We start from the raw sequence: 117284 nt of genomic DNA on the forward strand, positions 1-117284 counted from the left end.
AATCCAGCCGCCCCCCCCCCCACCTTCTAATTAATCACTGCCGATGCGCAATGTAAGTGGGAACTCAGAATACAAAGAGTGAGTATGTGCTGAAAAAACAGACTATCTGCAGCAGTACAGTTATGGGGAGGGATGGGGAGGACCAAAACCACTTCAACATTAGCCAAATCTCACTCTGCATTTCTAAATAAGGCATTTTAGGGGCCCTACATTAATAAAGCTGTTTAACTTTTGTACAGCATCTTAAAGTGGGAGAAAATATGCGTGGTACAAGGTTAGGGGTAAAGTCACAATTGTCGTTATTTGTGATGACTTTAACTGTGTTTTCTTGGAAAGTACGGGAAAACAGAAACCGAGAGTCAGTAACAGAGTGACTCCAAGCCAGTGCATCCAAATCTATATTTAGCTCTTGCTCTAATATTATCTACCGACGCGGTCCCACCCCTTCTTCGGGGGGAGTTGTAGGGAGGGATCGTGAGGATGTAAAGGGAATTTCCAGTAAGGAAAACCCCCTAGAGAGATGGGAATGAAGAGATAGGGGAATCCCCCAGAAGTTCAAGGAGTTGACTTTCATTTCTGTGTAGTTCCCAGGTTCTCTCTTTCAAACCTTTTGTAAGGAGTCCAGGAAAAAAAAAAAATGACTCTATTCGATTTATGCAGCAAGGATGATGGCTTTCCGAAACTTCTGTCCACCCGTCAAGAATGTTCATCCAATGAATAGCGATCCAGGATCGGGGAAGCATAAAGACTGGGGGAAGATCTAATTGTGGGAAGTAAGGGGGAGATGAGGAGAGCTGGATTTTCCACCACCGTTTCTCCCCTGGTCCTACTCCCCTCCGCAGCCAAGTTCCATTTAGCTGGCTCTCTCCAGCCGACTGTCCTTCTGCCTGCAATCTTGGAAGTTCCCTCCATGGACAGACCCGTCCCACCACCCAAAAGTGTCTGGGTGAGTGAATGGTGTCACAGAGACTTGCAGAGCAAACAGAGCTGCCTGTAGAGAGGGAGGGCAAATTAATTTATTTGCGGGGATCCCCCGCAACAAAGTAGCGTGGCCTAGTGGATAGAACACAGGGCTGGGAGACCGAAGGACCTGGGTTCTGATCCCAGCTCTGCCACTTTTCTGCTGCGGGAACTTGGGTAAGTCACTTCCCCCTCTCATCATCATCATCAATCGTATTTATTGAGCGCTTACTATGTGCAGAGCACTGTACTAAGCGCTTGGGAAGTACAAATTGGCAACATATAGAGACAGTCCCTACCCAACAGTGGGCTCACAGTCTAAAAGGGGGAGACAGAGAACAAAACCAAACATACTAACAAAATAAAATCAATAGAATAGATATGTACAAATAAAATAAATAAATAAATAGAGTAAAAAATATGTACAAACATATATACATATGTGCTGTGGGGAAGGGAAGGAGGTAAGATGGGGGGGATGGAGAGGGGGACGAGGGGGAGAGGAAGGAAGGGGCTCAGTCTGGGAAGGCCTCCTGGAGGAGGTGAGCTCTCAGCAGGGCCTTGAAGGGAGGAGGAGAGCTAGCTTGGCGGATGGGCAGAGGGAGGGCATTCTGGGCCCGGAGGATGACGTGGGCCGGGGGTCGATGGCGGGACAGGCGAGAACGAGGTACGGTGAGGAGATTAGCGGCGACTATAAGCTTGTTGCGGGCAGGGACCGTGACTGCCAATTCTGTTGTATTGTACTCTCCCAAACCCTTAGTATAGTTAGTGCTCAATAAAAACCATTGATTGATTGATTGACTCCTCTGTGCCTCAGTTACTACATCCATAAAATGGGGATTAATAATAATAATGGCATTTATTAAGTGCTTACTGTGTACATATTTATTACTCTATTTATTTATTTTACTTGTACATATCAATTCTATTTATTTTATTTTGTTAGTATGTTTGGTTTTGTTCTCTGTCTCCCCCTTTTAGACTGTGAGCCCACTGTCGGGTAGGGAATGTCTCTATATGTTGCCAACTTGTACTTCCCATGCGCTTAGTACAGTGCTCTGCACACAGTAAGCGCTCAATAAATACGATTGATGATGATGATGATGATGTAAAGCACTGTTCTAAGCACTGGGGAGGTTACAAGGTGATCAGGTTGTACCATGGGGGCTCATAGTCTTAATCCCCATTTTACAGATGAGGTAACTGAGGCACAGAGAAGTGAAGTGATTTGCCCAAAGTCACACAGCTGACAAGTGGCGGAGCTGGGATTTGAACCCATGACCTCTGACTCCAAAGCCCGCACTCTTTCTGGGAACCCCATGTGGGGCATGGAGTGTGTCCAATCTGTCTACCCCAGCACTTAGTGCAGTGCCCGGCACACAGTAGAAGACCATCTCTGTGCTTGGAACCGCCTTTGGTTGCATGTGGACTTCTAAAAGAGACAGGTTCCGGTGAATGGGTACAAAGGATCAGCCTTTTCTGGATTCTGCCACTTGGGAAGCTCTATTTCTAGTGATACATACTGGACTGCAATTAGATAGTTTATCACAGAAATTTTAGGGGTTTGTCTGTAGAGGAGTTAGGGAGAGAACGTCATTTCCCTCCTCTAATGAGTTATTTATTTTCCCTTTCCACTAAATGTTTAGAATCATAGGTGTGAAGAGACTCAATGGACCTAATGGACATGTCAACACCCAATTGACATGTTCTCTGCCCATTTCTAAACTGTACTAAATAATAAATCAATTCATCAGTGGTATTTATTGAGCACTTACTGTGTGCAGAGCACTGCATTAAGTGCTTGAGAGAGCATAATACAAGACTTGGTAGATGTATTCCCTGTCCACAGCAAGCTTACAGTTTATAATCATATAATCATATTAAATGGGATCATTTATATGTGGGCTTTTCACTCCCACAGAGTGAAGTATCGTTTTAAGGGTAATGTTCTAGGAATGCTCTGAGCTCCGTGAAAATAGCACACATTTATTAATGTCAGCTATAATTGAATGCTTTTTCACATCTGTGAAGCTTCCTTGGTAATCACTCAGCCTGTTCTCCGACAGAGACCACAAGGGTGGAGGAGGGAAAGAAGTGTGGGGTGTTTCTGTCAGCGCAGTTCCTTATCTGTTCAGCACAGGGTGCTCTTGCCTTCTGATAATTAAGAAGGGGTCAAGCAGTCTTGAATTGGGGGATTTTTCTTTTTCTAAAACCACTAAATAAAGTTCAGCTATATCTACTAAAGGAAGGAGGTGGAAAAAATGCAATAGTTGCTCGATAGAGGTCTGTGGAGTCAACAGTGTCAGAACCGGCATTGGGTTAATTAGGGAAGGAAAAATGATGGGAAGACTGAATACCCACCCCAGTCCCAGCCCCGCCCTGATAACTGGATCTAGATCCATATCGTGGAAAGCAGTGGGGGAATAAAAACAATTCCATCTTAGATTTTCAAGCAGTGTCTTTCTTCTTAAGAACTCATAATGTTTTCCTATTATTGGTAGTGCATGGAGTTTGGACAGCATTGTATCCCAGATTTGGAGAGTAAATGATTAAAATCACAAAGCGGTAGCCAAGGCAAGCTTAGAATTCAGATGCCAACCTCTAAATCACCAGATTTTCACTGGATGAAACCAACTCCACTTTTTGCCCCCCAAAACCCAGGCTTGCTCCGTCTCTGGTCATTGGTTGTGATGAGACGATCAACTCCTCCTTACTTGCCTATTTTCTCACTGAAACTGGATTTGGGTTAAGCATTGGGGAGGGAACAATATCTCGGTTTTTGGCCTCTGTTGGGTTGGGAATTGATTGCCTTTCATTGTCCCTGGAGATAAATCTAGTGTATATATCCATCAGAGCAGCATTTTAAAAAAAATCAGTCCCATGCTCTTATTAGGGTATGCTGATTCTACACACCTTGCATTCCTGTGAGAGGTGGTCCTTCTCCCTGGCAATGGCAGCCAGGGAGGAAGGAGGCTGTCCTGGTAATCTGGTGGACCTTGTGCGAGCCCAAAATCCTAATGGCATCAGAATTCAGCTTCTTCCTACCCTGCACTCCCGTATGGGGTAGAACTTCTCCCTGGCCATAGTAGACAGAGAAAGAAGTCCATTAAATGAGGGAGGGAGAGAATGAGAGAGAAAAGAAGGAGAGAGGAGAGAGAAGGGAGGGAGAAAGACAGGAGAGAGAAGAAAGGGAGGGTAGAGGAGGGTAAAGGGGATAGAGGAGGAAGAGAGAAGGGCAGCTGGGAGAGACAGGGAAGAATAGGGAGAGAGAAGGGAGGGGAGAGACAGGGAGGGAGATGGGATGCCCTCAAATCCCAGCAAAACCTGTCTTTAAACTCTCTTCCAAACATGACCTAAACAGAGGTGAGAAACGGGCCCTAGGAAGTTAGATCAAAGAGTTAAGGAGACATAAGGCTGTTATATGAAATTACAGGTTTGTCTGCTTCCAAGTCATTGCCTAGCCCTCCATATTTTCAGCACAAATGTAAAAATCAATGGTTCCTCCAAAGACTTTATATCTGTCCTAGAGGCTCCAATGATTATGTGTGGTGTTTGCAGACATTTCTAAATTGCATGGGATTAATGTGAGTTACTCGTCATATAGTAAGTTCCATCACCCGAGATTCACAAACTGGGTATGGAGAAAGGTTCGATAACTAAATGAAAAAAGCAGCAGGCTTAGGCTGTCTCCATTTAAGCATGGAAATGTCTTGGGAAGGAGTTAATAGCTAGGTCCTGGTAAGGATGTTCGCATCTAAACCCAGGGGAGGTTCTTTACTGAGAAACATCACATCAAATGTTTGCTTCCAACTGGCATGCTCTGTGTATTGAGAAGTTTTCTATTCCAAGCCGTTTGGAAGCTTGTCCACGTTAGCTCTTCCACTAGATTGTCAGCTCCTTAAGAGCAGGGGTCGTGCCTACCAACTCTATCGTACTCTCCCGAGCACTTAGTACAGTGCTGTGTGCACTGTAAATGTTCAAAAATCACAACGGATGGATTAATTGGGTCATACTACCTCACGTTTATGCCATGTTTTGCCTTCAACTCCTTAGCTCTGTGTAGAAGAACATTATGGAAGGACTCTAAGCTCATGGTGGACAAGGAACATCTGCCACCTCTGTTACATTATACTCTCCCAAGTGCTTAGTACAGTGCTCTGCACACAGTAAGCACTCAATAAAAACGATTGAATGAATGGATCACTTTAGATCGAACAATACAGTAGTCTTGAAAAAAATTGCCCTGTAGACCCAATGACAGGGCGTACACATTCTAGGTCTTTTGTATCCTAAGAAGACATTTCCCTATTTTCCCACGGGATCACTAGGAGCAGAGACAGGACTGTGTTCATCCACCAGCCCTTTTCTCTAAGTCGTTCACTTGTCTCTGACCACCTCTCCCCACAGCAATCAAAATAAGATAAGAAAAAGAAAAAATATCAGGTCTGACATCCAGTTGAACTCACCCATTTAGATAAAACCTGGCTCAAATCGCTTGCTCAGAGGATTCAAAACTGAACAATTTCAAATCAGCCAAATGAGTTCCACAGAGATGGTCTCTGTGTAACAAAGCTCTATATAAACTATATATACTTCTATAGAGAGAGAGAAGCAGCGTGGTTTAGTGGAAAGAGCCCGCAGCGAGGTTTAGTGGAAAGAGCCCGGGCTTGGGAGTCAGGGGTCGTGGGTTCAAATCCTGGCTCCGTCACTTGTCACTTGGGCAAACCACTTCACTTCTCTGGGCCTCAGTGACCTCATCTGTAAAATGGGGATTAAGATTGGGAGACCCACTTGGGACAACCTGAATAACTTGTATCTCCCCCAGCACTTAGAACAGTGATTGGCACATAGTAAGCGCTTAACAAATACCATCATCGTCATCAACCCATCATGATCTGCAGCCAATGGCAATTCATAACAAGATGCAACATTCCAAGTAATCTTATTGTTTACCTTAGCACAGGAGTGGCCAAGAGTGGAACTGAGACATGATATGGTTGAAAGTCACAGATTCCCAAAACCTGGAGTGGTGAGCAGGCACTGATGGAGTAGAGGCGGGTGGCGATGGTAAGCAGGAGCCAGCTGGGCCAGAGGCATGAACATCGCAGCGAGAGCTAGAGCAGCAACATTAGCCCGTACTAAATGTTTGGGAGAGTACAATACAACAGAGTTGGAATAATAAATAATAAACCACGAGAAGCACAAGGGAAGAAGAGCTGCTTGTGCCTGTGAGCTGAAGTGTGGCCACCCCTAGAATGTGTTTAGTCCCTACCTTCCCCTGTAGATTACAACTTTATTAAACTCTCCTAAGCACTGAGTACAGTGCTCTGCACAGAATCTGTACTCAATAAATGCCACTAACTTCTTAAAAATCATTCAAATCCTCAGAACTTTTTTCTGCACCAGTGCTGTCCCTGGATGGAGAGTATGAGTTCTATGTTTATTATCATTCTTACTTGCACAAGGCCCGCTTTCTTTCAGCTTCTGGACTGGCGGATTGAGTTCAAAGATTTCTTAGTTACAAGGATTACTCCAGCTCACGGTCACTGCAACCATAGAATTAAAAGTCATTCAAATCCTCAGAACTTTTTTCTGCCATCTCCTCTTTTACCAGTGCTATCCCCGGGTGGAGAATGTGATTTCTATGTTTATTATCATTCTTGCTTGCACAAGGCCTGCTTTCTTTCAACTCCTGGACTGGCGGATTGAGTTCAAAGATTTCTTGGTTTCAAGAGTTGCTCCAGGTCACGATCACTGCGACCATAGGAAAGATATTTGGACAAAAAGTGATATTTGGACAAAAGGAGCTTCAATAAGTCTCATAACCCCTCCCACCTTCTTTCACTACTCACATCGGTTGGCAGATCCTACAGTGAGCTTGGGCCTGGGAGACAGAAGGACCTGGGTTCTAATCCTTGCTTCACCACATGTCTGCTGTGAGAACTTGGGCAAGTCGCTTCACTTCTCTGGGCCTCAGTTACCTCATCTGGAAAGTGGGGATTAAGAGCGTGAGGCCTCATGTGAGACGGGAACTGTGTCCAGCCCCATTACCTTGCATCAACCCCAGGGCTCAGAACAGTGCCTGCCACATAGTAAGGCTTAATAAATATCACATCATTAAGCTCTTCGATAAGGAACCTAGATTAGAAAGAGGGTAGGCTACTCCATGTTGCAGCTTCTGATAAATCCCCTTAGGCACACAATTGAAATACATTTTAAACCTTCAGTAGTTGATAGCATCAGAGCCCTTCGTTTTGAGATTCTGTTGACAAAGAACTTGAAATCATTGCTACTTCCTATTAGAGAAGGGAAATCCCCCACTAAATCCAGGATCGCCAAATGTTAATTATCCGGCGTGCAGAACATAATAATAATAATAATGATGGCATTTATTAAGCGCTTACTATGTGCAAAACACTGTTCTAAGCACTGGGGAGGTTACAAGGTGATTAGGTTGTCCCATGGGGGGCTCACAGTCTTCATCCCCATTTTACAGATGAGGTAACTGAGGCCCAGAGAAGTTAAGTGACTTGCCCAAAGTCACACAGCTGACAGTTGGCGGAGCTAGGATTTGAACCCATGACCTCTGACTCTAAAGCCCGTGCTCTTTCCACTGAGCCACGCTGCTTCTCTAACAATAATAATGATAATGATGATGGTATTTATGAAGCCCCAAGCACAGGAGTAGCTACAACATAGTCGAATCACTGTCCCTATCCCACATGGTGCGCATGGTCAGAGAGAGAAAAACAGGCATCTAATCCCCATTTTACAGGTGAAAAAACTGAGAAACAGAATGCTAATCCTCATTTGACAGATGAGAAACCTGAGCACAGAGTGGCTAAGTGTCTGTGTGTCACCTCGGACATGTCACTTTACTTCTCTGTGCCTCAGTTTTGAGATGGACAGAGATTTGTAGGTACTCCAGTGCTCTGTAAGTGCTTAATACATTCCATCAACGTCGTTATTATTATGATCTGCATGCTTGGATCTTGGATCTACCCCAGTGTTAAGCAAACTAGTGCTCAGTAAATATGACAAATACGCTCTTGTCATCTGTTCAGGGTAGCAGCGTGAACTAGGGGGTAGAGTACAGGCCTGAGAGTCAGCAGGACCTCGGTTCTCATTTTGGCTCTGCCACGTGTGACCTTGGGCAAATCACTTCTCTAGGCCTCAGTTTCCACATCTGGAAAATGGGGATTAAGACTTTGAGCCCCATGTGGGACAGAGACTGTGTCCAACCTGATTAGCGTCTATCTGCCGCAGTGCTTAGAACAGTGGTGGACACATAGTAAGGGCTTAACAAACGTCATCATCATTATTATTATTATTTCCTGGACACTTAGATATATTTTTCTGTAGTTTGTTCTAGGGATATTTTTCCAAGATTCTCTTCTTCTGGGGACCTCCTTTGGCCCCTCTGCCCCTCCTGCTCAATTGCTGAGCTCTGGAAGTGATGGCATTGGGGTGGAGCGTTCACAGCCCTTCTCACCCCTCCATGCGGGAGAGTGTGTCCTGGTGACTCTCTTGTCTCCTGGTGGGGAGAATCAAGCTTAATAGAAAATGAACCATGAATCGGTTGACTTTGCCATCTGCTAAATACCGACTGTACTCGTCATTACACAAAAGTCATTCAGACTCACACAGCATCCTCAGGGGGTGGTAATTATAGTTTGAAAGGTGTGGAAGTAATTTAGATGGAAGCGCTCCTTACAGTGAACTCCTACTGATACAGCCAATCTGTTTAGACCATCTGCCTTAACACAGAAGATGATCCAATGACTGTTCTTGGATTTTGGGAGCAGAACTATATTGTAACCACTTTGGGTTCCAAATGCTTTTGTTTCTTGATAAGCAGTCAAAACATTTAAGGAAGCTCTGAGTAAATATCACGGATTGATTGGTGGATTAAGAACGACAGCATTTATTGATAACTTTAATTTCATTCATAAGAGAAGCAGCGTGGCTCAGTGGAAAGAGCACAGGCTTGGGAGTCAGAGGTCATGGGTTCAAATCCCGGCTCCGCCGATTGTCAGCAGTGTGACTTTGGGCAAGTCACTTAACTTCTCTGGGCCTCAGTTACCTCATCTGTAAAATGGGGATTAAGACTGTGAGCCCCACGTGGGACAACCTGATCACCTTGTATCCCCCCAGTGCTTAGAACAGTGCTTCACACATAGTAAGCATTTAACAAGTGCCATTATTATTATTATTATTATTTTTGCTAGTCCCATGAATACTGCAAATGTGAATTCTCACGAGCCCGTAAGAATGTGAAGTGATATAGCTATACAGTATCTTTGTGTATTAGTCATTTATTATTATTTACAGAGAGGAAATGGAGCATAGTCCAGGGGCAAAGTGGAGTTATGAAGTTTGTGTGTCTGGGGTTATCCCCATGCAAAAGACAAGAAAGGGAAAGGTTAAAGGGAAGTAGTGTGGTCTAATGGAAAGAGCACAGGACAAGGCAGAAGGAAACCCTGGTTCTCACCCCAACTCTGGCACTTACCTGCTGTATGACCTCGGGCAAGTCACTTAAATTCTCTGTGCCTCAGGTTCTGCATTTGTAAAATGGAGATAAATGCCTTCCTTAGATTGTGAGCCCCTTATGGGACAGGTACAGTGAATTAGCAGAGTATTTTTTGTCTACTCTGACACTTCCCCTCTAAGTGTCACACCTGGAGAATTTCCAGTACTCTACCAATCTTGGCTAAGGGAGGGAGAGTCAAGCAGAGGAATATCCATTCCATTCCTAGCTTGGGCAGTGGCTAATGAGTGGAAGGCAATCTGCTACAAGTCAAAATTCACCTGTGCTGGGCAGCAGCGGCACAGTAGAGAGTCGAGGGTGGAGACTCAAGTTTACTGTGCGGAAGGCGGCAATACTAAATCACTTCCATATTTTTACCAAGAAAACTCTATGGAGACACTACCAGAACAACTGCAGATGGAGTGGGGGGTGTTTGGGCAGAGATGTGTCCGTGGAGTCGCTATGGGTCGGAGACGACTTGACAACAAAAGATAAGTCCCTGACATTGATCACAGTGCTGGGCACATAGTAAGGGTTTAATAAATGTTGTAATTATTTTTATTAAAATGGAGTGTCCACTTGCTATGGGAGTTTGCAGTAAATACTAGACAGCAGGGTGACATGTGGCTGGAGGAATGAGGGAGATCTGCAAGGCAGATTAACAGGACATTACTTTGTGATCCAGGATCTCTGCCAGAAGTACCAGGATCTAGTTTGTGGTTTGAGCCATGGAATCAGGAGGATTGGGCAGCAAATAGCGATAGATCTGAAGCAGAGGAGACAGCTCCTAGCAGAAGAAACTTAGGGAATTGGGGTGTAGTTTCCTTCCTGCTAGAATGAACAGGGTGCCGGGGGGAAGGAGAAGGAGAAGGAGCTGGCGGGCTGGGTTAGCTAGTTTAGCATCCTCGAGTTGAGGAGAACGTGAGGGGTCTGGGGGAGAGAACTTGGGTCAGATTAGGAAAATTCACCCATTTTCTAAGTGCTGAGGTCGCAATCCCGACTTTGCATGGTATCAAACCGATGGCAGGAAGCTGAATTCCAAGCAGAGCATTCTTAGCGGGCTATGGCATCCTATTAACATCAACAAAAACTCCTAAAAATAAATATAAAGCAAGACCGTCCTTTCGCGGCCTGCTGGTATTGTTTATGGGCCCGGACTGACCCAAGGATTCTCAGAGATGTGTTGTCACTCCCTTCTTAGGAAAGAGAAGGTCCCCAGGAAGGGCCCACGTCTACCTCTACGTCCTCTATGGCATCTAGTGTAAAATGAGATAATATTTCACCTCAGTGAAGCATGACTTAGTCTTTAACGTTTTAATGATTACCATGTAGCAAACGAGTCTGCAGTCGAATCAGGCATTCACATTCAATAGTCCTTTTTCTCAGTCTCATCACTAAAAATACCCAGAGAGCAAATCTAATGTAATTTTTTTAAATGATGTTTCCAAATAAAAAAAAAAGTTCCCGAGCAATAGGGCACAAGAAGCAGACAGGGTATGTCTCTGGAACGATGATTTCTTTGACCTTAATCTGTCATTGGCAAAGCTTGCTGGCTGCACTGAATTAGCAGATGGATAATCGGATCCAGTCAAAATGACTTGTACAGTTAAGTGGTTTATTTTCTCATTTTCCTACAGTGACAGCCTTTAAGACCACAGCCTGCCTGGAAGAGCACATGCTTCCTTCTGTTTTTATTTATTTAGATATTACGTGGACCTGTTGGGAGAAAAGAATGCAGTACATGGACCCAGAGGCGGTAAATTCATTTGCTAAAATTTCGGACGGAGAAACCAAAATAAGGTGTGGACATTAACTCTGTGTATGTGTGTGTGTGTGTGTGTGTGTGTGTGTGTGTGTGTGTGTGTGCGCGCACGCGCGCGCATGTGCTTTACTTGGCTGGAGACAATGTGGAAAATATTGCTACACACACACACACACACACACACACACACACACACACACACACACACACACACACACACACACACACACACACACACACACACACACACACACACACCTTCCCAGCCCCAAACCTGTCCTCCTTTTAGGCATTTTTTCTGAAGTAGACAAAGAAAAAGAAAAACTCAGAAGGAATGCCTGGTCACACTAAGTAGGGAGAAGGCTAAAATAAAACTCAAGGTGCCTTGTCCCCCTTCTGCTAACCCCTTTGGCCCATGCCCATAAAACATGTACTGGATCTATGACTTCTAGAGAGTCTCTCTAGAAGGTCTTGTTGGATCGGAACTTAAAAATAATAACAATAATAATAATAATAATGGTATTTGTTAAGTGCTTGCTATGTGCCAGGCACTGTACCAAGTGCCGGGGTGGATACAAGCAAGTTTTTGTTGGACACAGTTCCTGTTCCCTATGAGGCTCACAATCGCCATCCCCATTTTACAGCTGAGGTAACTGAGGCCCGGAGAAGTGAAGTGACTTGCTCAAGGTCACACAGCTGACAATTGGTGGAGCCGGGATTGAACCCCATGACTTCCTGACTCCTAGGCCTGTGCTGTATCCATTAGGCCATGCTGCTTCTCAAAAATCCAAACATTGTCATTACTGGGTTAGATAAACGGTCCTCCAGTTCAGTTCAGGGCTCTTTCTTGGAGGAATTAAGTGATGATTGTCCTCCTTGACAGTTGAGTTATTTGCCCAGGTGGAAAAAAATCACTTACTTGCCAACAATCTGGATCCAGGCAACTTTAGAGGCAAGAATATCAATTCTAGAGTCCTTTCTCTCCTCCTTCCTTCCTCGCTATTAGCTCCCCTTCCCTCCTGCCCACATCTCCATGTCACATGTTACCCTGCACCCAGGACAAAGAAAGGAGATAAAGGTCTAACAGAGTGTGGTATCTTCCATTACTGACAGTCACTTTGTACTTCCCAAGCGCTTAGTACAGTGCTCTGCACACAGTAAGCGCTCAATAAATACGATTGATTGATTGATTGATTAAATTTAACCAGCAAAAATAGCTTCCTCATAACACACAGTGGACTACTTAAAGTAACAGGCAAGGCTTTGGGTGCAGTGGGAAATGGATGGATATTTTTGAAAGTTGGACTTTGAGTAAATTAGGACGGGTTGTAACTTAAGTTTGCATTTGGGAATCTGGGAAAAGATGACACCTTATCAGCCAATCAACTGAGTTCATTCATTCACTCAATCATATTTATTGAACGCTTACTGTGTGCAGAGCACAGCGCTTGGAAAGCACAATTCAGCAATAAATAGAGACGGTCCCTACCCAACAATGGGCTCACAGTCTAGAAGTCGGGAGACAGACATCAAAACTAGGAAACAGGCATCAGTAGCATCGATAGAAATAAATAGAATTATGGATATAGCCAAATCATTAATGAAATAAATGAAATCATAAATATGTACATATTCATTCATTCCTTCATTCAATCCTATTTATTGAGCGCTTACTGTGTGCAGAGCACTGTACTAAGCACTTGGAAAGTATAATTTGAGACAATCCCTACCCAACAATGGGCTCACGGTCTAGAAGGGGGAGACAGACAACAAAACAAAACAAGCAGACAAGTATCAATAGCATCAAAATAGATAAATAGAATTATAGATATATACACATCATTAATAAAATAAATAGAATAATAAATATGTACGAATATACACAAGTGCTGTGGGGCGGGGAAGGGGGTAGAGCAGAGGGAGTCGGGGCGATGGGGAGGGGAGGAGGAGCAGAGGAAAAGGGGGGGATCAGCCTGGGAAGGCCTCCTGGAGGAGGTGAGCTCTCAGTAGGACATTGAAGGAAGAAGCAGTAAATCAGGGATTTACTCTCTCTCCAACCTATTGGAAAAGCTTCCTATGGTGTTTTTTTTTTTTTTTAATAAAATCCAAGGTCAGATGAAGAACAGGGAAGCAATAAGAAGAACAGCTTCTTCTGCCAGACTATTCATTATCATGTTTTCCAATAAAAAACCAATGAGCAAATAATAGTCCTCCACTCTCTGATCAGTTTACACAAACCCTCAGCCTAGATTTTGGAGTGCATAATTGCTGAACTGTCTCATAAGCAAGTTTGTTGCACATGCAAATACAATTTACTGCATATAAAAAGATGCACAGAAATCCTTCTGGCTAAAACGAACAGCATGTGCCAAACTTGCAAATAGGGATGAACAGACATTGGCTAAATTCACATATTTGTGAATCAATGTGGCAAAGCAGCGGGCATTTAGGAGACCTCTGGAAGGCAGCAATCAGTGATGAATGGGGTCTCTGCTCTGCAGCAGTGCTTTTGAGAAAATTGTGACACCAAGAAGCAGAAACATTGCTTGGGTAATGAATGGAGCAATCCTCATTTGCACAAGGGACTGGTCGCACACTTGCCTGGTGTTTTGAGACTCCATCGTCATTTGACAATCCCAGCCTCCACACTGAAGAACACCAGGTTTGTTTTTTCATGGTACTTGTTAGGTGTTTATTATGTGCCAGACACTGTACTAAGTGCTGGGGTAGATACAGGTCAATTGGTTGGTCACAGTCCACTTCCCACATGAGGCTCACATTCTTCATCCCCATTCTACAGATGAGGCGGTTGAGGCAAAGAGAAGTGAAAAAGTGAAAACCGTTGAAAAAGCCATTAATAGGTGTGAGACTCTCCAGCCTGATTAAACTAATTCTGTTTCATAAAACACAGTCAGAGGGCCCCATCTGTTTGGGTTCTTTTATTATTCAGAGAATAACGTGTCAGTTTTGTTTCCTTAAACACAAGAACAATCTTCTCTCCAGGTGTCCAGCATCTGGAATGCAAAACTCAAAAGAAGCAGCTTCGGGGACTGTAAGGAAATGACTATAGCCACCCACCCACCCACCACCAGTTCCTCAGAACCTGGAACCCCGGCAAACGGCAAGTAAATTAAGAAAAGCAGCTCTTGATCCCTGCATTAAGTATGGCTTAAGAAGGTCACAGCCAGATATTCTTGAATCATCCTCTCTCATGGTTTAAGCCAGGTGGTCTGTGATTGGAGCGAAAGGTAAAACAGGAAGATCGTTATTTCCCTTGGACAGGGAGAAAATATTCCTCATCTTGACCGTAGGACCAGAAGAACTGGATTTATGACTTGGGCCACATAACCCAGCCAAAAGTCTCCCTCTTTCAGTCCGAGTAGTTTTCCTTAGTTGCAAAAAAGTTGGGATTGTCTGCCTTCCCTTACTGATCGGTAGATGATTAAAAAACCCAAGATGCTGTTTGTGTTCCAGTGTCTGTGGTCACGTGGGAGCGGAGAGGGGATGCGGTGACCTTTCAACTTTACATAGCGACATTTACTGCCTCTTGGAGTGCAACTTGGAGGGGAATTTGAAGAAGTGAGGGAAAATCAAATCTGCTTTCCAATTTGGTGAATAAATTGACAGGATTTTTCCTTGCGGGGGACACAGGGAGATTTCAGAAGAAAGCTAATGCAGAGCACATAATGGAACCTTTGGAGGTAGAGTAGTCAAGTGGAAAGAGAGGAGACGGGTTCTAATCCTGGATCTGCCGCTTGCCTGCTGACTTTGGGCCCCCAGCTTCAGGCCACTTCCCCTTTCAGGCATCTAGGGAGGCAAGGGCTGGAAAAAGAGAGAGAGAGAGAGAGAGAGAGAGAAAAGGGTGAAGAGCACTCCCTCCCTGGAGAAGGGAAAAATTTGAGTAATTGAAATCTGATTCACCAGTCGCCTTGGTGTTCTCTCATTACACCCTCTGGATGAGAAGCAGCCTGGCTCAATGGAAAGAGTCAGAGACTTTGGAGTCAAATCCCAGCTCCACCAATTGTCAGCTGTGTGACTTTGGGCAAGTCACTTAACTTCTCTGGGCCTCATTTTACAGATGAGGATGAAGACTGTGAGCCCCGTGGGACAGCCTGATCACCTTGTAACCTCCCCAGGGCTTAGAACAGTGCTTTGCACCTAGTAAGCGCCTAATAAATGTCATCATTATTATTATTATTCACACTCCTGGACATAACTGGTAGTACAAATTGCAAGTGGATTAATCTGGCCAAACTATAATTTTTTAGCTCTGATGAATGTGCTTTGAATAATCAGCTGGAACTCAACATCTTTTCATCGTAAGTGCAAAGTGTGTCTTCATTTCACCCTTAAAACAACCGAATGATATGTTGTTCTGAACCCAACCAGCTTTATTCTTCAGCTGAGGTGGCATTTCATCTGCAGAGAAAACAGGCAGTTGCCCCAATGAGCATTGACGAAGGGTGCTGTAATAGCCACTAAGCCACATAAAAACCTGGTCCTGATGGCATTTCAACCAGATTTACGATTTGGTATGTGTTTGAAAGTGAGAGTTCTCCAAGCCAATGGCTATCAGGGCTGGTATAAATAAGCCTGACTTTTGCTCAATCAAAGAGTAGTTTTTGAGCACTTACTCTGCACAGAACGCTGTACTCACTGGGATTTGCACCCTTTATTCACCCCTCCCTCAGCCCCACAGTATGTATGTACCTATCCATAATTTATTTACTTAATATTAATGTCAGTCTCCTGCTGTAGACTGTAAGCTTGCTGTTATATTGTAGCACTCCGTATAGTTCTCTGGACACAGTAAGTGCTCAAAAATACAATCGATTGATTGATTGATCGATCGGAGTACAGCAGAGGTCATAGAAATGAGTCCCTCCCTCAAGGGGGTGATAAATTTGTGCTGCAATCTATACGGGCATGTTGCAAGTCAGCATCATCATCATCATCATCATCAATCGTATTTATTGAGCGCTTACTATGTGCAGAGCACTGTACTAAGCGCTTGGGAAGTACAAATTGGCAACATATAGAGACAGTCCCTACCCAACAGTGGGCTCACAGTCTAAAAGGGGGAGACAGGGAACAAAACCAAACATACTAACAAAATAAAATAAATAGAATAGAAATGTACAAGTAGAATAAATAAATAAATAAATAAATAGAGTAATAAATATGTACAAACATATATACAGGTGATGCATATAAACCTGCATCCAATTCTGCAGGTTTCTTGCACCACCATGACAGCTTGGAACTGACCTTGCTTAAGGAATAGGGGGACTAGAGGGGAGACAATGCACTCATTGCCTACAGGAGAAAAATTAACAAATCACTCCCTGCTCTACCGTATGATAATAATAATAATAATAATAATGGCATTTATTAAGCGCTTACTATGTTCAAAGCACTGTTCTAAGCGTGATATTTGGCTGTTAAAATTACACCTGCCGATTTCTTCCAATGACTTCTTGACAACATACATAACCCTAATCTAAAGACTTTGGTATCCAGTTTTACACATTTTCCCATGTGTTTTGTGCCTTTCCAATAGGTTAGAGTCAAAGACTAGAAAAATTATCCTTTCTGGAGATTCCAGTGAAGTAGAAGGAGGTCAATAGCTTTATCAGATGTTCACTCATTTCCCCTTGAACGAACCCTTTTGTACTTACACAGATAAGCTCCTCAAAAGATAACTCATTAATCCTCTCAACCCCAGTGAGAGAGGATACAAGCAGGGTCAGAATTCTATGATGGCACACCACCTGTGGTGTTTCCTGCCACAGCTGTCTAAGGGTAGTGTTTCTTAGGTTGGGGATGACCCACTTAACACTGATCATAGTGGAGTTAAAACAGGATACAAATTAATAACAATAATAATAGTAATAATGGTATTTGTTAAGCACTTACTATGTGCCAAGCACTGCTCTGAGTGCTAGGGGAGATACAAGGTAATCAGATTGTCCCACGTGGCGCTCACAGTCTTAACCACCATTTTACAGATGAGGTAACTGAGGCACAGAGAAGTTGTGACTTGCCCAAAGTCACATAGCTGACAAGTGGCTGAGGCAGGATTAGAACCCATGACCTCTGACTCCCAAGCCTGTCCTCTTTCCACTAAGCCATGCTGCTTCTCAACTTACCTTCTGTTCTCCAAAAAGTGGACTACTCCCTATGACTACTAGCAAATCCCTGAACACACCCCCACTGCGGGTTAGTGTGACACCGGTAACAAGGCATCCAGCAAGGAATGTGTCTGTTTATTATTATATTGTACTCTCCCAAGCACTTAGTACAGTGCTCTGCATACAGTAAACACTCAATAAATATGACTGGATGAATGAATGAAAAATAGAGAAATGGAAAGGAATGATTAGATTGTGTGAGTTCACCAGAAGCAAAGAGAAAATGGTTCCAGCGTCTAGATTTCCAACCTGCTGCCATAACTAATTTTTTATAGCATTTGTTTAGCTCTTGCTATGTGCCAAGTATGTGCTGGAGTAGATACAATTTAATCAGGTTGGAACCAGTCCATGTCCCACTTACAGTCTTAATCCCTATTTTACAGATGAGAGAACTGAGGCACAGAGAAGTTAATAACTTGCCCAAGGTCACGCAGCCGACGAGTGATGGATCCAGGATCAGAACCCAGCCCCTTCTCACCCCAAGGCCCGCGTTCCATCTTCTAAGTCACTTGCTTCTCTTCTCATTAACCAATCAACGGTATTTATTAAAACCTAATTGTTAAAAAAAACACTGAACTAAGCCCTTAGAAGAAAAGTAGAATCCGTAGCTTCAGCTGTGGTATCTGTTAAGCGCTTACTTTGTGCCAAACACTGTAGTGAGTTCTGGGAGAGAGTCAAGATTATCACGATGGACACGGTCCCTGTCGTACATTGGTTTTACAATATAAGAGGGAGAAAGGGAATTGAATTGCCATATTACAGATGAGGAAAGAGAAACCAAGAAATTCATTGATTGGCTCTAGATCAATCAATCAATCGTATTTATTGAGAGCTTACTGTGTACAGAGCACTGTACTAAGCGCTTGGGAAGTACAAGTTGGCAACATATAGAGACAGTCCCTACCCAACAGTGGGCTCACAGTCTAAAAGACACAAGTGGCAGGGCCAGGATCCTCAAGGAGCTTTCAATCTAGTGAGGAGTTTACAATCTTGCCAAAAGATTAATCTTTGTTAGAAACAAGTTTGTGAGAAAAATATCTTTTATTAAATTTTCTGGCCATGAAATGAAGAGCATAAACCTTCAACTCCTGCTCTGTTTAGAAACTGGTGGAATAGAGGGAACAGGGAGGAAGGTAGGAGAAGAGAACTATAGAGTGTCATCCTTTAGGAGGGAGAACACAAAGGGGCATGCCGAAGATCGGGTTTTCCTCGATTCCCAAGCTCTACTATGTTAATCACCTCAGGAAGTTCACGGGAAGGGAGTCTCCCTAGGAGTTTAGATCATTTCCATTTGAAGCTATAGGGAGTCTCCCTGGGAGTTTAGATCATTTCCATTTGAAGCTACAGCACGCCTGCGAGAGCTGAGAGCATGGAAAAGGGGTGTGCTTGCTTCCCTTGGGATGGGCCTGGCCTAGTTTGGACTCCAAGGTAAAAAAAGAGCAGAAGCACTGCTCCAAATACCGAGCCTTCCTTTGTTTTCCACATCCTTACTAGCTTTGGACTAGGAAACCTGGTTAGTCATTGTGGGACCCGAAGATTCCGTTTAAGAAACTGCTTCCTTGAGATGTGAAACGCTTCCGTGAATACGTGACCAGCTTTTTAGAGGTGTGGAACTAACCAGGCCGTACCACGAACCTACTCCCTCTCAAACACTGGATTCAAATAATGGGTTTTCGGTAAGGCAAAGGTGGAGGCTACAGGAAAACAAAACCAGAGGAAACTTCCCACCCCCCGCCAAAACTGGTCCCAGCTCTGTCAATGACGAGTTGTGTGTCTCTGAAGCACCTGAGATTTGTGAGCTGCAGTTTACTAAAGTGATATTGCATTTTAAGATGTCGTTATAGGGCAAGACATAAAGTAACATGCCCACTGTAGAGGAAGAGCATTTTTTTTCGGTTCGTTGGGCCCTGACAGTAATTCACCAACTTTGGCGAAGTAAGAACTGTGTTTAGCCCCGAGGACTGCAGTTCCCTCATGCAACTGCTTTAAAGTCTTAACTTAGTGTGATTTTAAGTTATATACAGGAAAATGTATTCTGTTAGAGTTGATGAAGAGCATAATCAGTAAAAGCTAAAATATCCCATTGTCTCCTTTCCTGGAGGCCTTGACGCTACGGTTGATGGATTAACTGGTGGCCCAAGTCCTAGCTACACCTCCCTCAGCCTAGCAACAAAAACTCCACATCAGAGAGGCAGGTGAGAGGACAGGCACAAAAGCATCTCCTTGCTAATCTGTAACTGTGTTACCAATCAGTCGTACTTAATGACCACTGACTGTGTGCTAAACACTAGTCTTAACACCAAGCAGACCAAGACCTCTATCTCTGTGAGAGTGGTAAGTATTCCACCACTCTCGCCACAAGACCCCTCCCACATCAGGAAAGTGTAATGTCCATCTGGCACGATCATCAGGCAGAGCACCAGAAATTCCCTTCAAGGCCCTGCTGAGAGCTCACCTCCTCCAGGAGGCCTTCCCAGACTGAGCCCCTTCCTTCCTCTCCCCCTCGTCCCCCTCTCCATCCCCCCCATCTTACCTCCCTCCCTTCCCCACAGCACCTGTATATATGTATATATGTTTGTACATATTTTTTTACTCTGTTTAATTTATTTGTACATATCTATTCTATTTCTTTTATTTTGTTAGTATGTTTGGTTTTGTTCTCTGTCTCCCCCTTTTAGACTGTGAGCCCACTGTTGGGTAGGGACTGTCTCTATATGTTGCCAATTTGTACTTCCCAAGCGCTTAGTACAGTGCTCTGCACATAGTAAGCGCTCAATAAATACGATTGATGATGATGATGATGATGATGCTCTGATGAGACCTAGTAAGCTTCCTGTGAAGGTGCCACCAATCGGCTCTTTGGCATCACCATCAGAGACAGGATTCGGGACTGGGAAGCCCAGTGGTCTAGCTCTCGATGGCTACTACAAGGACCCCTACCACTCTTAAAGATCATTCCTGGCTTCCATTTCCAGGTGCTCAACATCCCTCACCCATTCAATCTTATTTATTGAACGCTTACTGTGCGCAGAGCACTGTACTAAGTACTTGGGAGAGTACAATCCAATAATAAACAGACACATTCTCTGCCCCAAGACTAGCTGGGGACCCGGGCTATGGGCTTACCAATTGGAATTTCAGATTGAGAGAGAACAATATAACGATAAGCAGACACATTCCCTGTCCATAACGAGCTTACAGTTTAGAGGAGGAGACAGATATTTATATAAACAAATAAATGACAGATGCGTACCTAAGTGCTTTGCGGCCACCACTGCTCAGTAGTGATAGTAGTATTTATTAAGCTCTTACTTGGTGCAGAGCACTGTACTGAGTGCTTTGAGTCACAGCCTGCTCCCCCAAACGCTAATGGCCTAGTGGGAGTCAGAGGACCTGGAATCTAATGTGTGATGTTGGGCAAGTTGTTTACTTTCTCTGTGCCTCAGTTTTCTCATCTATAAAATGGGGATTAAATATCCATTCTCTTGCCAATTTAGATTGTGAGGTCCATGAGGGGCAGACACCGTGTTAAACCTGATTATCTTGTTTCTACCCCAGTGCTTAGTGTAATAATAATGATAATGATGGTATTTGTTAAGCGCTTACTATGTGCAAAGCACTGTTCTAAGAGCTGGGGGGGGTACAAGGTGATGAGGTTGTCCCACGTGGGGCTCACAGTCTTAATCCTCATTTTACAGATGAGGTAACTGAGGCTCAGAGAAGTTAAGTGACTTGCCCAAGGTCACACAGCAGACGTGTGGTGGAACCAGGATTCGAACCCATGACCTCTGACTCCAAAGCCCAGGCTCCTTCCACTGAGCCACGCTGCTTCCCCTAAAGTGTACTGCTCAATACACTTTATTATGCACTTAATAAATAATAATTTATTATAATGAATGATTAATTCTAAGCACTCCCTCCCCCAAATAAAATTCCAACACACACCACATAAGTACATACATGAGCCTGTACTATATATTTATTTTGTAGCACTTGATCCTTCCTGTCCTATTTTTAGCCAACAGGGGATTATCAAAATCTTTGAAAAATCTATGAAATTTTCCAGCTCATTAATCTCACATTACATAAGGACTCATACCTGCCCACCAGTCAGAGACACCTTCCTAAGTCATGGCCACAGTGAAACATTCAAAAGGCAACGACAGCCAGGATACTGAGGCCCTAAATAGACAGCCTCTCTCTCCCAGGGAGAATTCTCCGAACAAAAGATGAGAAGAAAAGAGAGAGCAAACAAAGGATTTCCGATCCTGAGTCACCTTGTAGGTGAGAATTAAAAGTCCCCAATGTTCTAATTTAAGCCTTAAAACGGAACAGGGTAGGAGTTAATCCTCAACTACGCTCCCTGAAGTTTCTACCAAACCGAATTAGCCATATGGCATCGCAGAATCTCCACATTTGAAAATTCAGGGAATAAGTAGAGGTTCAACTCCCAGTCTGTGCCATTTTTAAACAGGATATTGTTGGGTATCGGTAAATCGGCCCAGTTGAAGAAAGGTCTAGGTCCCAATCTAGCTTTCCTGTACCTGTCTCACTCTGGGGCATCAAGCAAGTCGTTAAATCTCCCCATCTCAAGTCTCTCCCCTGCCAAACCAGATTTTCTCTTAAAAATGGTGTGGGATCCCAAAAATGAATGAGAATATATTAGGCCCTTGGGTAGGTGCAATATCTCTTTCAGGCCCCTTGCGTGACCGGGTCAATACATTTCCCAAAGTGTTTCAATTTCACCTCAAGACACCATCTGGTACAGCCGGGTGCAATATAGCTGTCAAAATTGCTGAACCCAACTCAACCAGCCCCATTCAAGCTGTCAAGTCCATTCAAAGGTTCTTACACAGACTTAATAAGAAGAATTATGGTACTTGTTAAGTGCTTACTATGTGCCAAGCATTGTTCTAAACACTTTGGTAGATAATATTAATAATAATGGTGTTTGTTAGGTGCTTACTATGTGTCAAGCACTATATTAAGTGCTGGGGTAACTATGAGCAAAATGGGTTGGTCCCTGTCCCGCTTAAGTCTCAGAGTTTCAATCCCTATTTTACAATCTGCTGTGTGACCCTGGGCAAATCACTTCACTTTTCTGGGCTTCCATTACCTCATCTGCAAAATGGGGATTGAAACTGTGAGCCCCATGTGGGACAGAAATTGAGTCCAACCCGATTTGCCTGTATCCGCCCCAGTACTTAGTACAGTGCCTGGCACATAGTAAGAGCTTGAGAAACGAGATAGGGGGTTTGTTGTACAATCAGACCATAATGACTCTTGAGCAAATGTCATCATTTTGGTGAAATAACTGCAAAAGAAGTGTGTGGTTCCCTGGCTTCTTTGTGCAAATACTCCAGTGGTTGGAACAGTTCCTTTTCTCCAATACAATGATTAACTAATGGCGTTTGTAACAAACCTTGTGATTGTTAATTACATCCTTTGATTACTTCAGAAAGGTAGTTAATGACCTGTTGTAAAGTCTAACTTCCTGGAGCAGCTTTCTGAAAAACCTTCGCAGTGCATCGGAAACAGAAGCCCCAGAAACGTATATCAGTCAATCAATCAATCATATTTATTGAGCGCTTACTGTGTGCAGAGCACTGTACTAAGCGCTTGGGAAGTACAAGTTGGCAACATATAGAGACAGTCCCTACCCAACAGTGGGTTCACAGTCTAAAAGGGGGAGACAGAGAACAAAACCAAACATACTAACAAAATAAAATAAATAGAATAGATATGTTCAAGTAAAATAAATAAATAGAGTAATATCAGAGAGGATGGAAAAGGATCCCGGGACAGTTGGGAAGGGAAGAATTTTTCTCTCCCAACAGAGAAACTCAGTGTCCTGGGGTCAAGAAGAGGAGCGGCAATAAATCTCCTAGATGCTCAGGTGAGAAAAATGTTCCTCACGTTAGTACTAGCTTTTATTCTTAAAAGCCAGTTTTTCAGAAATCTAGGTCGCTTGCCCACTCTCAGGTTGAGAAGAGGGGTTATACACTCTCAGAAGACAGAGTCAGAGTCCTTCTGACTCCCACGCCTGTGCTGTATCCACTAGGCCACACTGCACTCCCAACGTAAAGCGGTCCCCTCTAGACTGTAAGCTCATTGTGGGCAGGGAATGTGTCTGTTTATTGTTGGATTATACCCTCCCAAGCGTTCAGTACAGAGCTCTGCATACAGTAAGCACTCAATAAATACGATTGAAAGGAAGCAGAAGGACATAAAGACCCTATCAATTCATATTATGTATATATGTATATATGTTTGTACGTATTTATTACTCTATTTATTTATTTATTTTATTTGTACATATCTATTCTACTGATTTTATTTTGTTAGTATGTTTGGTTTAGTTCTCTGTCTCCCCCTTTTAGACTGTGAGCCCACTGTTGGGTAGGGACTGTCTCTATCCGTTGCCAATTTGTACTTCCCAAGCGCTTAGTACAGTGCTCTGCACATAGTAAGCGCTCAATAAATACGATTGATGATGATATTATTTATTGAGCCTTTCTGTGTGCAGAATACTAAGCACTTGGGAAAGTACAATGGAGTGGGTAGACACTATCCTTTTCCACAGGGAGTTTTCAGGTCAATTTCCAGCCCTGTTGCTGCAGGCCTTCTGTAAGTGTCTCTCCCTCTTCCTCTCCATGTCGAAAGCTCACTCTTCCGATAGGACACTGGCCACTTGTCACTTAACTAAATGTGTTGCTCATTCTCGAAAATAAGCTCATTGTGGGCAGGGAACACGTCTACCAACTCTGTTATATTGTACTCTTCCAAGCACTTAGTACAGTGCCCTGAGCGCATTAAGCACTCAACAATATGACTGACTGTAAAATGTTTCTGCTGCTACCAGAATCACCTTCAAATACACAAGAAGACGGGGAAGCAAAATTTGTAAAATTTGAAATTCAAATTTTCAAATTTTCAAATTTGAAAACCCTACCTGTTAAAAAAATTGGAATTTTCAGAGTTGCCTATCTGGCTCCTATTCTTAGATCTTCTGTTGAAGAAATTCACAAGTGAAAAGAGGGATCCAAGCGTGAAAGTTATTTGTTAATATGAGCTCCAGATTCTCTTGTCTCTAAACAAAAAGAAACCAGGAAGCTGGCCATATGACCACAACGTTATCAGGTAAACAACTTTATTTCTCCAGATCCCCATAGGAGAGTGAGAATGATGTCTTACAAAAAAACATCCAGTATGATCCAAGATACACTAAATACTACTGACTTCTATGACATTCTTAAAATTTGGTTACAGATATGTAAACTGCAAAAGATTCAATATCAGCTGGACATATCTCTCCATCTAATTGAGCCAGGTATTCGTAGATAAAGGCATTTTTCTAAAACTGGTTGTAGCGATAAATTTATTTGAAACACAAATATTGCTTAAGAGTATAGTGGCCGAAGGGAAAAGGATATGCAAGTAAACATATAAACGTTTTAGGTTGGATCTGCTAGGCATCAAAAAGCCAATTTACAGAGAAAAATCGCATATTTATCAGGGATATTTCCAAGCCTTTTGACCAGCACCTAACCATTCATTGTAATAAATGATCTCAGAGGACTGATGACATGAGTTCAGATAGGACTTTTGGCTCAGATTTTTATACCAAAAGGAGCCCATCCACACATGCACTTCAAGGTTGGTGCCTAAAATTTCATCAGACGCACTCAGGCCTCAAAGAAAGCTTTTGCTCTTCTAAGTGATTCTACTTCCATCCAAAGAGGTCCTCAGCCATCCACTTAATAGAAGTTATTTTTTCCCCTTTTTCACTGTGAAACTTGATACATGAGCTAAGACAGTTGTACGGCAACCCTTGTGTTTCCTTTACTAACCACGGTTGCGTTACCTTTACCGCTTCTTCAAAAGACCACAGTGAAGCACCTTCATTCCTGCTTTCATATGGTTTTTCGGGTGCGGGCAGCAGAAAGAACATGGAGGCCAGCAGAGTGTCCATTTTTATCACAGCTGTAATCCGCAGTGCAGAAACACTTCTTTGGGAAAGGGATTTCTTTTTCCTTTTCCCCCAAAATCCAGATAGGATCATCACATTTTGGATATAGAATTCTTTAGAGTTCCTTTTTTCTGAAGTGGTAATTCAATTAAATGACATTTAAAAAAAAAAAAGGTCCCAGACGCATCTAGCTTACTAAGTTTCCATGAAAACAAAGAAGTCACAAGAATACTAGTCAAATCAAAGATGTATTTAGTACCTAGCACTTGTAATTTTTTTAAAAAAGGGCTCTCTTCCATACATTTTCTGGAAAATTATTTTCACTCTTCTCTAAACCTTCTTTCTCGAAATGAGGAAATCTGAAACTCCTATCAGGCCATCCTTCTTTAGTGCCCTAAATCATAAAAAAAAATTCATTAGTGATACATTACATGTTTAAGCGACTGATAAAGATGGTACAGCAAGTTATACTCAGCATATGGCCTGTAAATCAACTTGATTTCTTCTAAAACTTGTGTCACCACAATTATGACATTCTTTTCTGGGCCAGAAATAAAAGTTTGGATTTTCAATTAATAGTATATGTTGAACACTGCCTCTGCAGAACACTGTACTAAGAGCTTGAGAGACTACAGCAGACTACGCTCCCCCTGTCCTTAAAGAGCTTGCAATCCAGCTGGTATTTACTTCAAATTTTCCTTTATCCGAAATGCAAAATGTTAAATGCAAATGTCCCACATGGGGCTCACAGTCTTAATCCCCATTTTACGGATGAGGTAACTGAGGCACAGAGAAGTGAACCTAGGTCACACAGCAGACAAGCGGAGGAACCGGGATTAGAACCCAAATCCTTCTTACTCCCAGGCCGTGCTCTATTTACCAGGCCATGTGCTTCTCAATCCCCGCCCTCAAAGACTTCATACTTCAGGAGAATAAACTCATTATTCCCTTTCAGGGATGAGGGCGGATTATGTTTGTCTATCTTTTGTTGGTTTGATCTGATATCCAATGCTTAGGTCTAGGAAATAAGCCTACTGTCATTTATTCTTTAATTTGCATCAGTCCCCTCTTTAGCAGATTAAAAAGTATTTTCAAAAAGAGATTATTTAGTGAAATGAGAGGTTTCTGCAGACAGAATCAATGCACTACTGATAACCATAGTTGTGATTGTATCAATATCTATCTTCCCCACTGGACAGTGAGCTCACCTTGGGCAGGAAACATGGTTACCAACTCTGTTGAACTGTACTCTCCCGAGTGCTTAATACAGTGTTCTGTACAGAGCAAGTGCTCAATAAATACCAGTTTACTCACACTTGTTCCTTAAGAGTATTCAGGAAAGATTCAGTATCAGCTGGACATATTTCTCCATCTAATTGAGCCAGATATTTGTAGATAAAGGCAAAGGTCTCAAATGGAATACGAGCGGGTCCTCCCTCTGGGTCGGTGGTCAAAATTTCACAGGCATGTTTCAGGGCACTGCTTATTGTCTGGTCACACCCCATCCCAAGAGAGAGGGGAAAAACAAACAAACACAAAACCACAGCATTAATCATTCCAGCTCGTAAGATTTCACCATCATTTAACATCTCAGCTAAACACCCATTCGTTTTTATTCATTCTCCATGAACGATTGCCCCAGAATGATGCCTTGGATATTTTTTTGTTAGGTGCTTACTATGTGCCAGGCACTGAACTAAATGCAAGCTTATGAGGTTGGACACAGTCCCTGTCCCACATGGAGCTCAAAGTCTAAGTGAGAGGGAGTAGTGTTAATCTCTATTTTACAGTTGAGGAAACTGAGGCACAGACAAGTTAAGTGATTCACGCAAGGTCACACAGCAAGCAACTGGCAGAGCTGGGATTAGAATCCAGATCCTCTGACACCCAGATTTCCCAATGTTCTTTCCACTAGGCCACGCGGCTTCTCCGCTCTAGTCAGGGACCATGACCGATGTTTTTATCTCGTTTTAACCCAGCACTTAGTACTGTGCCTGCCACTTAGTAAGCACCTAGCAAATATTGCAGCAAACCAAGGCCAATTTCTAAACGATTGCACCATTTCAGCGCAACCAATAAAAAAAAGCAAATGTCAGTCACTAGAATGCCAAGAGTAACTACAATGGAGTAGAGGCTCTAGTACACTGTTTTAATCAAAGTAAATTAAAATCAGTAATTACATTTTTTTCCTCTCATGATACGAGAAGGAACAGGAATCCTTATAAACCGGTTTAGTTTAGCAGGTAGGAAGTTTATCTCAATATTATCCTGAAAATGCCTGTCTATACTGTTCAGATTTGATTTTGTGTCAACCTTTTTGGGTGCACAATAGATAGCATCTTGCTAGCCTACAACTCCCACGACAAATGAAAGTCTTCCAAGAAACCCTGGTTATGCAGATTCTACCGTAAACACTGGTTTGTGATCTGCCCTTCCCAACCCCTCAGATTGACATCATGGTTCCAACCTGCTCATAGAGGCGATAGAAATGTGCCAAATAATGCATCCAAATCGCAATCAAAAACTAAACACCTTTGGAAGACTTTCATTAGGACCAGTGATGTTCTGATAGTGTGTCTTGGAGCGAGAAGATTCGTAAAAGTCGGGCCCGGGCTCAAAAATAATTTGGGGAAGAGGTCCTCAGTGTATCAAATTATACGTTGAACTTCTGAAATGGAACTCAGGGTGAAGCACAAACATGAACTATTTCAAAGCATTAGCACCCCAAACCTGGGGAAAAAATGTTTGAAATCCCTGAGACAGCTAATAAATGGTCCAAGATGGCACTAACAAGCAGGGGACAGGGCATCTGCCCCCCAACTGGATCATTTCTAACCCACCAAGAGGAAGCACAGTTTGATGCTTCCAGGAGAAGCGACTAAGAAATCTTAGCAGAGATTTCCAGGACACTCTGCTAAACTTCTGAGAAAACTGGCACCTTATGAACTTAAACCGACGCTGAACAAGCTAGGTCTGCCAAAGGGAATATTGATGCTGTGGCAGTAGGTGGCAGACAACAATTTAGAATATTGACCTGCAGAAGCAGAGATGGATCAATTTTAAGGAGCTTCCTAAGAGAAAAGTTTAACGGACTAACGATTAACTCTTCAGGAACACTACAACCCATTTCCTATCTCCTCGTCACATCTCCTTTGCCTTTTTTCTTCCAAAAGTCATACAAAAGTCCATGAGGGTAAGGGTTTTTCTTAAACCTTAGTTTTCTTTTTTTTTTAAATGGTATCTGTTAAGCACTTACTACATCCTGGGCACTGTACCAGGTGCTAGGGCAGACACGTGCTTAGTACGGTGCTCTGCACACAGTAAGCGCTCAATAAATACGATTGAATGAATGAAAACAAGCTAATCAGGTTGGACACCGTCTGTGTCCCACATGGGCTCATGGTCTTGGTCTCCATTTTTCAGATCAGATAACCGAGGCACAGAGGATTGAGTTGCCCAAGGTCACACAGCACCCAAGTGGCGGGATTAGAACCTAGGTCCTCTGATTCCCAGGCCTGTGCTTTTTCTACTAGGTCAGGCTGCTTCCCCCATATCTTTGGGTTGCTTTAGTTCCAAAAAAGATCCTGAGACAGATTTTCCCCAGTCATGGAACGGGAAGATAGGCTTGAGTCACTGTATGCAGGCAGAAGAGGCCGTGTGGTGCGATTCATTCAATCATATTTATTGAGCGCTTACTGTGTGCAGAGCACTGTACTAAGCACTTGGGAAGTACACGTTGGCAACATATAGAAACGGTCCCTACCCAACATGTCCTTCAAAAATAACTCCCCCAAATACTCTTAAACACTTAATGTTGAATATAATAAATGGAAAAAGTGCCCATCTGGAACCCAGAGGGTCCGTGTTTGAGTCTCCACTCTGCCACCTTCCTGCTGTGTGATCTTGGGTCAGTCATTAGTACGGTGCTCTGCACACAGTAAGTGCTCAATAAATATGACTGAATGAATGAATGAATTTAACCTCTCAGTACCTCAGTTTCCTCATCCCTAAAATGAGGAGACCTATCTCACAAGGCTGTTGTGGGCACAAAAGAGGTAAAGCAGTGACACCTGCTTACATGTTTTGTTTTGTTGTGTGTCTTCCCCTCCCGTTGTTGGGTAGGGACCATCTCTATATGTTGCCAACTTGTACTTCCCGAGCACATAGTACAGTGCTCTGCACACAGTAAGCGCTCAATAAATACAATTGAATTAATTTCTAGACTGTGAGCCTTCTAGACCGTGAGCCCGTTGTTGGGCAGGGACCGTCTCTATATGTCACCAACTTGTACTTCCCAAGCGCTTAGTACAGTGCTCTGCACACAGTAAGCGCTCAATAAATACAGTTGAATGAATTTCTAGACTGTGAGCCTTCTAGACTGTGAGCCCATCATTGGGTAGGGACCGTCTCTATATGCCTCCAACTTGTACTTCCCAAGTGCTTAGTACAGTGCTCTGCACACAGTAAGCGCTCAATAAATACGATTGAATGAATGAATGAATGAATAATGCTCTGGGAATAAGAGGACTAAATGAAATCAAGGAGGTCATTATTATTGCCAAGGATGATTAAAAGCTGTTATTTGAGGAGGAAGGTTATACACTGATTCACACAAGCATCTGTTATTTTTCCACATAGGGTATATACATAGCCATCCATTCCAGAAAGCTGCTACTTCTGGCAGCATGGTCTAGCCAAGTGTGCAGGTGTGGCTGGAAAGATTGACGCGGGACTCTTCTGCACAGAGCACCCATGAAGACGCATCTGGCTTTTAGACTGTGAGCCCACTGTTGGGTAGGGACTGTCTCTATATGTTGCCAACTTGTACTTCCCAAGCGCTTAGTACAGTGCTCTGCACACAGTAAGCGCTCAATAAATACGATTGATGATGATCTGGCTGCCCCAGTGGACTTGCACAATAAAGGTCCCATTTGCTTTTTGCGAGAAGGCTAAGCCCCGACCGTTCCCAATACAAGGCTGAAAAGCCTGGTCCTCAAATGGAGAATACAGTCCCCGAACAGGCAGGGTGCGGTGGAGCCAGGTTTGTTGAATGTTTCCATTGTTCCTGTGACAATCTTCCTGCTGTCTCCTCTCATGGGCCTTACAGAGGAGCGCTGTGTATAGCCCTGTAGTCACGTTCCTAGGGATGTGTGCATGGCCTAGTGGATAGAGCAAGGGCCTGGGAGTGAGAAGGACCTGGGTTCTAATCCCAGCTCCGCCACTTGTCTGCTGTGTGACCTTGGGAAGTCACTTCACTTCTCTGTGTCTCAGTTACCTCATCTGTAAACTGGGGATTAAGACTGTGAGCCCCATACGGGTCAGGAAATGTGTCCAACCTCACTAGCTTTTATCTACCCCAGCGCTTAGAGTAGTGCTTGACACATAGTAAGTGCTTAACAAACACAATTGACTGACATTATTATGTTATACTGTACTCTCCCAAATGCTCAGGACAGTGCTCTGCATACAGTAAGTGCTCAATAAATACAATTGATTTACTGACTCTGTTCCCTCTGTCACTTCCAGACACTTAGGGAAAAGGAATCCTTGCCAGCTTGTACTTCCCAAGCGCTTAGTACAGTGCTCTGCACACAGTAAGTGCTCAATAAATACGATTGATTGATTGATTGAATCCTTAATCCCTTCTCTCCAGTCTTGTACCACACTGGGCATTGGTAAGAAATTCTACTCAGAATTTGGAAGGGATTTTTTTTCCACAGAGTTTCCCCAAAAATCCACAGAACTATTCGGGTTCCATAAGGACCTACAGGATACTAGATCATGTAGCCCTGGGGGAATCTAACTGGACTAAATACTACTGCAACATCACCTTATTCTTTGAGGTGTAACCTGAATCATAATCCCCAAATCTGTAACGCTAACAGGGAGTGGGAAGACAGCGGGAACAGAAAAACAACAACGAAAAAAAACCCCTTTAAATAGCACTATTACCACTCATCTGCTAAAACCATTCCAAGTCAACTACAGAAAATCAACTCTATCTTTGACATAATGTCTCCATCTAGTGTTGACACTATAAAGTGAATTATTTTTACTTTCCACAATCCAATTTTCTTCTTAGCCTCATTTGCTTCTCAAAATTATGAAGGCTTCAATGAATAGGAAAAATCCTGTATTTTTTCCCTCAAATTCCCAATGACAATCAAGAGTTTCCAGATCAGCAAGACCATATTTCATCATCCTATAAAAATTGAAATGACTCCCGTCCCGTTGATCCTTCCAGGTGCCAAATGCCGGGCAGCTATCTGGACGGTGAGCCCTGGAGATACCTCACTTATCTGTAAAATGGGGATTAAGACTGTGAGCCCCCCGTGGGACAGCCTGATCACCTTGTACCCTCCCCAGCGCTTAGAACAGTGCTTTGCACAGAGTAAGGGCTTAATAAATGTTATTATTATCATTATTATTATTGTTATTATTATTATTATCTCACCTCGAGGAACCCTAATCCTCTTCCTAAGGTCCCTGAATGAAGTCAAGGATTGCCGGGAAGATGCTGCTCTGTTCTATGACTCCTTCCCCCCGCCTCCAGATAACGGGCTAGGTGGAAGTTTGCCAGACTATTGTAGCGCAGGCTAAGTGCCAGGAAAATCACAAGGTAAACAAAGGGACAGTAAAGAAATATTTAGCCAGAGACAACCAGGCTGGACAAACAACAAATGGCTAAAATAAGTTTACTTCCGTTATTCAACTGTGGTCCCTGAATGTTTGATGTGGCTTTCCTGGGATTATAAATAAGCTACCGATAAATACATACCCCACCAAGTGCGCTACATCCGAGTGCTAGAAATTTCATCCACTCTACTTTGGTTTTAAAGTCACCCAGTTGTAGAATGAATCTCAGTTTCTCAATGGGCAAACACAGAACTTTCCATTTCTCCTCCAGTTCTGGTATTTCCACTTCGCCCTTTGAAGAGAGCTTTAAAAATAAACCAAGAAGAATAATGTAGCAGAAATCTCAAAACCGAGTTTACGATGGTCCCACTGATTCCCGAAGGTGTATGGGTAGAAATCTTGGAAAAGCATCCTCTTGGACCTCGCTAGCTTATGTATAGACACATCACTATATTTCGCTCAACATTATCCGCGTGGATAGCTTAGCGAGGCTGGAATAGCGAACGTCGGCGAGTCAGCAGCGGGATGGTTGCTCTCCTCACACTCTCCTGCTGCTTCCACGGCTCCGATTCCAGTGAATAATCATCATCATCATGGTACCTGGTAAGTGCTCACTATGTGCCAAGCACTGTTCTAAGCGTTGGGGTAGATACAAGTTAATCAGGTTGGACACTGTCCCTGTCCCACATGAGGCTCACACTCTGCATCACCATTTTACAGATGAGGACCAGAGACGTGAACAGACTTGCCCAAGGTCATACAGCAGATACGTTGCGGAGCCGGGATTAGAAACCAGGTTCTTCTGACTCCCAGGGTCTAGTTACTAAACTACGCTGTTTTTCCTACTCGCTGGGGGCGGGGGTAAGTGGGAGGGGGAAGTAGAGGCACTTCAGGGTAAACCTTAACTCCGCAGGAGGATTGGGTCTATAAAAGGTGGAAAGTCCCTAGTAATGCAGACTTCCTGGTGACCTGGGGGCCATGAGGCAAATCCCCCAAAATCTCTCCAAATTCCGAGAGAAGCTGGCTCTCTAGAATTTGACCTGCCACTCTCCGAAGCAAAATACCAAACTTCAAAGGACAGACCGAGGTTACTTTGGAAATTTGAGTTCTCCCCAGTGTTTAGGTAATTTGGACATGAGAGAAATGATCATGCATAGTAATAATAATTATGCTAAGCGCTAAAGAGTCAGGCACTGTCTTAAGCACGGGGGTAGATACAAGCTAATCACGGATGCCATGCTTTGATCAGTGTTTAATCTTCTTAAGGAATTTTTTATTTCGATGAAAGAGGTAATCTTAAGGTACGTGCAGCCAAATAGTGTGCATGGGACAAACTTATCAGCAAGTTGAAAAAAATATCTAACTGGGAGACATAATGGCTAGTGGTGCTAACTAACCTCTAACTTCCCGATTAAGCCAGTTTTCCTACAAGTACTGTCAACGTAATTCCGTCCAGTGGGGCGGAAAAATAATAGGCTCTGTTCATTGAGTAAGGGCATCCATGGCGTTGGACACTTGTCCATATTTACTGATTGACCTGTTACCTGCTTGGTTGATGACTGCAACCCAGGATATCTCCTAGGATTTAGTAAAGGTTGGAAAGTGGGGAGGGGTAGATTATGGGAGCACCCTGTCCAATTTCTTGTGAAAACCAGAGGAAAAGCAAAAAAGAACAAAAAGGAAATTAGTTAAACTAAAAGCAATATAAAGACACACCGATAATGATTTTCAATTTGGTGCATATATGTAGAGAATCTAATTTCACATTTTCACAGCTGATTCAGCACAACAGACTAGTCATTTCCAATGCTAAATACATCTAAATTATTAAGGCTAAAATGAAATAGGCTATAATTACTCATGTCAGCCAAAATACTTCAAGTGGTTAAGCCAAGGGAAACTGCGCAGCAATATCTCTGAGTGAAAGGGCGCTGTAATCCGGGCATTAAAATAATTCACTAGGATTATTAGTTATTATTAATTGTGGCTTTGTAGTAGTAGCGGTAGCCACTTACACCTCTTTCGCTATAACAGCGTATACCTGTTTGTGTAACACTTTGAGGAGTCCTGGCGTCAGTCCCGTGTCCGTTTTCTGAGTTGCCACAGGCATTTCCATTCTGTCTTTTACAGGAAGTGCGTATCCTTTGGACAAAGCTGAGAAGTACCTAAAGGTAACCAAAGCTCGTTGGAAAGTTCACAGAGCCAAAAGAGAGTGATTTGCAAATGAGAGTTTTCTAAAGAAAAATGTGCTAGCTACTTAGAGATTGCAAGAAGCTAAATGATCTTAGAAAGGCAATGCCCCTAAAATCCGAGACTGACGGATCTGGTTTTATTTGAAAACAAACCAAATTTCATAGTTGTATATTATCATCTAAGCTATGAAGCTCTTTTCCTAGGACTTCCACTCTTCCTCCATTTTTTCCTGAAACCCAAAGTCTTCTCTGTCCCGGAGAATAGGTAGCACAGCAGTGGGCGGTCAGGAAGAAGTCCCACCTTCCTATGGTACTCTCCCAAACGCTTAGTACAGTGCTCTGCACACAGGAAGCACTCAATCAATACGACAGAATGAATACGGTGGATCACTTTTCACAGTTCATTCATTCAATCGTATTTATTGAGCGCTTACTGTGTGCAGAGCACCGTACTAAGCGCTTGGGAAGTACAAGTTGGCAACATATAGAGACGGTCCCTACCCAACAGCAGGTTCACAGTTCTCTTTCCACCTCATTGTGTCCAGAGAGGATCAGGGAGACACAATGGGCATTTGCTTTATTGTGGCCTTGCTTGCCACTTTTGAGGGCAGCTGGATTTGAATTCTTCAAATAATATAGTACTTGCTAATCACTTACTATGTGCCAAGCGTGGTTCTAAGAGATGGGGTAGATACAAGTAAATTAGGTTGTACACAGTCCCTGTCCCACATTGGGCTCATACTCTTAATCCCCCCATTTTTTACAGATGAGGTAACTGAGGCCCAGAGAAGGTAAGTGACTTGCCCAAAGTCACCCAGCAGACAAGTGGTGGAGCCAGCATTAGAACCCACGACCTTCTGACTGGCAAGTCTGTGCTCTATCCTCTAGACCCAGCTGCTTCTCGTTGCTTCTCATTTAAAATGGGTTCATTTACCAACCTCACAGACTGTAAACTCCTCGAGAGGCAGTGTGTTGTATTTCTCTCTTGTAATTCCTCCTTTAATAAACAACAAGGGCAGTATTCTAGGGAGCTTGATTGTTTACTTCATTATAGAGGTGCAGCTCCATTCCAAGGTGGATCTGTGGTTCAGGGTCAGCTCCAGGATAATAATAATATTAATAATAATAATAGTACTTGTTAAATGCTTACTATGTGCCACGCACTGATCTAAGCATTGGGGTAGATACAAGTTGATCAGGTTGGACACAGTCCCTTTCCCACATAGGGCTCACACTCAATCTACATTTTACATATGAGGTGATTGAGGCCCAAAGAAGGTAACTGAGGCCCAGAGAAGTGAAGTGATTGGCTCTAGGTCACACAGCAGACAAGTGGCAGAGCCGGGGTTAGAAGCCAAGTCCTTCTGACTGCCGAGGCCGTACTCTATCCACTAAGCCATGCTGCTTCTCATTCTACACTCTCCCTAAGGCAGACTTCAACCCTTGCAGCAACCCATCCCAATTGCCTTTGAGTCTTGCCAAAAGGAGGGAGGAGGGAGGAAGGAGAAAATAGGGGTAAATGACCCGAAGGTGGGCACAGGTGGATTCCTAAAGACGTCCTTAGTATGTTCACTGTCTGCCTCCTTGGGAACTCCAGTGTGAGTAATAAAGGACCTAGGCGAGGAATTGTAAATATTTCTCCACAGAGTGCCGGGAGGTTCTTCCTACTAATCTGTTTGTCAGTTGGGAACCGGCCCCAAGTTGGAGAGCAGCAGGGTTGGGAAAAGGTTCAGAACTACAGGTGCTTTCAGGGCCTAAGGGTAACAGCAAGAAGCAAGGACTCGTTTTCTAAGCCTGCAGGAACAGCCGTGGGACTTGTCAGTGGCTGGATCGGGTGAGGTGGAGCTCGAGATGGGCAATGTACCAGGCCATTTGGTTTCATGTGCCACCCTCTGGCATGCCTGCTAGCGTTTCCAACTCCCACCCTCCATAACTGGCCACCCTCCTCCTCTAAAACAACTTAATCTAGCACACTGGAGAGTGAAGCAGCTATGAAACTAATTGGATCATGAACCAAAAGCACTGGATTGTAAACTTCAGGGCTGGATTTGTGCCTCCTTCCGCTAATGAAAAATAACGTGGCTTTAATAGATGACTTCTGGGAGTCAGAAGGACCTGGGTTCTTATCCTGACTCCACCCCATGTCTGTTGTGGGACCTGGGGCAACTCACTTTTAACTTCTCTGGGCCTCAGTTACCTCATCTGTAAAATGAGGATTAAGAGTGTGAGCGCCATGTGGGACAGGGACTGTGTCCAACTTGATTAACTTATATCTACCCCAGTGCTTAGAACAGTGCTTGGAACAAAGAAAGCACTTAACAAGTACCATAATCATTATTATTATCATCATTCAATACCCTTCAAAATGCTTGGTACAGTGCTCTGACAGAGTAAATGCTCCATAACTACAATTGTAAGGCCTTTTATTTCCCATTTGGTCTAATTTTCATGAAATTCTGGGACAAATCTGGACATCTCATACAAGTGGATATTTCTAATTCCTCAATCCAGTTACATAGATGAGCAGGGAAAATGAAGTACAGCTTAGTAGTGGGGGTACAATGTGATATTAGTTAATATGGCTAGGTCCTACTACAAATTCATGAGGCAAATACTTTTTTAAAAAATCACTAGCTTGCAGAAAAAGTCTATCCACAAAGCCGATGAAAGCTTTTTGCCTGTTTTTACCTCCAAATGTGCTTATTTATCGAAATATTATGCGTATCTGTTCTGCATGGCCTTTAAATCCATTAAACAGAACTGATATCTGGTAATACGATGTACAGACCCATGCACGCTTAACGCTCAGTCAGTATTCTCGGCTGCGCAGAAGCAAAGATATTTCAAAAGGTGTGTTTTATCACTTCATCAAATCAAGCCTCGGGTGTATAAAAGGTACGCTGCTTCCCAATGTCATTATCGAATACATCATGCCCTACGGTGATTTACATCGCATTATGATGTTATAAATTCAGCTTTATTCAACCGAAGTTTTAAGGGGAGATTTTGACGGGTATTTTGCACAATATACCTTTTCATCACAAAAAGTAGTTTGGAGTAAGGAGATACAGGGAGAAGCATGAAAGGATTTATAAGTCAAATAACGAATGGATCTGAAAGCTGCCCAGCTGCCTGTAAAGTGCTGTTAATCTCGGCCAGCCTGGGAGAGGTTGGGGTGGAGGGAAGAGAAGAGAAGGGCAGGGTTGTCTTTGATTTTCTGCCACTTGAGAAGTTCTTTTGAGAAGATGTGAGGCATGAGCTCCCATCTAAAGCCCATCTCCAAGAGTCAGGCAGAGTTAAAGGTTTGCTTTTACTTGAAGCCTGAAAATATTCCCGTGAGAAGCTGGCGTCACGGACCACTTGACTCTCACTTATGCTTTTGAAATCAAAGTAAAACTTGAAGAACCGGCTCTTTCTAAATTGCTCTTGATTACATCCAGGAATTCAGGATAAAATTAAAATATCACCTCAATTCATGCCATTAAAGTCTAGGGTACAAAATAGGTTCAAAATAGTATTCATTCAATCGTATTCATTGAGCACTTACTGTGTGCGGAGCACTGTACTAAGAGCTTGGGAAGTACAAGTCGGCAACATATAGAGACAGTCCCTACCCAAAAACGGGCTCACAGTCTAGAATATTATAATACTTAGTCATCCTTGGCACCTAAACACTACTTTACAAAAATAGATTAATTTACAAACATAGTACGTGATACTGTAGTTTCGTTCTTTTTAAGGATGAGAAAACCAAAGTGGGATGCGTGTTTTAACTACATGTTTTAGATAGAATGGGATAGCGGAATCAGGAAACATTCTTCCACCAGGCATTCATCTGGGATACGGCCTGATGCCATGTTGGAAGAAATCTGTGGCGTTAGACCCAGCGTGAGTGTCAGATACAAGTTTTCCTTAACGTGGGACTCTGCGAGAACACAACACCCACATTAAAAGAGAATTGACTGAATCAGTCACTTCTAATTCTGTCAACAGAACATGTTGTGTCCTGTGTACCCACAGCTAAATGGGTGATGTAACACCAGCAGGACTTTTCTCTTTCCTGAGGGAGAGGAATCTCTGGGAGAGCCGGTCGCTGCTCTGATTTTTGCAGTCTCTCGTAGAGCCGTTCTCCCATCCAGACAGCCCTAGTGAAGGACGGGAAGGATCCTTTCTTCAGGATGGCCTCTTCAAGGGACAATTCTACGTAGCGGAACTGGATACTTGGTATTCATGTCCTCACACTTATAAAAGCCGGGTTGCATTGCTTCACCCTCAACATACCTGCCCTTGATGCTAGGACAAAGTGTTAAAAGGAGTCATTAAAAGAGTGGAACATATGATCACTATCTCCCTCTCTCCCCTTTTAGACTGTAAGGTCCTTTTATGCAGGGAACATGCCTACTGATTCTGCTATTTGTTCTCTCTCAAGTGCTTAGTACTGTGCTTGGCACACAGGGTTCAATAAATACCGCGTATTGATTGATTTCTGGAGGATATAGATTCTTGCTACCATATTTTTTCCTTAAATCGCTCGTTAAGCCACACAATTTTAAAGATAATAAAGTGGCTGTCACAGGCCAGACAAAAATACCATTAAACGAAGCCTTATGCTCCGCGTTTTCGTGGTGATGACTTACCCAGCTGACCACTGCAGCACATCCGTTGGTTGAGTCCGAATAGCGGCTTTCGTGAACTGTTTCAGTATATCTGGGAGTTCTGGGGGAATATTTATTTGCTGGGCACAGAACATAGTATCTGGAAGCGGCATGATTCTTGTGAAGTATAAGCAAATCTTGAACGAAAAAGAACGATGTGTTGAGTGATACATATGTGAGATCTGAGCAGCTCGAGTTAAAAAAGTGAGGGCAGTTTAGGAGTTTTAACTGAAGTAAAATATTTCCCTTCTACTCCCAGGTGCATTTTACTGATTGTACAAACTACCTTATGCTTTTTTAATGGTATTTGTTAAGTGCTTACTATGTGCCGGGCGTTGTACTAAGCGCTGGGGTAAATATAAACGAATTCCAGATTAGATGAGCCCCTTCCTTCCTCTCCCACTCCCCATCCCCCCATCTTACCTCCTTCCCTTCCCCACAGCACCTGTATATATGTATATATGTTTGTACATATTACTCTATTTATTTGTTTATTTATTTTACCTGTACATATCTATTCTATTTATTTTATTTTGTTAGTATGTTTGGTTTTGTTCTCTGTCTCCCCCTTTTAGACTGTGAGCCCACTGTTGGGTAGGGACTGTCTCTATATGTTCCCACCTTGTACTTCCCAAGCGCTTAGTACAGTGCTCTGCACACAGTAAGCGCTCAATAAATACAATTGATTGATTGATTGATAATCAGGCTGGGTACAGTCCCCGTCCCACATGGGGCTCACGGCCTTCATCCCCAGTTTTAGAGTTGAGATAGCAGACGGGCAGAGAAGGGAAGTGACTCGGCCAAGGTCACACAGCAGTCACCCAGGTCCTCCCGCTTCCCAGCTATCACTTTCTATTGTGTTGTGTCCAACAGTGTGACCCACTGAGACACACACCACAGTTGTGTCCCCTCCAGCGCTTAGTGCAGTGCCTGGCACATAGTAGGTGCTTCACAGATGCCACCGTTATTATTACCAGAAATTTATAAGACGGGGGGAGGCACTTACCCGGGCCTGGTGCTGATGGGTGCGGGGGGTGCAGGGCCGGGAGGACTGTTGCACGCCGTATCCAGGCAACCGTGACGCGTGGTCCCTCCCGCCCGCCCGCCCCCAGCATCACCTCCCGGATGACGCTGGCTGGAGCAGGCGGAGGGTGGAGGGGAGGGCCAGCAACAGGCAGGGCAACAGAGGCTTTCTAATAATGAGGGTATTTGTTAAAGTTCTTCCTGTGATGATGATGATGGCATTTGTTAAGCGCTTACTGTGTGCAAAGCACTGCTCTAAGCGCTGGGGGGACACAAGGTGATCAGGTTGTCCCACTCCTGTGTGCCAAGCACTGTTCTAAACACTGGGATAGATACAAGGTGATCAGGTTGCCCCCCGTGGGGCTCACAGTCTTCCTCCCCATTTGACAGATTTTAGACTGCGAGCCCACTTTTAGACTGTGAGCCCACTGTTGGGTAGGGACTTTATGTTGCCAACTTGTACTTCCCAAGCGCTTAGTACAGTGCTCTGCACACTAAGCGCTCAATACGATTGAATGGAGTCAGAAGGACCTGGGTTCTTATTCCAACTCCATCAGTTGTATTTTTAAGTGCTTACTATGTGCAGAGCACTGTACTAAGCGCTTGGGAAAATACACTAAGGAGTGACAATCCCTGCCCAAAACGAGCTCACAGTCTAGAGGGGGTGGGAGACCGACATCAATACAAATACTTGTCTGCTGAGTGATCTTGGGCAAGTCACTTCATTTCTCTGTGCTTCAGTTCCCCCATTGGGAAAATGGGGATTAAGACTGTGGGCCCCCCCGTGGGACAGGGACAGTGTCCAACCTGATTAGCTTAGAACAGCGGTCTGCATATAGTAAGCGCCTAACAAATACCATCATTATCATTATTATTATCATCATTATTAGGAGAGATAGCAAGTACAGGGAGCAGCTCAATCAATGGTATACTACTAATTATGGTATCTTAAGTGCTTACTATGTGCCAGGCACTGTCCTGAGAGCTGGGGTTTTTCATTCAATCGTATTTATTGAGCGCTTACTGAGTGCACAGCACCGTACGGAGCGCTTGGAAAGTACAATTCAGCAATAGAGACAATCCCCGTCCACAGCGGGTTTACAGTAAAGTCTCCAAAGATGGACCACCTCTTTCCTTACTAGCTGGGTCTAATGTTTAAGGACTGACCACTGATTCCTTCCCTCTCCTTTTTTGGCAGTATCCTTTGACAAAAACGGGGGGCACAGAAAATGCCTGGCCTAACATCTGTTTAATCTCAGTGATACCTGGCATCCAGGCCCCTAACAAGCTACCCACACTGTGAAATTTGGTACCGAGTGGCAGACTGATGCCTAAATCCTCTCACTGGTCACCAGTGCTTTCCTTTCTTCATGAGGGACTGCCGTCTTCAGACATCTGTCTCTGGGATCTTCAATTCTTCCCCTCCTAAGGTGGGACAGTCCCATCCGGTGAAGCTAAGATAGGCATTACACATTGTATTTATTCAATAACCACTGTGATAACACCAAGCCATTGTAAAGGTAGAGCACTGAGCTTTGTCCACGGTAGTTGACATCTGTGTTTGAGTGCTGTGACAGAAAAAAAAGACTAATCAGGTCAGACACAGGCCCTGTCCCACCAGGGGCTCACAACCTCAGAGGAAATGACATTTTAGAGATTTTTTTTTAAAACAGATGAAGAAAACAAGGTCCAGAGAGGATAAGCAACCTGTGCAAGGGCACAGAGCGGACAAATGGAAAAATTGGGCTTAGAACCTAAATCCCAAACACTTTCCATTAGGCCATGCTGTCTTCACAGGATTGGCCCTTTCCTCTTCCACCGGATCACTGAAGGTGTAGGTCTCCTGAAGGATTTGGTTGAGAACTTCGACCTTTCATGTTGGAAGTACTTGAAAGACCGCATCTTAGAACGCCAGAACCGGCCTGCAACAACTCCATGAGCTAAACCAGATCACTATGATGCTGCAGAATTTGGGTTTTATACAGTATTCCCAGCCTACCTGAGAACAGACCTAAATGCCTACATTCCTCTCTAACACAGTGTTTGAATCAGTTCCTGCCAATGCTAATTACACCTACTTTAAAATTCATGTGCACATCTGTATTTCATGTGTACACATTTCCTCCAACATTTTTAGGACAGGAATTGCAATAGTGTTTTAGGCAAAAAAAAAAAATGACTGCTCAAGTATCATTGATAAGGACACCAGGAACTTTTGGCTTTCGAAAGGTCGAGTCTCTTGTACAGCACAGGGCCTGCAGGAGTTTTTTGAAAGGAAAAGCAAGTAGGATGGGAGAGAGCAGAGGATTCTATTTGCCCCATAGTTTTCATCGGGATACAGAACAGTCTTTTTCACAATAATTCAGGAAAGTTCAATGTAACTGCTTACTTGCATCACATTTCTCCCAGTTTCTCGAAAATGGATCAACACATTTTTGAAGATAGGTCCTATATATGTCTTACGAAACTGAAAGGTGCTGTATTGAATTAGGTGCAAATACCACACTTGATGAGTTTCAGTGTGCTTCCTAACTCTCACCTGAGTGTTCGTGGGCAAAGAACATGTTTTACTTTCCCAAGCCCAGTACAGTGCATTGCACACAGTAGGTGCTCAATAAATACCAATACTACCACCGGTCACTGTCTCTCTGTTTCTCCCATTGTCTTTTAAACTCTGAGGGCACATGCCATGTCTTCTCTTTTTGTTGTATGCTCCCAAGTGTCAAATGGAGTGATCTGCACATAGCACATAGCATTCATTCATTCAATCATATTTACTGACCGCTTACTGTGTGCTGAGCACTGTACTAAGCACTTGCAGGCAATTAATACTTGTTGCCTCATGGTCAAGAATCAGATTAGGTCATTTGGGGGGGCTCTCTTGCCCTCCAACCCCAAGTGTACATCCCCATCTCATTTTCATTTATTACTACACACCAACTTTTGTGATATAATTAAAATAATTTACTAAAACAGATTGTGAAACCATTATCTGAGATTGAAAATAGAGAATTGGGGGCAAGGAATTGAGAGATAAAGGGTATGATCACTTGGTCAGAGACACATCCTGGCCAAGGAGCGACAACTGCATGCTCTGTGGCAGTTAGAAGCCAAGAAATTAATTGAGAAAATTAAGAGTTGGTATACAGCAGTTCTAGTAGTGTTGACCCTGGGAGGCTGCAGAATGTCATTGCACTTTGGTAATCCCAGAATTTAGATGATAGCCTCCAATTATCTAGATTATTTTTCTTTGGCTTCATGTCTGAGTCACGGCAATATAAAAATGAAAGTAATACCATATTTGAGACTTTCGTCAAAAAACTTTTAACTACCGTTCTCTAGTCATACACTAAATATTATCTTCGGAAGTCTAGCAAAAATACTACACAAAACTAAAAGGACATGGTCTGAGAAAAAGTTAATAGGAAAAGGTAAAAAAAGTAAATAAGGTTGGTTATTGATAGTTTACCTTGTTTTAAACAGGAACTCCCTTTAATACCTGAACACCTTTTGGGTGCTGTATCCTTCAATAAACAAATACTGGGGAAGCTAGACAGAGAAATTTTCACCTTCTGAACTAAATGACTTGGGTCCATTTTATTTAACACAGTTCAATACTGTATTGTCCTCGATTTCTGGCAGTGGTAGGCAGTGTCAGCAGAAAGCTCACTTGTATCTTCTAACTGGAAATTGGGATTTTACAGAGAGGCAGCGAGCTCCTTATGAGGCCCCCACTACTTGGAGTTTAATATGACACTGTTGATTGAGCTCAACTAGCAAATTCAGTTGTTCCTCAGGTGATTAAAACCAAGTTTTATCCCAAGCTTCCCATAAACCATGTTATATAAGACTCTCCCATGCCCCCTACTCGCCCAGGTAATAAGAAAAGCTTTGTTTCATTTTCAATAAGCTTAATCCCAATTTACAGTACATCCAGATTTGCATTTTTGTTGGAGATCTTCGGCCAGGGAAGAGGACGGGAACATATCTAAGATTGGCCCTCCCCTCTGTTATAAGGGAAAGGAGAAAAAAAAAAAAAACACAACACAATAATCCATCGTATTATTTAACATTTGTATTAAACTTTAAAATAAAAATTTTACATTTACATGTGGACTCAACGTGTCCAATGATACCTCCACTTTTTCTCCAGATGCTTATTACGGGGGAAAAAAAATACTTCTGGAGGTTTTTGGATGCTAGCTATATCAGCAAGTTTCATATTGGCATTGTTCTTAAATACTCCCTCAGAGTGATGTAACAACCATAGAGTTTAATGGCTTAAAAATGCAACCTGTAACAACTACACATTACACACAAATGATGATAAAGTTCAAGGGATAGTCGTCATACAAAGCCAACCCAAATTTTGATTTGCTAATTTTGTGTATAATAGCGGGAAAAAAGAAATAAATCAAAAGGAACTTCGCTTAGTAAATACTTTAAATATTCTTTAGAGACTGGGATCTCAGACAATTTGAACTGTAGGAGACTGCAGTAAAATGAAAACATTACAAAAAAGAGCAGAAATGCTAGCAATATAGGAGTTATAACTGAAGTATTTACCACCAATAAGGACACCACCTTGATGCCACACAAATCTTTACCAGTAAACTCTGTAAATACGAAACCTGCTTCTGAAATTACTGGAAAAGTTAAATATTCAAGGATTAAAAAAAAAAGAGTTTGCATTCAAACCAAAAAGAAATTAAGATTTAAAAGAAACCCAGGCTCTACAGAAAATAGATTTGAATTTGCAAGAATGAACCAAAGGGGAAAAGGTATTTTGGGTGATTTTCCTCTGTGTTGCACTTTTCCACTAACTTTTAAAAGAACAGCAGCAAATTACAAATCTTAATCCAAAATGCCTACACTATAAGGTAAAATTATCAATTAGTGACACCTCAGTGGGGACTGTCCAGACTTCTATTGTTAAATGCCAATGCACATAATGTCGGATTTAATATTAATTTTCAAGTTTATCAAAGAAACATAAAAAATAACGTAACTTTAAGTACTATGCTCCAATTCCATAAGGTAAACGCAGTGTATGTCTCCTCGTCTCCTCCAAAGAACGCTTGCTATATAAATGGCTAAGACTGATTTTTATCAAGTATGCGATTAAACCAAGACAAAGCACTCAAGGATCAAACTATGGTTGAAATTAGGTTTAGCTATTTTTACAGTATTTGCCTCTTCCCGATTTTAAGAAATCTCTTTCTTCTAATGAAAGGGGGCCGTTGTAATAACCCTACGTCCAATGAAAGCCTTTTTTCTACTTTAATAATTAAAAATAATTGCTACTTGGGGAAAAAAACTACCGAAGATAAAGTAGCCATAAATTTGTTCCCTTGGCTTAGTGGCTGTTTGACTATACTCATATTTTGTACAACTGTAGGCTTTACTTTTAGTCTACGGTTTTTAATACTATATGGACTCTTTGTGGTTTGTGAAGATAAATGCTGTACATGCGCTACAGACATTTTCAGGATTTCCAAATTGGTTCTGCCCCTTTCATCAAAGAGGCAAGCTAGGCTCATTTATCATTCCACACAATATTCCACTTACAATAGTCAGATCACTATCCATCCATTTTTCCCTGTAAGATTTCTAATTTGCAGCTTTGGTTATAAGAAAAACTAAATTCACGAGCTTTCAGTTCTGACGTTTCACAGCATGTTCCTAATAAAACACATTTTGTACTCCTGTATAAAAGACCAGCTCAGCTAGCTGGCCTTTGGACAAATTAAATCAATTCTACTAGGAATATTCCCTGCCTCACTTAAATATAAAGCTATGGGTGTTTGGGAAGTTTATTGATTGATAGGCAAAGAAATGCATTTTCTAGTTCCTATCCAGTCACCAGCTAGCCCGAAGGAATAACTTCCCACTACTCCTTTGCAATGTATTTCACTTAAGCTCTTGGCCAAATTTATACTTATCAAAAAATACACAAAACATTAACTTCATTAAGCTTGCGCATTCTTGTGCTCAACGCTGCTGCTTTCTTATTAGGTGCTTTGGGCCAACACTTCAATAAAAAAAAAAAAGCAGCTGACTGGATTAAGACCACATTAACAGTGAATATCCTTATGCTAAGAATAAAAGTTTCCTTAGGTGAAAAGAAGCCAAAATACATGAACTTCCTCGGTGTTGATCTCTAAGGATATTTACTAAATTGTCAAGATTAAAAGGCATTTTCTGACCTAAAGCAGTAGACACTGTACAGATATTACAAAGACACATGAGAAAAATCAGGCAGTAGAAAAATGTACAACAGCTTTGGTGTTATACAAAATAACTTTCGAAAAGTTGGACAGTGAAGCACACAGTTCGTTTTCTTACCACACACACTTCACCGATGATTTCTGCTTGTTCCTTTTCTGCTCTCAGTAAGGCCTCTCCACCCAAGGTCAAGAATTGATAGCTTTATTTAATAAGAAATGTTTGAATACCATTAAACAAGCTCCAATTTTCATTAAAAAAAATCTTGCCCCTTTGCGCTTGTTTCGTGGCACGTTGTTTCTTATCAATAGAACAGCAGGTCCAAAATAAAGTGACAACTAGATTTAATAAATTAATATACATTGTTTGAAGATGTACAGTCCACATTCTTTTTAATCCAAGGTTTTCGGGTATCAGGGTACTTCTATTTACACATATACAAACCTCAGGCAGCAATGGCAACATCAGAAAATGCAGATAGAGCCGGACCTTAACTGCTATCTGAATGCTAAGAACATAAGCCCAGAGATTAAAAATAAAAACATTGCTGAGAGGCTCACTGGGAAAAGTATCCAAAGATGGAAAGAAGAAGTCCACGAAACAGGACATGTAAAGGCAAAGGTCAAGCAGACCATCTTATTCCGGTGAAGACTGTGGAGGTGGAGTTGATGAGCTCTGTTTACCAGATTTCCGTTCATAATTCACAAGCCGTTGCCCCACAAGGTATCTGCGTTTTAAAAAATGCAAAAAAATGTTAGTATCTTGTAAAAAAAAAAACAAGGCAACCTAACATTCACTGAGATTGTCTGAATATTTTTCTCCTTAGACGAGTGGATTTCTTGACTGTATTCTAGGTCTTTTGGTTCCGGAAAACCGCATCGCAGAATAAGAGAGTTTCTCATCGGAAACTGGTACAAGTTTAAGAGACATTGCTTCCCCTAGCTCTCCATTTTCAAATCACTTCCTCCTAATTTAAGTAGGACCACCAATTCACCCATGATTTTGGGTTAGTAACTGGAGAGTGTGAATCTTACAATTATTCCCATTTTGCCCACTTGGCTGCACAGAACTGAAATCCTACTGCTAATGTGTTTTACATACAGAGAGAGTGATAAACTGATAAATGACAGTGGATGGGAGGCGGAGGAAGAGTCTGAATGAGAGAGTGGGTTAGAGACTTCAGAGGAGAACAGGAAGAGGACAGCATCAGTGAAACCAAGGATGGAAAATGTTTCGAGGATAAGGAGGTGTTGAAGGCAGCTGAGAGGGCGAGAAGGATTAGGATGGAGTAGAGGCAATTGGATTTTCATCAATCGTATTTATTGAACGCTTACTATGTGCAGAGCACTGTACTAAGCACTTGATTTTGCCGGAAGGTGGTTACTGGTGATACTTGAGAGGGCAGTTTCCATGGAGTGAATGGGGGGCAGAAGCCAGATTGAAGAGGGTCACGGAGAGATTTGAGAGAGGAAGTGGAGGGAGCGAATGTAGACAACCGGATCAAGGAGCCTGGACAGGAATAGTAGGAGGGAGATGGGATGATGACCGAAGGCAGCCCTGGGGAGGGTTTTCTTAAAACGGGGGATAGATACATGAGCACGTTTCAAAGCAGTAGGGATGAAGCCAATGGAGAGTGAACCACTGAAGATGGCAGTCAGGGAGGGAAGAAGGGATGGGACAAATGCCTGATAAGGTGTCGGTGGCTCAGGTAGATGTTGAGATGAGAGGGGAGATCTCTTCAGACACTACCGGGAAAGATGGGAGAGTCAGAGAAAGGGCAAGAGAGAGGACCTGGAGAGGTGCAGGGGAGATTTTAGGCAGATCGTACTTGATGGTTTCAATTTTATCAATCAAGTATGTGGCCAGGGCATGGGGGAAAGTGATAGGGGGAGGGGGAAGAGGAGATTTGAGAAAGAGTATATAAATATCTGAAATAGCTGGTATGGGCAATTGAGTATGGGAGGTCAAGAGGGATAGGAGAAGTACAGTTGTCAAGTGGAGGAGAGGACAGAATTTGAGATGCATCAGGTCAGGCAAGAGGAGATCACACTTTAGAGGGGAAAAAGTTGTTCTAAAGTTATCCAGTTCTACACTCACTTGTCATTTTTAATATGTTCGTAAAGGCGCTTGAACTGGCGGACCTGGAAAGACAGGATTCCCATCAAAACTACCACCATCAGGAGAAAAGGATAGATTCGGCGCTGCACTAAGTTCTGCATTTCAGCTGTAACCCCTGTGAAAATAAAAATGGCCAGTGTGCTCAGAAAGTTTATACATAGTTCCCTATAAGCAAAATTAAAAACACACTCTTTCCCCTCTTCTAGCCCAACTAAATTCAACCATAGCTTGTGTCCATGGACTAAAAAAAAAAAAGCATACTCCCTCTAGACTGTAAGCTCTTGGTGGGAAGAAAACGTTTCTACCAATTCTGTTATACTATCTTCTCCCAAATGCTTAGTATAGTGCTCTGCATGCAATAAACACTCCACAAATACCACTGACTGCTTTATAATAATCACACACTATTACAGTCTGTTTGATGGAAGACATTTGATTCAGAAAACTTCACTGGAATATTAGTTTTATACCTCATACACAATAACAATTGAAACAATTTGTCCAGAAAAAACAATTGTGACCAGCTTGAAAAAAACTGTTATAGTGCCATGAAATAAATCTCTGAAATGCTATTACAATATTTATCAAAGTCCAAATTTTGTTGTTCACGACTTCATATGGTACAGTTTATATCCTGATGCAGGTGAGTAGTTAGGCAGTGCGTGCCTAGAGCCCTGGAGATTTTTCAACAATGACTAAAACAGCAGTACCAAGTGGAGTTATTCCCTAATGTACAAAACCTTCTCATATGTTATATCATTCACTCATTCATTCAATCGTATTTATTGAGCTCTGTGTACAAGAGCACTGTACTAAGCACTTGGAAAAATATAATGCATTAGAGTTGAGAGACATGATCCCTGCTCACCAGGAGCTTACAGGCCACGGGGGATCTCATTATCCTCATCAAGTAATAATAATAATAATAATGGCATTTGTTAAGCACTTACTATGTGCAAAAACCTGTTCAAAGCACTGGAGCACTGTTCTAAGGTAGGGACGAATGGATATATTAAATATTCTGGGTTTCAATTTTCTTCAATTTAAACCGATAAAAATGACGTCATTAACTGGTCAGTGGGAGAGCTGGGACTAAAATCCAAATATGTTGACTTACAACTTATGACTGACGTGACTGGACCACAGTGCCTTTCCTATTTAATAAAAGGGTTTTAACCAATTCCTCTAGGAAATTACAATTAGCAATATAAATCTGGGCAACTAGGAATGCTGACAGTGCTTCAATCCACTCTGTTTCTAATCCACTATAATGTTATGGAATAAGCAGACTGACACTGAAATACAAAAGTCAACTCTACATCATGTGGGGCAGGGATTGTGTCCAGCCCTATTTGCTTATATCCACCCCAGTGCTCAGTACAGTCCTTGCACATAGTAAGTGCTTAACAAATACCATAATTATTATTATAACTACTACACCACTTTTAAAGAGGCTTAATTTGAACTATTATGTATCTTGCAATGCTTTTTTCTACTTAAGAATGACAATTACAAGTGACAGCGATGTTTTTCTGTCAGTGAAATTTTCATACTACAGCAATATTTTTAATACTAGGTAATAATGGATAATATATTTATCAGAGGTCTTACTTTGCCCTTACTTTCAGTTTTCATTTTGACAAAATTCTGTGAGAAATGACATTCTATGAGGGATGACCTAACTGTAGTAAATGCTACAAGCATCTATGCCTGAACTGAAGATACTGAATTGCCAATTTTTCAGAATTCAAAGTCTAGATGGAGAAAAGAGGGGCACAGACTGTACTCACCTAGTAAAGGTACAATTCCAGATGATATAACGTAAGGTACACAAAGAGAAAGCAAGAGTACAGAGATGACTGGTGCGGCCAGTTTACGAATGATATAATGGAGGTCGATATTACGAATACCATTTGCATAAACCTAAAACAATGACAAAAAGTAATCAGAATAACCACAAGATAAACAAGATTAAATCCATAAGGGTGAAAGAAGTGCCTGCCGTGTACACTGGCACCCAATTCAAGAACGTTTGCAATATGTTTCTGACTTGCACGCCACCCTCTTGGGTGGCATTAAAATCAAACAAAAAAACAAAACCCACTTCAGACTAACACAGAACAACCTACATCCTTAAAGTATTTATTACCTATTTTTCAGGAATAGAATTCTTTAAAATGTGTTAATTTGAAATACTTTCAAACCTAACTACAAAGTAGGTGTCACAATACAAAATAGCACTCATTTCTTTGCAGGCAGTACTCAAACGGGTGACCAATTCATCATCAATCGTATTTATTGAGCGCTTACTATGTGCAGAGCACTGTACTAAGCGCTTGAGCACTGTACTAAGCACTTGAGCACTTATCATTGGCAGAGCCCTTTTTTCTCCCCTCAGCATAGATTTACTGAATTATTTTAAATGAGGGATCAATGTTAGAATTCTTCACTTTATAGCAAAAGTAACAGAGCAAATATTTCACATAATGTCCACGTTCTGTGCATGTGGCAGAACACCAAGAAATTTAATCTGGACTTACTTGTTCAATTACTGTTTTCAACCACCACTGAGGACCCATCAATGTTATGGCTGCAATAATTTTGGCATGCAGGACTCCAAGAGCCCAGTCCTAAAGTTTAAAAAAGAAATGGTTACAGAAATCTTGGATCGGTAACTTCTGCTCACTTGGCATCAAAAGTTCCTTCACGCAATAAGTATTAACTTCAAATCACTTCAACTCACTAGCCACTACATCCTGTCCCCGAGTCGTGAATGTCACCACTCGTTGAATTTCAGGCTTTTCCAACCTTCCTAACTCTGTCCCACCAACTCTAAGGCCATAGTAGATCGCTTCGGTGTTCCTTGCACAGCTTCAGAGTCACAGTCCAACCTAAACGGGCTTCACGGTCCAAGGAAGAGAATGGGCATTTCCACTCTATTTTACAGATGAGGATATTGAGGCCCAGAGAGAGATTATGTGATTCAGTCCATAGTCACACAGCAAGCAAGTGGCCACGACGACAACCCGGGTGTTCTGACTGCAGGCTAATGGTCTTTAGGTTATGCTGGCTTTAACAAGGCCCCGTTAATCCACCACTAAGCACTGAAAATTTGAGGTCTCTAACATACATTCCACTGCCTCAGAAACAGGACAGAGATGCCTCAGAAAGGAGACGTACAACCTTTAGAATGGAGTCTATAATCCAAGAATAAACCAGGTCCAAAGCCCAGGGCCTCTTGGCCCACTTTAAGTCTCACGCTTTCTTTACCCTCAGGCTCTTGGAAGGGAATTCACATCAGGTGGCAGTTTGAATATGTTCAAAGCCACCAAGACCTAGTATGAGTTTTTGGTGATGCCTCACGGTCGTAGATTCTTTCATGTTGATAGGGAAGTCATTTAAGTTGTGAAAACACAACTCTCTAAATGACTGAATTTACAGAATTACCGTCTTGGAGAAGCAGCATGGCTTCGCGGAGAGAGCCCGGGCTTGGGAGTCAGCGGTCGTGGGTTCTAATCCCAGCTCCGCCATTTGTCAGCTGTGTGACTTTAGGCAAGTCACTTCACTTCTCTGTGCCTCAGTTACCTCATCTGTAAAATGGGGATTAAGACTGTGAGCCCCAGGTGGGACAACCTGATAACCTCGTTATCTACCTCGGTGCTTACAACAGTGCTTGGCACACAGTAAGCACTTGACAAATACCATTATTAAATTAAATTAATTATTGAAGAGAGATGGGGTGGCATACAAAGGCAAGGGTTGTTTATTGAAGAGGTTATTATACATAAGACAAGCTGTATGGGGGAAGAAGTTGACAGTCATCAATCTGACGTTAGTAGGATATACATGGAGACACAGGATTAATAAACTTGGGACCATGCACCGGAAAACGTGAATCAGAACTCTTGAAAACTGAAGAAGACTGGCAGATTCTCTCGACTAAAGGACTCTCCATCAGCAGGAAGGGCCCCTGTCTCTCCTGCCTTCAACCGAAATCTATGACAAGGAAAGCAAGAGATGCAAACTGACCTGCCACGGGTAAAATAAAGGAGTCTGATCCAGAGGAACTCTCAGAGGAGCAACGATTACTAATTCAAACAGAAGTCCAAGCAGAAGTGGAACTACCCCAGCCAACAGTATAGCAACTATCAAAGTCTTCATTATCTAATTAAAAACAAATTACGTTTTAAGTGTTCACATGCTTTAATCTTTTGGATGCAGCTACAATACTTTATTTCAGAAGATAAGTCACATTAATCTACCACCATACAGTAGAGAAGATAAATAATTTACAGTAGCTTACAATGTTATTTCATAAACATGGGAAGAGAACTCATATTTTCTCTATGCAATTGGAGGCGGCTTCTTATTTCTTGCATGAAATCATAGGCTATTAGATATGGAAAAATTTCTAATTTTATTAATCTTTATAACCAAATAAAAACTTAAAGAGGGGATGCAAATTAAAATGCAGCAAAGAGCAGCTGAGGCTTACAACACTTGCTTCTTTTTGTTTCAACTGTATTCTACTCTTTAAAACAAAGGATAGTATGGCAAAACCAGCTGAAATGATGTATGTGTCATACAATTTCCTTTGCCAAACACAAAGGCTCACTTCCCGAAAAATACCCACGGTTGGAAAAATTGTGGTTGATTAACCACAAGATTTAGGGGACAATGTGGGTTACGGACTGGCCAGCTCCCACCACTCCATGCAAAATTCAAGTTTGGGGAGGAGAAAAACCATTCTAAACTGATTGTTCTTTACTGCTTAAGTTGTATGAAAAATCATCAGTTACCGTCTACAGTTTCCAGTTACCACACAGCTCATATCTACATGCTGCGCTTCTCCCAACCACTGATTCAGTAACTTGGAAAACACTATGTGCTAGGCCAGTGTCAGAAGTAACAAACGAGACAGCAGCCACTTTGAAATGTCAGGTAATGGTATCAGCAGCCCCAGAAAACTACTGTCAGTTTCGTGGTATCTAAAATGATATACAGGAAACGGAACAGGGACACCCAAAAACTTGGTTGAAAAAGAAAATCCAGAGTGTAGCCTTCTTAATATGAATTAAATGCACATAAAAGTTACCTGTTACGGTGTATAAACAAGTCAATTATCATTTATATTGTAAAACGTAACCAGTTACCACACAAAAATTTACACAACGGATTGTCACGCATTGGCAATCATCTTTTTTTCCAATTCTGATGTGTGCTATAAAAACCAGGGATTTCTACATAAGAGCTCCCTAACTGCTACAGTTTAACAATTAAAAAGTTCTAAAAAATTGTACAAACACAAAGCTAATTTTTACCAAGTTTATAAATACTTCAAGAAAGAGAGTTGCTACCTCCCTTTGGAACAGAATGCACAGACAACAGACTTGTTACACAAAAATGGTACTGCTCTTCGGAGTCACGAATCAACTCAGTTAGAAGCAAAACACTCCACCTGCTCTGCATTCAGAACTGAATATTAAGGCTGCCCTATAACTGTTAAAGCTACCATGGAAGTAAAAAAGTGGGCTGGTGCCCACTCTAGCAAACTGAGATAATTGTTATTCGATGAAATAACTTTCTGAAACTTTCAGTTTTCCCCAGATCATATGATCCAGGATTTATGCAAGTACCCTATTATGCCCTTAAATGATTCAAAGCAACACTCTAGTACTATCGTTCATAAATATACCGATTCACTTTATTGCAGCTGAAATCTCAGTCGGACTCGGTACCCTTAAAACAAACTAACGAACAAATAGGGAAAGTGAGCTGGGTTCAAACATCACTCCACCGCCAAATACGGACTGGTACTTTCTAGAACTTACCATAAGGGACCACTCCTTAACCTTCTGAAAGATCACTCTGCGTCCCTGGGGCATCCAAGCAACTAGTACTGTCACTGCCCTTATGGTTAGCCAGCAGACATAAAGACCACAAGCAGCTGTGTACAGTTCATGGATTTTGGCTGTCCCCGTCCAAAACGACATTAACCAACGGCCAGCAAATACTGAAAACAAAAAGGCTGATAAATGAGACATATAGCTAAGTAAAGAGAATTGTAATTATTTTCATCGTGACTAACAGGAAGCAATATATTTGTAGCGACCATGAATTTTTACACTAGAAATTTTTGTTCGTTTGAATGTTTTAAAGCTTTATTGCGGAGCGTTTCCGTGCTTTAACGACAGTCGGGAATTTTCTATATACGTTTCATTCCTCCACTTATTTTGATTTAGTAGACACTGAAAAATTCAGAATGCTTGGGAAGCTTAAGTGATCACAACAATTTTGTTAACTTGGGATACGTTATTCCTACCCTATTTTGCAGACGAAGTGTAAGGTATTAAGACCGTGATGGTAAGATTTTCCAAACTGTCTCACTCAGGTTCCAAATTGGCTGAGAGCCTGGGATTAGATTAGGGAGTTAGGGATCTGCATGGCATTCAATTCCTAAAATCACATTTCCTGAGCACGTACTGTGTGCAGAGCAATGTATTAAACTCTGACGCTCTCCCTCTGCCAGTCACGTTGATGCTGGCTGCAGCAAATGACTAAGTGCACATTTAGAATTTCATATACAGATTCTATTTATTATCCAAGTGACACAGAAGAGTGCTGATTCTGGACTGCGGCACCCAGGCAGGAATGTCACCAAGGTGGCTATCGGGACAGCCCCGATGCACATTAGCCAGCTGTTTTCAGAATTCCTGCCCAATCGGTCCACTGCATGGAATGCTGAGGCGGATCTTTGGTCGAAAGCTTTCACCTCTGACAATATAATCCCCACCGGAATTCTTGTTTCACCCCGCCATTAGGGTTGAGGTATGAGGCAGAGCTTTAGGTGCCCCAGTGGAAAGGCATACGGACGTGGGAGTCAGAGGACCTGGGTTCTAATCCAGTTCCTCCTTTCCTTGGGCAAGTCACTTAACTTCTCCGTGCCTCGGTTTCTTCATCCGCAAAAGTGGGGGATTAAGACCTACTCCCTTCTTTCTACCCAGACTGTGAGTCTCACGTTTGACTGTGTCCAAACTGATGACCTTGTATCTACCCCAGTGCTTAGGACAGTGCTTGGCACTTACTAAGCACTTAACTACCACAATTATTATTTTTATTTTTATTAAGTGGTTGTTTCCTTTTTCCTAAAAAACAGTGATTTCACAGACCATTTGATTGGGCTATAAAACTTCAAAATCATATACTTTAAATGAAAACAGATCTATTTTTTTTTACACATTCATCCTCTGAAGAGTATTATCCTCAACCACTGGCCTGCTGCTACAAACCTGGACCATCTGCCCAGAATATTCTTTTCAAATCAGGATATACACATTAAGGCCAGGATTTTTAGTACTTAAGACTGAATACTTGGACACTTTATTCATTCTTAATTGGGAAAAAAAGTAGTAACTAAGGGAGGCTTTTTTTTTTTAAGAGATTAAGAGCTTACTGTCACACACTGTCCTAATCACTGGAGTATATATATATATATATATATATATATATATATAAGTTAATCAGATCAGACCCAATCCCTGTCCCACATGGGGCTCCCAGACTAAGTAGAAGGAATAACAGGTATTGAATCCTCATTTTGCAGTTGAGGAAACTGAGGCACAGAGATGCGAATGACTTGCTCAAGGTCACACAGCAGGCACGTATAGGAGCGCAATCCTGGCCCTGACAGTTTCTTCAACTGTATAATGGGGATTAACTCTTTCTTCAGCCAATTTAGACTGTGAGCCCCTTGTGGGACAGAGACCATTTTCAACATGATTAACTTGTATCTACCTCAGTGCTTGATACATAGTAAATGCTTAACAAATACCATAATTTTAATTATGCATTAACTACTGAATTTAAATAGACTAAACTCAATAGAACAGAGTCTCCACATAGATTTGTTTAGGAAAGAAGATCCATTAACAATAGAAAAAAGGGAGAGAAGGGAGACAGCACTATCTTACAATCTACATTCCCTAACTCAGAAAAACGCAGCCTAGTGCATAAAGCACAGGCCTGGGAATCAGCTGACTTGGGTTCTAATCCTGGCTTCGCCATTTACCTGCTGTATGACCTTGGGCAAGTCACTTCTCTGTGTCTCAGTTACCTCAACTGCAAACTGAGAATTTCTCTCTCCTACTTAGACTGAGTCCCATGTGGAACAGGGTCAGTGTCTGCCCATGTACTTACCCCCAAAATTAGAACAGGGCTTGACACATAGTAAGCACTTAAATACCATTAAAACACATTAAAAAGTACATTAGCAGTTATCCCCCATGCTTTACTTACCCAAAGAGCCCCAAACTGTAAGACACAAGTCTCTAGATCTCTCTTGCTGTTAATTTTTATAGGTAAAACTATGTAATGAAAATTGTTTTTAATTATATAGTTTCTAAAGTTCTCTATATACTGTTCTAGAGTACATAAATATATCAGAGGCCTCTCTGCACTTCCATCAGCTAATTTGAAAACTGAAGTTCTCACCCACCCCAAACCTTCTTTTCCTTTCCTTTCTTGAAGCATCTCTCCAGGAAGCCCTTAAAAACTTTACCCCACCACCACTTCGCACCATTTGAGACTCATTACAGATATGGGGGGATGTCTCTAACTTGAAAAACTGCATTTTTCATGATCATTGACTTTCAAAACATGCTATTAAAAAAAAAAAAACACATACCTGGAAGAGTAAGGCATATGAGACTGGCAATCAGTAAGGTTATACACATGAAGACAATCAACAGAAATATCTGAAAGATAAGGCACGGCACAATTAATGCTTATTCTAGAAGTCAAAGTAATAACAGATTTACCTCAAGAGAAATGGTCTCTATTTCTATTTCCAAGTTTCAAAGAATATTTGCTTTAAGCATACATCAAGTCAAACTCAGACTATGAGATAAGCCCATTTTCATTCTCTTAGCTCATTGGCAATCATACTTCTATTGTGAAAGAAGGCATTAAACCCAACATGCACAAGAACGGTTTTTCCAACATCAACTTGAATCTTCAGTTGAAATTAATAACATGAATAATGTACTAAGGTCAAAGCACATCAAGCATACTAGTGTCACCGGACAATAGAGCACAGTAATAGGGATGACAGTGTGAACGGTACTGCCCAAATTACTATCAATAGTTCTTCCATAAAGGGTTTGGTCCCAAGGTGTTAAGAACAAGGCTCAGTCATTGTTTCTGAGAAGAGACCCATCATCATTTTCTGCTACATTAGCCAGAACAGTCTTAATAAATCCACAGTTCTGACTTTTGAAATTAGAGACACCAAAATTAAGTAGATAGCAAATAGCAATGTTTTTACTTTAAAATAAATCCATTCCAAAATACAGAAGCTTGAAAACTACCTTGTGTAAAACTTTAAGTTCAACAGCCCCTATCAGTAAATGCACATGCCAATCAGGTTTTACAACAAAAATCGGCACTTTTCAGTTTGGTTTAAAAATCATAGATGAACTAGAACTTACTTGTACATTATCGTTGTTAAGAATAACTATCTGAATTTGTGATTATTGCAAGTGACTGATCCAACACCGTACCCGTATATTAAAAGACTTAAATTGATTATTCTTATTAGTTAAGCCACAACAAAACATTCGAATACTGATTCTTAAACACTTATTCTTATAAACTACTTGAAAAAAAAAGGTTGCTACACTGTCAAAATACATTTATAGGATTCATCTTTTTAGAATCTGCCACAAACACTCGATTAGAAAAGGGTGCATTTTAGAAGCGTCTTTGGGAAATCAATGTCGGGAACAGTCTTAGCACGATATCACGTTATAAATTTCCAAAATACTACTTCTTAGGAAACTTTTGCTATACTTGCTAAGTTGTAAGCAGAGACGGAACAATGCTTACTTACTCTACTGTACCTTTCCAAGTAGGTGCTCAATAAGTACCACTGATTGTTACTTACCCTGAGTGGGAATTTTAAAGGCCTACGGTAAGGTTGAAAACCCACAGGTCCTCCTTGCTGTAGTATGGCTTGGTGAGCTGCGTGAAGACCTTCCCCAACCACAGGAATGGCATTATTACGAGCATGGTGGTTATTGTTAGGATGTTGGTTTGCAGTGTTGTCATTCTCTTCCTGGTCCCCAAGCAAATAAGAATGAAGATCCCTGTGTCAAAGGGAAAAAATAATAATAATAAAGTCAAACTGCTCAGGTCAGAAAGACTACAATCCTAAGAAAAGCCAACACACAACCAAACACTTGTAAAAATGATCACTGCTATTAGTAAAAAGCCACCACCCAAATATTAGAAAGATTATTTATACCTAAGCCTTTGAATAAATACAGATTCTCTACTAACCCCTTAATTCATTCCAATTCTAACATGCCAGTCAGTAACTCTAATACATTTTTAAAAGCAATTTTCTGTATGGTTAGAATTTCAACCGCATTTTATCCCAATTTGCTTTCACCAAATATTTTTATCAATTTCAAAAGAGGCAAGAAATACAGAGCTGATGAGTCATTTAAGACTTTTCTTCAATCGTCTGCTTTATGATGCTTTATAATGACCATCTGTTAACAGATTTCCAGAGACTGTAACAATTGTTGTGTGCAAATTCACGGTAAAATGAGTTCAATCTGGACTGTAAAACGATGCTCAAAATTTTACTTTTCTTCTGGTCCATTTCCTTAAATAGGATCGCAAAAACCTACATTCAAATCAGTAGTCTGCACTCACTGGGCATGTAAATACAGTTTACATAAATATTTTTACTGGGTAAAATTGTTGTTTTTACTCATGGTATCTATTAAGCGCTTACTGTGTGCCAGGCACTGTATTAAGTGCTGGGGTAGATACAAGCTAATCAGGTTGGAACACAGTCCATGTCCCACATGAGGCTCAGTCTTCAGCCCCATTTTACAGATAAGGGAACTGAGGCGAAGTCACGTGACTTGCCCAAGATCACACAGCAAACGAGTTGCAGAGCTGGGTCTTCTGCAGAAGCAATGAGTCCACTGCTCTAATTTTTGATACCTAACTCATACAAAAATTAATCAATCATATTTATTGAGTACTTTTCCTGTGTGCAGGGCACTGTACTAAGCCCTCGGGAGAACACAGACAATATAACAGACACATTTCCTTTGTATATAGTAAGCGCTTAACAAGTGCCATCATTATTATTTCCTGCCCACAATGAGCTTACAGTCTAGAGGGGGAGACAGACATTAATATAAATAAATAAGTTACAGAGATGTACTTTAGTGCTGTGTGCAGTGAATAAAGGCAGCAAGTCAGGGTGACGCAGAAGGGAGTGGGAAAAGAGGAAATGAGGGCATGGTCAGGGAAGGCCTCTTGGAGATGTGCCTTTAATATGGTTTTGAAGGTGGAGAGGGTAATTATCTGCCCGATACGAAAAGGAGGACATTCCAGGCCAGAAGCAGGACTTGGGGGAGAGGTCAGTGGTGAGATAGATGAGATCGAGGTACTGTGAGTAGGCTGGCATTAGAGGAATGAAGTGGGCAGGCTAAGTTGTAGTTAGAGAGTTGCGAGGTGAGGCAAGAAGGGGAAAGGTGATTGAGTACTATAAAGTCGATGGTAAGGAGTTTCTGTTTGATGCAGAGGTGGGTGGGCAACCACTGGAGTTTCTTGAGGAGGAGGGAAAAAACGGACTGAACGTTTTTGTAAAAAAAAAGATCTAGGCAGCAGAGTGTAGTATGGACTGGAGTAGGAAAAGACAGGAGGCAGGAAGGTCAGTAAGGAGGCTGATACAGTATTCAAGGCAGGACCGGATAAGTGCTTGGATTAGTGTGGTAGCAATTTGGATGGAAAGGAAGGGACGGATTTTAGCAATGTTGGAACGCTATTTAGTGATGGACTGAATATGTGGATTAAATGACAGAGAGGAACCAAGGATAACGCCAAGGTTATGGGCTTGTGAGGCAGGAAAGATGGGATGCTCCCTACAGTGATGGGAAAGTCAGGGGGAGGACAGCGTCTGGGTGGGAAGAGAAGGAGTTCTGTTATCTTTGCGGTGACATGAGGACATTCAAGTAGAGGTGACCTGAAGGCAGAAGGAAATGCGAGTCTGCAGAGAGGGAGAGATAAGGGCTAAAGATGTAGATTTAGGAATCATCTGCATAAAGGCGGTAGTTGAAGCCATGGAAGTGAATGAGTTCTCCACGGGAGTGGGTATAGATGGATAATAGAAGGGAATCCAATATTGAACCTTGAGGGAAACCCACGGTTAGGGGGAGGGAGGTGGAGGAGGAGCCCACAAAAGAGCTGAGAATGAATGGCCAGAGAGATAAGAGGTGAACCAGGTGAAGACGGTGTGAATGAAGCGGAGATTGGATAGTGTTTCTAGGAAAAGGAGGTGGTCGGCAATGTCGAAGGCAGCTGAGAGGTTAAGGAGGATTAGGATGGTGTAAAGGCCGTTGGAGATGGAGATCATCTGTGACCGCTGAGAAGGCGGTTTCTGTGGAATGAAGAGGACTGAAGCTAGACTGGAGAGGGTCAAAAAGAGAATTGGAGGAGAGGAATTTGAGACAGAGGGTGTAGATGACTGGCTCAAGGAGTTTGAAAAGGAATGGTAGGAGGAAGACGGGGTGATAAGTGGAGGGAGCCATGGGGTCAAGGAAGGGTTTGTTTTTTAGGAGACGGAAGACATAAACAGGTTTGAAAGCAGTGGGGAAGAAGCGACGAGATAGAACAGATGGAGACGGTGGTCATGTAGGGATGAACAAAAGGGGCAAGTGTTCTGATAAGGTGCAAAGGGATTAGGTCGGATGTGCAGGTGGAGGGGTAGATTTAGAGAAAAACACCAGGAAAAAGTGCTCGAAGAGCTAAGAATCTCTATGAATCGAGTAAGCTCCGCATTCAAGAAAGGCGTTATCTGACTTACCATCCCCCAGGACATACACTTTTCAAACAGAGATTTTAAGTCATCATGGGCTATTAAATTGAACTGCCTGAGGATGTTTTAAACAGCCCCAAGTGTGTATAGTACATACATATTTATTTAAACAAAGACATTACATAACAGCTCTCTCTGCAAAAGGATGTCACCAGTGAACCGAGTCTTGTTTTCCTTAGGGAAGGTCACCCAATATTTAGATATTAGCAACTTCCATATTTCACCACCAAGACCTGATTTTACAAAGGCATTTGATTAAACTGATCCAAGCCATGGAAGAGCTAAAGGCGGTTGACACTTACAGCACGTATCCAGCAGTAACGGTCCAGGCTCGGACAAGACCCTTCAGCCACTGTCTTGTGTGGCCCTGCTCAAGTAAAGCTGGCAGCACTACCTGAAGCAGAAGCAGCTCGAGAGACAGTTCACTCACTGGAGCATCACTAGAGCAATGAAAGGAGAACACCAGGCTCAAAAAATATACAATATCATCTAGGTGACTGTCCCTGAGGCTTAACAGATGTAAGAATATTTAATCTATCGTTCAGGAAGTCTTGTTGAACTCCCACCTCGATACCTGATTATCACCGTTAAGGGTATTTATTGACTGCCTACTGATATGTGAAGAATAACAGGGAACAACTGTGGTAAAATTCATAGTCCCAGCTCCGTGAAATGCCTACCTCTCTATACCTTGATCTCATCTACTCTGCCACTACTCCTTGCCCCATATCCATCCTTTGGCCTGGCTCTCCCCCTTCAGATCCAATGCACCAACATTATCCCCACCTTCAAAGCGCTCCTAAAATCACATCTTCTCCAAGAGGCCTTCCCCCAACTAAGCCTTCACTTCCCCTATCCTGTCACCTATTTACTCAGATCTTTACCTCTTAAGCACTTGATACTTCACCCTATAGCAATTATATAGATATCCTTATTCCCTGCCATGTCCCCTTTCTGCATAATAGTAAAATTCATATTTCCCAGACTACACCAAGGTGCACACAAAATATACAATAATAGAATAATTTCCATTTAGAAAGTGAAGTAATTTTTAAAAGGGCAATAAAGTTATCACTGATAGCTTTTCTCACCCTAAGTTATCTTGTTTAAATATAAACCATATATCTGGTTTCAGACAGGATGAGGGTAAAATTCCCAAGATAAAAGAGCTCTTTGGTAAATCCAAAGGAAGAGATGAGCCTGTAGGTATGACAGACAGTATGCTCCAACCATACTAAAAACTCCTGTTTGAAAATCCTGTGATTTCTTACTACTTTTGACTCTCCCCTTATATCTAAAAATCAAATGCAAGTCAGGAAGGAAACAGTGCTCATTCATCTTTCTTTGTTGCTACTACTCTAATTATTGGGTAGGCTGCCAGGGTATGGTGCACTAAGCACATAGGTTGGGTAGGGACCGTCTCTATATGTTGACGACTTGTACTTCCCAAGTGCTTAGTACAGTGCTCTGCACACAGTAAGCGCTCAATAAATATGACAATGAATGAGTGAATTGGGTCCAATTCTCCTCATACAGGATTGTAGCTACTTTTTTCCGCAAAAAGCAGCCATATGAATATGTACGAGTGGAGATGCCGGAAAAGAAAGTTTTACGAAGAATTTCAATGTAACAATGCTTTCTTCAAGTTATAGGCATCTATTTTAATATCACAGAACCGAGCCACAAAGGACCGTAAGAAATAATACAGCCCAATATTCTTGCTTCCAGTTAAGAGTATATATCATCCCAGATATGCTACAGATACATAAAGACTTGTAATTTCTTCTTTTTAATATGAACAAATAGTGCTGCATTGCTCAATAATGTCCAATACCAAACTCATTAGAAATCTTTCAGGATAAGGACTTTAATCCCAGCTAACAACTAGTCTGAAACTCTGAGCTAGCTGAATACTCTCTACTTTCAAGGCCTATTCAAATATGGGGAAAAATGCTCTGCCTGCCCCCGGTGAGAGGAAACTGGAAGAAAGACTGGGCCAGATTAAAGCAGCAAGATGGAACGAGAGGGTCCTTTGGGGCCTGAAGGAAAAACTGGGGCAAAAATGCAAGGGGGAAATAGGAGGAGAAGCATAAATTTATTTCTGCTCTGCCATTCTGAGATGCCCCTTGACTCAGACAAGCATGGTAGAAACGAATTTTAACTCTCAAGGCATTAGGTCCAATGTGGCTCTCACCAGCAAAATTTGATTTTTCTAGATCCTGGGGACCCCTAGGTGGATGTCACTTTATTTTGGACTTTTCAGTGCACTGCACCCTGTGGACACTGCAGCAGCATTATTACGGTCCTGGTAATAGACTGTCAGCTATGTGAACATGTGAAAAGAGTGCCACATGCCACCTTATATGCATAAAACCTTCAAACTACTGAAGTATCATTTAACAGCCAAAATAATTTAATAAATGGGATACCTGTGGCCTGGAGAGATGATTGCCCTTTAAAGGTGCCTAATTTAATTCAGCTTTCCCATTTGAGACGATTTGGCCTGAGAAAGGTGAACTCCTTGAGAAAAATCCCTATTTACATGGATTATCGTAATAAAAACAAGGTAATTTTTTTCGCTCCTGGCATATGATCAGCCAATAAATTAGATGATTTATTAAATTAAAAAGAGTATCCTACAAGATCCATTCTAAAACACTAGAAATAAAATAGATACTGAATAATCCCAATATTGAACTTTCACTTCATTTGTTGCAAAGTCAGACCTTAGAGTCTTTAACGTATCATATCGAAAGAGTTCAGTTTTTCCCCAAACTCCATATCATTTATGAGAAACCAATCTGGAAATGATAAAATTGGAACATAACAGATCAAAATTTACCACTATTTAAAAATAACTGAGCTTTCCATTAAAAAGACTTACCTGTAAAGCATTACATTGTACGGAAGAAAATTAGGCAGCAAATTCTTAATAATTCGTATAGGAAGCCAGAGCATAAGGAGGACAATCGAGCCGAAGACAATCTGAAATGAGTGAAATTAAACTTAGAAGAGTGGATGGTTCCTAGCAGCTGGGTTAAATGTTTGAGCTTTGCAAAAGAGTATCTGCTTGAATGTCTACAGAAATCAGCCCATGATTTTTATCTTCCTTTTTATTTATTACGATTGAGAGATGCCATGTGATCTTAAAGAAAAGTAGCTGCCCAAATATACACTTGCCAGAGTGAGAAACAACATCTGTCACCCGTCTCTACGTGTTGCCGACTTGTACTTCCCAAGTGCTTACTACAGTGCTCGGTAAGCGCTTAATACATACAACTGAATGAATATCTGCATAGCCTGTTTTTTCACTTACTGGCAACAGGAGACAAAGACCGATCATGTATTTACATAGATAAGAAATACTGAGATTCAGCCAAGATGCATTCCAATTTTCAAGTGTTCATGCATTTCAAGGAGGAATTTGGCACCGAGAAAGCACAGTTAAGCTGAACTGCTAGCATGGTAGGAATACAATTTCCAGCTGTTGCTTCTTTCAGGGAAATGGCCTTTTTATGGCCATTTTACTATCAAAAAGTTCCTTGTCTAGAGAAAAACCTTTACATTTCGAGTGCAAAGAGAGTCAATTTAAATACAACCTAAGTGAAAAGAATTAATTACTAAAGAACTGAGGAAATTAATTTTAATAACTCCATTTTCTGAAAAATTCCACTTTCACCCACATAAAGAACATGTATTTTAAAGGACATTTTTTAAAGTGTGCTAATCCATATTATGTTCACAAACGAAAATGAGGTATTATGGGTAGAGCTTTCAGATTAACTACACAATTCTAAGTCCCCTGAGGTTCATTAAAATGATTTTACTAAAGGAACCATTACTCACAAGCTGAGAAAAATATTGATCTAGCTAAAGAGAAGTAAACTTAAATGATTACTTAAGAGTTCCCTTACCACAGATAAAATAAATCTTCTCAGATGTCTATAAATGGGCAAGTGAATCATTTCCTGGACCGGATTAAAATCAGGATCATTTAAATTCCTTAGAAACCACAAAACTCCAGGTCTCAGCACCTGTAAAATATTTTAATAGCATAAAACAAAATTACCCACAGCCAAATTTCCCAGGTAAATGTAATGGGCCGGAATGGCCCTGAAAATTTTAAAAATACAAAAACTTCATTAAAATTCAAATTGGGATTGCAAAATTCAAAACCCTCCATGAAAAGCAGCCTGTTTTTTTCAGAGTAAATATGGGATGGAGGCTCAAGATTTGGTCTAAAATGCCTGATTATTTCAACAGACTGAGAAAGTTGGCACTTGGGAAGCAGTCAGGATACCAGTTTGATCCCACACAAGGCTTTTTTAGGTTTGGACAAGTTTCAGCCTGTTGTCTTCATTCATCTAATTGTACAGTTTAGCAAACGCTTTCCTAGCCCAAAAGGACTAGAAATTGTACATTAATAAAAACAAATATGTTATTGAGTCTCCTATAGAAATGCTTTACTGAGAATCACAAAGTGCTTCATTGCATGTGAATACAATTAAGGGTATGCAATTATGATCTCACCCAAGTTCTTGACCTTCAATCATTAAAGTCAGGACTGAACCTATTTATTTTAAAATTTAAATTTAATATTTCCATTTCCAAAAGATTTCTCAAATATGATTCCATCCCACTGCTGCCACTGTCAGCATGTTCATTTTCAATAGATTCAATAAGCTATCTGGAAAATTCTGACCATTTTAAAATCAGTTATAAATGCTTTTTCCTCTGGGGGAGTCCCCTTCTTTATCTCTATAAAAAAAGACTGGAAGTTTCTTCGGGAACTGATACTTGTGGTCAATTTTTGCTTCTCTTTCATCATTCTTTAAATTTTGTGGTATGTGCCACCCTAACACCTAACACAGTACTCTGCCCATGGAAATAATGATCAATAAAATGCTTTCAATGAACATTAGCATTCTCATCACCCTTCAAATACACTACCATCACCACAATAACCAAGATTTGGATATTGAGTTTTAGACAGCTGGTCTGCACAATAATATTTAAGCAGGCTGCTTAACATAATGTAATGAACTCCAGCATATGGACACTAAGCATCCACTTAACACTCTGCAGACACCAAAAAGAAATGCTCCTGAAAACGTATAGACCTAATAATAATAATAATAATGGCATTTATTAAGCGCTTACTATGTGCAAAGCACTGTTCTAAGCCCTGGGAAGGTTACAAGGTGATCAGGTTGTCCCATGGGGGGCTCACAGTCTTCATCCCCATTTTACAGATTTGGGAACTGAGGCACAGAGAAGTTAAGTGACTTGCCCAAAGTCACACAGCTGACAATAGGTGGAGCCGGGATTTGAACCCATAACCTCTGATTCCAAAGCCCGTGCTCTTGCCACTGAGCCACGCTACTTCTCTAATACTGTGTATACTGCTAGAACTAGAGTAAGACCCAATAATACAACAAATTTTTACCTGTAAAAAAATAGCCTAGATATCTAGGAATTACATTTTTTTAATCAAAAACACCCAGTTTAATCCTTAATAATGAAATCTTCGGGAACAAGAACCAATAGTGGTTGTTTAAATATAACAATTAATTGCAGTATTTGCCAACTACTATGTGCCAAGCATCATACTAAGCACTAGGAGAAATATAAGATGATAAAGTCCCACATGAGGGGCTCACAGTCTAAGTCACCCCATTTTTCAGGTAAGGGAACTGAGGCATGGAGAAGTACAGTGACTTGCCCAAGGTGATACAGTAGGTACCAAAAAAAAAGGGGGGGGGGGTATGTGGTAGAAATGGAATTTGAACCCAGATCCTCTGACTGCCAGGCTCATTCTCTTTCCCCTAAGCCGTGCTGCTTCTCTTGCATGAATATAATAATAATAATAACGTTGGTACTTATTAAGCGCTTACTATGTGCAAAGCACTGTTCTAAGCACTGGGGTAGATACAAGGTAATCAGGTTGTCCCATGAGGGGCTCACAGTCTTCATCCCCATTTTACAGATGAGGGAACTGAGGCCTAGAGAAGTGAAGTGACTTGCCCAACGTCACACAGCTGACAAGTGGCGGAGCCGGGATTTGAACCCATGACCTCCGACTCCAAAGCCCGTGCTCTTTCCACTGAGCCACGCTGCTTTGAATATACTGGCAAAGCCCACAATACATGCCAGAATGCAATAGTTCAGATAATGGACAAGGGCTTTACTTGCATGAACCACCTAGTTTGGTTTTCTTTTGACTCAAAAACAAATAATTCTTATAGCCATTAAAGAGTAAAATACAAACACAGTAAGCCGGATAGAATGAGAGGTTCTGTTTTGACTACCCAAGACTACCAACCATATTTATTATTTCATTGCTAGTCCTAAGTGATGTAACTTTACAGCAACTTCTCAGCTACGGTTCTAGGTTCTGATGCAAGTTCCCTCTGAGATTCAGTCAGACTTGGGACTCTCCATGCTGTGGAGTAATCGTCACTCTTTTAGTGGAGGTCTGGATTCCCTAAGAGACCCAATAAAAACTTCTTTAATTACCAAGCCCTTTGTAAGTGGGCTAGAAATTTGCTCTCTACTGCAATGCCAACCTGAAAAGGTGAACTCCTTTAGTACGGCACTTTTCCCTTGGGATCAAAATTCTATCAGAACACTTAACACTGCGTCCATCCTGATTTGCTTGTAACCATCCCGGTGCTTAGAACGGTGCCTGGCACATAGTAAGCATTTAACAAATACCATAATTACTGAACATTGCCACCCAAATTTGAATACTAACTGACTTACCACAGAGGGGTTATTTTATCTACCACTTAAAATGCAGTCAACTTCAAGGTGGGAGACTCAGATGGAATGATAATAATAATATAATTATTACAAATTATTATTACAATTACAATATTACAATGTACAATATTACAATAATTATTACAATTATTATTACAAATATATTACAAATAATAATAATAATAATAATGTTGGTACTTGTTAAGCGCTTACTATGTGCCAAGCGCTATACTAAGCACTGGGGTAGATACAAGGTGATCAGGTTGTCCCACGTGGGGCTCGCAGTCTTAATCCCCATTTTACAGATGGGGTAACTGAGGCACAGAGAAGGTAAGTGACTTGCCCAAAGTCACACAGCTGACTACTGATTAAGTAACTGTCCAGGCAGAGGATGCCTCACAAACCAGTAAGCTCCTTGTGGGCAAGTAACATGTCACTTCATTATACTGTACTTCCCAAGTGCCTAATATAGTGTATTGCCTCATGTAGGCACTCAAGAAATGCTAATACTACTACTACTGCTACCACCAACTCTAAGGCATAAATATAAATCAAGTGTAGTTTATTCTGCGGAATACCTGATTGGTACATATTTCTTTTTACAGCCACCTCTCCCAGTTTGAAAGGAATCTTCCTTTTGGGCAGAGAAGGTGTTCTGTGACTCTGTTAGGCTTTTCCCAGGCTTTAGTGCTATGCACTGCACTCAGTGACTGCTCAATAAATATCACAGAGAAGCAGCGTGGCTCAGTGGAAAGTGCCCGGGCTTTGGAGTCAGAGGTCATGGGTTCAAATTCCGGCTCCGCCAACTGTCAGCTGTGTGACTTTGGGCAGGTCACTTCACTTCTCTGGGCCTCAGTTCCCTCATCTGTCAAATGGGGATTAAAACTGAGAGCCCCCCGTGGGACAACCTGATCACCTTGTAACCTCCCCAGCGCTTAGAACAGTGCTTTGCACATAGTAAGCGCTTAATAAATGCCATCATTATTATTATTATTATTATCACTACTACTACATTAAGTTGATTTATATGTCTTCATTAAACCTGGATTTGCATTAAAAATGAACTTTAAAAGCATGATTTGCCTGGCAATGTATTTCTTCTAGTAGTGTTCTATATTAAAACTTCTACACATTTTCAAATCAAGTTGAACACGCAAAAGCTTTAAAGCTCTAAAAGCCAAGTTTCTATATCGTTATCCAATCTAATGAAGACTGTACTTGCTAGATCAAAACTAAAGTTAGCATAGACCTTTAGGTACATATTTAATTTACACCCAATGGAACCAGTCACGTTCGATTTCAGCTATTTCTCATTAGTACCTACCTCTCTTAGTAAGAGAATGAAGGAGGCAAAGTAGAACACATACACCATTCCCACCAACCAATGTAGAAACATTGTGGTCCCTGGAGCAGACTGAAAGCTTAACTCACGATCTTTCAGAGTAGCATCAAACATTTCCTGTGCCAAATCGTTTGAGAAAAAAGTGTTTACAAAAAAGAAAATTGCTTTATTTACATTTGCCCGTTTACACCTCTACCCATTATTTATATTTAGTTAACAAGACTTTTTTTCACCTGCTTCAGCTTTACTTCCCAAGTGTGCTGTAGTCAGTAAATACTCTATAAATACCATCCCTCCTACCTCCATAGTGCTAAAGTCCTTTTGTGAGATTGGAAATGGATATGTAGCGTATAAATTGATTATAGAAACTATATAATTATTATTTTTAAAAAATTTCAAATTTTGAAATTTCTGTACTTGCAGTTTCTTGCTTGAAGAGCACAATTAACAAAAGCAATGGCAAATTGTTAAGCCTGGTAGCTATTATCTTTTTTAACGTGGCCATCCATTTTCTAGGAAACTGAATATTATTTACACAGGCAAGAGTCATGCAGAAAGGAAATAAAAGGTTGTCAAAGTTACTCATCACTATGTTTCTGAATTGCTTATAATTGGCAATTACTAGGTGTTGATTAAATACCATTGAGAGTGATGCTAAATAGGGAGTGTTGGCTTAGCTTTCATTCATTCATTCAATCGTATTTATTGAGCGCTTACTGTGTGCAGAGCACTGTACTAGGCGCTTGGGAAGTACAAGTTGGCAACATATAGAAACGGTCCCTACCCAACATGTCCTTCAAAAATAACTCCCCCAAATACTCTTAAACACTTAACGTTGAATATAATAAATAGTTCTTACCAAAGAACATACATCTAGCCACCAGCCACAGATGAGGGGAAACACTCCAATTTCCACTACCACTAGAAGAGAGACCTTAAGTAAAAACAAACAGCAACATTACATAAAAATGTGAACGTGTGGAAAACAAAATTCACTTGAACAGAAATTCATACATAGAAATTACCTTAACAACAATATAGCAGACCCCCAGTAAGCGACGAGACCGCTGAAATTTTACAAGAGCCGCCAAGCCCTATAAAATCTGGTCAAGGAAACAACTAAGTAAGAATTTAAGAGCTGAGTATTCTGGCATCACCATTTGATTGGTTAATCAATCAATAGTATTTGAGTGCTTACTGCAAACACAGCACTGTACTCTGTGCTTGGGAGAGTACAACAGGGTTCAGACACATTCCCTGCCCACAACTAGTTTATAGTCTAGAGGGGGAGGCAGATGTTGATATAGTTTACAGATATGTTAATAATGGCATTTATTTAAGTGCTTACTATGTGCAAATCACTGTTCTAAGCGCTGTGGGGGGAGTACAAGGTAATCAGGTTGTCCCACGTGGGGCTCACAGTCTTCATCCCTATTTTACAGATGAAGTAACTGAGGCACAGAGAAGTCAAGTGCCCGAAGTCACACAACTGACAAGTGGCAGAGCCGGGCTTTGAACCCATGACCTCTGTCTCCAAAGCCCGTGCTCTTTCCACTGAGCCATGTTTTAGACTGTGAGCCCACTGTTGGGTAGGGACTGTCTCTATATGTTGCCAATTTGTACTTCCCAAGCACTTAGTACAGTGCTCTGCACATAGTAAGCGCTCAATAAATATGATTGATGATGATGCTTGCTGTGGGGATGAGAGTAGGGTCAATACCAACTGTCCAAAAGGTACAGATCCAAGTACACAGATGGCACAGAAGGGAGATGGCATCAGGGAAAAAAGGGCTTAATTGGAGGAAGACCTCTTGGAAGAGATGTGACCTAGATAAGGCTTTGAAGGTGGAGAACTGCCATCTGGTTTATGTGGAGGGGAAGGGCTTTCCAGGCCAGAGGAAAGATGTGAGAAATGGTTCGGTGACAAGATAAACGAGAAGGATGAGCAACCTGGTGCCAGAGAAAAGAAGTATGGGGGCTGGGCTGTAGTAGGAAATCAGTGAAGTAAGGTAGGAGGGGGAAAACCGATCGAGTGCCTTAAAAGCCAATGTTAGGAATTAATGTTTAACGCAGAGATGGATGGACAACCACTGGAGGGTCTTGAGAGGAGAGACGTGGACTGAATTTGTTTTAGAAAAATTATCCAGGCAGCAGAGTGAGGTATGAACTGGAGTGGGGATAGACAGGAGGCAGGGAGGTAAGCAAGGAGGCAGGGTAGGATAAGTGCTTGGATCAGCACAGTAGCAGTTTGGATGGAAAAGAAAGGGTGGACTTCAGCGATCTTGTCACAGTAGAACCGACAGGATTTGGTGACTGAATGTGTGGGTTGCATGAGAGAGATTAGCGAAGGACAATGCCAAGGCTACATGCTTGAGAGACAGGGAGAGTGGTACTGTCTACAGTGATGGGAAAGACATGGGGAGGACAGGGCTTGGGTGGGAAGATAAGGAGTTCTGTTTCAGACACACTAAGTTTGAGATGTTGGTAGGACATCCAGGTAGAGATGTCCTGAAGACGTGAAGAAATATGAGACTGTGGCAGGGAGGGGTAAGGTCTGGAGATGTAAATTTGGAAACCATCTACACTGAGATGGTAGCTGAAATCACAGGAGCAAATGAGTTCTGCAAGGGAGTGGGTGTACATGGAGAAATAAAGGGGACCCAGAACTGAGCCCTAAGGGCCCCCCAATATCAGAGGGTGGGAGGCAGAGAAGGAGCCTGCAAAAGAGACTGAGAAGGAGCAGTCAGAGAGATGGGAGCCAAGGCAGTGGCATTAAAGCCAAGGCTGGATAAGGAACCAAGTCTGGTTGAGAAGCAGCAGGGCCAATGGAAAAAGCACAGGTCTGAGAGTCAGAGGATTTGGGGTTCTAATCCCAACTCTGACATCAGTCTGTTGTGGACCTTGAGCAAGTCATTTACCTACTCTGTGGCTGTTTCCTCATCTGTAAAATGGGGATTAAATCCTCCTCCCTCCAATTTAGACTGTGAGCCTCCACGTGGGACAGGAACTGCGTCCACCCTGATTATCTGGACCCACCCCAGTGCTTAGATCAGTGCTTGACACATAGTAAGTACTTAACAAGTACAATAATTATTATTATATGTTTCAAGGAGTTGGAGGTTGTCCACTGTGTTGAAGGCAGCTGAGAGACCTAGGAGGATTACGGTGAAGTGGAGACTGAATGATTTGGTGAGAAGAAGGTCACTGGTTACCTTAGAGAGGGTTGTTTTTTTGTGGAGTGACGGGGACAGAAACCAGATTGGAGTCAGACTCAGAAGGAACAGTTCCACCTTTCCTTGATTCAGTCTTTTAAAAAGGGCATCATTATGTGACTGCGCAAATCAAACATCAGTAAACTATTAGAAGATGCCCTGCTTAGTGAAACATACATTGAGTCATACTGAAGATATGTTTTTTTCATAAATGTAATGAGTTAGTCTAAACATGGATACCAGCATTTTATCCCTATGTGAAACTTCAGGGTGGAGGAAAAAATAAATACTACCAAACACCTCTACACTCTACCACCCGCCCCGTCCCCCCAACAAAGAAAAAGCACCATTCAACTGCAAAAGGATACATGACAAATAATTAACGTTATTGCTAGAAGTACATAGCCAACTATTGTTGTGATTAGGCCTTCAAAATGAGATGCTTGGACCTGGAGACAAGAAAAAACAAACCATTTTATATTGCAGTTCTTGCAGCAACAATAATGTGGATTAAAAGCTAACTAATAGAGCTGATGCAATCTGAATATCAGGGAGATTCTTTGGATAAGTTAGACACCTTGGGGAGGGGTGGCAACTAACAACTCTTCAAGGGACTAAAATAATATTTAATTCCAGTGGCTTTAGCTGGGCACTTTGGGATGGGGGGGTGGTGAGGGTTTGTGAGTAGATGTTGAGAGGAAGGGGGAGAAGGAGGGTGCGCAAGAAAGCTCAGCTTTTTCAGACTATTATGGTAGCAAGGGGTATTTTCTGCTGAATAAGCAGGGCATGGCCTCGGGTGACAAACTCCTAGACAAATTATGAGCGGCAATTATCTTTAAAACTGGAGAAGTTATTGTACTTACATATTCCTCAAAGCCCAAGCCAACAACAGAGAAATGACCAATGTGGTAAGGACAAAATGCTGGAGGGAAAAATATTCAAATGAAAACTTCATCATTATACATTCTAAACAGCTTTTTTCCAGCTTCAATAGAGGTGGTTTTTTGTACTTCACATTTACTTTTCAATTTTACAATATATTAAAAAAACAATTCTTTACTTCAGGAGACAAACATAAGATAAAAGAGGGTTATATACTGGAGGTAGACAAAGGAAAACTAAGTAATGGATGATGAATGGGAGAGGGAAGAAAACGAGTTATGATGGAAAGGGAAGAAGGAGTTAACTTTAAAAAGTGTTTAAACACTCTTTACCTATTACAGATGCCAATCTTTAGGACTAGTTCTAGCCATGAGCCTAGATTTATTGAAAAGGGGATCCAGATCTACAAGTAATTCAATTGATTCCTTAGGAGCTAATAGCTTTTAAGAAAGTTTAAAACTGGATAAAGTCAGGGCTCTAAGATGGTACTAGGCAAAGTACACTGGCTGGCTGCATCCACAGCAATGGGCAAAATCCAATTATATAACTTACTTCCACTAAAAGAGGGATTTGCTTAAAATGCTTTTACCCAAAATATTCATTTGAAAAAGGACACTAGCCCTCCTTTCACAATAATTTCTAATTTTCATATTTCAGAAATATTTTGGCAATTATAGTAATTATGTGAAAAATTTCTTGACGGCATAACTTGCCAAGTATCAGCAGGTTTGACTGTTGTGGAAAATTTATCTATATTAAGCTGTACCCAAAAAGGTATGATCCTATTTTTATAATTTATAACGATGAAAAACAGACATGCAGGTAAAAATTTTACATGAATAAGTGTTCCACATTTATACAAAGAGCCTTTAGCGAGTTTCAAATATTGATGGAGTCCGCTTTGAAAAACATTTCCTATTGAGTTGGCTCTGTGTCAAAATTTCAAGTAGCAGTCTTTAAAACGCATGATTTTCAAAGAATATGGATTAAGAAAAGATGTAAATAGTTAAAACTACTAGTAAATCAGAAACAAAAAGTCTTCAATTTTCACAAAAATCACATGCCTGGTAAGATCGGTTTTTCCCAATTTGCCTTGGCCAAATAGGCATGTTTGGATCAAGTTGCTTAGTCTAAGACGTAGGAGCACAAATTGATGAGGACAATACACTGAAATTACTGCTAGTGACAAGTGGAGAAGTGATATTAGCTATAATTATGCAATTTTGAACCAAAGACAAATATATTTTTAGAAATATTTACGATAATATTAACCTTCTTTCTCTCTCTCCCATACATGCTAATATAATTTTTATTCCTACCCTCAGCATGATGCCAGTTATAGGGCAAACTGGGGAACTTCATAGTCCATTTGCCGGACTTTCTCCCTAAATAGTGGTCACTGATATACGGAAAATACACTTACTCCTTCCTTAAATCCCTGAATCACCACTCTTAGTAGGGTGGCAAGGATATTCCATATTAAATGGCTGGTGCATTTAAAACAGGAAGGCCTTCCCACACAATTCCCCGCCACATTCTTAAGTAGACTACACATCTGGGGAAAAACTAACATGCAACTTGATTTGCAAAGGAACAGAATGAACATTTTAAAGTCATTCGAAATATACTGCCACCTACCAAAGACAAGAATAAACAGGGTGTTTAAAGACACTACCCAGAAGACGTGCTCCTGCAAGAAAAATTGAAAAACACTAATAAGCAGTTGGCCCAAGTTCACAAAATTAAGACCTTTTTTTTTTTGGATTGTCAATTAAAATCCTAGAGGAAATCTTCACAAGGTATTAACCCCCAGCCTTAACCAATAAAAGTTTTCTTTATATGAACAAAATGCAAGGTGAGTGATTGTTCGGTGAATTACTGACAAAAAAACTTTGCAGAGCTGCATTTAGTTACTGCAAATAAGCAACACAAATTCCTACATGGTTCTCTGAAGACATGTAATTTACAGTACAGTATTTATTAAGCACACTTGTTATATACAAACTACAAAAAAAAATTCCACACATCCTGTGTCAGTTAACCCATTACAGTGTCTACGCATTCCTTCCTCCCCTTTGTCCCTACTGGAAACCTAACTTCTATTCTCCTCCCCACCGCCTTGGACTCCCTATGCCTTAGTTTCACCAGATTGCCTTTTTGCTGACCACTTAAGGCCAAAATTTTGATATTATAAGAAGGTGGGCATGGAAAGTGTCTACCAAATCTGTTATATTGTACTTTCGCAAGCACTTAATTCAGTGCTCAGCGCTCAAAAGATATCACTGATCGATTGACTGATAGGTAAGTGTGAGCCTCATGCCTCCATCTTAGTCATCTCCAGGCTTGATATCCCACTCAGTACTAAAATTAGTAGAGCTTCACCACGTAACAGGATGGTTTTCTGTGCAATAAAGCAGGACCAGAAATTCAGGAGAGATACATGCAGTCCTTGCCCTGTATAGACTCAGGGTAGCTCTGGCTTCGTGTCATAGTTTTAGACTTCAGTGTGTGCACACGTGCAGACGTGTGCATGTGTGTGTGCACACACTCTCTCTCTGTCTCAAAAAATCTCCTGACCCCTTAAACTGTGAACTCCATGTGGGATGGGGACTGTTCATTCTGATTATCCTGTATCTAACAGTACAGTGCTTAGCACATAGTAAGTATTTAATATATACAAAAACCCATTGAATCAATGATATCGATGTTACTTATTAAGCCCTTACTCTGCACTAAAAGCTTGGGAAAGCACAATGCAACGAGTTGGTAGATGTTTAGAACATCATATAAAATTCTTGTGATGACTGACTAAACAGTTTCAGGTTGCCCTGGTTACATGGAATACTTTGAATGAAATAAACGAGCCAGAACTCAATCTTTAAATAGGAGCTTACTTACTAGAAAAACTAGAGATCCATCCAGTCCAAGCATCTAAGAAAAAAATTACATTCATAATTCAATGACCAGATTAAAAAATAAACCCAAACACAAGAGTATCATTTTCCACTGATCAAACTACTTATCTTGGACTTCTGCCACCAAATAACTTCCAGCTTGAGTAACAGAAGTTACATGAGAAACAACGTGGCCAAGAGAATGGGTACTGGGTTCTAATCTTGGCTCTGCCAATTGCCTGCTGTGTGACCTCGGTCAAGTTACAGCTTCTCTGTGCCTCAGTGTCCTCATCTGTAAAATGGGGATTCAATACCTGTTCTCCCTCCTACTTTAGACTGAGCCCCATTTGGGACAAGGACTGTGTCCAATCCGATTAACTTGTATCTACCCCAGTGCTTAGATCACTGCTTGACAGAGCAAGGGCGTAAATACCATAATTATAATTACTATTCATTTCAAGGGGATATTCAGAAAATGGGTTTCAAATCCATTAAAATTAGTTCTCCATTATGCTGTTCTCATTATGAAGAGGTCCTTAATCATCTGAATAGCTTTGTAAACTTTGCTATATTTAACTAAAAATGTTCAAACTTATACGAAAGAATTACAATGCCACAAAAGGTCTACCACCTGTGACTGGTAAGTGGAAAGAGAAGGGAAGAGGGGAAGACAAACTAATTGGGAAGCATAAACCTTCTGTCACCAAGAGCCCAGAGTTTCAATTTGGTTTTTATGCTTTCTGTAACATAAAATGGCAAGAGGAGCCTGGGAGTCAGAGGAGCTGGGTTCTAATCCGAGTTCTGCCACTCTGGGCAAGTCACAACTTCTCTGTGTCCATTTTGCAGATGAGGGACCTGAGGGAGCTCGATACCTGTTCTCCCGCCTATGTAGACTGTGAGCCCCATGTGGGGCCTGATACCCCAGGACTTAGCACAGTGCTTGACAAATGCCCCATTGTTATTATTACCCAAGGAAGTAAAGAACAAAATGCAAGTACTAGAAAAGTCAGGCTTCTTAATTTTCTCTGAAATTTCCAGTTAAACAGTTAAATCAGTCTGAGTAGAGGCGTCCCTTTGCTATAGATTATTACAGGAACTCATATTCATCCTTGTAAAAGAAAGTATGGTTAATTATTTAGGCCATTCTGTCTGGACCATGACCTCTAAACTCCTGCCAAGTTTAAATCATTTCAGAAGGAGGGCTCTTACTCACTCTCTCCCACGTGAGCTCTTCCGCGGCTCGATCCCATTCTAAAGCGTTCCAGTTCATGTCATCTGTAATGATGGTTTACAGTTTAGAAATACAAAGCCTAAGAGCAAACACTAACAGGAAAAAATCTCAGGCTTAGGGTTTTAAGTACTTAGGTGAAAGGTAACTGCAAGATAAAATGGGGGCCAGTAACCCACAGCCCACAGTTGTCCACAGAGCACTGGAAGAGACCATTCACTAATGGACTCGTGCACTTTAATGATGAAGAGACTTCCTGATCCCTTCTCCCATACGGCCCTACATGCCCGCCGAACGGACATGCTCTTCAAATCCTCCTTAAGCTTAATTTACCAACATTCTGCACCTGCGATCCCAAGAAGGCAGATTCTTCTAAGCTTAAAAGTGCAATATCTCACGTTAGTAAAAGGGACATTGGTTCAGGGATTCTTCCAAAAACATTTCCATTTTATATATGTGACAGACCCACAAAAAACTAAATTCATGTTGATGTAACGCTCCACAAAAAGCTATCACAGTTAAGATTGGAACACGAGGAGTTTCGGAATTGAAGCTCTTTAGGATACTAAAAAAAATTCGGTCCTCTCTCCCAACTCTGCCACTGGTTCACCACCGCCGCCCCGACCAACACCTGGCACACAATTTTAGGGATCAGTCTTGATCTTCGAAACAGGTATTACCTTGTGCCCCATTATTAGCGTCTGCTGCATCTTCAACAACGGCATCTTCTTCATCTTCATTGTCATCCTCTTCTTCGTCAGCCTGCTCTTCTTGGATTTCTGGGTTTTCTCCTACTACCGCGTTCTCAGCTGGAGGATTAGCAGGTTCATCAAGTGCAATGTTTTCAACAACACCATTGCCTACACCTTGAGCCTGAAAAGAAAAACAAATCAGGAGAAAATGTATGAGTCAGTAGAAGAACCCAATACAAATCGCATCCAAAGAAACACATACTGGGGTTCACGGGCTCACCAATAATTTTATCTACCTTGGGAGGAGGAGTCAGTACTTCACGGAAATCCCGAGACAAATCTAGCAGTATGTGCTCAGATCTAGCAGAATTGGGTTTTTCAATATGCCCTTTGGTGAGCCTATTAGGCAATTAAAGAACATCTGTCCAACAACATACGCCTGTACGAATGTGGCACGCTGTGACGATGGGACATGTAGTTGGAGCAGCAGGACAGGTATTACAGCTGAGTTTTCCATAACATGGGTTTTGCGCCCCGCCACAACCACCACCTCCCACCATGTTTAGAATTAGGTACGTAGGGTGTTGCACCATTGGGTAAAGAAATACCCTTGAATAAATTAAACACTTTATTTTGTTCCGAAGCACGTCTGCGCTATCTCATTTACCCTGGATCCTAAACCTATTTTGCTTCCCTGACCTGTGGAAGCAAATTAAACTGCTGGAGAGTTTACTTACCTCATTCTGTGGCCCAACACCATTGAGAGGCTGAGCTTGATTCTGTTCCAACCACAGCGGCGCTCCACCGTGGACTATTTGTTCTCGCAACCATACCAGACTGATGAAGGCGCAAAGAGTGCATGTCACCACAAAACAACCCTGCAAACAATCTGCCAGTAAGTTTTCCCTATTAAAATAGAAAAAAGTTTTAAATAAACTTGTTCCTAAAAACAACACACTAAATCTAGTACACCAAAATCGCTGAATTTTTTTAAAAAATTCATACTAAAGTACTTACAACCATGGATCAAAAAATGTAAAGGGGAATTATTAATAGTCAAGCCCCCAAATTTCTCTCCTTTCCAAGGAACGTTTACATTCTTGTACGTCATACGGTTTAACTGAATTCTAATAAAACTTTGCATAACAAAGCAAATCCTTCTAAAAGGATAATTTCACGTCGAAAAATAGACCACTAAAGTCAAAATATTCAAAAAGAACTTTCATGTTCTTGTTCCTTTCTCCCTAAAGGAATAATTATTGAGAAGGCAATGGGCATTAATAAGCACAGGCCTGGGAGTCTAGTGACATAAATTTCCAAACAAATAACCATCTCGGTAAATAAAGCTACAGAATTGAAAATTTTGCATTCGTTTACATGGACCCACTGACAGCACAGCAAATCATATCACAAACATTTTAAAGCAGCCGGCTAATTTCACCAGTTAAAGGAAACTATCATCCCAGAGTGAATTAGCTCAAGTTCTGGAGCCTGGATCCCCCAAAGTGGTAGAGAAGGTAAAAAAAGAGCCCCCTAACTTATGGGCTCTCCCTCCTCCATGGGGGGAAAAAACTATTCACAGCTGCAGGGATAGTGATAAGGAGCTGGCTATGCAGCCTTTAAAACACTTGGAACACTGTGGAAAAAGTCTGAACATCTGAAGTCCTGTGCAGAGGTTGGACTTTATACCCTGTTGGCCCAAGTGAGCTGTTTCTGATGTTCATTATTAGTTATTTCTTTTACTTTACATGCTTTGAGTAGTCTAAGTTGGATTTCTTCTCTGTGTATGGTAACCCACTACTTTCACGATTGAAGACAGGGCTGTGTATCATCTTGTAAAAAATTTACCTTCCTCAGGGCCTAGTACAGTGCTTGGCACTGTAGGACTCTTAAATAATTGTGGTAGTGAAGATGATATTGCCATTATAGTAGTTTAAAGAATCATTTAAAGCTGTCTTGTAGTAGTACCCTTAAGTAGCTTTCCAGTCACCCTGTATCCCAAAGCTGGCTGGATTCTTCACTAAGCAGCCGAGGTGGCAGACAAGCACTTTTTTTTCCTGTCTTCACCAACCTACTAGATTAGGGCAACAGTTATTGTTAGAACCCGTACTCATGTCCTGCCTCCGGCCTGGAGCTCCCTCCTGCTTCATATCTGACAGATAATCATTTTTCCTTCCTTCAGAGCCTTTTTAAAAATCACATCTCCTCCAAGAGGTCTTCCCCAACTAAACCCTCATTTCCCCTACTCTCCCTCTCTGTGTCGCTCCTGAACCTGGATTTGTACCCTTTATTCGCCCCACAGGACTTTTGTATGTATCTGTAATTTATTTTAATGTGGATCTCCCCCTCTATACTGTATGCTGCTTGCGGCATATAAACCCTGTTGTATTGAGCTCTTTGCTTAGTACAGTGCTCTGCACGCAGCATTCATTCCATTCCATTCAATCGTATTTACTGAGTGCTTACTGTGTGCAGGGCACTGTACTAAGCGCTTGGGAAGTACAAGTCGGCAACACATAGAGACAGTCCCTACCCAACAGCGGGCTCACAGTCTAGAAGGGGGAGACAGACAACAAAACAAATATCTACCCCAGCACTTAGAACAGTTCTTGGCACATAGTAAAGAGCTTAATAAATACCATTATTATTATTTTACAATTTACTGATGTTAGAATCATCTGTCTAAACTTTCTACTGTTTTGGCAGCTCCCCTATCTGGTGTTTCCACCAATATTTTTGCCTTTCCTACCAAAAACTATTACCGCTACCCTTGATAGGTAATACAAATGGAAACCAAGTATTTTTTCCTGTCACTTCTAATGGAGTTATGGAGTTAATTATCTAATGGATAATGGAATTAAGATACCAGTGTTTGATGCTGAGCATCTAACCCATCCCCCCATCTTACCTCCTTCCCTTCCCCACAGCACCTGTAGATATGTATATGTTTGTACATATTTATTACTCTATTTATTTATTTATTTTACTTGTACATACCTATTCTATTTATTTTATTTTGTTAGTATGTTTGATTTTGTCTCCCCCTTTTAGACTGTGAGCCCACTGTTGGGTAGGGACGGTCTCTATATGTTGCCAATTTGTACTTCCCAAGCCCTCAGTACAGCGCTCGATAAATACAATTGATGATGATGATGATGATAATAATTCTTTAGACACTAGTAATTCTACGCATAATTCAATCAGCAACTTCTGAAAAACCATTACTGTCAGCTCTTCTATATTGCGAAAGCTGCTTTCCTGAAGAACCTCGCATTACAAACTCCTTGCGGGCAGGGAATGAGCTGACTACTGTACTCAGCCAAGTGCACACGGGCACACAAACAGTATGCAGAAAACTCTACGGTATTCATTTCGGTATTAATGCCATATGCACAAAAATTTCTTCTGCCACTATACTACACTGTATCCAGACAGAAGAATGCTATGAGAAGGCTATCCCTTAATTCCCTAACATTGTTTCAACTTAAACATAGAATGAAAACACACTTAGAAGAACTGACTATGATCTCCTCCTGCCTAAAGATAAATATGGGGACACCTACTAAGTGTGTACAGGGGAAAAAAAACGACATTAAAAAAAGACTTGAATTTCTAAATATAGCAGCACTTCATTATCAGGTTATAACTTACGTGGAAAGCATGTCCAAAGGCAGTGTCAGTAGTGAGCTCACGGAGCCAGTAAATAAGCACTTGTAGATGCGGCCTAAAGGACAAAAACCCACACAAATACAAAATGTCAGAATTTGAAACCTGTAGCACTTTACTTAAATCTTTACTGTTTGGAAATTGTAAATCCACTGCCTGTATTTTCACAGATCTTTGAAGACCTGAGGGGCAATCAATCATGGTACTTGAACACTTACTTTCTGCAGAGCACTGTAACAAGCACTTGAGAGAGAACAATACAACAGAGTTGCCGGACATGTTTATTGCCCTCCGGGGTCTTACAGTCCAGATGACAGAGAACACAATTAAAATTTTGGGAGTTATGTGGCACTAAATTGCAAATGAGTTAAATTACACCTTACATAAATTAAAAATAAATAGTAGTAGCATTTAGAGTACCTGCTTGGTGCAATGCTTTACACACAGAAGATTATACGCCAATGTTTACAACAAGACTAGTCAAAAAAAAAAGAAATAGGCATATGCACACGAATTCTGAGGCTGTTTAAAATAACTTCATAAGTGCTAGAATTGGCCTAAGAGTTGAGGGGGCTTTGGGTGTTGAGAAATCAATAAGGAAGAGCTTTTTGGAGGAGGTAGGATTCTGCAGATCCTCACCCTGAACACGACTGAAAAGCTCCAAGAGAAAAGCAAGGATTGCCAAAGTCATTTTGAAGCAAATTTTTATAACCGTCAAGAGATCAGACAATAGCTCAAACTAGCAAACTCTTAAATTAGCATTTTAAGCCTCCATCCACGAATCTGTGGATAGTGTCTTCTTGTGATAAGAGATGAAGTATAGATCAGTGGTTCTGGAATATTAACGTTCAGAACATGAGGTAAACGATCTTAAATGGTACTGCTATAACACAAGAACAACCAAGAATTATAAATTATTCCTTGTTCAACTGCACAGTTCAAACTCTGTATAAACAACCTACAGTGACTTGAAATTTTTATTATATAAGCTGAAGCATATAGTGAGGTTTTGATTTGCTGCAACAAGATCTTTCTATCCTTTTACCCTGCTTTTCCTATCTTGTGCTTTCCCTTGCTTTTTATTTTCAATTTCATCAACAGTCACATGAGACATTCCATACTTAATGCAATCCACACAGCATATTGGATTTTTTAAAAAATACTTGAACGCATTAGTTTTAAAGAATATTCAATGTCTTCTCAAACTGACTTGTAAAAGACGGAAAAATATATTCCCAATTGAATTAACTAGTCATTACTTTTCCCCCAAACTTGTGGGTTTTCTGTTTAAGCATGGACATACAAATATAACATTGATTTAAACTTTGTTTGCCACTGAAAGTTACTTAACCAAACAGCATTCAAAAGTAGAAAGTAAAGGAGCTCCCATTTTCAGTTAAAAAAATTATTCTGCAGCAAAATTCATCTAGTGACATTTCATTCTTCGATACTGACAATACTAAGAAACTTTGATATTTGACATTAATGGGAGCGCAATGGAAAAAGTTCTATGAATTAAAAATATATTATAGACACACACATATGTTTATATATAGCTTTCATGTCCCATTAATAATGATCTCTGAAGTTTATATATACTTACAAGGATATGAACAAAGGCTCTGAAATGGGATGTAGGTTAAAATAATTCCCTAGTTTTGATGGGTTTTTAGTTCCACAAATACAGGGTGCTCACAGATTATTAAAAATTAAGAATTAAAAATTAATTCCTAAAAGACAAATAAAATAAGGTACACAAAATCCAGGCAAGGGAGTTAAATCTTCCTTACATATCCAAACTAAGTCTTTAAAACACTGCTTCTTGATAGTCTATTTTAATAGAGAGCCTGGCTAAAATATGTTAACTGTGCAATTATTAAAAAGCAAGCTCTGTAGCAATATACCCCGGTATCTCTCAGTACGTAATGTTAAAAGATATTCGGCAGAAGAGTTAATACTCACATGCTGTAAGAGGTACAACTCCCAACCACGCAAAGGCCACAAGTGTATAATGAAACCAGTATCGTATTGCTGTACCAATACTTGTTACCAGTCCAGCAAAAATGTCTTGGATTGGAAGCCTGGAAGGCATATCTGGGGAATAAACTGAGAAAATGTGTTTTATAGACAATGTTAAAACCAATTTAAGAGTATTGAGGGAAGTCCCATGCTAAATTTTGAGATATGTACAAGAGGTTACCATGACACCATAGTTCTAACAGTTCATTTATTTGTTTTCTCCTTACCCTTCTGTAATTCTGTGGCAGAAATCTACCATCAGAGAACAGTGAGGAACAGGAAGATTTTAAGTAACAGAAGTCAGCTGCTTTAATCCTTTAAATTAAGACCATCAATTCCAGCTTTTGTTTCTATCATTTTTTTTCTTAAAGACCAAGCTAAATAAGTCAAATGTTGAGGGAATATATTCCTCAGAAGTTGGTGGACAAGAGGAGGGCTAGACTGCTAAAAATCACCGTATAAGTACACAACAGACCTAAAAATCAGATTAGAATATTTTAATTTTGCAACAAGCAACCTGACATTCAGAATGAAACTCAAAAGTTGACAACTTATGATCTCTACAAAATGTTTCATTCTAACAAGTATTAAAAATTAGCCTGTTTGCTTCGTAACTAAGGTCCAAACTCCAGATTCAAAGATCCCTCCAGTAGACTCTTTTCAATGGAAAACGGGAGCAATAATTTGCACTTCCAAACAATCTTCATGAGTATTTTGCTCCTCAGAGAGTGGCCTCAAGCACTTTCCCCCATAAAATTAACTTTTGGGGAAGACGCTAGCCAGAAAATTGGTTTCTTGAAGAACTGCAAGGCAACTACACATCGAGCAATTCATGAGACAGGAATATCATCAAGGAATATTTATGATTTTTTTTACAGGGCAGCTTAAAATATCGTATACTGAACAAATGTTACGACATTTTGTTATTGGACTACTAAAATTCTGTGGACCAAAAACTCATTGAGACTTACTTTTTTCTACTAAAAATTCCTTCGTCCTGATCAGCTCCAGAACAATCACTTAATCAGTCCTGAAACCACCTTGAAAACTACCTTTAATATACAGTTCTGAATTTTTAAGTGCTAGCAAACATAGCTTATAGGTAGACGTAATGTAAGGGAGAAATAACAAAATTGATGAATATTTCTGGAAGAGTTCTACTTTTAGATAAACTTTATATTAAAACTGAATTTAAGAATTTGTTTCAGAAATAAGCCATCTTTAAGAGCCACCGTATCAAACTGCAAGATGATGTTAGTTATGAGGATGTTAAAAAAAGCTATGAACTTACTTGGTGTGAAAGCAAATCTGTGTTTGCAGAGTTCACAGTATTCTTTTCTGCTATGTTTCAGCCACTGAACTAAACTGTAATTACAAACATTTGTAAATACAATATACATAACAGAAAATTTAAGTACATAATCATATTTCATAGTACGGCTTCCTCCTGTCCTAAAAAATGTTACAGGATTCTGTTTCCTCAAGTGCTTGTTTACGACATTTTCAATTCAAAAATTCAAAGCTAATTTTCTACAAATATACATACAATACATATACAATACAACTATACATTGGGAGCTATTTGCAGAAGTCAGCATAAGCAGCTAATTTGAACAGTGGCAAAAATCGAGCACTGATAATTAGGGGTTTTTTTCTTTCCATAGGAATAGGATTCCAGGGTTGCTTTTAAAGGAAAAGGTAAGGCAAAACAATCTGTGCAGCAGAAAATGGGTAAAGAGTAAATATCCCAGTATTACAGCAAATTCAGAGGGAGACAATTCAGCAAAGGGAAAAAGGTTTGAACAAGTATCCCTGCTTCAAAACTGGGTATAAGCATTGGTTCAAAGCCAGGTCCAGACCCAGGAATACTATGGTGTTAGGTATAAGGTGGCTCTCTTCACTCTCTTCCGCATAATTTGCTTCTTTAATACCAACCTACTTTCTGAACCTCGATCTTATTTTGTTGCCTATCCCTTGCCCGTTTCCTAACCCAACCTGAAACTCCCTCCACCTTTATATCTGACAGACCACAAATCTCTCCACTTTTAAAGGCTTCCTAAAATCACATCACCCCTATGAGGCCTTCCCTGACCAAAGGCCTCATTTCCCCTATCCATCCTTCTTTTTGCATTTGCATCAGTACTTCTCAAGTAATTGATATTAACCTCACCCCCAGGCCCAGAGCATTTCTATATATATATATATCTTTACACCCTGCCATTTCCTCTAACATATTTTAATTAATGTCTTTTTCCCTCTATAGACTATGGGGAGGGATTGTTTCTACCGATGCTATTTTACTGTACCTTCCTAAGTGCTCTGTGTTCAGGAAGTGCTTAAAAAATACCATTGACTAACCAATCTTTAAAAGGCAAAGCTTTATGGCTGATTAAAATTTATTTTTCTATATGAAAAATCCATTCTGCATCTTGCTAACTCGATCAAAAAACAGGCATAAACTAACGTTTTTCTAACAGGCCAGAGAAGTGAAGGCTCTCTTTAAAATGGCATTTAAAAAAGAGTTAAGTGGCTTTACTATGACAACATTTCGTGATCAATTTACTGCATGCAGAGCACTGTACTAAGCGCTTAGGAGAGTAGATAGGCACAATCCCTGCCCACAAGGGAGGCAGCATGACCTAGAGGAAGGAGCAGGAGCCTGGGAGTCGGAGGACCTGGGTTCTAATCCCAGTTCTGCCACCCCTGCCAGCAGGGAGGGTGGCCTTGGCCAAGTCACTTAACTTCTGTTTCTCCATTACCTCATCTGTAAAATGAGGATTCAGTACCTGTTTTCCCTCCTACTTAGACTAGGCGCCCCATGAGGGATAGGGACCACGTCCAACCTGAGAGTAAGCACTTAATAAGTATTGCTAATTACTATTATGGCACTTACATTCTAGAAGAGTTTTAAAATTTAACAGTTAGTTCATTTTGATTATGAGCAGCTTAGCCCAAGACAGAAAATAGCAGCTAAACCAAATTGGAGCCTCCTTTCAGGGATCAGAGATGAGCCTCGGTCGTGGCTCAGTGGAAAGAGCACGGGCTTTGGAGTCAGAGGTCATGGGTTCAAAGCCCGGCTCAGCCAATTGTCAGCTGTGTGACTTTGGGCAAGTCATTTAACTTCTCTGGGCCTCAGTGACCTCATCTGTAAAATGGGGATGAAGACCGTGAGCCCCCCGTGGGACAAACTGATCACTTTGTAACGTCCCCAGTGCTTAGAACAGTGCTTTGCACATGGTAAGTACTTAATAAATGCCACCATCATTATTATTATTATTATTATTATGAGACTTCAGGACCTAGAACCTGCGTGGTGCTAATGGCCCGTCAGCACCACTTACTCTCTTTCATGCGAGTAGTGAGGACAGGGGTGTGATACGCTGTGCCACGCGTGAGCAGTTTTTGCCAGCTTCAGGCACAACTGGGACTACAGCCCATGTCTTCCCATCTCCAGAGTACTGCTCTACCCACTGGACCGACAGCAAAACCACAAGCCTGCTTACCCCTGAAAACACCAGAATGCAGCCAACCACATATTTATCCTCTTTACAAAACACAGTTAAGACCTTCTGCACACTTCCTGCAGATTTCTTTCCGGCTCCTTTAAGTAGATCAGGACTCCTGAGAGCGTTGTAATTTAAGACCAAGAACGAGCTCTTGTTTTGCTTAGTAAGTCTTGGTGTCCCTGGTTGATTCATCATTTAGGGCAGTGCTCCACAAAATGTGCTGGAATTGGCCCTCCCAGGGACTTCCACTTTTAGGATTTGTGGGGGGAGGGGTGCGGGGGTGGTCAGGAGTTCCTCATCTCCAGGAGAAGGAGAACCAGGAAGACGAGAAAGCAAAATCTCTCTGCCTTCTCTTCTCTTAAGAAGTCCCTTTCCTCTCCTGACCATGCTCCGCTCATCCCCTCGCCGAGAGGATTTTAGCACACACAATCCTCCTGAAAACATGGAATTGGGGGTCGCGCAAAACCTCACCCTGGGGGAAAATTTTGTTCTCTGATGCTATGCACAGATGCAAATGCTGTGTCTTCTGATGATACAGACGACCCTTATCCTGACAGGCTCCCTTACAACCATCTAGCAAAAAACCTTAGAGATCACCTCCTAGACAGGACGGTCCCCCAAACTTCCTTAAATTGAGTGGGTTCCTCTTTTTTTCTATCAGTAACTGGTTCCCCATTGACTAGGAGGAATTTTTAGCCTTGTCAAAGTGGTCCTTAGCCTGGAAAGTGGAGGCCCACTGACGAAGAGGAACAACAACATGTTTAGTCCCTGAATTCCCTAGTGACACAACTGTTCTGGGAAAGGAGTAACCAGGGTTTTGGAGAATCTAGTTGTGATTTTCATCAACATGAATTTTGGGGTTCAAACTATTTTTAAAGGTAATTTAGTTAAAAATGGGTCTACTACTCATGAAATATTTTATACCAAGCAGATTCAAGTCCTATCTAAATAAGCAGGACATTTTAATTTAAGGTCATGCCAAGTGATGTTTTGATTACAATGGGAAACGGTCTACTGATGTAGCCCACAGAAGTGTCCAGAAGCCTGTAGAATACCTTCTGATGATTAAAATCATTAAAAATTGAGAGACTGCATCCATTTAATATAATCCATTATGTATCGTACTTTCATTTAGACTGCATAGTCTCACCTACAAAAACTGGAAAAGGCCAAGAAACTTTAAAATGTATTATGAATGTTTTGTTTAAAAATTTTCATTTTTTTCATATTTTCTGCTACTATGTTATTTTACAAAACAAGACGTCGGCATATGGTAAAAGGTGATTTTTCAAAATATATTATAGAAGGAAAACTTACCATTCTTGATGGATAAATTTAATACTGCCAGTGCATACACATGGATGGTAAAGTGGTTTCTCAGGTGTTCCTTCTGACCGACACACTCTGCATATATCTGCTGATCAAGAGAAGAATCTCATTAATTTTGGGATTCATCATCTTTGTGGTTAAAATGAACCAGAAACTTGTAAAGAGTAACGCTAATAAAGATGTCACTCTGCAAATCACACACCAGATATGTGAACTATAAAACAGAACTCTGAAAAAGGAATTGCAAGGGCCGCCACCACTTTTCAGAAAGCAATGGGACAGGGACCATGCAACACCAACTAAATCCAATATGATTTGCTACCAACCTGACCTGCAATCAGTGATATTTACTGGACACGTCCTGTAACAAATGCTTAATAACCTGGCCCCACAGGCTCAGGCCCAATGCTGGTTCAAGAGATGGTTGACTTACATTATCACCATACTAATTAACAATAATGGGGGGCCCCCAGAATTGTTCTTTATGCTTCTGATATACTTATCTAAAATGGGAAATAAATCCCACTTATCTACTCACAGGTTAAAAGGCCAAAAAGCAAACATGAACGACTAATGAACTCTGAAAAGTTGTAACTGCTACATAAATGTTAAATAATAATAGAAATGCTACATTTTACTCTCTAACAGATTAGAGATTGTTTAACTAGAGCTGGAAGTGACAACAGATTACCTCTTATCATTTGGCACCTAAAGGATAGTTGCATGTATCTCATTAAATACTGCCTTGAGATTGCATCATTTAGAGAAAACATTCCACCTTTATTACAGAAAGTCTTCTATCTATATGTGTAATGTCTAAGTGGAAGACAAAAAAAGTCATGTTTATAGAGTATTGACTCTAAAAACAGTGTTTAATATTAAGAACTGATAATATGCAAAGGAAGTTTATCCATTTGGTTAAAAAACACTCTCAAATCATTATAAAACGTACTTAGGAAACACCAGGTATTCCATCTGCTCGATTTCCCGAGCATTAATTTCCATAATCTAAATGCATTTTGAACCTGAATCTAAATCTGGCCACGATCTACTTAACATGACCACAGGCATCCCAGAAGTACACTAGGTGCTAAAATAACACAAAGGAGCACTTTTGCTGCTTCAGCTTTCAAACTCTCCTATTTTCAGGCTGACTCAAGAAATCTCTTGTCTGATGTTCCTGACCACTCCAATCTGCTGGAAAGCCTCTCAGCTCGATTTCTCTGACACGATACTCTCTTGGACAGCTCCCCATCTTTAACTGCTTGTTCTCAGTTTCCTCCGCTGGCTATTCTTTCTCCCTCCCTTACGGTGCTCTAACTATGGTTTTCCACAGCAATCTGGTTTATGTCTCCTACTCTTCCTGGCCTACCGTTTGTCCTCTCATAGAGTTCATCAGTCCACAAGGTTCTGGCTACCATTTCTCTGAAGCTGACATCCATATCTACTTCACGGTCCCCAGCCGCTCACTTACCTTAGTCTCACATTTCCACCTACTCTCAGGACAGCTTTAAATGTTTGACCTGCCAGTGCTTTAAACCTAATATAGCAAAATTTGAACTCCTCATCTTCCCTCCTAAGCCTACTGCTCTTCCTGTCATCCAGGTCAACATCACTATCAGGCTCCTCTGACCCAGAAACTCACATCTGTTGCTGTCATCTTTGAATCTGACTTTTACCTCCCAGTTTCAGTGTGTCTCAACTACTGTGGGGTTTCCACCACAATGTTCTCTGACTCTGCCCTCCACCCCAGTTCAATCGTTCAATATCACTTAGTTGGATTACTGTAGCAGGCCTCCTTATTTGGCTCAAGTACCAGGCGTTCCCTATTTCATTGTATCCTACTCTCCACTGCCCAGATCACCTTCCTAAAACCTCACTCAGAATGCACCGCCGTAGTCCTCAAAAGTCTCCAGAAGAAACCCATTTCTCTTCACAAACAAACTTAAGCTCACAAGCTCCCCAACAGCTTTTTACCCGCTATACAATTTCCACTCCTAAAAGTACTTCACACTCAATTCTACCTCCAACTCATTGCTATACCCCATCATCACATGAAAATTCCTCTCCCCAAGCCTGAGGAAAAATACTTACTGTCATGGAGCGCATTTGGGTGGAATAATGTAAAAATCTGCCTAATATGGCATCTCTAGGAATGAAACTAATCCAGAGATTTAACTTCTAATATGTGTACAAATTCACTGCATGTTAATAACAGCCAAGTGTTTACACTCGGTTGGTTCCCTGACGAGGTGGGAAAGTTCCTTTCTTGGCTGAATGCCACATTCAATACCCAGGTACACAGGAGCTTCTTACAAAACAGCATTGGGCTGCATCCCGACACGTGGGGTCAGAAGATTTCCCTAGTTCTGCTACTGCATTCGATCCAAAACATGCTGAATATAAGCCCTGCAATGCGTTTTGCTCAAGTGAATAGAGAAAGGCCTAAAGTCAATTTGGATGTTACTAACGAGTGAAGAGAGCAAACTGTGTTCACAGCAAACACAAGCTCCTTCAATACCTACAGTTTAGAAATGGGCTTCAATCCCCTGACTGTAAGCTTCCTGTAGGCAGGTAATGTGGTACTTCCTTGTGAGCAGGGAACCTGCCTTTCCCAAGCACTTAATACTACGCCCTGTGCTCAATGGGAGCACAACAAATGCTGTTACTACTCAAACTGCACGCCGCAGAATGTTGCTCCAAATTTAATTTGAGAACAGAATACTGCACAGTACTAGAGACAGATGGCTTACATTTGAAATAAACCTGCATTTCAAGAATGATAAAGGAGTGGTATGTATTAAGCATTTACCGTATGCAAAGCACTCGTCTAAGCACTGGGAAAGAATATATGGATAAGAAATAGCCATGGTCCCTGGCCCTTAAAGGGCTCACAATCTAAGGAAGATAGAGACTACCTTTTGGGAACACAGGTGATGTCCATAAGTGGGTTACTGTTTCATGTCCAGAAGACCCATTAGTTTAAGAGATAAATTAGTGTCACGAGTATCCACCAAGATACATATATGACGCATCTTCTGAGGATACATATGTAGTAAAAGTTCCTCCCACCGCAATTGCGTTCTTGCAAAATACCATGCAATGTGAAACCATGGGTAGCTCCGACACAGAAACAGAAGGCTTAGTTCTTGAGATCTCAAGTTTTTCATTTAATATATATATTACTGAATAATACGTACTGAAAATAGATTTATATGCATCTCTGAGTGTACGTGTCTGTGTCTCAATGCACCTGTGGACCCTACCCATCTAAATGTTGACTCCCAACACTCCTATCAAAGCTAACCCCACCACCATTTTCCTCCAAAGCCTGAAACCTTGGTTTTCAATGAATGGTATTTATTGAGTGCTCCCTGACTCCTCATTCTCTTCCAACTTCCTAAGTCTAGTCACTTCTCCATAGGATTTATCAGATTCAACCCTTCCTCTCCATCCAAATCACTACCCTGCTGATCAGGCACTTGTCATACCTCAGGTAGACTACTCTATCAGCTTTCTCACCGGTGGCTAGATGCATTCAGCCTTCTTCCCTCGGCTGCCAGAATCATCTTCTAAAACTCTCTAAACACACCTCTTTCAAAAATATTTCTCCATTAACCATTCCTCCCACAGCAAGCAAAAGTTCCCGACCATTAGCTTTAAGGATCTCCACCAACACCCTTCCTTGTTCATCCACACTTTGTTTCTCCCAAGCTTAGCTCATTGAGCTTTGTTCCTGAGTCTCCCACCTCTGACTTTCTATTCAAACCTTACCTCCTACTTAGAACTTCCTCCCCCTTCAAATCTACCGCACCAAAATTCTCCCCATATTCATGGCCCTCTTGAAATTCCACCTCTTCTTGGTTTTCCCGGATTAATCTTCCTTCTCACCTCCTCATATCCTCTCAACTACCATCAGGTACTTCTGCATTCAGTCCACCCACTACATTTTGGGACATGCTGATTTACATACTCTATTATTTAAAGCACTTAATTGCCTCTGCATCTTTCCATCATCTTACCTGCAAATTATTTTGTGTTAAACCCCCCCAACCCACCATAAAGACGGTAAACTAATGCTTGATTACTTGAGGGCTAGGATCCTGGCTTCTCACTCTATTGTACCCTCCCCAAGCCTTGGTAGCTTGCTCTGCATTCAATCAATACTATTGATTGTGGCATTGTGAGCCATCATAGTTGCCTGTCCCAGTTTATGCGCTCAACTTCGCCTTATCTTCCTAGTACCCTCTAGACGTGAGTTCCTTGTGCGGCAGGGAATACGTCTGTTTATTCTTATATTGTACTCTTCCGTACAGTAACTGAATGAATTGATCTCCCTGCTTCTCCGCCTGCTTATTATTACACCAGAGAAGATGAAAAAAGTACTCATCTGCTGTGCTAGTCACATAATAATAGAAAAGCAGCGTGGCTTAGTGGAAAGAGCATTGGCTTGGGAGCCAGAGGTCATGAGTTCTAATCCTGGTTCTGCCACTTGTCAGCTGTGTGACTTTGGGCGAGTCACTTAACTTCTTTGTGCCTCAGTTACCTCATCTGTGAAATGGGGATTAAAGACTATGAACCCCATGTGGGACAACTGATTACCTTGTATCTACCTCCCTGCTTAGAACAGTGCTTGGCACATAGTAAGCGCTTAACAAATACCATCATTATTATAATAATAACTGCTGCATCTGTTAAGTGCTTAAAATGTGCCAGGTACTGTACTAGGCGCTGGGGTGGATCCAAGCAAATCGGGTTGGACACAGTCTCTGGTCCCACGTGTAGCTCACAGTCTCAATCCCCATTTTACAGATGGGGTAACTGAGGCGCAGGGAGCCGCAGAGCAGACAAGTGGAGGAGCTGGGTTTAGAATCCACAACCTTCTGACTCCCAGGCATGTGCTCGACTCACTAGGTCACGCTGTTTTCCTGACCGCGCATAAACGATAGTCTTCTAGTGCCCAGAAAGTTTGTAGACACAAATCACAGTTAAAGTTAACCACAGGGTACAGCAGAAGTTTCCTACTTAGGTCAAAATCTGCCTTTGAAGGAGACAAGGAAGAAGCAGGCCATGGACTTTAAGAGAATCTTCAGCTAACCAGCAAAGGAACGGTTTAGTGTTTTGGTGAAACCATGCTGCAAACATTAATTCTTACAGGATTTTACTGTATTAAAAAGGTCAATATTATTGTATTAAGAAGAGATAAGCAATTATTCCTAGAGGACTAATTAGGGAGTTCTGCAAACCTATCTCAGGAAGCACAATCTGGATGCCAGGCTCAGCGAAAGGATTAAAGACGAGGAAGTGGCTGCACTGTTGCCGCTTTTCCCAAGTCTCGAGGCAGCAGCAGCTAGCTCCGTTCCCCCGACTCCCATCTCAGTTCTGCTGGAGTTTGCACAGAGAAAGGTTAACTGTCTTGATCTGCATCACCATGTCTCTGGTGGTTGCAGAGAAGACTTACTACTAACCACACAGAATATAATAAGTTGGGTCTTTTCCCCACCCTCACTAGGTGGTTGTATCAGATTAACCAATCAATCATACTCATTGAGTGCTTACTATATGCAGAGCAGTGTACTATGCACTTAGCGTATAACAATATAACAGAGTTGGTTGAGTTACTTTCTTTACAGACATTTTCTTATATACACACTGTATATAGTGTTTTAAACTTAATATACTTGGTGAAGAATAGCTTCAAGATAATAACTCAATCAAATGAACAGGACCAGTACTTTCAAAGTTATTCAAGAAAATTATCTTGGAGAGCAGAGCCTGCTTTCTTGAAAAACCCCATGCTAAACAAAAACTCTCGGTGTAGTTTTCACCAGGTCCAACGGCACACGCATGTGACTTCATACAAACCTGGTCTTCCGACACGATGGATCGTATCCAAAGAGACTCACCTATTCGGACCAAAGTCCCCTGATTCCCACACAGTGTTCTGGCTGGAACAAGTTACCACAGAATGGAATCACTCTGTAAATAATTCAGACTTTATTCTGAGAGGGAGCTAGTCGATTTTATGAAGTACTATCCCTCTAGGCTGATAGCTCCACCTGGGCAAGGAATGTGCCTTCCAACTCTGTTGTACTGTACTCTCCCAAGCACTTAGTACACTGCTTTGCACACAGTAAGTGCTCAATAAGTATCATACACGGATGCACACACAGGATAGTGCCCAGCACTATATTGGTGAGATGGAGAGAGAAACACCACGTTCACTGCCCTCAACAAGTTTAAAGTCTAAAGGGGAGACATGGTAAACATACAAAATTAGACAAAAATCTAGTGTGAGGGAGATACAATGACAACGGAAATGTATTTTCAATATTTACAAAAGTATTGGAGTAAGCAGCCTGACCAGAGGAAGACATAGAAGAGTTGATGAAAACAGGACACTGAGGCAATCAGAGAAGCCTACACTTTATCACATAAAAGTCTCGTTCCCCATTCCTACACTAGGCTTTCTTTGGTGTCAAAAATGTAGTTTGCATATTTAAACTTCCACTGCTTGCTGTGGGCAAGGAATGTATCTACCACTCCGTTGGTACGGCACTCAGATATGACTGACTCATTGATTATTCCTCGGGAACCATTTTTCCTTTACTTTGGTCTCACCTTTAACACACTTCCTTCCGAGTCTACTGAGACACCATAAGCAGATCCATACAGAAAACCGAGACTAATTAGTCCCCTTACTTGAGTCAACCAAAATCAAATGATCATTTGAAGGTACGACCGCCTCAGGTTCTAAAACTGTTTCTCTATATCACAATGCTAATTCTGAGAAGCACTATGGGCTGGTAGAAAGAGCCCAGACGTAATCCTGGCTGCGACACCTTCTACAAGTCGCTCAACTGCTCTGTCCCTCAGTTTCCTCAGGAATAAAATGGGGATTCAATACCTATTTTCCCTCCTACTTAGACCGTGAGCCTCAAGCGGGACGGTGATTGCGCCCGACCCAGTTATCTGGTATCTACCCCAAAGCTTAGAATAGTGCCTGGCACATAGTAAATACTAAATACCAGAATTATTACTAGGTTAACAATAACTGCTTTACTATAACAAAATTCAGGGAAATACTATCCCAAACCGATGAAATAATTCTGTACTCATTTTCCTTTAGTCCAGACAAGGAATTCCAAAAGCAAGGAAAAAAAAAATTACCCTTATACAACCAAAGAGTAAGTCTAACATAAAAGTATTTCTATTGGTTAGAACTTTCTAACAACACATACTCCTTGGAAACTGAGTCATCAACCTTAAGCCCAACCTTCTTTATGGCTGTAAGTTTTTGATGTGCCCCAGAAACCACACTGGGACTCTCTAAACCGGGCCTGTGAGTAACATCAACATCGAATGGAAAAAAGAGAATCACCAAAACCCAGTCCAAGATGCAGTCAGTTCCCTGGGACTGAAGCGCGTGGATCACAAAACGGTGTCACTGGAAGGGAGGTGGAAGAGAGCAGGAGAATAAGCAGCTGTTTGGGAAGGCAGATACAACTTTTAAAAGGGAGTAGAAAGAAGGTCCTAATATGGCCTTGCAACTGATTGCTAGGAGGTAACTGCAGCATACAAACCAGGCTGTCATCAATCAATCAATCATATTTATTGAGCACTTGTCATGTAGCAATTAAGAAAGGAGGACCAAGAGGCTGATTTGCCACAGCATCTTTACATGCCCACAGTGTGGGAGACAGAGGAGCGCTGGTTGCATGGACAGCCTTTTTGGCCTCACCCCCTCGGGCAACGGATATTTCAGTGTCACCATTCATTCATTCAATGGCATTTATTGAGCGCTTACTGTGTGCAGGGCACTGTACAAAGTGTTTGGGAAGTATAAATCGTCAATTTATACGAGACAATCACTACCCAACAACGGGGTCACAGTTTAGAAGGGGAAGACAGACAGTAAAACAAGTAGACAGGTGTCAATACCGTCAGAACAGAGTTATAGCTATATGCACATCATTAATAAAAGAAATATAGCAAATATGTAGAAATAAAATAGAGTAATAAATATGTACAAATATATACAAGTGCTGTGGGGAGGGGACCACTTGTACATACACATAGAAACTCCACAAGCTTTGCCAATGTTACAGCTAAATCTTTCAATGTATAATCTATGGGGTCTCATTTAAAATATTTTCCCAGTGATAGTAATGCGAGATTTAAAAAAATGCACTTTTTTTGGTAAAGAATGACAGCAATGTTAACTGAAATTTAGTCATTTAACAATGAAATCACACACTCTTTGCACAAGTAGCAATAACTGCATAAATTGAGCAGCTAATAATAATAATAATACTGAATTAAGCACTGGGGAAACAGACAGACGACCTTTCCTTATCCGCCGAGAGTTTATACTCTAATAGGAGGAGAGGATCAAAATGCGGAGGCAGTATAACAGACCGGATAGGGAGTAGATTAGATTCATACGCAAAAAAACACCCATTGCAAGAACTAGCTGTATTTCATGGATCAGGAACAAAGTTATCTTCCTAGGGCTATCTATAATAATAATAATAATAATAATAATAATAATAATAATAATAGTATTTGTTAAGTGCTTACTATGTATCAAGCACTGTTCTAAGCACTGGGGTAGATACAAGGTAATCAGGTTGTCTCATGTGGGGCTCACAGTCTTAATCCCCATTTTACAGACGAGGTAACTGAGGCACAGCGAAGTTGAGTAACTTGCCCAAAGTCATACAGCTAATAAGTGGCGGAGGCTGAATTAGAACCCATGACCTCTAACTCCCAAGCCTGTGCTCTTGCCACTAAGCCACACTGCTTCTCTATGTGAACTTGAGTTTGGAAAAGCAGCATTACACATTACTAAACCTGATACCAGGAAAAAAAATGACTACTAGAGACTCCCAGTAAAGGTGTTAAAGAAAATATTTTGTGACATCTGGAATAATCTTTTCCTTCTGAAACGTTTCCACAAGGACAGACCCAAAAGCTTTTGAGGCCTAAATCCAAGAGTGTTTAATCATGCCTGACGCCTACTCTTAATGGAGCTGTGTGCACTAATTTAAGCCTGCCCCATTGGAATAAGCTCTGAGAGCAGAATCACTTTTTAAATTTTTTTTGACTATTTCCAAGTGTTTACTACAGAACCCCAAGAAGGTGCTCCGAACTGCCAGCACAATTATTAAAAACATTTAGAACCTGACTCAGACCCCTCTGAATATTCTGCTAGGTCTATTTATTTTATTTTGTTAGTATGTTTGGTTTTATTCTCTGTCTCCCCCTTTGAGACTGTGAGCCCACTGTTGGGTATGGACTGTCTCTATATGTTGCCAACTTGTCCTTCCCAAGCGCTTAGTACAGTGCTCTGCACACAGTAAGCGCTCAATAAATACAATTGATTGATTGATTGACTGATTCTGCAGCCCATGGTGCCCAACCAGTTTGGTTTAAGAGCCACAACCCCAAAAATAACACCATAAACCGCCTCTTTATCATAACACCCTCCCCTCACAGAAGCCAAAGCTTGTTAAACGGGCAACTCTGGGGCACATCAAGGAGGGAGGAAAATGACCTTTTGGCATAGGCTACGTCCCCATCATTGGTAATATTTTAATCGAGGTTTATAAAAACCAGTTTTCTCCAGTGCAAACTACTAAATGAAGTTCAACCACATTAACCAGAGATAAATAAGATGACTACATAAAGGGAAGGGAAAAAAAAAAAAAAAAGGTGTGGACAAGATGACAGGATTAAAGCCCAAACAGAGAAGCAGCGTGGCTTAGCAGAAAAAGCCCGGGCTTGGGAGTCAGAGGTTGTGGGTTCTAATCCCGGCTCCGCCGCTTGTCAGCTGTGTGACTTTAGGCAAGTCACTTAACGTCTCTGAGCCTTCAGTTACCTCATCTGGAAAACGGGGATTAAGACTGTGAGCCCGATGTGGGATGACCTAATTAACCTGGATCTACCCCAGCGCTTAGAACAGTGCTTGGCACAGAGTAAGCGCTTAATAAATGCCATTATTATTATTATGATTCGAAGGGGGAGACAGACAACAAGACAAAACAGCGTGGCTCAGTGGAAAGAGCCCGGGCTTCGGAGTCAGAGGTCATGGGTTCAAATCCCGGCTCCACCAATTAGTTGTGTGACTATGGGCAAGTCACTTCACTTCTTTGTGCCTCAGTTGCCTCGTCTGTATAATGGGAATTAAGACTGTGAGCCCACCGTGGGACAACTTGGTCACTGTGTAACCTCCCCGGTGCTTAGAACAGTGCTTGGCACACAATAAGCACTTAACAAATGCCATCATTATTATTATTATTATTATTATTATTAGAAGGGGGAGACAGACAACAAGACAAAACAGCGTGGCTCAGTGGAAAGAGTCCGGGCTTTGGAGTCAGAGGTCATGGGTTCAAATTCTGCTCCACCTATTGTCAGCTGTGTGACTTTGGGTAAGTCACTTAACTTCTCTGGGCCACAGTGACCTCATCTGGAAAATGGGGATGAAGACTGTGAGCCCCCCCGGGGGACAGCCTGATCACCTGGTAACCTCCCCTGCGCTTAGAACAGTGCCGGGCACATAGTAAGCGCTTAATAAATGCTATTATTATTATTCTTATTGTCATTATTAGAAGGGGGAAACGGACAAGAAGACAAAAGCAAACACAGCATGGCTCAGTGGAAATAGCCCGGGCTTTGGAGTCAGAGGTCATGGGTTCAAATCCCGGTTCCGCCAATTGCCCGTTGTGTGACTTTGGGCAAGTCACTTAATAATAATAATAATGATGATGGTATTTGTTAAGTGCTTACTATGTACCAAGCACTGTTCTAAGCACTGGGGGAGATACAAGGTGATCAGGTTGTCCCACGTGGGGCTCACAGTCTTAATCCCCATTTTACAGATGAGGGAACTGAGGCACGGAGAAGTGAAGTGACTTGCCCAAAGTCACACAGCTGACAATTAGGGGAGCAAGAATTTGAACCCACGACCTCTGACTCCAAAGCCAGGGCTCTTTCCACTGTGCCTCAGTTTCCTCATCTGTCAAATGGGGATGAAGACAGTGAGCCCCCGTGGGACAACCTGGTCATCTTGTAACCTCCCCAGCGCTTAGAACAGTGCTTGGCACCTAGTAAACGCTTAATAAATGCCATTATTATTACTATTCTCTAAGCCTCACTTTCCTCACCTGTCAAATGGGGATGAAGGCTGTGAGCCCCTCGTGGGACAACCTGATCACCTTGTAACCTCCCCAGCGCTTACAACAGTGCTTTGCACATAGTAAGCGCTTAATAAATGCCATTATTATTATTCTCTGAGCTTCACTTTCCTCATCTGTCAAATGGGGATGAAGACGGTGAGCCCCCCGTGGGACAAACCCGATCACCTTGTAAGCTCCGCAGCGCATAGGACAGTGCTTTGCACACAGTAAGCGCTTAATAAATGCCATTATTATTCTCTGAGCCTCACTTTCCTCATCTGTCAAATGGGGATGAAGACCCTGAGCACCACACGGGACAACCTGATCAACTTGTAACCTCCCCAGCGCTTAGGACATTGCTTTGCACACAGTAAGCGCTTAATAAATGCCTTCGTTATTACTATTATTATTATTATTCTCTAAGCCTCACTTTCCTCATCTGTCAAATGGGGATGAAGGCTGTGAGCCCCCCGTGGGACAACCTGATCATCTTGTAACCTTGCCAGCGCTTAAGACAGTGCTTTGCACATAGTAAGTGTTTAATAAATGCTATCATTATTAGCATTATTATTCTCTGAGCCTCAGTTTCCTCATCTGTCAAATGGGGATGAAGACCGTGAGCCCCAAGTGGGACAACCTCATCACCTTGTAAACTCCCCAGCGCTTAGGACGGTGCTTTGCACCTAGTAAGTGCTTAATAAATGCCATCATTATTATTATTATTATTCTCTAAGCCTCAGTTACCTCATCTGTAAAAGGGGGTGAAGACCCTGAACCCCCAGTGGGACCACCTGATCACCTTGTAACCTCCCCAGCGCTTAGGACGGTGCTTTGCGCACAGTAAGCGCTTAATAAACGCTCTCATTATTAGTATGATTACTCTCTGGGCCTCACTTTCCTCATCCGTCAAATGGGGATGAAGACCGTGGGCGCCCCGTGGGACCACCTCATCACCTTGTAACCTCCCCAGCGCTTAGGACGGTGCTTTGCACACAGTAAGCGCTTACTAAACGCTCTCACTATTAGTATGATTATTCTCTGGGCCTCGCTTTCCTCATCCGTCAAATGGGGATGAAGACCGTGGGCCCCCCGTGGGACCACCTCATCACCTTGTAACCTCCCCAGCGCTTAGGACGGTGCTTTGCACACAGTAAGCGCTTACTAAACGCTCTCACTATTAGTATGATTATTCTCTGGGCCTCGCTTTCCTCATCCGTCAAATGGGGATGAAGACCGTGGGCCCCCCGTGGGACCACCTCATCACCTTGTAACCTCCCCAGAGCTTAGGACGGTGCTTTGCACACAGTAAGCGCTTGCTAAACGCTCTCATTATTAGTATGATTATTCTCTGGGCCTCAGTTTCACCATCCGTCAAATGGGGATGAAGACCGTGGGACCACCCGATCAGATGAAGACCTGACCACCCTGTCAGCTCCCCAGCGCTTAGAACAGTGCTTTGCACATAGTAAGCGCTTAAACAAATGCCATTATTATCATTATTATTATTAGGACGGTGCTTTGCACACAGTAAGCGCTTACTAAATGCTATCATTATTAGTATGATTATTCTCTGGGCCTCACTTTCCTCATCCGTCAAATGGGGATGAAGACCGTGGGACCACCCGGTCACCCTGTCAGTTCCCCAGTGCTTAGAACGGTGCTTTGCACATAGTAAGCGCTTAATACCATTATTATTATTATTATTATTAGGACGGTGCTTTGCACACAGTAAGCGCTTACTAAACGCTATCATTATTAGTATGATTATTCTCTGGGCCTCACTTCCCTCATCTGTCAAATGGGGATGAAGACCGTGGGACCACCCGATCACCTCGTCAGCTCCCCAGCGCTTAGAACAGTGCTTTGCACATAGTAAGCGCTTAAACAAATGCCATTATTATCATTATTATTATTAGGACGGTGCTTTGCACACAGTAAGCGCTTACTAAATGCTATCATTATTAGTATGATTATTCTCTGGGCCTCACTTTCCTCATCCGTCAAATGGGGATGAAGACCGTGGGACCACCCCATCACCTCGTCAGCTCCCCAGCGCTTAGAACAGTGCTTTGCACATAGTAAGCGCTTAATACCATTTTTATTATTATTATTATTAGGACGGTGCTTTGCACACAGTAAGCGCTTACTAAATGCCATCACTGTTAGTATGATTATTCTCTGGGCCTCAGTTTCACCATCCGTCAAATGGGGATGAAGACCGTGGGCCCACCCGATCACCCTGTCAGCTCCCCAGCGCTTAGAACAGTGCTTTGCACATAGTAAGCGCTTAATACCATTATTATTATTAGGACGGTGCTTTGCACACAGTAAGCGCTTACTAAATGCCATCGCTATTAGTACGATTATTCTCTGGGCCTCAGTTTCACCATCCGTCAAATGGGGATGAAGACCGTGGGACCACCCGATCACCTCGTCAGCTCCCCGGCGCTTAGGAGGGTGCTTTGCAGTAAGCGCTTGGTAAATGTCGTCCGAAAAGAGGAAAAAAACCCGTTTTTTGGTGCCTGGTGAATGAAGTAAATGGAGGCCTGAGGGGGGGTCTCCGCGTGAGGCGGCCGCCGCCGCCGGCCATGACGGAGGCGCCCCCCCCCCCCCCCGCCTCACACACACACACACACACACCCCACCACCACCATCACCATGACCACCACGGCGACGAGGAGGAGGAAGAAGAGGAGGGTGTCGTTACCTTCGTCGACGGCGTCCATGTTGGCCGGGGGTGTGGTGTTGTGGTGTGGTGTGGTGTTGTGTGGTGCGTTGCGGTGTGGTGTGCCGCGCCGCGCCGTGACGCAGCCGCCGTTGGTCCCTCGGCCGGAGCCTTCCGGGCCGCGGGGGGAGGAGGGGGCCTGGAGGAGGCGAGACGCGGCCGGAAGGGGCTAGAGCGCCGCCGCCGACGGGGAGCGATGACGTCACGTCCGGCGGCGCCCCCTCGCGCCCTTAGACAGGCGCCAGGCGGAGCGGGGGGGAGGGGAGGGGGCGGGGAAACGCCTCATTGGCTGCCGCAGGACTTACGTCACACCGGCCCGGACTCCACTCACTCACTCACTCACTCACTCACTCCCTCCCTCCCTCCCTCCCTCACTCACTCCCTCACTCACTCCACTCACTCACCTGTTTATTCATTCATTCATTCGTGCCTCGGTGGGAAGAGCCCGGGCTTTGGAGCCGGAGGTCGTGGGTTCGAATCCCGGCTCCGCCGACTGTCAGCTGGGTGACTTTGGGCCAGTCACTTCACTGCTCTGGGCCTCAGTCACCTCATCTGGAAAATGGGGATGAAGACTGGGAGCCCCCCCGTGGGGCAACCTGATTACCTTGTAACCTTCCCAGCGCTTAGAACAGTGCTTTGCACAGAGTAAGCGCTTAATAAATGTCATCATCATTATTATTATTATTATTCACCCATCCATCCGTCCATTCATTCATTCACTCACTCAGTCACTCATCCATCCGTTCATTCATTCATTCACTCACCCATCCATCCATCCGTTCATTCACTCATCCATCAACCCGTTCATTCATTCACTCACTCATCCATCCGTCCATTCATTCATTCATTCACTCACCCATCCATCCATCCGTTCATTCACTCATCCATCCACCCGTTCATTCATTCACTCACTCATTCATCCATCCATCCGTTCATTCATTCATTCATTCACTTATTCACCCACTCAGTCATCCATCCATCCGTTCTTTCACTCATCCATCTTCTAGACTGTGAGCCCACTGTTGGGTAGGGACCATCTCTATATTTTGCCGACTTGTACTTCCCAAGCGCTTAGTACAGTGCTGTGCACACAGTAAGCACTCAATAAATACAATTGAACAAATGAATCCATCCATTCATTCATTCATTCACTCACTCACTCACCCACCCATCCATCTGTTCATTCATTCATTCATTCATTCACTCACTCACTCACCCATCCATCCATCTATCCATTCATTCACTCAGTCATCCATCCATCCATCCATTCATCCATCCACCCATCCGTTCATTCATTCATTCACTCACTCATCCATCCGTCTAGACTGTGAGCCTGCTGTTGGGTAGGGACCCTTTCTATATGTTGCCAACTCATATTTCCCAAGCGTTTAGTACAGTGCCCTGCACACAGTAAGCACTCAATAAATACAACTGAATGAATGAATGAATGAATCCATCCGTTCACTCACTCACTCATCCATTCATTCATCCACCCACCCGTTCATTCCCTTCAAAGCATATTAACAAAATAAAATAAATAGTAAATATGTACAAGTAAAATAGAGTAATAAATATGTACAAACATATATACAGGTGCTGTGGGGAGGGGAAGGAGGTAAGGCGGGGGTGATGGGGTTATTTGCTGGGTGACCTTGGGCAAGTCGCCTGACTTCTCTGTGCCTCTGTTTCCTCAACTGTAAAATGGGTATATCTGTTCTCCCTCCTACTTGGAGTGTGAGCCCCATGTAGAACAGGGACTGTGTCTGACCTAGTTAACTTGTACCCACCGTTTAATAAATGCCATTATTATTATTATTATTATTATTATTATTATTATTATTGTTATTATTACCCCAGTGCTTAGAACTACATTTGACACATAGTGAGTGCTTAACAATACCATAAACAAAGAAGAGAAGAAACACAGTGCATGTAATAAAGGTCTATATCCAAGTAGGAGCAAACGCCCCAAGCGCGGGAGTTACTTTCGAAGGAGAGTTAATAAGGGGTTAGCTGCTTGGGAGGATTATAATCCTTCTTAGTGGAAGTGTCCGAGAAGTGGGGAAAGCATGTACTATAATAATTGTGGCATAAGACACACGCTTATTGCATGACAGACACTGCTTAAGTGCACATGAAACTGAGGTGTAGAGAAGTTAAGTGACTTGGCCAAGGTCACATGACAAACGAGCATTGGAACGTGATTAGAACCCAGATCTCGTGAGTCCCGGTTCTTTTTAGTTGGTCCAGTTCATCCCCAGGCCTGGGAGTTACCTGGGAGAGAAGTTGTCAAGGAGACAGCTGTTTGGGAGGATTGTGATCTCTGACAGTGGGAATGACAGGCAAGGGCTTAGTTCATCATCATCATCATCAATCGTATTTATTGAGCGCTTACTATGTGCAGAGCACTGTACTAAGCGCTTGGGAAGTACAAATTGGCAACATATAGAGACAGTCCCTACCCAACAGTGGAATCACAGTCTAAAAGGGGGAGAGATATTATTATAATTATTGTAATAATAATAATAATGGCATTTATAATAATAATAATGGCTTTTATAATAATAATGTCATTTATAATAATAATAATAATAATGGCATTTATAATAATAATAATAATAATAATAATAATAATAATAATAATGGCATTTATAATAATAATAATAATGACGGCATTTACTAAGCGCCTACCATGTGCAAAGCGCCGCTCCCAGCACTGGGGAGGCCACAAGGTGATCAGGTTGTCCCCCCGTGAGGGCCCCCCACAATCCTAATCCCCATTTTCCAGATGAGGGAACAAACAAGCCATTTAATCACTTACCCGTGATTTTGCAGCAATAAGGTAGGGATTCCTAAGTATTTGAATAGTATTTGGATCCCAGGAGATTCCCTTCAAATTACGCAAGCTCTATCAGGACTCAAAGGATCAGACTCCATATTGCGACTAAACAAATCCTCATCCTCATAACAACCACGTCGCTCGTACCACTGCTATTCAAAGATGCGCATCTTCCAAAGTGTTGAGGACTGGTATGGTGATACCAACAGTTGGTATATTATGAAGGTTAAGTGGCAAATTTCGACCCAGAAAATTATAAAGTTTTTCCACGTAGGCAACCTGATGGAATTCAGGGAAACCAAAGCTACTTGGAGGATTTTGCTCTTTTTGGTTCATTTGGCTTTTGAGGGGAGGAGCGGAGAGAGGAAAAAGGGGAGGGAGGAGTAGGAAAAAAGCAGGCAGAGGGAGTTTCCTCTCAATGGCCCCAAATCATCGTCATCAATCATATTTATTGAGCGCTTACTGTTTGCAGAGCACTGTACTAAGCGCTTGGGAAGTACAAATTGGCAACATATAGAGACAGTCCCTACCCAACAGTGGGCTCACAGTCTAAAAGGCCCCAAATGCGTGGAGCCTGCGTTTCAAATGACAAGCAATTCTACTAGCTCACCTGCTCTTACCCCTCCCATATTTTGGATATGAGCTTAGTGACAAGTGGAATAAGTAGATGCCATTTACTGTCTGACCGAGTTTCTTATTAGAGAGTTTCCTGCCGTGAAATTACCTGGGTGGACGCTTCCTTAATTGTTAACTAGATCCTAAATCAAAATGGTGTGGCTATAAGCACAGAAGCAGCGTAGCTCAGTGGAAAGAGCCCGGGCTTTGGAGTCAGAGCTCATGGGTTCACATCCCGACTCTGCCAATTGTCAGCTGTGTGACTTTGGGCAAGTCACTTAACTTCTCTGTGCCTCAGTTCCCTCATCTGTCAAATGGGGATTAAGACTGTGAGCCCCCCCGTGGGACAACCTGATCACCTTGTAACCTCCCCAGTTCTTTAAACAGTGCTTTGCACATAGTAAGCGCTTAATAAATGCCATTATTATTATTCCTCATGATCCTCAGTGGCCATTTCCCCTCATCAAACAACTCCGTCACCTTATGTTGGCCCCTCTATTTTGTTCTTCTCAATGTTCTGCCATATCTGTTCAGTCAGTCAGTCAATCGTATTTATTGAGAGCTTGCTGTATGCAGAGCACTTTGCTATGCGCTTGGGAGAGTACAATATAAGAATATAACAGAAACATTCCCGGCCCTTGACAAGCTTACAGCAGAGTAGTTCTGATCCTTTCTTTATAGCATTTATTAAGCGCTTACTATGTGCAAAGCACTGTTCTAAGCCCTGGGGAGGTTACAAGGTGATCAGGTTGGCTCACAGTCTTCATCCCCATTTTACAGATGAGGGAACTGAGGCACAGAGAAGTGAAGTGAATTGTCCAAAGTCACACAGCTGGCAATGGGCGGAGCCGGGATTTGAACCCATGACCTCTGACTCCAAAGCCCGGGCTCTTTCCACAGAGTCACGCTGCTTCTCTAGAAGTGATTTGCCCAAGGATTAGAACCCATGACCCTCTGACTTCAAAGCCCTTGCTCTATCCACTATGCCATGCTGCTTCCCCTTCTGATCTTCTTGTCCCTTCTGCCCTGCCCTTTGGGGTTCAGATGGAGGCAGGATCTGGAGGGATGATTAGCTGCTTCAATCAATCAATCAATCATATTTATTCAGCGAGTACAATGTACAGACTTGGTGCGTTCGTTCCCTGCCCACAGTGAGTTTACAGTCTCCTTTATGAAGCCCTTTTCTCTTGAGGTCTCCTGTCTCAAACCTCCCAAGACCCGGCCTTGCTCCTTCAATCAATCAATCAATCAATCAATCAATCAATGCTCCTTGAGCTGTGACTCATTCTTACCCCTTCAGTCACTGTTGGTTCCTGGTCCTGGATTCTTTCAAGTGTTTAATTACTTTCCTCTTAACTTGCTCTTTGGATCCTGTCACTTTTGCCTGCCTCGTCCACAGATGCCCCGTATAATGTTAATTGATACCTGTGATACTTATCATCATCATCACCATCATCAATCGTATTTATTGAGCGCTTACTATGTGCAGAGCACTGTACTAAGCGCTTGGGAAGTACAAATTGGCAACATATAGAGACGGTCCCTACCCAACAGTGGGCTCACACTCTAAAAGGGGGAGACAGAGAACAAAACCAAACATACTAACAAAATAAAATAAATAGAATAGGTATGTACAAGTAAAATAAATAAATAAATAAATGAATAGAGTGATAAATATGTCCAAACATATATACATATATACAGGTGCTGTGGGGAAGGGAAGGAGGTAAGATGGGGGGATGGAGAGGGGGACGAGGGGGAGAGGAAGGAAGGGGCTCAGTCTGGGAAGGCCTCCTGGAGGAGGTGAGCTCTCAGCAGGGCCTTGAAGGGAGGAAGAGAGCTTACTTATCCTATGGATAAGAATCTGCTTTTTAACTATAAAGAATGCTGCCCTACTTCAGAGTGAATAATTCTACACTGCAGTAAACCACTTACTGAGAGTGAGTAATCAGCTTCTTTTTCAGCTCTTTCCGTTCATAGAGGGCTTTCCTCTAGTAATACACTTAGCAGCATATGTGAGTTTCCTTGAAGCTGTTTTACTAGGAAAACGGTTCGTGCTGATTCGGGAAGAAGACATTTGCCCGTCACCTTGAGCTCCTCCCTCTAATGGGCTTTTGCTAAGCAATCAATCACCAAAACATGACACCCTACAGAGAGGGAACCTATCTCCCTTATGAATGAAGAAACAGTTGCCCATTACCTTCCGGATAGAAATCTAATGTGTCTCTTCCTGCAGACATTTGGCTTCAGTGTCTAGAACTCTTTGATTTTTAACCAAATATGTCTTTCATCTCTTTTCCCACCTGTAGTGGTTGATTCTCTTCTTCTGGGATGATGTGCATTGCCCTCTGCTTACTACAGCAATTTGCGAATTCGGTGGAAAATTATTCCACAAAGAGCGCTCTTCTCTTCATTTAGCATCATCAATCGTATTTATTGAGCGCTTACTATGTGCAGAGCGCTTGGGAAGTACAAATTGGCAACATATAGAGACAGTCCCTACCCAACAGTGGGCTCACGGTCTAAAAGACTAAAGCCTAAAGTCATTTAGCATGATTATTATTATTATCATTATTATTATTGTTCCTGTTATACTTGTTAAGCGTTTTTTATGTGTTCAAGCGCTATTTGAAACACGGGGGTAGACACTAGGTAATCTGGTTGTCCCACGTGGGGCTCCCAGTCTTAATCCCCACTTTACAGATGAGGTAACTGAGGCACAGAGAAGTTAAGTGCTTGCCCAAGGTCACGCAGCAGACTCATGGCAGATCTGGGACTAGAACCCGCGTCCGTCTGTCTCTCGGCCAGGGGATGCCTCTCCGGGACTAATTCTAACTTTCCACTTTCTCTGTGATAAGGCTCATAATTAATACTATTATTAAAAACAATTTCATTATTACTGCTACTCTTAATAATAATGGTATCTGTTAAGCATTTACAATCTGCCAGGCACTGCGGCAGATACAAGATAATCAGGTTGGACACGGTCTGTGTTTCACAAGGGACTCACAGTTCAAGCCATGTCTCTCGGCCTTCTTTAGTAGCATCACAGTTGGGGTTTTATGGTAAAGATGCTGAAGAATAAAGGGTGGGGGACCTTCTTTTTCTTTCTTCCCTATTTGTGCTTTTCAGCTGTCCCACACAGCTTTTCTTTGCTCTACTGAATACTGAATAGCAGGTGTCTGAGAGAACTGAGTAAAAATGGTCACTTCTTTATGCTTTATTCCGTGAACCGTGAAGTTATTTGCTGCGGACCAGTTTTGTCAGCAGAAACAGCAGTTTTCAATCTTCTACATGCATTCAGTTTAGTAAGGATTGAATTTATTTTCTTCTCTCCACCTCCGGGGAATCTAAAAATCTGTATTTTTGTGATGGTTTAAGGACAATTTACTACATCTGGCGGTGACTGCAAAGGTTCAGCGCGGTAGCCAAATGGAAGTACTGTAGCACAGTGCTTCTGCAAGCAGTGTAATGAAATGTTATTATTGCATTGGTTCCACAATAACAGTTCCACTTTTTCCCAAGACATCTAGTGGGACCAGACACGTTTTCATTTGTATCCTACCCTCCCATATACTTAGTACAATACTCAACATACAGTAAGCACTCAACAAATACCACTGATGGATTGATTGTTGCCTGACTCTTTGTTGTCTTTCCCAGGCAATTCCCATTTACTCGAGGGCTGATTAACCAATGTGACGTGCAGACATTTCTCTTGAAGTCTCCATTTGGAACTTGTCAGAAACTGCAGGCAGGATCTCTAATGGGAGGGACTTTCCCTGCAAATTCTTCTCTCTTGGTATTCTCCCTCTTTCCCCCTTCACCAGTGTCTCCCCCCTAATAATAACCATGGTATTTTTTAAGTGCTGTGTGCACTGTGTGCACAATACTAATAACCATAGTATTTTTTAAGTGCTATGTGCCAAGCACAATACTAAGTGCCGACAGAATTACTCACCCTGTTTCTCCACTCAAGTTCCTTCCTATAAATTGTGAGCCCTTTGAGGGACAGGGTTTATGTCTAATTTCCACCCGAATACACTCTCCAGCACTTGGTACAGTGCTCTGCACAGAGTAAGTGCTTCATAAATACTATTACTATTATAGAGCTTTGCTTTCTCCAGAATTCCCCTTCCCCTGAATGAACTCTCCCCTCCACAGTTCTTCTCATTCGCATCTTCTTAGAATTTCTCTCTCAATCAATCAGTCGGATTTATGGAGAGCTTACTACATGCAGTACTAAGTACTTGGGAGAGTAGACTATAACAAGTTGGTTGACACACTCCCTGCCCACGAGGAGCTTACAGTCTAAAGGGGGAAACAGACATTAAAATTATGGCTATGTAGACAATTGCTGTGGGGCTACCCAAGTGCTTGACATCGTGCCATGAAAACACTTTTTATTAAAGAGTACTGTTAAAATTGATAGGTGATTATAAGGAACTAATATGTGTTCTTAAGAAAATAGATCTGCAGAAAACACTGCTGCATTTTCCTTCACAGAACCTGCTTGACAAGTGTGGTAATGTCTGCGTAAACAGGACAGGGAGTGTTCACTGTAAATAGCTTTGAACTCCTAACAGCTTTTTGTTGCCTTTGCCAGAATCAGACCTTTGTTTCCTTTCATCAGTTCCTTTTTCGCCCTGTTGCGGCTGGGCTCATCAAACCAAATAGATTAAGAAGGAATTGTACCTAATTATATTGCCAAACACTAGCTGACTATCTTAGAAAGTCTCTGATCTTGGAGAGTGCTGGGGCAGACAAAATACACCTACTTAGAAATAATGAGTTGGGGCTTTCTATTTTTTTATTCCACGAGGAAGACAGTGACCTTGGAAACAGAATGACCTGTTCGTTCCAGTGGTGAAAAAAGGATAAATGACCTTTCTTTCATTCATTCATTCATTCATTCATTCATTCATTCATTCATTCATTCAATCATATTTATTGAGTGCTTACTGTGTGCAGAGCACTGTACTAAGCGCCTGGGAAGTACAAGTTAGCAACATATGGAGACGGTCCCTACCCAACAGCGGGCTCACAGTCTAGAAGGGAGAGACAGCCAACAAAACAAAACATATTAACAAAATAAAATAGAATAAACATGTACAAGTAAATATTTATTGAGCGCTTACTGTGTGCAGAGCACTGTACTAAGCGCCTGGGAAGTACAAGTGAGCAACATATAGAGACGGTCCCTACCCAACAGCGGGCTCACAGTCTAGAAGGGGGAGACAGCCAACAAAACAAAACATATTAACAAAATAAGATAGAATGAACATGTACAAGTAAATATTTATTGAGCGCTTACTGTGTGCAGAGCACTGTACTAAGCGCTTGGGAAGTACAAGTTAGCAACATATAGAGACGGTCCCTACCCAACAGCGGGCTCACAGTCTAGAAGGGGGAGGCAGCCAACAAAACAAAACATGTTAACAGAATAAAATAGAATAAACATGTACAAGTAAATATTTATTGAGCGCTTACTGTGTGCAGAGCACTGTACTAAGCACTTGGGGAGTACAAGTTGGCCACAGATAATCAACACCTCCTCCAACCTCCCCTCCCTCCCCACCTGCTCAACCCTGATAACCCCACATCATCATTATTGTCATCGTCATCCTCATCACCGATACAATAGGCATCAACAATTCCAGCAAGCCCAATCCCAGACCCTTTCTTCTAGTAAATTAGTTGTTCTCTGGGTTTATTGGTGATTTTTTAAAAAGAACAGCTTAGATCCGGTAGAGGAGTTGCTTTCAGAACCACATCAGCTCTTCCCAGAAGTTGAAAAGGAGGCTGAGGCAAAATTCCAGAGTAAGGGAAGAGTTGAGGAAGCAGGGCCGGGCAAATGATTTATTTCAAGCTCTTTAATTTAAACCTGCTTTGTAGCACGTTGTTTCCATACAGCTCAGAGGGAATGATCGTCATCAATCGTATTTATTGAGCGCTTACTATGTGCAGAGCACTGTACTAAGCGCTTGGGAAGTACAAATTGGCAACATATAGAGACAGTCCCTACACAACAGTGGGCTCACAGGAGACAGAGGCGTGGGGTGTCTATTCCTCCACCTCTTCCATAGATTTCCAAACTCATCCATCCTATTGTTATTTTTTTCACCCTTTGGTAGCCTAATGAGTTTCACTCTAAATCAATCAATCAATCAATCAATTGTATTTATTGAGCGCTTACTATGTGCAGAGCACTGTACTAAGCGCTTGGGAAGTACAAATTGGCAACATATAGAGACAGTCCCTACCCAACAGTGGGCTCACAGTCTCGAGGAGACAGAGGAGTGGGGTGTCTATTCCTCCACCTCTTCCATAGATTTCCAAACTCATCCATCCTATTGTTATTTTTTTCACCCTTTGGTAGCCTAATGAATTTCACTCTAAATCAATCAATCAATCAATCAATTGTATTTATTGAGTGCTAACTGTGTGCAGAGCACTGTACTAAGCACTCAACTCTAAACTGCTTTAGAACATCCTACTACCTTCACTGAAGGTAGATAACTTGGTACGGTTATAATACTTCGAATTTTTTTAACCTTTTGCGTTTTTCCGAAGCACTTTCCCATCAATCAATTCAGAATGTTTATCGGGTGCTCACTGTGTGCGGGTCGCTATGCTAAGAGCTTGGGAGAGGACAGTACAGCAGAGTCGGTAGACGTGTGTCACAGTGAGTCACTTGTGTGACTGTGGGACTTTGGGCAAGTCACTTCACTTCTCTGGGCCTCAGTTACCTCATCTGTAAAATGGGGATTAGAACTGCGAGCCCCCAGTGAGTTCACAGGGTACAGGGGAAGCAGCGTGGCTCAGTGGAAAGAGCGCGGGCTTTGGAGTCAGAGGTCATGGGTTCTAATCCCGCTCCGCCAACTGTCAGCTGTGTGACTTTGGGTCACTTCACTTCTCTGGGCCTCAGTTACCTCATCTGTAAAATGGGGTTTAAGACTGTGTGCCAACTTGTACTACCCAAGCGCTTAGTACAGTACTCTGCACACAGTAAGCGCTCAATAAATACGATTGAATGAATGAATGAGCCCCACGTGGGACAATCTGATCACCTTGTATCCCCCCATGCGTAGAACAGTGTTTCGCACATAGTAAATGCTTAACAAATGCCATCGTTACAGGGACCGTCTCTATATGTTACCAACTTGTCCCAAGCGCTTAGTACAGTGCTCTGCACACAGTAAGTGCTCAATAAATATGATTGAATGAATAAATGAAAGTCACAACTTCTCTGTGCCTCAGTTATCTCATCTGTAAAATGGGGATTAAAACTGTGAGCCCCCCGTGGGACAACCTGATCACCTTGTAACCACCCCACCGCTTGGAACAGTGCTTTGCACATAGTAAGCACTTAACAAATACCATTATTCTTATTATTTTTATTGTTACAGTCACGTGAAATCATTCACACAAATGATTTCATTTGTCCTTGGTGGGTGAAAGGTGTAGGAATTGTTGATCTCAGTATTTCTTTTCAGTTGAGGAAACTGAGGCACTGAGCGGCCTAGGTAGGCTGTCTTGAAAGCCTGTCTTTCAGAAGAAGAACCAACATTCAGGCGTGAGCTGGAAATACTAAACTGTGAGTAGCACCCAAGAGTTTTGATTTTACTGGACCTTTTGTAATTTTTTCATCACAGTTTGCGTAGAGAAATAGAAGGATTTTTACGTTCAAAAATGTGGACCTTTTGTAATTACTGCATCACAGTTTGAGTAGAGAAATAGAAGGATTTTTACGTTCAAAAATGTGGACCTTTTGTAATTATTGCATCACAGTTTGAGTAGAGAAATAGAAGGATTTTTATGTTCAAAAATGTGGACCTTTTGTAATTATTGCATCACAGTTTGAGTAGAGAAATAGAAGGATTTTTATGTTCAAAAATGTGGACCTTTTGTAATTATTGCATCACAGTTTGAGTAGAGAAATAGAAGGATTTTTATGTTCAAAAATGTGGACCTTTTGTAATTACTGCATCACAGTTTGAGTAGAGAAATAGAAGGATTTTTATGTTCAAAAATGTGGACCTTTTGTAATTATTGCATCACAGTTTGAGTAGAGAAATAGAAGGATTTTTATGTTCAAAAATGTGGACCTTCTGTAATTATTGCATCACAGTTTGAGTAGAGAAATAGAAGGATTTTTATGTTCAAAAATGTATTTGCAAACGTCTTGTATCTACCCCCAGCGCTTAGTATGCCAGTATGCCAGTACTGTATGCCAGTATCTGGCATACAGTAAGCAATTAACAAATACCATAAAAAAAAGAAACAAACCAACAAAACAGACTAGACATATAAGACCATGCCAAAGTGTTCAGCTCCCCTCGATAATGACAGAACTGGTTCTGAACAGTTTTAAGCTTCAAGTTTCCATTATCATTAAACTAGAAGCATCATTGTTTTGACACTGGAAAGGGAGTGGGCTTTCTGAAGGTCATGCTTGTCTATTATTTGATAGAACATCTAACACCCGAATCCCCTTGATGCCGGGAAAAACCAGGGGCTGAAGTGTTGAAGGGATTTTTTTCACGGGAATTAGTCAATCAGTTGTATTTACTGAGCTCCTAATGAGTGCAGAGAGAGTACTAGGCGCTTGAGAGAGTACATTATAACAGAATTTGAAGTAGGGAAAGGACTATTCAGGAGAAGCAGCATGGCTAGGAGAAGCAGAATGGCGCAGTGGAAAAAAAAAAAGCCCGGGCTTTGGAGTCAGAGGTCATGGGTTCGAATCTCGGCTCAGCCAATTGTCAGCTGTGTGACTTTGGGCAAGTCACTTAGCTTCTCTGTGCCTCAGTTACCTCATCTGTAAAATGGGGGTTAAGACTGTGAGCCCCCCGTGGGACAACCTGATCACCTTGTAACCTCCCCAGCTCTTAGAACAGTGCTATGCACATAGTAAGCGCTTAATAAATCATCATCATCATCAATTGTATTTATTGAGCGCTTACTATGTGCAGAGCACTGTACTAAGCGCTTGGGAACTAAATGTAATTATTATTATTATTATTATTATTATTATTATTATTATTATTATTATTACATGGGTTGGAGTACAGAGTTCCTAAATTCCATTGGGCTTTTTGAAGAAACTGAAGGCCTAGGTATTAAAGTGAAAGCTGCCATTTAGACGCAACACTGAGAATTTTGAATAAAAGGTCGCAAAGGCAGAATACAATTCTGCAAGTCAGAAGCCTTGAGGGTACATGTAGAAGCGCATAGTACAGTGCTCTGCGCATAGTAAGCACTCAATAAATACGATTGAATGAACCGTCCCATAGTTGGAAAATAAAAGTACTGTGGGTGAGATTCTGACCAAGAGCGTGACTGTGGCTTAGAGGGGATTTCTGGCACGCTTGCGAACTACGTCCAGGAAAACACAGTGGTGCAATTGTCTCTATTTGTGTGTCATTGAAAAATGGTTTCTTCTACAGTGGGCCATTAAAATACAATAATGTATTTTATTGTATTTATTTCGTAGCCCCCTGCTATTTGGAGCGAGTATCGTATCCTAAACTGTGTCGCTTGGGCCACAAGGATATTGTCGAATGACACAGACCGGAATTGAACTGCCTGTTTTTCATAGAGCTTTAGGTATAGGGGCAGGGAAAAGATATAATGTATATATATATGTATATATGTTTGTATATATATGTTATATATACATATATATGTTATATATATGTATATGTATGTATATGTATGTATGTATATATGTATATATATGTTTGTACATATTTATCACTCTATTTATTTATTTATTTATTTATTTTACTTGTACATAGCTATTCTATTTATTTTATTTTGTTAGTATATTTGGTTTTGTTCTCTGTCTCCCCCTTTTAGACTGTGAGCCCACTGTTGGGTAGGGACTGTCTTTATATGTTGCCAATTTGTACTTCCCAAGCGCTTAGTACAGTGCTCTGCACATAGTAAGCGCTCAATAAATACGATTGATTGATTGATTGATTGATTGATTACTTGTACATATCTATTCTATTTATTTTATTCTGTTAGTATGTTTGGTTTTGTTCTCTGTCTCCCCCTTTTAGACTGTGAGCCCACTGTTGGGTAGGGACTGTCTCTATATGTTGCCAATTTGTACTTCCCAAGCGCTTAGTACAGTGCTCTGCACATAGTAAGCGCTCAATAAATACGATTGATGATGAGGATGATGATGATATTGCCAGCGGGATCCGTGCTTGATGTGACTGTAAGCTCGTTGTAGGTAGGACTGTGTCTCTTTACTGTTACATCGTACTCTCAGCCCTTACTACAGTGTTTTGCACGATAGAGGGAATGGATGAATGAATGAATTTGAAAGCAGTAGGGCGTGCCCTCAGAGTTCATCTCCCAATCAATCAATCAATCAATCGTATTTATTGAGCGCTTACTATGTGCAGAGCACTGTACTAAGCGCTTGGGAAGTACAAATTGGCAACACATAGAGACAGTCCCTACCCAACAGTGGGCTCACAGTCCCACAGTCCTGGGGTGGAGGTGAAAAGCTGGTCAAATTCGTCGAGAGGCAGGGAGGAGTGGGGGAAGATGAAGGCTAGTACAGTGCTCTGCACACAGCAAGCGCTCAATAAATACGATTGAATGAATGATTGAATGAATGAATGCTTCCCCACAGCACCTGTATATATGTATATATATTTGTACATATTTATTACTCTATTTATTTATTTATTTATTTATTTATTTTACTTGTACATATCTATCCTATTTATTTTATTTTGTTAGTATGTTTGGTTTTGTTCTCTGTCCCCCCCTTTTAGACTGTGAGCCCACTGTTGGGTAGGGACTGTCTCTATATGTTGCCAATTTGTACTTCCCAAGCGCTTAGTACAGTGCTCTGCACATAGTAAGCACTCAATAAATACGATTGATTGATTGATTGATTGAAGGCTGGGACTAAACATTCAAAGGGTTACTTTTCAAGAAGAAAAATATGCCGTATGAGCTTGGGCAAGTAACTTAACTTCTCTGTGCCTCTGCTTCCTCTTCTGTAAAAATGGAAATTAAATACTTGTTCTCCTTCCCTTTAGACTGCGAGCGCCATGTGGGACAGGGACTGCGCCCAGTCTGATTATCATCATCATCATCAATCGTATTTATTGAGCGCTTACTAAGTGCAGAGCACTGTACTAAGCGCTTGGGAAGTACAAATTGGCAACATATAGAGACAGTCCCTACCCATCAGTGGGCTCACAGTCTAAAAGGGG

The 117284-nt window shown here is 41.7% G+C and overlaps 2 protein-coding genes and 1 non-coding gene across 5 annotated transcripts; 1 reads left to right on the plus strand and 2 right to left on the minus strand.

Annotated features, from left to right (window-relative positions):
- Positions 1-9620: 9620 nt before the first annotated feature.
- On the plus strand, positions 9621-9758 carry LOC119948980. The gene has a single exon (XR_005457079.1). It is a non-coding gene; the product is annotated as a small nucleolar RNA SNORA7 (small nucleolar RNA).
- A 15880-nt stretch (positions 9759-25638) lies between these two features.
- Positions 25639-39937, minus strand: ROPN1L (rhophilin associated tail protein 1 like). The gene is made up of 6 exons (XM_038770462.1): positions 39899-39937; positions 38875-39029; positions 34087-34210; positions 32188-32349; positions 26724-26899; positions 25639-25803 (listed from the first exon to the last, which is right to left on the minus strand). The coding sequence occupies exons 2-6, from the start codon at positions 39003-39005 to the stop codon at positions 25740-25742; spliced, it is 657 nt and encodes a 218-aa protein (XP_038626390.1). The 5' UTR covers positions 39006-39029; positions 39899-39937; the 3' UTR covers positions 25639-25739.
- Positions 39938-46467: 6530 nt separating this feature from the next.
- Positions 46468-102712, minus strand: MARCHF6 (membrane associated ring-CH-type finger 6). 3 transcript variants are annotated; one of them, XM_038770201.1, is made up of 26 exons: positions 102573-102712; positions 88674-88770; positions 85142-85215; positions 83794-83937; positions 81817-81889; positions 78903-79071; positions 78154-78346; positions 77459-77520; positions 76250-76282; positions 74990-75041; positions 73333-73391; positions 72838-72918; positions 70283-70351; positions 70117-70191; positions 69240-69374; positions 65068-65187; positions 64038-64138; positions 61456-61593; positions 58199-58400; positions 56942-57011; positions 54090-54286; positions 52288-52422; positions 50799-50888; positions 50049-50181; positions 48238-48373; positions 46468-46867 (listed from the first exon to the last, which is right to left on the minus strand). In XM_038770201.1, exons 1-26 carry the CDS (start codon positions 102589-102591, stop codon positions 46777-46779), a joined length of 2748 nt encoding a protein of 915 aa, XP_038626129.1. In that variant the 5' UTR covers positions 102592-102712; the 3' UTR covers positions 46468-46776. The 3 variants fall into 3 exon arrangements, with proteins under 3 accessions (XP_038626129.1, XP_038626130.1, XP_038626128.1); XM_038770202.1 differs by having other exon boundaries at positions 54090-54271; positions 88674-88773; XM_038770200.1 differs by having other exon boundaries at positions 88674-88773.
- Positions 102713-117284: the final 14572 nt, after the last annotated feature.

This window comes from Tachyglossus aculeatus, chromosome X3, assembly GCF_015852505.1.
Source record: "Tachyglossus aculeatus isolate mTacAcu1 chromosome X3, mTacAcu1.pri, whole genome shotgun sequence".
Taxonomy (NCBI): domain Eukaryota; kingdom Metazoa; phylum Chordata; class Mammalia; order Monotremata; family Tachyglossidae; genus Tachyglossus; species Tachyglossus aculeatus.

Bases quoted from the DNA above. Each gene is read 5' to 3' on its own strand.
- ROPN1L (XM_038770462.1), bottom strand. From the start codon at position 39,005: ATGCCGCTTCCAGATACTATGTTCTGTGCCCAGCAAATAAATATTCCC. The intron at 32,350-34,086 runs GTATACGCTGTT...TTATTTTTAAAG, and splicing joins TCAAAGTGTTACACAAACAG to CTCTCTTCAAAGGGCGAAGT. The intron at 26,900-32,187 runs GTATGTATTTAT...GGGTGTGACCAG, and splicing joins GATGTAGCGCACTTGGTGGG to ACAATAAGCAGTGCCCTGAA.
- MARCHF6 (XM_038770200.1), bottom strand. The intron at 65,188-69,239 runs GTAGGTACTAAT...AATATTTTACAG, and splicing joins TCATTCTCTTACTAAGAGAG to GTGCTGAGACCTGGAGTTTT. The intron at 48,374-50,048 runs GTGAGTACAGTC...TTATTTTCACAG, and splicing joins TGGAATTGTACCTTTACTAG to GGGTTACAGCTGAAATGCAG.